Genomic DNA, 138,401 nt, shown 5'->3' on the forward strand with positions numbered 1-138,401 from the left:
TGTGCGCTCTCACTGCCGAGGGTCCAGGTTTGATCCCTGGCCAGGGAACTAAAATCCCATAAGCCATGGCACAGACCAAAAAAAAAAAAAAAAGAAGAAGAAGAACTAAGCTCACAATAAATATATGATCATAAGTTGCAGTGAGTGCCGTGCTCTCGCCCTTCTGGGCCTCAGTTTCCCCATCTGAGCAGTGAGGGGCTGGCCTCGATGGCCCGTGAAGCTCTGCCCAGTCTCATTGTCTAAACTGGTGGGGGTGGGGGTGAGGACACAGAGTGAAGAGATGATGGGTTTTGACTCACCAGGGGGCTGTCAGAAAGGATAACTGACGCTGGAGGACTGGGGAGGTGGCTCTGCAGACCTTTAGGCTGAGCCCAAAGGAGAAGCCAACGAGGTGATGGTGGAAGCGCATTCAGCGGAGGGAGAGCATCCATGGGGGCTCAGAGGCCTGAGTTTAGGGGGGTGGAGGGTGGCCACTCTGGCTGGAGTCTGCGGTTGAGAGTGGGGCCAGGTCATGCCAGACCAGGCTAAAGATTTGGGATTTTGACCCTAGGAGCCATGAGAAGGAAACATTTATTCGATCCATCTGCAATCTGAGGTGTTATTCCCCTACACGCATGTGTGTCTGTGGCATCTAGGTGCATTAGAACAAATGGGTGAATAGCTGACCGTGGAGAGCGAACTGAGGGTCCTGCCCGCAAACGGCTAACAGGATGCTGGGACGCAGGCCAGTGGACAGGCTCTCTGGGGAGAGGAGACGTGGGGCGGGGCTGTCAGTGAGTTCTCTCCCTATGAGATTCAACTAGCACTCACTGAGCACCTGTTACATGTTCACATGCCCAGACCTTAGCAGCTGCCTCAGGGAGACAAAACCAGATACGAGCGCTTTCCTATAGAACCCCGAAACCCCTGACAGTAAATCTGAAAGCACCCCCAGATATCTCAGAGGCCAACTCCTGCATTGTACAGATGAAGGAATGAGAGGACCCAGAGAGGGTGGATGACTTGCCCAACGTCACACAGCAAGAGCGGAGACCTTGGCAGAGTCGGAAGCAGCTCCTCCCGCTGCACCTGCCAAAGCTGAGGCACGGAGACTTCCGCTCAGGGTTGTAGCCCCAAACAGGAGATCTTCAAACTCTGACTTCTCAACCTGCCACTTGGATACAAAATCCCCGTGCCCGGCAGCCTCAAGGATATATATTACACTTTCTGCTTGAATCAGAGCACCCCCAGGGCTGTGCCGAGTCCTGTGCTCTTATTGCAGTAAGTACAACTCTCGCCCCTAGAAAAGGAAGAGATTTTCCTGGGTGCATTATATCCACGGCATTATTTTACCTGACACGACCTGGAAAATGCTGGGCATCAGGCAGCAGCTGAGATGCGTAGAGAAGGCAATGACCAGAAGGCCTGCCTTTTGTCCCAGGCACTGTGCTAAAGCACCGGCCCTTCCTCGTTTCTTTCACCTTTGCATTCCCGTGAGGCAGGCAGTGTTAGCCTCATTTTACAGATGAGCAAATTGAGGCGGGACTGGCGCGATTACAGGACTGGCGCGAGCCCACTGCTGGTTAGTGGGGCAAGGACTGGATTTGAACCCTGGTCTCTCTGGCTCTGGGTCTCAGGCTTATCATCACTCAGCTCCCTTCTTCATTATAAAGTGACATCGACAAAGGATAAAGTCATCTCACTGTGGGGAGGCTGTCCTCCAAGCTCACACAAACGCGGAAATCCCACTGGATCACCCATTTTCACTTTCAGGGAACGGAGGTAACCTTGCGAGAGCAGGGACGCACTCACGGCACCAACCTCAAATGGGCGTCCTTGGTTCCATGTACACCCAGCCCAGTCCCCTGGCATCTGGCATCCACAGCCTGGTCCTGGGCAATGCCCTGGAGGACAGAAAGGACAGGGAATCCAGAATGGGAAGACTCGGGTTTTTCCAGTCACCTCCTAAGCTGGCAAAGCTGGATAAGCCCCTCCCCACAAGCTACCCAGTTGTTGCTCAGAACAGCAGCCCCCTCCAGGGACAACACCAGGAGTCCCATCTGATGAAGGCCACCCTCAGCCCTCCTCACCCATCCTTTCTTCCCTCCACCGTCTCCAGTCTCTTCATCCTCACTCAAGTCTGCCTAATAGGTGTGTGGGAAAGTCTGAACGAGCGAACCAACTCCCGGCTCGTCCGCAAGCTCCCTGAACACAAGCTGAGCGCTCGCCTCTCTTTATTACCTCACAGACGGCAGAGGGTGGGTCTTCAGGAAACCTGGGGCAAAAAGTCCTGGCAGAGAGGTCAGGTTCCAAGACCAAACAGTCACGTGACCTCAGCCAATCACTCCCCTCTCTGCTTTTGTTCAGTGGGATGACGAACCTGCCGACGGGAGAACATCTAATAACGGCGCTTGGACGGGACCAGAAGCAGTGACTTCTATCAAACCCAAGGTCAACCGACAGCCACCCTTTGAGGCAGATCCCCGAGCTGCCATTTACTGAGCCCCATAACGTGCCAGGCACTGTCCTAAGTGTTTACACACATGATCTGCTTTAATCCCCACCCTGACTTGGAAGGAAACTGAGATTCAGAGGCATTAAGGCATTTGCCAAGGACACACAGCTAGGGAGCGGGGCTGCCAGGATTCAAAGCCTGAGCTGCCTGACTCGAGGGCACCGCACCTCGCTGCCTGTTCATCGACCTGCAGGTCATTCGTTCATCTGCACCTTCTGTGCGCCAGGCACCGTGGAGGAAGGTGAGAAAGACAGCTCACAGACCCACAGCCCCGCAGGCACAATGTCCTGCTGGAAAGGTGACGGAGTCAGGACACAGGGGAGGCTCCGTGCCTCGACCAACGGGCAAGGCGTCCTGTGGGCAGGGCTTGGCCTGCGGGGTTCGGGCCACACAGGGTGGTGGGGAGAGGAGACGTGGCTGCAGTTTCGGTCAAGGGCGGGGGTAAAGGGGGCGTGGGGGTGGTGGAGCTCTGTGCTGGCACTGAGGGAAGTGAGGAATTGAGGACCATGCCCAACGGGACACCCAGGCTCCTCACGGGAGCACCCCACCTTCTTCTTGACTCTTAGGAGAAAGGAAGGAGGAGAGAAAAGGACCAGAGTCAGAGGAAAGGCGTTAGGAGAAGGATAAGGAGGAAGAGGACCTGGGGTATTTTAAACAAAGATCCATTTCTTGGGGCTTCGCTGGTGGCACAGTGGTTAAGGATCCGCCTGCCGATGCAGGGGACACGGGTTCGAGCCCTGGTCTGGGAAGATCCCTCATGCCGTGGAGCAACTGAGTCCGTGGGCCACAAGAGAAGCCACCACGATGAGAAGCCCGCGCACCGCCACGAAGAGTAGCCCCCGCTCGCCACAACTAGAGAAAACCCGCATGCAGCAACGAAGACCCGACGCAGCCAAAAATAAATAAATTAAACAAACAAACAAAGATCCATTTCTTATCGGCAGCACTTAGAACTTTTAACACCCTCAAAGGCCTTCATCTTTAAAAAGAAAAAGTGGAAAGCAGTATTTCCCAAACTTACTAGACCACAAAACTGTCTCTTCAAGAGATGCTGATCAATGTCTAAGGAACACCGAGGGCCCTGAGGCAGCACCTTGGAAACACTGGGTCAGGCGTTGGCCTCTTGTTTTGAAATAAAATTCACAGGCTATTGAATCTGGAAATGCCCTCGGAGATAACCTAGCCTGCCTCTCATTTTATAGATTGGGAAACTGAGGCCTAGAGAGGGAAGAAGGCGACGGAGGCAACACAGGACCCCCCACAGCCCGGCTGGGACTTGACCTCCCTCACCCCCGTTTGGCCACGGAGGACCTCGGCTGTGCCAGGGTTCTGGGTTTCCACGCAGGTCTCTCTCATCAAAGTCTGAGCTCCTCAAAGCGAGGTCTGGCCTCCAGCACCTCCCTACCCCAGCTCCTGGCTCAGTGCCCTGCACAGAGGGTACATTCACAAAAGTTCACTGCAGCGTGAGAGGTCTGGGAAGACACCAGGAAGGGCTTTCCGGCAGCTGGGTTCAGATGACAGGAGCGGGCAGTCTCCGCTCAGGGCTTCTAAGAAGAGGGCAGAGGCCAACTGCCCTGAGGCAGCGCTGGGCACTGGCCCTGGCTTCCTTGTTCCCGGAGTGGGTGCGGTTGGGAGGGAAGGAAGACGCAGGCCCCAGGAGCTGCCTTCCTGGCGCAGGTCCTCAACCCTCAGCTTGGACCAGAAACAGGGACGGGAGAGAGCGCTTGTCGGGACAGGCCTGGAATGCTGTCCTCCCCGCTTCTCCCCCCGCCCCCCCGGCTGCCACCAGCACTCAGGCCCTCCACCTCCAGGAAGCCACTCCTGCCCACCCCAGCCTTCCTGATCTTTCTCCCCTTGGAACTCTGATGGCAACTCCACTCAGGGAAGACTCCCTGAGGTTGTGCTGGGGCCTCGAGAGGCCAAGACCAAGAGGAAGGCGTGGCCCTGCCCTCGGGGAGCTCCCAGGAGGAAGGGGAGACGGGTCTGGATGCCCGGCTGGCTGCGCAGTGAGGAGGTGAGGCAGCTATGAAGCCATCATCCTCTCCTCCACGGGAAAGTAATACAGGAAAAGAATTCCAACCAGGGCGTGTCCAGGAGTGCGTCCCTGAAGAGAGGGCCTCTGAGCTGGGCTGCAAGCAGTGACGACGGGGAGGGGAAACGCAGAGCAAGTGCAGAGGCCTGGGGGGCGGTGGGGGGCCGTGCCTGGGGTCCAGAGGCAGTAGTAGAGCAGCATATGATCAGAGGCTGGGCTACGAGGGAAACTGCGGGCACCAGGCCGCGCCCTCCCATCATTAGCTGGGTCAGCCCGGGCTCATCACTGAACGTCTCTGTGCCTCAGTTTCCTTCCTAGAAGGAGAATAATGACAGCACCTACTGAGAGAGTTGTTGAGACTCCAGGGACAGAGGGGCCCGGAGCTGGGCCGGCCCACAGGGGGGCTGTGGAAGTGCGGGCCTTCGCTGTTGAGGGGCACAGCAGGAGAGGCCTACCCGTGAGGAGGTTATCACACACCACCCTGGTCTGATGCTGGGATTCAACAGGCAGATTACAAACTCCTGAGGCTAACCCACGGTGGCTGCTCTGTGAACACCTGTGCACTTGAACTGACGTCAGCATTCCCCACCTCTCAGTCCCCAAACTACTTTTTCTAACTAACTGTGGAGCACTTACTCCACACCAAATGTGTATGTGTGTGTGTTCTTTTCTTTTTTTTTAATTTCGCCTCCCTGCATGGGGTGGGATCTTAGTTCCCCAAACAGGGATCAAAGCCAGGCCCCAGCAGTGAAAGGGCCGAGTCCTAACCACTGGACCACCAGGGAATTCCCTGTGTATTCTTATTTAATTCTCCCATCCACTTGGGATACGGTGATATATAAAATCATCAACATTTTATACATGCAAAAACCAAGTCCTGAGAGGTTAACAGCATAATCCACCCAAGGCCATATGGATACTAGTGGCAGGATTTCCTGACTCCAAGACCAATGCTCCTTCCACTGCACCCGAACCCAGAAGAACACACCTGTCCAGAGGTGGGGGAGCTCCCACCACCCCCCGACCGTACAGTCACCCAGACTAAGCTTTTGTCTCAGTCAGTATTGTACCCTTGACCCTGACCTGTGCCCCTCAGCCCTCCCCCTTTCCAATGCACAGCCCCTCCCATGCCACACCCCACAATTCCCTGCACACCCCAGGGTCACTGCAGTTCTGGTCTCCAGCTCCGGGGTCCGGAGCCCAGCACTCTCCCCTCTCCCTGGAGATTTTGGGTCCTGCAGAGGGTCACCGCCGCCTCAGGGTTCCAGAGACCCCAGTGAGGGAAAGCAAGGCCTCCCAGAGAGCTTCAAAAAGGAAACATGTCTGGACCCCATGCCCAGAAATTCAGAATTAGCCAGTCTGCAGAGGATCCAGGCTTCAATGTTTCTTTAAGACTCCACAGTGACCCTAACGTGGAGCGAGACTTAGAAGCGGTACTCAAGGCGATTGCTGGGAGCGGGTCAGAAACGGGGAGCTGGGCCCAGGCCTGAGGAACGAGTGAGAGGACAGCCTGGCCCACGCAGGTCTCACCCCCACAGTGCCTAGAGGTGGGAAAGTGCCTTCCCTGCTCAGCCCTGGCTCGGCTGAACAGGAGATTTCGCCATCTCACCTCGGGGTGTTCTGAGAGGCAGGCCAGGCAAGATGGTCATCACCCCAGGGGACAGATGAGCCACTGGGAACCCGGACGGGGAGCCAAGGGTGGGCCTTCCACAAAGCAGGACCAGTGCCCCAAGAGGGGGACTCGGGGAGCTAAGGGGTTAAGGGTCACAGCGAACCGAAGCAGCTCCGCCAGGCAGGGGCATCAGCGGGCTTTGGGCTTTACGTTTGACTGACAGAATTTCATTTGCTCTCCTCCTCTCAGGGGCCCATCTGAGGAGTAAATCTGGGACCAGCTTCACAGAGCCCAGGTTGGATCGCAGGAAAGCCCTGCTGCTCCTGAAAGGCCTCTGCCCAGGGAAGGAAGCCTGAACCTCGCCATCATACTCTCACGTTGGGCCCTCCCTGCTGGGGAGAGAGCACAGGCCAGACGGTGCACCAGGCATCACACCTCACCCGGAATGGGCAGGTGGGATTCGGGGTGTGGCAAGGGGGTCACCAGCATCCTTGGGGAAGGGTCAGGAATGAGGGGGAAGAGGATCCCTCCCACCCCGAGCAGGGAAGGGAGCAGAAGCGGGCGCCGACCAGAAGCTTGTTCTGTTAAGGGCAGAGGCACCGGTGTCCTCATCTAGGAGCCCTCCCCCTCTCCAAACTCCCTGCTCTCCAGGGATGCATATGGATCCTTCACCCTCCCCTGCTGGAGAAAGCTGGGCCCCAGGGGCCTGCAACAGATGGAGGGGATCAGAGTTGCCCGCATGGTGGGCAGTGTGTTCACAGCACGGGGTACCCCACCCACGCACAGCCTGCCCCCCTGCAGGCCCACCTGCCTCATCCAGCACCTCTCAGCAGAGAGCCCACATAGCACTGTGGAAACAGGAAGAGAGGGACAGAGAGAGAGAGAGACAGAGGGAAGGGAAGAGAGGGGCCCCTTCTGTCCAGTGTGGCTTTTCTGCAGACCCAGAGCACCCACTGCCACCCCCACCCCCATCCTGGCACAGCTGGGCCAAGGAGGGTAGGGGAGGAGGCGGGGAGTCGAAAGGGGAGCTGTGGGACCCCACACCTGGCTTCCTACCCTCCACAGCCACCCCTCCCTGCCCCAGGGGGTCTCAGGCCAAGTCACAGACGCCACAGGCACCACACCTCCTCGAGAGGAGGAACCGAGGGGGTGGAAGGATGAGCGGGGACCCACCGGGATCGAGAGATGCCACGCAGGCGGGCAGCGGGCGGGCAGCAGCAAGTGTCGGAGACTGCTGAGGGTAGCCAGACACGACCGGCTGGAGGCTCGTCCCTCTGTCCCTCTGTCCATCCAGGGCGGCTCCTCTCTGGGCGGTTCTGAGGCCAGGCGGGCGCTGTTAAAAAGCTTTTTATGTGTGTGTGTGTTAATCACATGATTGCCGTTCACCTGTATTTCGAACAAAGACAGCTCACTGTTTCAAGGCCCCGAACAAGAGTCTGGGCACAGGGAAGAGAAGGGAGGCGGGGGGGGGGGGGGGGGGGGATGGGGGGGGGGAGGAGGGTTGGCAGCGCCGGGGGTGGCGTCGAGGAAAACTGGGGGGAGATTGTCCAAGGCCGGCGAGCGACAGAAAGAGAAAACCCTTATCAAACTCCTAATTCACTGGGCTCGGAGGGCCCAGACACACTGGCCCGATTGTCTGGCTGGTTGTGTGTGTGCGAGCGTGTGTGTGTGTGTGTGTGTTCCAGTGTCCGCTCCTCCCACCCCCAACATGCCTTCGCCTCGTGTGACTACCTCATTGTGTCCCACTACCCACCCCTCCACCCCCTTGGCCTTTCCCAAGCATGAGGCCTTGCCTAGGCCCCCTTCCCAGCCCCACTCCAGACAGGACTCCCTTGGGGTGGGCCTGGGGCCTCGCCCAGCTGCTGAGGAGCTCAGAGCCATCCATGGTCGCCAGTGCGGCCCAGGCTCCATCTGTCCTCCACACACACCCTCACCTCTGCCTCAACACCCACCTTTTGAGAAGAGAGAGGGGCTGCGATCTGTGGAGGAGAGGCCTGGGGAAGCCTTAGATGATGAGCAGGACAGAAAAATGGAGGGGTCACCCTGCTGGGGAGGGGGCTGAGGGGAGCAGTGAGCAGAGAGGAGGAAGAGAGAGGCAGGGCAACTCCCCACTCTTTCTCGGGGGGGGGGGCGGAAATCATGATAACCAGGATTGAGACTCACCCTACCAGGGTGGAGGGAGTTGGGTGCCAGGAAGTAGGGCCCCAGAAGCCTTTCAGACCTACTTGGAGAGGGACCCCAGCCCAGCTCACGCCCAGCCTCCTGCACGTAAGTCCTGTCCCTCTACCTTGAGCCAGCCCAGCCCTTGCGGTGCTGGGTGTCCGGTGAGAGGGGACCAGGGGTCAAGCTGGGGCATCGGCACTGGGTAGGGGTGCACAGCTTCTCCCCGCCTCACCAGGTATGGACCTGCAATCTTCCTCTCTTTCTGTTTAAGGTGAGAAAGAGAGGGCAGCCCGGGTGCGGGCAGGAGGTGGGGTGAGACAGGCTGGCACTCAACGAGAGGTCTTAAGTGAAGCGACACAGGCCAGCGCCCCACATGTGACAGAGGCTTCACCTGCCTTCTCCTCATTCCTCCCCAATCCTCTGCCAACTGCCCATCCCTCCACCTGAGGCAGAGGTGGGGGGTCCCAGTGGAGCCCAATTTTCCTTCAAGCTACAGGTTGTGACCCTGCCCACCTGCATCCATTGGCTTTCCTGGCCTGACCACCCCACTCCTACACCTCCCAGGATGGGCCTGGGGCAGCAGCGCAGGGAGCGGGCATGGGGGGGGGGGGGCCTGGCGGAGGAGCCCTGAGTGTTGGGGATGAAGGAAAGCGCTGGAGGCTCCACCTTCTGCCCTTCCCTCCCTCCCCTCCCCCTCCCCCTCTCCCCCTCCTTCCTTCCCCAGCCCTCGGCAGCAGCTCAGCGCTCAGTCAGTCTCAGGCTGTCCGGCCAGGGTGGTTGGTGGTGAGGATTCAGGCTCCGTCCTGACAAGGCCGTGGCCTGAAGCTCAGGGCCCCCAGCCCCTCCCTCCCAGCCCACCAGCGTCCCCCACCCAGCCCCGAGCTGGACCGCACACCTTGGGACACGGTTTTCCACTTCCTAAGGACGAGCCCCAGACTGGAGGAGAGGTCCGAGGTGAGTGCGCAGCCCGCTCCTCCCTTCCGGGGCCCAGGCCCGGGACCCTGCGGTGGGGCGTGGGGTGGCGAGAGGCTGACACCCGCATCTGCCCCCCACCCAGCTCCTCCAGGCACCGTCGGGGCAGGCGGAAGGGAAGAAGGAAAGGTGAGAGAAAAGGTGGGAAATTCCAGGAGCCAGGATTAGAGCAGAATAAAGAGTCCGTTTTTCTTCCTTTCCATCAACAAACCTCCACCCAAGAGGAGGTTTTTAAAAAAAAAAACCCAAACCCACCCACACCAAGAGACGGTTGGGACCAGGTGGCGGGAAGACACGGAGGCGGGAGCTAGGAGGCCGAGCCAGGGTCTAGCATGTGCGCGGGGCCCAGGGTCTGTGGTGGGTTTAGGGGGAGCCGGGCAGACGCCACCTCGGGGCCGTGCCTGCATCGCGTCCCGCGCCGCGACGCCGTCGGGGCTGCGCGCACTCCTCCCATCGCACCCGCCTTCCCGTCCAGGTGGGCGTTGGACTCTTTGCGAGGACCCCGGCGGCGGGCCCCGGGGAGGCGGCCGAGGCGGCGGCGGCCGGGGGCGACATGGCGGAGGAGCAGGACCTGTCCGAGGTGGAGCTGAGCCCCGTGGGCTCCGAGGAGCCGCGCTGCCTGTCCCCGGGGAGCGCGCCCTCTCTGGGGCCCGACGGCGGCGGTGGAGGCGGCGGATCGGGCCTGCGAGCCAGCCCGGGGCCCGGCGAGCTGGGCAAGGTCAAGAAGGAGCAGCAGGACGGCGAGGCGGACGATGACAAGTTCCCCGTGTGCATCCGCGAGGCCGTCAGCCAGGTGCTCAGCGGCTACGACTGGACGCTGGTGCCCATGCCCGTGCGCGTCAACGGCGCCAGCAAGAGCAAACCGCACGTCAAGCGGCCCATGAACGCCTTCATGGTGTGGGCGCAGGCAGCGCGCAGGAAGCTGGCGGACCAGTACCCGCACCTGCACAACGCCGAGCTCAGCAAGACGCTGGGCAAGCTCTGGAGGTGAGCGACCCCGACCCGCCTCCGGGGAGCTCCCGCGGGCCCCCTACCTGCGGGTGGATTCGGGCTAGACGGGCACTGCCTGAGCCTTTCTCCTGGGGCAGCCACCGCCTTGATGGGGGGACTGGAAGGCCAGCTGGGTGCATCGGACCCGCCCTTCCCCCAGTACCCCTTTGTGGTTGCGCTCGCTCGGATCTCCAGCGGCCTAGGCCCGGCTCCCCAGCCGGGGCAGCGGGCTGGAAGGCGCCCCCTCGCGGTTGGAATTCTGTCGGTGGCAGGCGCTCGGGCCTGGGTTTCTTGGGGCGAGAGTGAAGGCGGAAGGGAGGGAAGGCTGGTGGAGGGCTCCACACCACAGGGCTCCACTAACCCCTTCCACAGGCAAGCCACTCAAGGGTGCCACTGCCGCCGGTCAGGGGGATTCGGGGGAAACGCTTGGGAAGGAACTGAAGGCCGGGCTGGAGAGGCAGGGAAACTGAGGCAGCCAGGTGGAGGGCTGGGGGAGTGAGATGGGGTGGGGTGGGGGGGGTGCAGACAAGGAATTCAGATCCGGGTCTTTGAAAGGGTGAGGGATGGAGAACTGCTGAGGGCAACTCGGCCACTGCAGGATCTTGTCCTACCTCAGCTGCCTTCTCTGTGCCCTTCTGACCACCCTTCCTTCAGGCCGGGGGCTTCTTCTTCCCCCAGGGAAGGGGACACATGGAAAGAAGCCTCCCCCTCCCACCCGGCCCCAGAGCTGCCAGGCCCGTCTCTTCCCCTCCCTCCCTCTCCCAGTCCAGGCGCCATCTTCTTTTCCAGGGCCCCACCCAGCAGTAACCTCCTACCCCTCCAGCCCTAGACCTGAGAGCCCTGGCCAGGAGGAAACGTTGGTGCCTTGCCTACCCAGGGTCCCTCAGAGTCCCAGGTTCTCTGGAAGCAGCCCAAACCTCTGGGAAAAACAGCCCTCGAGGAGGAAGGCGGCCTCACCTCAGGTCTGGGGCTTAGGCTGGCCCCTTGGGAATATGTTGTTGACCGGGACAACCCCGCCCCCCAAGGAGTCCTGGGCAGCTCAGATCGAGAGCAAGGGCTCCAGAAGATGTGTATCTGCAGAGGTTACCTGATTCCCCACTGGACTGCCCAAGAGATAGGCCCAGAGAGGCAAAGGGACCACCAAGGCCACGTAACAGCTTGGGGCAGAGCCAGGGCCAGAACCGAGGTCTCCTGGCTCTTCGTCCAGTGGTCTTCCCACACACCATCCTTGGTGACAGAAGTGGGTCACGCCTCCACTCTAAGACACAGTCAGGAGGTGGGGAGGGTGAGGGCAGAGAAGAGCAGGAGCGAGGAGCCTCTGAGCTACAGAAAGTTTGGGCTTTGTCAGAGGGGCCTGCCACCCTCCTGCCGCTGCCCTCCCCCTGCCGGCCCCAGCACAGTGCAGACTGGCCTAGAAGGCCAAAGGCTTAAGGTGGTGGAAGGCGCGGGAGGGCCCCCAAGAGACCTAGAGGAATTCCCATCCAGCCCCCTGGCCCCGCCCTTGGCCATGTGTCTGCTAAAGGCCTTGGTGCTCCTTCCCGTCCCGCTCTCAGCGCTCTGCTCACCCCAGCAGGCGCTGGGCTCAGTGGCCAACCTGCTGCATGGACTCAGAGGGTCTAACCCTGCCCAGGAGCAGAGGTCAAAGCTAGCTCCTCTGCCCAAGGTCCATCCACACTGTGGCAGGGCTCAGCCAGGCCAGTACCCTTGGTGCCATGGGACAGAGAACAGCAAGTGAGAGACGGACAACCAGGAGGGAGACAGGCAGACAAAACAGGCCCTGGGACCACGAGCAGACCACAGTGAGGGCATCAAAGCAAGGATGGACACCCTGCTTCTCCCCCACGCCATTGCCAAGGATTTAAAATTGGACCCTCCATCGTCCCTGTCTGTCCCCGTTCCCTTAGCCCAGGCATGGGCTACCTCAGAAGGACTTGTTCCTGGCCGCCACTCAAGCTGTGCGCACAGGGGCCCAGGGTGCCCCCCAGGGGCCAACCTGGGGTGGGGCAATCAGGAAAGCAGGCACTGCTTACTCAGGACCCAACCCCAGACAATGGCAAGGATCAAAGGCTACGCCAACAGGGGGCGGGCTACCTAGAGCCTGGGTGGGGGCCCCAGGAAACATCTGTATATGCACTGGGCTGGCCAGTCTCTCCAGGGGCTCCTCCTGGATTTCCCCCCCACCCCCGGCCCAGGCTCATGACTCCCAGGCTGTCAGGAAGGGGTATGGTTATCTGGGCAGAACTGGAAATCAGGGGCCCTACACCTGAGAAGAGAAAGACATGCATACAGACTGTGTGGGGTGCTGGAAGGGGGTTGGGGTCAGACACACCAGCGTCCAGGTCCTGGCTCCTAAATGGCTGGGGGAGCGCCGACAGTCACGCTCACCTTCGGTGCCCGCCTGGGAAAGGACTGTTAGATGTTGTTCACGTGGTGCTGGGGGTATACAGGTTGGCCCGCCTGGAGAGAATAATTACAGCAGGCTGGAGCCTCTCCCGACTCCCAGGTCCCTTCCCTGACAGGAGCAGGTGAAGTGGCAGCCAGTGCCCCACCGTGGAAGCCCCCCAGATGGGGTTCCAGTTTGGGTGGGGAACCAGCCTACCCCCTCCCCATCCCTATTCCAGACCTTGGAGACCCAGAGATGAAGTGAAGTACAGATGAGTATGAGGTTTGTAGTTAGAGCTGTGGTGACTGAGGGCTGGCGCTGGAGTCAAGATTAAGTTTGGGATTGGGTTTACGTGGTGGGGCAGGGCGGGTTTGGGGTCAGGAGAGAGCCTGAAAAGAGCCGAGATTGAAGGTCTGGGTGCGGCTGGGTGGTTTGGGGGTGAGGTTAGCATTGGGCTAAAGCTGGCCATCCCCCCACCCCGCCCCCGGGCTAGATTTCTATCGAGGTCAGGGTACTGCTGGGAACTAGCATGGGAGGTGCCAATGGGATGCAGTGTTGGAATCTTCCCTCTCTTCTGGCCTGTGCCCTGGCTCCGTGCCCCCTGCCATTTTCTTGCTGATTCACATCCGGTTGCCAGCTGGACAGAGGGTACAGGGAAGGTTTGGGGTGGAAGAGGGAGTGCAGTGTCCCCAGACATCCTGGGAGCCTCTGTGCCGGGGCCACAGCTGGCTGAGGTGCCCTCACACGCAGCTTCTCCCCTCACCACACACACACCATTGGGCCTGCCCCACCTACTCCCCTAGGCTGGCTGGGGTTGCGGGGTGAGCACAGCTGGGGTGAGCACAGCTGGGGTGAAAAAGGCTGCATCCCACTCCCTCACCCCTGAGGCCTTGGTCTGGGGTCTCCATCCCATCACTCAGCTAGAGGGACCCTTGGAAAGTGAGAGTTGCACTAGGGCTGGGCCGGGTGGCCGAGGGGGAGGGCAGCCAGGGGAGGCTAAGCCGCAGAGGAATGCCGCTGCCCGCTAGGAGGTGCCTGGTGTGACCACCCCCTCCCATCCTGGGCAGGGAGGGCTCAGCCTTCTGCTGACTGGGTGAAGAGGGCGCCCACTGTGGCGGGGGGGTGGGCAGCTGGAGAGAGAGGCCCTTTGGGCCAAAGGACAGAGCTGCTCCCACAGAGTGCCATATGTCTCGGAGTCTGAGTGTGTGTTCTTTCCCCTGAGCCCCTCTTTGAGGTACCCCATCCTGCCCTCCTCACCCTGAGCAGCCAAGCCCTGAACTCCCCCTGCCCCAGCCCTGGCCTGAGGCTGGAGTACCCCTGCTTGAAGTGGGCAGGGGTACTGTCTTCAGGGGCTGCCTTCCATTGGCTGGGCTTGGACTGGGGACGAGGTCTGTCTGCCCCTGTCCAGGGTCTCAGAAGAGAGTCTAGCTTCCTTTACCCTCTGTCACCCCCCTGGACAAGGAGATCTGATCTCCCCCCAGGAGGCAGTGGCTCCTACATAGTAAGGGACACTCACATCCTGCCCCCTAGGCCCCACCACACTGGGATTCACAAAAATCCAGATTCTAGAGTTGAGGGGTTCCACGCCAGGTCCTCCTGTCCACCCACCCCACAAGCAGCATTAGAATTGCACCTGTTACTCAAGGTGCCAGTCCCCCATCCCCAGGTCTGGTGCACAGCACTTCACAGCCATTATCTTGGCCAATCCCACACCTGGTGAAGTAGGTATTATCATCCCCGTTTTATAGGTGAAGAAACTAAGGCTCAGAGAAGTGACTTGCCCACGGTCACACAGCTAGTAAGTAGCAGACACTGGGCTCTTCCCCCTCACCATGCTGCTTCTGTTTGCACACCTCCAGTCCCAGGGAGCTCACCCCCTAACGAGGCAGCCAGCTCCACTTGCAGACAGCTTTGATGACGGGAAACATTTTCTCTTCCTTGAACTGAAGGAAGCTCTATGCCTCTTGTAAGCTCTATTCTAACTCCATGCTCAGGGGCTGCCAGGAGCAGCAGGCTGATTCCTCTCTCAGACTCCAGCCCCCGAGAGATTTGGGGCAGAGATCACTGCCCTATGAGGCTGTGGTGCCTTGGGCTCACATCCTCCAGTCCATAAATCAAATGGCACAGCCCCCTGCCCGCTGGGCTCCCCGTCCCGGGGCCTCATTTCTTCCAGGGCAGACACTCATGATGTCTCCCCCCTCTGCTGCCTCCCCCAAACACCCCACCCCAGGCTGCTGAATGAGAGTGACAAGCGCCCCTTCATTGAGGAGGCCGAGCGGCTCCGGATGCAGCACAAGAAGGATCACCCAGATTACAAGTACCAGCCGCGGAGGCGGAAGAACGGGAAGGCGGCCCAGGGAGAGTCAGAGTGCCCAGGCGGGGAGGCCGAGCAGGGCAGTGCTGCTGCCATCCAGGCCCACTACAAGAGCGCCCACCTGGACCACCGGCACCCGGGCGAGGGCTCCCCGATGTCAGATGGAAACCCTGAGCACCCCTCGGGTGAGCACGGAGCTGGGAGCTTGGGTTGGGGGAGGCTGGGCGGTGGGGAGAGGCAAAGGCTGGCTGGCTTGAGACCCGAGGCTCTGGGAAGGGCTGGCCGGGCTGGGTGGTTGCCCAGCTAGGGTGCAGGGGCCCAGAGGGAGCTCGGTGAGGACTCAGGTGTCAGGCGAGGCGGCTGGGCAAGAGGGCTCTGACCAGGACTGATAGAAGGGGCACTGCTTTGGGGTGAAGACACCAGTTAAGGAGGCCATGGAGGCCAGTGGGGGAGTTACACCAAAGAAAAGTGGGACAGGACGATTTTGAGAAATGGGAGAGCAGATGAAGGGGAGATCACTGCCTCTTTCCCGCCTCCCAGTCTGGTGGGGGAGACACGGCATGTGACATTGAGCACATGCCACGGATGAGCCAGACACAGGGTATCTATCCTGTTTCCTTCTCATGAATGTTAATAACAGCTACCATTAACTGAGTACCTACCGTGTGCCAGGCACACATCCAATCACTCTAAACTGTGATGAGGCAGTCACACTGCCTGAGGTGAGACCTCAGCTCTGGCAAATTACTCTCATTTTACAGAGAGAAAACTCTACAGAAAACTGAGGGTAACTTGCCATACAGCTGAGGTCTAAGCCCAGGTGGTCTGGCTCCGGGGCCTCTGCCGGCACCACAGCTGCCTCACTTGTGTCCGTAGCATACAGAACACCGTGCTTGGGGTCAGGCACGTTGGTAAGTCTCAGTGAGCAGAGCTCTGCCTTCAGAAGACACGCTCCGAGTACCCCTTTGTGCCAGACCTGGAAGCAGACACCAGGCATACAAACGAGAAGCCACGGTCCCTGGCCTCAGGAGCCCACTCTAGAGGGATGAAAACAACTGAATTAGCACAGGGTGAAACGAATGCACACAAAGCCCATGAGGGGGCATGACCTCTAGGGAGGAGGCATCGACCTGTCCACCCAGTCGGTCTCCAAAGATACCCAGCTACCCACCAGACTCTGGTCAAGGAAAGCTTCCAGAAGGAGGCCATGTCTGAGCTGCTTGGTACCACCTTTGTTTTACTAATAAGGAAACTGATGAGAAGATAGGGGGTCTGCCCAGGGTCACACAGTAAGTGACAGAGGCGGGATTCAAACTCAAAGTCTAGACACTCTGGCCAGCACAGGACTCAGCATTGCCTCTGGTCTGATGAAGGCACAGGCCTGCCCTCAAGGAGCGTCTGGTTTCCGAGACCATGAACATGTTCTCTCTCCGATGGGATCCTCAGTCCAGCCATTCCGCCCTCACACTCCTTCGGAGATTCAGGGACACACCGGAAGACCTTGGACCTTGTACAGAACAACCAGTTCACTATATTACTGTGGGCCTGGGCTTCCTCTTCCCCTTCAACAGCTCAGCTACTCCTCCTCAGTGAGACCTTCCCCACGTCCCCAGGGCAGGGTGAGCAGCTTCCTGCGCTGATCCCCTGAGCCCTTCACACATCCCCTCATCACAGCACTTCGGATGCTGCCCTCTAGCCATGTGTGGGTCCCTGGATCTCCCCCAAGACTAGGAGCTTGTGCAGACAAGGACCCATTTGATTTACATTTGTATCCCCTACGCCTGGCACAGTGCCTGGCACTTAGCAGTGCCCCCTAAGTGTTTGCTGAATGAATGTGTGAATGAGCAAATGGACAGACAAAGGAACGGGGTAGAGCAGGTCACTTATCTCATTGCTCTCCTGAACAGGCAGGGAGAAAGCTGGAGGAACAATGGGACAGCGCGGTGTGTGATGGGAGCTGAGAGCATGGTCGGGGGCACTGGATCACAGGGAAGGTTTCCTTGAATAAGGGGCACTTGAGGTGGCCTTGGGAGGAAGGAGGGGGTTGGAGGTGACACATCGCTGTTCAGGGCCCAGGGCTGGAGGAGGCCCAGGCGAGCCAGCAAAAGCGATGAGGGCGGCAGAGGTCAGCAGAGGGAGCGGCCAGCAGAGGCTGTGTGCTTAAGAGAGAACAGGCGAGCCCAGACCCACAGGCCAGACCCCATCGGGCTCAACAGTTAAGGAACAATGGGAGCAGGGAGGGAAGCCGACTTCAGCTGGTGTGAGGAAGAACTTTCCAATGGGAAGGGCTTTGCAAAATGAAGCAGGCCTCTCCAGGAGGTGGGTGACGTGGGAGTCCTATTTTGGTAGGAGACAGGACTCATTCCTAAGATTGGGGAACTTCATAAATAACTGGAGATCAACCCAAGATCATTACATGCCACCTCGGGCTGCCCAAACATGTAAAACTTGCAGGGTCATGCAGTGATCAGTCCTCAGCCCCTGGAGGCATCTTGTCTGAAAGTGAACCATCAGAATCCAGCAGCCTCTGACCTCGGTTCCTGCTTCCTTTCTCTCTGTCTCCCTCCCCCGCAGGCCAGAGCCATGGCCCGCCCACCCCTCCGACCACCCCGAAGACAGAGCTGCAGTCGGGCAAGGCAGACCCCAAGCGGGATGGGCGCTCCATGGGGGAGGGCGGGAAGCCTCACATCGACTTCGGCAACGTGGACATCGGTGAGATCAGCCACGAGGTAATGTCCAACATGGAGACCTTTGATGTGGCTGAGTTGGACCAGTACCTGCCGCCCAACGGGCACCCGGGCCATGTGGGCAGCTACTCGGCAGCTGGCTACGGGCTGGGCAGCGCCCTGGCTGTGGCCAGTGGACACTCTGCCTGGATCTCCAAGCCTCCAGGTGTGGCTCTGCCCACGGTCTCGCCACCTGGTGTGGATGCCAAAGCCCAGGTGAAGACGGAGACCGCGGGGCCCCAGGGGCCCCCGCACTACACTGACCAGCCGTCCACCTCACAGATCGCCTACACCTCCCTCAGTCTGCCCCACTATGGCTCTGCCTTCCCCTCCATCTCCCGCCCCCAGTTTGACTACTCTGACCATCAGCCCTCAGGACCCTATTATGGCCATTCAGGCCAGACCTCTGGCCTCTACTCGGCCTTCTCCTACATGGGGCCCTCACAGCGGCCCCTCTACACGGCCATCTCTGACCCCAGCCCCTCAGGGCCCCAGTCCCACAGCCCCACACACTGGGAGCAGCCAGTATATACGACGCTGTCCCGGCCTTAAAGAAGGCCCCGTCACCACCACCCTCGCCCTGCCCCTTCCCCCAGCCCTCGCGCCCTGTTCCTCGCCCATCTCAGGCCCGGTGGCGGCTGTGGAGGCAGCTGCAGAGGCTGACAGCTGAGGGAAGGCCTTCTGTCTGGCCCACTGCCTTTGATGACCCCACCCCGTCCTATCCAGACTCCAGCCCAGGCACAGCCCTGGGCTACTCGGCTGGGCAGAGGAGAAGGAGGTTGCTTGTTGCCCCAGACTGAAAAACGAGGGGCTGCACCTTCCCCCCAGGAATGACCCTCGATCCCAGGATCTGAGCAGGCCCCGCTCACCCTCCTCTGGGAGGAGGGGAAGCATCCAGGGTCAGATGGGAATTGGAGGCCTTGCCACTCCTGTGCCCATGTTTCCTCTTTCGTGGGCAATAAGGGGACTGACATAACCCGTGTCACCTGGCCTAAGAGCAAGGCCAGCCAGAGACCTGCGTCAGTGCCTGCAGCAGGCTCCGTCCGCCCCTCAGGGGCTGAGGACAGTTCTGAATAGCCTCGAGGGAGAGGGGGTGGGGGGGGAGCTCAGAGGGAGGTCTCCTCAACCCTTCAGTGCCCCCTCCCCTCCTGAACACAGGAAGGGATTGGCACAGAGGCCCCCAGATCCAATTTCATGCCAGTAACCTCATTCTTTGTCTAACGGAGAGAGAGGACCCAGGTCCTGCTCCACTACAAGCTCCCAGCTCTTGAGGTACATCCCAGGAGATGAGGAGGCAGGGACCCCAGGATTCGGAGACAATTCACAGAGCCTTCCTCCCGGCTCCCCGCCAACTCCCTCTCCCCTCACCAGGCTCTGTGGCCCCTGCTCTGTCAGCCCCAACTCCTTGGGCTTTCCGGAGTTAAAGGCTGCTCAGGCCCAAACCCTCAGCTCCAGGGGGAGACCCAGGGCCCAGCACCCAGGTTGCTGGCAGCAGGCTGAAGACACTAAGCTCCTGACATGTACATTCTGCCCTGGCCTTTTGCCCTTTGCCTCCCAGTGGTATTTGAATAAAGTATGTAGCTCTGTTCTGCCCCTATTTTCCTGTTCTGCAGCCCCCCAATCCACATGTAACTCATTACTGCCCCCCTCTTATTTATCTCAGTAGCTCCCTCTCCCCCTTCCCCTCTGCTAGGTACTCTAGCCCCTATTAACTCTGCATTAAGCATTCTACATAATAAAATTAAAGGTTCCGGTTACCTGCTTGGTGGGCCTGACCTGGCCTGTCTCTTGGTCTCTTATCCCTGTACCTGTGCTTTTTCAAACACTTTCTGAAAGTAGCTAGGGGTAGAATGCAAAGAACAGACAATCCAAAGGTCTCCTCTCTCCCAGTACAGCAGCTTAGGACAACTGGCATCACAGTGGGGTCAGTGTGTGCTCAGAACTGAGGCCTCAGATGGGAGCTCTGCCCCCAGCCCAGCTGTGCCCACACTGCAGGTGGGCCACTTGCTGACCCAGCTGGAACTCAGCGAGAGCGCCTTCCAAGCAGCCCTTTCTCGCCCAGCAGAGAGGGGGCCTTGCAAAGAATTCAAGGAACAAGTATTTGAAAGGTAGATCAGGCCTCATGTCTTGCTGTCTGCAGTCAGCAGGCCTGGTCCTTTAGGATGGGTGGATGGGCCTTCTCTCACTGTACCCTCCACTTGCCACCTCCCCCAATAACACACACAGGCGCGCGCACGCACACACACACGCACGCACACACGCACGCACGCGCACGCACGCACACACACACACAACTTGTCCAACACCAGGATCTAGCCGAGTCCTCGTAGCAGCTGCCTGTGTCTAAGTGTAAACCAGGATGGCAGACGTGCCATCTAATCCTTCAGGGTTTCCTCCCCAAAAGCTCTTTCCTCAACGGAATTCCAACCTGCACTCTGGCGCCAGGAGCTCCTCCACCACAGGGACAGGGAAATCTCTTCCCCTCTTCCCCGTGCTCCATTGATAGACACCTCCAATGGCTGGAAGTCCTTCCTTACACTCAGCTCATAGTAACAGTAATAGCTACCATGTACTGGGCGCTCCCTGGCCAAGTGCTTTATATCCTTCAGGCCTATGAGGGAGTGGGTCCAATCGTTATCCCCATTTCCCAGATGGGGACCTGACACTTTGCGAGGTGGGTGCTGAGAAGTGCTGGTGCAGATTTTGAAGCCAGCTGACTCCAAAGCTTGCGCCCTTAACCATCTCTTCCACCTGCCCTACTTCCGCTTGTAATCTAAAGCGATGATGCTTTCACGGCTCCAGGCCAGCATCCCCAGATCTTGTATCTATTTCTTCTGTCTGTGGGCTCCAGCCCCTCACCTCCTAGTCAGGACCTTGGGCGGGGTAGGGGGCACCAAGAACTAGCCCAGTCCTCCCGAGTGGCCAGACTGCCATCTGGAAGCTATGTCACGCAAGCGCTTCAGGCCACTTCGCCAAAACCGCTGGCTCCCAGGAAGCGGAGTGGTAACTACAAACCCCTGCTCTTGTAGCTAAAACCTGCGGCCAAGTCAGACCACCTGTATACAAGTGGTTTTCTAGTGTTTTGTTGATGTTGTAGATAAATGCAGGGTTTTATATTGATCTTTAACAGATTTCATCTTGTTGCATCTGACCGTTTCCCCACCTATATTAAATCCTTCAGAATTCCGAACCCAACTTACAGTTTTCCTGAGCTTTATGTCTGAAACTTGAATATCCTCATTCAGGTCACTAATGAACAAAGGTTGGGATGAAGAGGGACATGCCCTGTGTACACCACTAAAAACCTCTCCATCCATTCTGTTAACTATACTCTTAGGGAAAAGACTGTCCAATCAATTCTGAATCTAATTTTATCACCTTGAAGTACACGCTTCTCCATCATAGCTGCACAGAACGACTGCCTGATGCCTTGTTAAAATCAAGGTTCACTGTATCTGTGGCATTCTTCCAACCTACCAGACCAGTAACCATTGAAAACAGAAAATTTGGTTCACTTGGTGATATTCTTAGAAACCCTATGCTAGCTCCAGGATCCTTTTATTATCCAAGTGTTTTCAAATATGCAATAGCCTATTCTAGAATTTTGTTAGGGATCAATCAGTACCAACCTTATGTGCTCGTAATTCTGACAACACACCCTTTCCCTCTACTGACAAGCAGGACATTAGTCCATTTCTGGTCTGTTCAGTATTTCCAGTCTTCTCCTGTGCTCAGTGGGATTGTGGACACGGAGCTGGCAGGGCAGGTGGGAGGGGCTACATCAAGAAGATGAAATCACCACCTCCAGGACCTCGTGAGGCTCACTGGAAAGTCACTGGGGATACGGGAGAAGGGGAAATGGCCCAAAAGAACAAATAACCCGACAGAAGTCGGGAGACCTAGCTTGTGCTCATGCCTTAGACCTGAACTTCTGGATGAGCTCAGGCCTCAGTAGTGGCTCCACATGTAAACAGAGAAGGGGCAGGTGTATCGGGAGAGGGCTGAGGAGACTATGCCGTGGCCTGGCCAGCTGAGCAGGAAGGGGCTGACTCCATGAAAGAGCAGCAGAATGGGAAGGGGGAAATGGGAGGAAAAACACCCCTTTCTCCAACTCCTCTACACCCTATCCCCGAAGGGTTAACCCCCTCCCTCTCCCAGCCACTTCTCTCCTCCTCCACCCAAGCCCCATCTCCCTTTAATCACATCTGATACTGAGCGGCCCAGCAGGAACAAAGAGACCATTTAGAGAAACGGGGCCAAGAAAGTGACCCCCGCACTCTGGGGCGGCCGCCTGGATGCCAGCACAAAGGCGGCATTTCAGAGCTGAAATTTCAGCACCCAACTTGATTAAAGGATTCCACAGGCTTGGAGGAGGGTGGAAGGGGGTGCGAAGTCCACTGCTCCCCCAAATTAACCCTTCTCCAGAGCAGCAAACACCCCTCCCGCTCATCACTCCCACCCTGTCCAGGGGGCACCCACACCCAGGGTCCCTGCCTCTTGCAGAGGTCAGGCAAGCTCCTCCTCTTCGTGGAAGGGGAGCTGGCAGCAGAAGGGAGGTCAAGGCTGGAATATTCAGGAAGCCCGTTTTTCCCTTCTATCCCTGTTGGTGTCAGTATACACCCTCTCCCTGTCATCTGTTCCCCCCACCCGCCAACCCCGAGAAAGGGAGGAACCAGCATGATTGATTGAGTAAGCAGAGTGAAGAGAACAGGACCCATCAGAACCTAGGGCAGAGAAAGGGGAGCTCCAGTCCTGATTTAATGTCACGCCTTGAACCCAGAAGCCCTGCTCCCCTGCCCACCATCATCCCAGCACCCATCCTAGTGAAGGCCTCTGAGGAGCAGTGGCCCCACACAGAAGGGGAAGGACATCTTCCAGAAGCTGGGAAGGAGAGGGTATGGGTGTGGCAGACCAGAGAGGTGGGTCATGAAGGATGGTGTGTGGGGAGTGGCCTGACGAGCGGGGATCGAGGGGGGGGGGGGCGGGGGAGGGGAGGCAGGAGTGGGCAGGTGCTCGGCCCTTGGTCCAGCTGCTGACTTGCCCGGCAGGGCTCTCTCGGGGAGGGCAGGAGATCACTGCATCCCCAAGCTTCCTGCTGGGGCACTGGCTCCTGAAAGGGGATCCGAGCCCACGATAAGAGGCTCGAGGCAGGTCCTTAGGAAACAATGGGTGGCTTGATGAGACCTGCTCTGTGATACTCCTGAGAAGGGAGAAGCCCCTGCAGCCAGTCCCCACTGGAAAGGAAATTGGGGGTTTCCGTGGCAACCAGCTCCCTGGGCACAAAGGCTTGTCTGTCTGCTGGGAAGGCAGCTGAGGTGTCTCCTGCAGCAGCCTCTGCTCTGGTGGACTACGAGATGGAGGGAGGGACGTGGGGGAGCCACAGGGGGTCAGGGCCCCTGGTGCTTCCTAAAGAGCTGACGGTCGCAGGGCCACTGGGATGGGCGCACCCTCCAGGCAGCAGGGCGGAAGAAGTGGGTAGGCCTCCCAGGCAGCTGGAGGCGGAGGGGTTGCAATGTTGAAGAATTTATTATTTACACGTATAAAGAACACGAGACTAGGCACTGGGGCTGAGGCACAGGCGGGAAGGTGATCCCGGCTCAGTCGGTGATGATGAGCTCGTCCACCCCCCAGTCTTCGTAGCTCCCGTCGGGCAGGTAGCGGCGAATGATGATGGGGATCTTTCGGGCCCTGTGGCAGGCGAGAAGTCGAGGCACATGAGGGCCGGTGACCCCAGCCCTGCAGCAGAGGGACAGAGTGTGCAGGATGCAAGGCAAGAGAAGCCTTAGCAGCATCCTCTCGAGACCATGAATGCACTTTGCAGGAAAGGAATTACAACAAAAAAAGTTCCCGCACCTCTGAGTGTGGCACTTCAGTCTGGAAGGGCTCTGCCATCCCATGGCTGAAGGGAGGAGGGGGAAACGTAGAGGGATGTTGGTAAGGCCAACTGCAGTAGGAACAGGGAAATTCGGACAGACAGCGAAGGTCTCATCAATGTCCTCCCCTCCCCCTTTGCCTGCCCCCTCCTCCCCCTCCCTCCTCCTCCCTGCAGGGCTGACTCCCAAACAAACTAAGGGTCTACAGGAACAAGAATCACTCTTCCCCATCAGGGAAGTGGGGGAAGGGTATGCAGCAGAGAACCCAAGGGTTGCCTCCCAGGGCTCTGGAGCAGTGAACCATCATCTGGGTGACTTACTTGAGCTCTTTCATGGCGATGAGCAAGGGATCTGTCTCCCCCTCCAGCTCCACCATCACGGGGGCACACATCCTGTAGGTACAGGGACAGGTGTTGGGGGAGACTACAAACACAGGGAGAAAGGCCCAGCATGAAGTCGGGGGGTAGCTTCACAAACAGGATCAGATCAGCATCCCAGTCCTCACCCAGAAAGGGCACCTTCCAGGTAGGCGGGCACAGCGGATGCGGAGCGGCAGTTCCGGGGCACTGACAGCGAGGGTACGCGAGCGGGAGCCTGTACACTAGACTTAAACTTTGCCTCCAAAGATACTGAATTTCTTCCCCAAATCTCACTATCCTCATTTGAAAATGAAGACAAAAAGCCCTGCCACACCTACACAACAATGATGCTAAAACACTACTGGAACAAGCAAAGAGTAAGTGCCATAGCTGCTCTCAGCCCTTCACAGAGTACTGTATCTGAGGTAAGTACGCTTGTTACTTCCGTCTTACTGATGAAGAAACTGAGGCACAGACGGTCAGTAACTTGCCTAAGGACCCACAGCCAGTAAGTGGTAGAACCAAGATTTGAACCCCGAAGGCTCCGCCCTACTGTGCTACACCACCTCCCATTATTTTTAAAAGCTGGTGATTCACAAACTGAAGACCGGTACTGTGAACGGGACAAGTGTGAGCTTTTATCACTGGGCCGTGTGACATGCGTCATGTCAGCTCCCCTGCCAAGGGCCTCCCCCAGGGCCCATCACAGACTCCCGAGCCTGCAGCCACAGCAGAGGGCTCCAGCACAAAGGACCCGCACGTGCAAAAGCTCACCCTTCTTACCACTCTAACTCGACCCCCCAGCCCTGCCTCGGGGCCCAGCTCGCCTCATTTTCCTTCTCTGACTTGGCAATACCCCCTACAAGGGTCCTGCTCCTCCAGCCTCTACACAGGGCCTGTGATGGGGCGCTCACCTCCTTACCACCCTTCCATGACACCCCACAGCCATCAGGCAGGCAGAACCTCACCTGGCCCCTGCTTACCTTTCTAGTACCTTCTCATGCTACCTGCCTATATTTACCCCACATTCCAGCCATACCAAATTACTACAGTTCCCTAGACATACCCTGTTGTTTCCTTTTTTGCATCCTTGTACAAGCTCTTCCTCTCCCTACAGGCGGGCAAGAGGCTCAAATGTCTCCACTCTGGAAAGCACTTGCTGAAGCCTCAGTGCCCTGACTCATTCTACATACGCTTCTCTTGGCACCACTGTGACTACTTGATTGAAGTTTTCCAACGAGACCTGGTGGCCCAGGACCCCAAGCCCTAGCACAACACTTGGCCCACAGCAGAGGCTCTAGAAACAAACAGGCCAGTTCTAGGCCCACCTCCTCTGGGAAGCCACACTTATTGATTCCAGCTCAAGTTTACACTAATGGATCCCAAACCTAATAATCATCAAAATTACTGGGACAGTATGCTAAAAATACAGGTTCCCAGGTCCTTCCCCAGACCCTTCCCCCTCACTCTCTAGTGAAGGATCCTGAGAACCTGCATTAGCAAAGCTCCCCAGGTGCTTCTCATAACCAGCCAGTCTGAGAGCCACCAGTTCACACTAAATAATCTACTAATTTCATCGCTAAATATTCTGATGTCTGTTACTCCCCAAAGCCTGAAAAATTCCCAAGGGCAGAGACCAAGTTCTTTAACTTTCTCTATATCCTCTCTCAATAATTATTTGAACTTCCCCAAAACGTAAACCTTTAAAGAATGGGGCAAAATGCTTTCCCCGATCTGCATATGCCTTATTTCTTTCAAGATACGAATAACTCAACAGCATTCATTCATCCAGCCCTACTACGTGCACAGGAAGTGTGAGAGTGTGCCCGGAACGTCTCCACCTGTGGCAACCATTCAGCCACCAGGTGGGGCTAATGAACCAGAGCGAGGTTTCATCCACAAATATCCAAGAAACATCTGTTCAGTATCTACTAAGTGCAGAATTGCAGGCCTCGTACTCAGGATAAGCTCCAGCCCTGGCTGTCCAAGGGCTTACAGCAGCCGGGGAACCACCAGACAGCACCCTAGCCCTCAGTCGGAAAGAGCACTATAGACTAGACTAAGCTAGACCGAGGCTTGCTCCCCAAGGAAAGCAGGACCTGGGCCTCGGTAGTGTTTGAAATGCCTGCTCCCTACTGTCCGCCAAATGCAAGCCCACCTTCTGAACTTGTCACTCAATAAACCAGTGACATCTTTTCCAGTCTTGTGCCCCAAGCTACTTGCCATTCCCCCACTACAATCCATACATGCCTGCCTCTACCTGGACCTTTCCTAGTGCTGTTTCTGGCGCCTGGGATACGTTCGAAACCACCTCACTTTAATTCTAATCTCTTCATGAGGCTTCCCCAGTCACCCGTGCCATTATTCCCTTCTCTCTTTTGTTTCTCTTGTAAAGCAGCAATCCCATCCGCCTTGGGTTCTGGGTATTTAGAACGGGTCCATCTCTCCCACCAGACTGTAAACACCTAGAGACCTGGGGAATTGTGATCATCCCTGCATCCCCAACAGGTGCAAGCACTGTATCTTATTCGATGCTGACGGACTTTAACCTGCACACAGTCTGTTTGTTTGAAAAATAATTTAGGAATTATTCTTTCTGCTTGATCATGTTTAGCAGACGTAAGCACTGCCCAATCAGTGCTCTGCAATGATGGAAATGTCCTCTATCTGCACCACCCATTACGGTAGCCATAGGGAGCTACTGGGCACATGAAGTGTGGCTAATGAGACCGAAACACTGAACTTCCATTTAGTTTTACTTAAATTTAAATGGCCAGATGTAGCCAGTGGCAACCATAGCTGCGGTGCAGGCCTAGAGGATCCTGACCCCAGCGATACCAAAATCATCAAACTGAATGCAGCTCTCATTTCACCCAGACGGGCAAGGAGCACAACCAGGCTGGCAGGAGGCCTACTGCTGCCACGTGGGTGAGGAACGACGCTGCCCGCCCATGAAGCCCTCTATCGAGGTGAACACGGTGGTCACCTTCACTCCACAAGACTGGAGGAGATGAAGCCCAATGCTGTTTAAAAACTTGGGCGGGGTGGGGACGGATGGATGCACAGATTGAGCATCACCACTCCGCCAGCACGCATCGTCCCACAACTCTGGCCCCAGCTTTCCTTTCAAGCCTAGTTTCGACTACTCCCTACTTGAAGCACCCCCTCCTCTAGGTACCCACCATTTCCCACAGCAGCTTATAAGAGGTCTGGGGTAGGGCTCCTTTCCCCGGTATCACGTTTCCCCACGGAGGATGTTCCACGAGACCCACAGTAACATGCCCGTCCCCTCTCTGTCTTCCCACTTACTCTCACCACAACGGAGGAGGAACTCATCTGACAAGGGAGCCTGGCGGGGAAAGCACGCATCTGTGGTCCAGCCTCTTCAAGAGTCCCTGCTTCCTCAAAGCCGCCTGACCTGTCCTCCACGATGCCCACAAGCTTAGCAGGCAGGCTGACGCCTGCACACAGGGCCGCTGGCGGCGGCAGTGCCCACGGCTGTTGGGGTGGACACGGAAGCATCGCACGTTGCGATCCCCACCTGCCTACTGCTAGCTCCTGAATCCTGTTAGTCTTCAACTAGCTCCAAGCTTGGGAGACAAAGGAAAGGCTGCTAGTTTCCAATCCCCAACACCCCCCCCACTGCTCTGTGCTTTCACGTTTCCAGCGGGACCTCTACGTGGAGGGTTCCCCGACTCCTCTGGGCTGGCCCTTGTCTATCGACTCAAGAACCACCTTAAGCCCAGGGGGTGCTGCCGCAGCACACAGCGGTCGGGGGCTGATCTTATTTATTTATTTATTTATTTCTGCTTCCCTAACTGACAGGCACTCGTTACACTCTGTATTCTTATCACTATTCTTCTCCTGTACTGTTATCTGACTTCGCAGATGTTTATGTCCTGTTTCTCCACTGGATCACAAACTCTCTGAGGGCAGGGGGTCTAGCACCGTGCCTGGCACACAGGGACAGCACCACCCGTGTTCAGCGTGTGAGAAGGGGGAAGGTCTGTGGTCAGGTGCCAGGCCGAGCCGCATCCACAGCGTGCAGGCTCCCTGTGGCCTGTCTGATGGAAGAGATGGTGAGGAGGCTCGTACTCACGCGATCTGAAGGGCTCGGGTGCCCAGCACACGGGCTCGCTCATACTTGGTCATATATGGTGTGGTGATTCGCTTCTGGTTGGCCTGCGGTCGCTCTCCAGAAGGAAGGATCTCAACATTCTCCTGACCCTCCTGGACACCAAGGAAGAAAAGAGGGAAAAATCTCAGGATGCATTATCGGGGGTGAGGGGCAGGATGACGACGACAACGATTATAACCACCACTACGCTACCGCTTATTCCGTGCCAGTGACCATGCAACTGCCTTATTAACACATCATTTAATCCTCACAATAACCTTACGTGGTGGGGATTACAATGCCCATTTTAGAGGCTTGGAGGGTTAGCTAACTTGGCCAAAGTCTCAGACCTAGTAAAAAAAGGACTCATGATCAGGGAGTCCAAAGCCAGCTGCCTCATCCAGAAGAGAAGTCCTTGAGCACAGACAACAAATCACCCTAAGAGGAAGAGGAACAAGCACCCCATCTTTACATATTCATATATTTAACAATCACTTCTTAAGCACCTGTCATGTGCCAGACGTCATCATAGGCGCTGAGACAGGAAGCTAAGAGCTTCTGCTCTCAAAGGATACACAGGCTGGCGAAAAAGACAAGAGTAAACAAAACAACAAGTGCTATAAAAGTATGCAAGTGTGATGTAAAAGAATGAAATTAGAACACTCCCTAACACCATACACAAAAATAAACTCAAAATGGATTTGAGACCTAAATGTAAGACCGGACACTATAAAACTCTTAGAGGAAAACTTGGAAGAACACTCTTTGACATAAATCACAGCAAGATCTTTTTTGATCCACCTCCTACAGTAATAGAAATAAAAACAAAAATAAACAAATGGGACCTAATGAAACTTAAAAGCTTTTGCACAGCAAAGGAAACCACAAACAAGACGAAAAGACAACCCTCAGAATGGGACAAAATATTTGCAAACCAATCAACGGACAAAGGATTAATCTCCAAAATATATAAACAGCTCATGCAGCTCAATATTAAAGAAACAAACAACACAATCCAAAAATGTGCAGAAGACCTAAATAGACATTTCTCCAAAGAAGACATACAGATGGCCAAGAAGCACGTGAAAAGCTGCTCAACATCACTAATTATTAGAGAAATGCAAATCAAAGCTACAATGAGGTATCACCTCACACCAGTTAGAATGGGCGTCATCAGAAAATCTACAAACAACAAATGCTGGAGAGGGTGTGGAGAAAAGGGAACTCTCTTGCACTGTTGGTGGGAATGTATGTTGATACAGCCACTATGGAGAACAGTATGGAGGTTCCTTAAAAAACTAAAAATAGAACTACCATATGATCCAGCGATCCCACTACTGGGCATATACCCAGAGAAAACCATAATTCAAAAGACACATGCACCCCAATGTTCACTGCAGCACTATTTACAATAGCCAGGTCATGAAAGCAACCTAAATGCCCATCGACAGACGAATGGATAAAGTTGTGGCATATATATACAATGGAACATTACTCAGCCATAAAAAGGAACGAAATTGAGTCATTTGTTAAGACATGGATGGATCTAGAGACTGTCATACAGAGTGAAGTAAGTCAGAAAGAGAAAAACAAATATCGTATATTAATGCACATATGTGGACCTAGAAAAATGGTACAGATGAACCAGTTTGCAGGGCAGAAGTTGAGACACAGATGTAGAGAACAAACATATGGACACCAAGGGGGGAAAGCCACGGGGGGGTGGGGGATGGTGGTGTGCTGAATTGGGCGATTGGGATTGACATGTATACACTGATGTGTATAAAACTGATGACTAATAAGAACCTGCTGTATAAAAAAATAAATAAGATTGAAAAATTAAAAAAAAAAGAAGTTCCTGTGGATGTAATCACACCTTATGTACTGTTTTCTATATAGCTTCTTCCACTCAATGTTGTATTTGTAGATTTATCCATTCTGTTGTGTCTACCAGTACTTTGTTCATTTTCACAGCCATCTAGGATTTTATTGTTGGAATATACCACAATCCATATAATCGTTCAATTATAATGAGCATTTGGACTACTTTGCTATTATGCTATGAATTTTCTTGTACATGTCTTTTGGTCAACATAAGTATGCATCTGTGTTGGGTATACACCCAGGAGCCAGATCACTGGTCCCTAAAAAATATACATCTATACTCCCCTTTAGTACACAACTCCACAGAGTTTTCCAGAGCGCTGGCCCAATTTACACTCGGACCAGAATAATATAAATGTTGCTCCAATTGCTCCACATCTTTCTTCTCACTTGGTATTGTCACTGTAAGATGTCTGCTTTGTCTGGTTTAATTTTAGCCATCTCAGTGGCTGTGGAGTGCTGTCTTGTGGTTTTACTTCCAGTTTCCTGTGGACTAATGACGTTAAGCATCTTTTTTATATATTTATTAGCTATTTGGATATTCTCTTTTGTGATGTAGCTGTTCAAATCCCTTGCCCCTTTTTGTATTGGATTTTCTGCATTTTTATGATTGATTTGTAAGAATTCATTGTATAGATGTACTTAGTTACATGTTTTGCAAATATCTTCTTTAACTCTTTGTCTTTCCTGTTCACTCATTTACTGGTTGTAATTTAATTCATCCAATGAGTGCCATTTCACTAATTTACAGAGTTGTAATTGTGTGTGTGAGCATGTGTATTTAAATAAATAAAATGGAATGTCAAAGCACTTCAAAAAAAAAGTATGCAAGTGTGCCACAAACTTAACAAGAAAGTGAGAGACATCTACCTCGTACTGGGGGTTATGAATACAGTCCAGAGATGAGACTTGGGCTGGTCCAAAAGGATGAGTAGGATCTGCCAAGCTAACAAGGAAGGAAAGGGCATTCCAGGCAGTCTGAAATGCATGCGCACAGGCACAGAGGAGGGAGAGAATGTACTAGGTCTGGACACCTAATTGTGGAGTATGATTAGAGCAAAAGGTGTGTATAGGGTTATAGGCAGAAGAATAAATTCTATAATAAAGAATTAAGTCAACAAATATTTACTGAGCGCTTACTATATGTCAGATAGTATTCCAAGCACTTGGGATAGTGTAGTAAGACAGATAAAAATTCTTTCTCCTATAGAACTTACATTATAATGAGATGAGACAAACAATAAACAAAATTAGTTAAGTACAATGTGTAGTATAAAAACAGAGAAAAGACAGGGAGTGCCAGGGTGGTGATGCTGGAGGAAGGGGTTAATGTGGCAATTTTAAACAGGATGGTCAGGAAGGCCCCACCGAGGTGACATTTAACAAAGACCTGGTGAGGCTGAGGAGCAGGTCGCGTGCATATCTAAGGGAAAGGAAGAGGGAACAGCGCAGTCAAAGGTTCTGAGCTGGGGTCTCCCTGGCATGACAGAGACGGCAAGAACAGATAAGGTCCCAGACGGAGCAGGTGGCCGGATCATGGAGGACCTCGTACATCTTTTCGGCATTTACTCTGAATGAGCTAAGAAGCCACTGGATGCAGATTCGGAACAGAGGAGAGACAAAGTGACTTACGATTTAAAAGGATCACTCTGGATACTTTGCTGAGAATATTCTGTAGTTGGAAAGGGCAGAAGCAGAGAGACCTTTTAGGAAGACCAACAGTAATCAATCACGTGGGCAGGTGAAAAAGACGACTCTGGCGGCAGAAAGGCAAACAGCAGACTGAGGGCAGGAAAACCGGCAACACATTTCTGCAGTAATGTGGGTGAAAAGCAATAAAGATCCAAACCAGGCTGAGACACGAGGAATGGAGAAACGAAAACAGGACCGAACCACACAGAGGAGGCAGAATCAATAGGACAGAGATGGAAAGGGATCAGAAGGATAGAGAAGGTTTCTGACTGTTTCTGACTCAGAGAACATATAACCTCAGAGTGCCAGGCAGACAGGAAATCCCAAGAGGGCCTTCAGCTTCCCAGCCTTAAAAAAAAAAAAATCGAGGGATCACTCTCTCTCCAAGAGACAGAAAGCACTTCTCCTTCCATCAGTCACAAGGGACAGAAAGCCCTATTTTATCTATGACGCTAGTAACTCATTCACCTAGTTGCTCAAGCTAGAAACATGGGAGTCATCCCTGTCATCTCCCACTTTCTCAGCCCCATATCCAAACCACCAAAATATCTCTTTCATCCGTTTTTCCCATCACCGACACTACCAGCACCCAAGTGCAAGCTACAGGTCTGACCTGGAGGTCTATGAGGGCTCCCTAATTGGGCTCTCTTTTACCCTTGCTCCTCCCCAATTCACTCCTCACTGGATCATGCCGCTCCCCAGCTCAACTCTTGTCAGTGGCTTCCCGATGCCTTCACGCTACAAAATCCTGCCTGATCTTGGCCCTTACCTCTCCAGCCTTACCCCAGGTCACTCTCCCCCTTGCTCTTCATGTAGCCCCACCTTGCAGAGCTCCTGGTACATAATAAACATTTAACACATGTTTGCTCAATGAATGAAGGGAATATTTCAACTGTCAGTAAGCTAACTGCCCCAGAAGCCATGCGCTGTGCTCCAAGTGGACAAAAGCCTTCAGGCCCACCCTGAGGGGCTCCAGGACTAGGACTAGGACCCAGGACTAGATCTCTCCTCACTCTAACTGGCGGTGCCCTGACCACAAATGGGAGGCAGATGCATTCAGTCAGTCATCGCTGGCCGGGCTATGCAGCAGCTCGGGCTGCAGAGAGGGGAGCCCAAGGCTAAATACTGACCTCCTCGGCATTCTCCAACTCATCTAGCCCTTCATCCTCCTCCACGTCATCAAAGTCGTCGCCATCAAAGCTGTGCAAGAAGAAGAAGCCAGTTAGAGCACCACTTAGTAGAATCAAAGAGAGCAGAGATCTGTGTCTCATCTGAGTTACTAGCATAGGAGGCACTCAATAAATATCTACTTAATGAGTGAATCACTTAATAAATCATTAAGTCATTTGAAGTTCCTCGTCTAAAAAAACAAACAGAGCTTACTTTTCTACTCCCTCCTCACAGAGCCCTATTTCCACGCTCCCCTTGGGAGCAAAATTCTTGCAAGAGTTGTCCATCTTCACTGTTTCCGATTCTTCTCTTCCCATTCTGTCATCATCTCACTCCAAAGACTTTCACCTCCATGGTTCCACCCAAACCATCCTCTCAAGTTTGTTAATGTTTTCCACATTGCTAAACGTGATGGACTATTCTCGTTCTCATTTAGCCTGATGTGTCAGTTGGCCCACAGGACCACTCATCTCACTCAAAACACTCTCCTCACTTGACTGCAAGGACACCTCACACTCCTGGTGTCCTCCCACCTCACTGGCTACTCCTTCTCAGTCTCCTTTGCCGGTTTCTCCTCTCTTCCCCCGAAGCACTCCATGTTGGGATGCTCGGACACGCAGTCATCTCCTCTTCTCTACTGACACCCGCCTGATGATCTCCTCTGTTTCTCAGCTTTGACTGATATACTTATGCTGAGAACCCCCCTATTTTTATCTTCAGGATAGACCTCTCCTCCAACACCACACGTCAGGTAATCTCCTGGGCTCTAGCTTCAAAATAAATCCGGACTTCAAAACCACTTCTCACTACTTCTACTACTATCACCCTAGTGCAAGTCACTACCTTTTCTCACCTGGATTACTGCAAGCCTCCCAGACCTTTACCACCTCAAAGTCTCCCCAGACCCTCCTCGGGATTACTTCTATACTACAGATCTATTACGCAATTCACACGACCCGGCATTATGTCTATGGGCCTGCCCCCTCTTCTAGAAAGGGACCCCACCTGGAGAGCAGAGACTATACCTAATACACCTATTAGGTATTGACACAGAGCCCGACTCAGCGGAAGTTTGCTGAAAGATACCTTTTTCAGTGATCCTCTCTGGACCCTCGAGCCGGGGTCTTTCTGTGCCCAGCCTCTGGCCGGGTCTATGCTGCCGGCTCACCGCCCTACCCTTCTCCAGCTCCGCGGGCCCCCTCAGCACCCCCAGTGCCCTCAGACACTGCCCCGCGACGCCTGGCTCCTCAACTTCCTTCGACCCAGGCTCCCGCTTCACCCGCCCCTTGCGAGGCTCCGCAAAAGTCACTTCGCTCCCGCACTCACTTGTCCTCGTTGTCTGACATGACACCCGCGCCACAGCTACCGGGCTCTGCGCCCCAGACCCGAGCGGAGACCGCAAAGAGCACGCCTCCGCCTCGCTCGACGCCAAACGTACTCTGCGCCTGCGCCGTGACCTAGAGGTAATCACTTCCAGGAGGCAGGCGCGGTGATAAATGTACGCATGCGCCGCTCGGCGCGTGCGCGTTACCATGGTAGCCAGACAGAGAAGCTGCGGGCTCTAGTTGCTGAGATCTCAAAAGTATTTCTACGGCGCCCCGGCGCGGGTGCTGCTTCAGAGCCCTGGTTACGATCTGCTGAGCGCAGCCTCCGCTCTCTGTGGGGAGGGACCACCCAGCCGGGGTCTTACTTTAGGGTGAGGTTTCCGTTTGGGCGTGTCACCCAGCAGGCACGGTTACCGTAACGCCCCTTTCCTCCAGAAGGGACTTCTCTGACACAGGTGCCAGGTCAGGCTGAGGTCTCTGTTCGCGTGTGGATCTGCCAGTGGATCTGTTCTGGGTGGGAGGATCGGGCACTGTCGCGATGTTCACAGACGGCATCACGATTCTCTTGCGACCCGATCCCTGCTCCCAAACTATGGGTGGTGTTGGGGGTGTGGGAGCAGAGGTTGGATCTGGGAGACAGGGGGTGTGTCGTTGCGTTTTTCCCTCCTCAGAGCCCTCCATGGCTTCCCAGGAGAGGGTGGAGACAGTGACCAAAGGAACAGGGTTCTGGCGCTGCCCCAAGCCGACCACTTACACCCCAGAGACCTGCGAGCTGCTCAGAGGTCAGTGCGTTAAAGGACACAAGAAGAGCGGTGGTCACAGTTACTCTCTGTAACTCAGTTCTCCCCCGCATGACTTATGGTTTAGCAATTGCTGTTTCCATTTTACATATAAGAAGCCTGGAATTCAGAAAGATTAAGGGGTCCTACAACTTGGAAGTGGCCAAAAGTCAAAGAACTAAGAATTTTAGAGTAGTTAATTCCCCTGCGTCCCTTAGATCACACTTTCAATTTCCCCAGGGAAGCTTTATTTCCTCCCCACCCGCCACCACAGTGCAACCAACTGTTAGGCTCCAGCACTCTGCCAAATACCTTTTCCTTTGTGGGCTTAGTCGTCAGATACTTAGTAGTCAATTTCCTTCATTGGCAACCTGTAGTCAGATACCTAGTGTGTCCCGTTGAATTAACATTGAATTAACATCCATCTGCCCCTCTAGTTCATGAACCCCATCAGGACAGGATGCCTGTTTTGGCTACATTTGTAGCTACAATTGTAGCTCCAGCCCCTGGCACATGCTTAATGAATTCTTGTTCATTCATTCCTTCATTCACTCAACAACAAAAAAAATTTAAGCCCACCATGTGCTTTAGACATCGTTCTAGGTGCTGAAAATACAGCAATAAAAAAAAAAAAAAAAAAAGAGAAGCAGCCGCAAGGCACAGGGATATTAGCTCGGTGCTTTGTGACAGCCTGGAAGGGTGGGATGGGGAGAGTGGGAGGGAGGGAGACGCAAGAGGGAAGACATATGGGAACATATGTATATGTATAGCTGATTCACTTTGTTATAAAGCAGAAACTAACACACCATTGTAAAGCAATTATACCCCAATAAAGATGTTTAAAAAAAAAAAAAAAAAGAAAAGAAAAACAAAAAAACAAGCAAAAATTCTTGGTCCCATGGAGCTAATATTCTAGTAGGAAGGTGACAAATAATAAGGTACATAGAACTTAGGTAGTGATGAGTGCTATAGAAAAAAAACAAAGCAGGAAAGGAAGGGAATTCCCTAGCGGTCCAGTGGTTAGGACCCGTCGCTTTCACTGCCGGGGGCCTGGCTTCAATCCCTGTTCCGGGAAACTAAGATCCCACAAGCCGCAGTGCGGGGGCGGCCAAGTACTCAGGTGCTGAATGGGGGCAGGAGGTGATACAATGTTAAATTTCAGTGGGGTGAGATAAAGGCATCTGCTTGCAGCTCAGGAGGCCTCACTGAAGTGCTTTGTCCTGCAGTGATGATGAAGGAATCCAAACTGACAAACTTCCAACGGCGCCACATCATGGACACCATGAAACGTAAGAGGCCATCTGCAGAAGCTTCCAGGGCAGAGGGATCCTGTGCCACATTTTTCATGCTTCTCCATATTAAGGAGTAGGGGACCTCATTTTAAAAGAGAAAAAAAAATTGAATAGTATTTCTGACTCTTGCTCCTGGGGAACTGACTTTGCAGGGTCTTTGCTTCTTCCCCCAACGTGGGTCACAGCACATGAGCCCCTCCTGCAGTCTGGCTCCAGCCAACCTTCCCAACAGATCACGGCCCATTCAAGACTTCCTGCCCAGCCAAATACTCTGAACGCTGTCAAGTCTACAAACTAATCCCGCCCTCTTACACACATACCATATGAGCTCGCCAGAGGAGAGGACTGTGTGTGTCTCATTCATAGATTTTTTCATTCATAGCTTAGCTGGCAGGAACAAGATTACTGGCAGGCTTCCAACTTAGGAAAAGTATGCAAAACCTTTCCACAGCTCACCTCTAACCACACATTTATTTATTTTTAAGGAAAACAAAAAAGTGAATGTACCTGGGCACAATAACAAGGTGCTCTCTAAGATCTTTTTTTTTTTTTTTTTGCGGTACGCGGGCCTCTCACTGTTGTGGCCTCTCCCGTTGCGGAGCACAGGCTCCGGACGCGCAGGCTCAGTGGCCGTGGCTCACGGGCCCAGCCGCTCCGCGGCACGCGGGATCCTCCCGGACCGGGGCACGAACCCGTGTCCCCTGCATCAGCAGGCGGACTCCCAATCACTGCGCCACCAGGGAAGCCCTCTCTAAGATCTTAAAAACAACCTTGCTTTCTGAGATTTAACTGAATCAACACGTAGTGGGTCAGAACAGAGATCTGTAGAGTTACCTTTAAGAGGATGCCAGCAGGTCCAAACCTGCCAAATTTCACTTGAATCTACCAATAGCTATTGCCGTCTCTCCAGAAAGAAGGTACCTATCAGGAGGCATCTGGTCAACCACAGAGGCATAGGGATGGGAAAGTCAGAGAGACAAATATCGACAGTGCCTGCCCAGCACTGGCAGAGGGAGGGAGGCTCCGTCAGACCAGTTCAGAAGTCAGATCTCCTTCCTCATTGTAGACAAGGACAACTCAGGCCGCCATTGCCTAGCACCACAACACGGCGGAGTCACATAACTCAATCTCCATACTCAGCAGTCTACTAATCATTTAGGGTCCCCTATAACATGACTACAAAGAATATGCTAGAAATTCCACTAAAAGTAAATACCAGGAGACCAAGGACTGGGTCGGCCTTGTTCACCATGGTACCTTGGCTCCTAGGCATTCAACATTAGTTGAAGGACTAATTGCATCAGTGGTTAGGGCAACACAAGTCACCAGTTTGCCTGGAAGTTTTGTTCTCCTTAAATGTTTTTTCTTTAAAATATTGCCTCCAAGCATTGGTGTTGAGTCTGGTTTCTTCTCCTAGAATCATCTCTCTATTCCTCTCTTTTTTTTTTTAAATTTATTGATTTATTTTTGTCTGCGTTGGGTCTGCTGTGCACGGGCTTTCTCTAGTCGCAGCGAGCGGGGGCTACTCTTCCTTGTGGTGCGCGGGCTTCTCATTGCGGTGGCTTCTCTTGTTGCAGAGCATGGGCTCTAGGTGCGCAGGCTTCAGTAGTTGTGGCTCGCGGGCTCTAGAGCACAAGCTCAGTAGTTGTGGTGCACGGGCTTTGTTGCTCTGCGGCATGTGGGATCTTCCCGGACCAGGGTTCGAACCGGTGTCCCCTGCATTGGCAGGAGGATTCTTAACCACTGTGCCACCAGGGAAGCCCTACTCCTCTCTTCTTAAGCAAGTCCTACTTGTTGGTTTGAGGCTTAGTTTAAATTCTGTTGCAAGCCACAAATTCCTCTCCTTCACCTGAACTCCCAGAATTACTTGGGCCATAATTATTTACTGAGACTGAGCCAAAGGAAGAGGTAGCATTTGGTACTGGACAGGTAGAAATAGCAGAGAGAGTAGGAGGAACATTCTAGAAAGCACAGCATCTCTTCAGAGAAGAGAGATAAACCATGGTGTGGCCCTAGGTAGAGGGCGTGAGAAGGGAAGGGTAGTGGGGAATAATGACAGCTCTATACTTCCGGTTCCTCAGGGCAGACACCTCAGAGACATCCTGCCTCCTCTTTCTCTTTCTCCCAGACCCCACATCCAACCCATCAGCAGTCCTGTCTGCTTGACCTTCAAACCATATCCTGACTGTGACTACCTGTACCCTCAACCCCCAACGCTGTTTTTTTTTTTTTTTTGGCCGTGCCACGCAGCTTGTGGGATCTTAGTTCCTGGACCAGGGATTGAACCCATGCCCCCTGCAGTGGAAGTGCAGAGTCCTAACCGCTGGGAAGCCAGGGAAGTCCCAACGCTGTATTTTCAAGGGCAGCTAAAGGGCTCATGTCATTCCTCTGCTCAGAACCCTCCGATGGCTTCCCACCACGCACACAGTAAAAGCCAGTCTTTCCAGAGGCCTACGAGGCCCGGTATGCGTCTTTCCCTCTGTGACCTCTGACCTCTAGTCCTACTACACCCCACCCCTTGCTCAGCCCACTCCTGGCACCCTAACCTCCTGGCTGTTCCTCAGACACTCCAGGCACATTCCCACCTCAGGTCCTTTACTCTTGCCGTTCCCTCTGCCTGGAATGCTCTTCCCTGAAATACCTGCAGGGCTGGCCTCTTACCACTTTGGGGTCTTTTCTCAAATGTCTCTGTCTCCGTGCGGCCTTCCCTGGCTACCCTATTTATAACTGTAAATCCTGCTCCGACACACCCTGTGCTCCATGGCTGTACTGTCACTAACGTACTATATATTTTACTTGTTTTATCATCATCTACACCCCAGATGTAAGTGCCATGAGGGCAGGGCTTCATCTTACACTTTACCCCCAGTGTCTTGAGCCTGGCACAGAGTACACGCTCAATACGTATTTGCCAGATGGATGATAGAAGAAGGCTGGAAATGTAAGGGAGGTAGACAGGGGCCAGATCAAAACAGTGGCTGGGGACAGGTCAATTGAGAGGAGGGGCCAGTCAACCAGGTAGGAGGTGACACATTTGGCTGGCCTGGGGGAGGAGCCCCAGGTCTGGGTGGGTCAAGGCAGTGGGGATGGACAGGAGGGATTGGTGTCTAGCACCATCCAAACCATCCCTCCCTGCCCATGGACCAAGCAGGTTTTAGGAATCCATCTATAGAAACAAAAGCACCAGGACGAAGGCTTGATGTACAAGAATGTTTATTACATCACTGTTTGAAATAGTTTAAAAAAAAACAAACTGCAAATTGCCTGCATTTCTGAAACTAGACTCATTGAATAAATAATGTTTCCACTCTAAGGACTAGTATACAGCTATAAGACATAAGTTATATATAAATGGAGTGATCTGGAAAGATGTCCATGATAGACTGTTAAGAGTCTATACTGAATAGAATACAGTATGATCCAGTGTTTGAAACATGAATCTTACACATGCACACGTATCTTTGAACATGTTTATGTAAGCAACAGAAAGAATGGGCCGAGACCGCCAACTTGTTACCGTGGCTTCTCGTAGAGGGGGGCTCAGAGGGGAGAAGGGAAGACCCTTCTGTACTGTTTGACTTGTTATAACAGGTAGGGACCACTTTTATAAACTAAAAAAAAAAAAAGGCCAGGAGGGCCCCCCCACCCTGACCCTTCCTTCCGCAGGAGGAGACACTCTCCCCCTACAGTGTAGTCCAACTTCCAGCCAGAGGGTGTTGCCTTCCAAGCAGCCGGCCTCAGCCATCTACTTGCCTCCCATCCTGGCCGTCCGGTCCCACCTCCGGCCTGCCAGCATGTGCCAAGCCAACGGGGCCTACAGCCGGGAGCAGTTCAAGCCCCAAGCCACCCGTAAGTGAGGGGCCTCCACTAGAGCCCCTCTCCTACCGCCCTCCGAGGGGGTAGGGGGCAGGGAGACTTGCAGCCCGCAGAGCACTGAGCGGGCAGCTAATCAAATTCTCACGTTGTTTATACCGATGCTCTTGAACCTCAGCACATGTTAGCTTGGGAGCATTCAGGGTGCACGGGAAACCAGTTAGGTGTTCGTTTTCATACATTTTTCCAGAACTCTCTTTAACCATTAACTGGTTTCCGCCCATCTCTGATGAATGTTCGGCGGTCAGACATCACAGCCACTGCTCTCTCAAGCTCACACGGTGCCTGGAACCCAGGGCTCCTCTGCGCTGCAGCCTATTTCAGGGAGTCGTTCCCCCCACCCGTTTCTACTTGGCACCTGACATGGCTCTTGGGCTAGCCCCTCCGACAGCTCCCAGGCAGCCTCCCCATCCCAGCTGCACTGCGGCAGTCACTGAGTTTTCTTAGCCTTGCTCTGCACCCGGGCAACGTGTGGGTTTTGACGAAGCTCTCTTGTGGGTCCTTTCAACCCCTTCCTGCCTATCGTGACTGACCAGCTCGGGGGCACCGAGGGTAGAAGGTGCTGGGTTTGCAGAAGCCCTACCCATGTTACCCTGGAGCGAGCGTGCCCAACTGGGAACACGGACCATGAATGCGGGTGCTCTTCACGCCTTAACTAGGCCATGTCCGGGCCCAACAGGAGATCTGGAGAAGGAGAAGCGAAGACTCCAAAATATTTTTGCCACCGGGAAGGAGCCAGCGGAACGGAAAAGAAAGCCCCCTCCTGTGCGACAGGAGAACCCAGCCCCTGAGCTGGACCGGTTTGAAGAACGTGAGCCCCTGATGGGCCAGTTACGCTGGGGAGGGGAGTGTGTGTGGAGGGGGGAATCCCTGAGGGGCAACCGCAGAACTGCTTCCTGTTCCCAAGAAAAGCAACCTGCCGTCCCTGCCATCCCTCCTGGGAGCCTGAGGGCCCCCGTTGCCCTGTACACTGACGGCCCTTTCCCTTTCCAGTGGTAAAGGAAATCCAGGAGAGGAAAGAATTCCTGGCTGACATGGAGGCCCTAGGGCAGGGCAGACAGTACCAAGGGATCATCCTTACTGAAATCTCCCAGGTAGGAGAAGCAACAGGGAAATGGAGCCGGCGGGGAGGGGGCGATGCACCCCTGTGAGTGTGGAGGACGAGACGTGAGCAGGAACAAAGGGTCGGCTGCGGCCACTTCGGGAGTCCGGCTCTAGCCTCCCATCTGCGGTGGCTCCTGGAGTTCCTTCCCTGATCCCCAGCTTTCCCTGATGCCCTCTGCAGAAACTACAGGAAATGGAAGACCTTGACCACAAGAGGAGTGAGGAACTTAGGAAGGCTCTTGCCACCACTTAATCTGCCTCCGGAGGGGGGCGGGGGAGCCCAACCTCTACCATTGGCGCCCACCCCCTTGCCAAGCAGGGTCACCCCAGGTCAGCCCACCCACCCCGGCCTTCAGCCATGTAAATGGTTGTATAGCACTGCCCCCACCTAGGGCACCCTGGACATAGCACCCTAGAAAATGGACCACGTCTCAGAAAATGAGCGGATTCTCCTTGAGGCTCTGCCCAGGGGTCCTCGGTCAGCTGAGCCTCTGAGACCAGTCACAGATACAGACACATACACACACACAGAGTCTATTCTTGGGGAAAGAGCCCCACACACAGTGAGAGCAAGGATCCAGGTCTCACCATCTTGGGTGTACGTCTAAGGGCATCCACTGGGCTCCCTTCCCACGGCCTCGCCCACTGCGTGTCCCTGCGTCCGGCACATTAGGTTCTCTGAACTCAGTAATGAACATGATTCCTTTCTTCCTACCTGTCTTAGGACCTACTTATTTGACTTCTTACAGCTTTGGGCAAATATTTAACCCCTATGATTAACAGGCTAATAAAACACATTTAACGTAGGTCATTACGCACACCATTTTGTTTTCAGAGGGATAAACCTTATTTGTTCAAGGGGTTAGAATTTTTCAAGCCCAGTTGGTTTCTAGCTGTTTTGCACATTTCAAGTGAAAATGGAACGAAGGCTCCTGGAGCACCCCATGGCCGGGCACTGCGGCAGGTGCCGGTGTCACTCTCGGCTGATTCTCAATAAATGCCTGTGATGGTTCATTATCTCTATGTGAAAACCAGGGCTCACCAAGATGCTATGACCAGAGTCATTTAACTAGCAAGTAGCCCACTCAGGATTAAAAGTTAGCTTTCTGTCTTTCCACCAAACGCACAGCCCACAGAAAGAAACCCAAAGGGGTGGGAGGGACCCAGACTGAAGGGGTCCTGCTTTGGAAGTCCACTCCCAGCCTGTGCGGTCTGAGCCCAGCAGCCTCATCTCCGATGGCTCGCCTGTGCGGCCTGCCTCAAAGGGCTGCTGAGGAGACATCCGCCCACAGGAGCAGCGCCCCAGGCCTGGCGCACAGCACACGGCAGTCCCCATGCCCTGACAACCACAAGCCTTATGGTCTCCAGTATTCTGTCATTTTTCTGTCCCCATAAATCAAAGTATTTCAGAAATTTCAACCAACCATCCCACTTGGAGGGATTCATATAATCCTCTCAGGCCACATGACCCAAGTTTGGGTTTGCAGCCTCAAACAAATAAACAGAGAGGACCAGATCAAGGGCTGGGCTCTGTAACATTCCATGAGAAGCCTGTATCCACACACCCTCCAGAACCTGAGGGCCAAGGGTGCAACATGACGAGGACAGCCGCCCTCCACCTCGAAGGCCCCAGCACGTGGCCCAGGGGCAGCGAACCAGAGAACCCAGGACAGCCCAGGACAAAGTCGGCCCACCCGTGACACCACAGCAGCCTGCCCTTGATTTAAATTCTCATCAGTTGCCAACATTTACAAATCACACACACGCACCATCTGGATTTCCAGTTTCTCTTGAAAAATGGAAAGATCTGGCCCCACTGGGCCCACATCCCACAGGCTACAGTTGACTTAAATGAGGAAGAACTTCCCCTCTAGTTGCGGCATATCCACCCCCATTCACCCCAGTCCCCACCACCCGGGTGTCGGGGGCCGTCCCTCAGGACACACCCAGCCCGGTTCACGTGCGTCACCTGCCGCTGGAGTTGGTGACCCCAGCTGCAGGTCAACAGGCATGTCAGGAAGGAGGCGGCCGGGGGCTGCACAGGCGCGGGAGCCACCTGTCCCTGCAGAGGACGGGGTCCTGCCCCGGGGGCAGGCAGTGAGGGCCAGGGCCCCCAGCGGTGGACAGCCCCTCCACGCCCTCCTGGGCAAGCAGAGACGCCAGCCTCGAGGGCTGGCAGAGGCAGGGAAGAAGGCAGGCCTGGCGAGGGGAAGGCGCCTCAAGGCTGCAGGGCACTGGCGGCTGAGGTGCTCTCCATCTGTTGTCAGGGAGGAAAACCCTCTCAAATCAACAGAGTGCAACCTCTCCCCATAGGTGTGCTGAGGGAAGGGGGCCCTAGAGGCACCCCGGAAATAGCTTACAGCAACAGTGCTTTGACCAGGAGCTGCTGGGCACACTCCGTGGGGGGAAGGTGGTGGCCCCCATCGGCTCCTCCGCTCCCACAGCCATCCCAGGGGCCGAGCGACCATGAGTCCTTCGGCAGCAACAAGTCGGGAGAGAACAGACAACAGACGAGTGTGAGAAGACAGGCTGGCGATGACCACCCGGAGTGGGTCCACTGCGCCCCAGCCCTGGGGTGGCGGGGAGAGCCTAAAGGAGGGGGCGGGCCGCAGTGTGGTAAAGGACCAGGGTTAGCACCTACGGCAGCAGCCCCGCCCGCTGCTGATCTGGCCGAGGGGCAGGGCCAGAACCGCAGCTGGGCCCTGCGTCCCCGGGACCCTCCCTGCGGGGGCTCGGCACTCGGCTCCCACCCACCCCGGCAAGGTGTCCTGGACAGAGAGACCTCCTACAGAATGAGGGGAGACGAGGGAAGCTCCTAGAACTCTGAGCAACACAGGGAGGGATCTGTCCAGGCCCATTCGTGTCTGAGGACACAGTAACTACCTCGAACTTAATTAAAAGACTTCATAAATAGAGGTCCTGAGTGAGGAGAAAGAGAGTCAGGGCCGCCTGCACCGAAAGGAAGACAGAGACTCAGAACCAGGGCCGGGGCGGGAGACCCAGGCCAGAGGTCCACCCCGGGCCCACCTCGTGGGCAGAAAGACCCAGAGACTCTGACAGGTAAGGCTCCCCTCTGCACGTGGCACAGAAGGGAAGAGGGACCAAGGAGCTGCCCTGCACGGCAGGCCAGATGCTGAGTGGGACGAGGGGCGGGTGTGCTCGGCTGCGGCCGCTCCCCGGACCCAGGAGCCAGCTCGCTCCCTGGGTCAGTCACAGCATCTGGGGTCATCACAGCCAGGCTGGGCAGGGCTGAGGCACAGCTGCCGGTGGCTCAGAGGAGAGGGAAGAAAACTCTTTGGCCCAGACGAGCCACAGGACCCTGAGGAGGGAGAGGCCATCACCCAGAGGCTCCCTCCCCTTAAGTCATCTTTCCCCTCGACTGATCCTGAAGGGAAGCTGGGCGTCCCTGGCAGAGCACAGCCCGGGGGCCGAGCCAGGAGCGGTGGCGTCCCCAGCTGGCAGCCCGCACTGTTAGCTCTTGTCTCCCGGGGACTTGCTCTTGGTATCACGCTTGTTTCCTAGCAGCTTCAGCACCTTCATGGTCTTGAACTTCCCCTTCTTCTTGCCCTCGGGTTCAGCCTCCTTCTGGAACTCTGCAGAAGGGAGAGGGGAGTCGATCGGGGCAGGGCGGGGGTGGTGGTGATGGCCTAGGAGCGCCGGCCAACAGGCTCAGCCCACCGCTACCACCTCTCCTGGAACCATGCGCACGCCCCTTCACCTTTCTGAGCCTCCAGTTCTTTGTCTCTAGGACGAGACCCTACCCCTTCCCAGTGTTTTGGCAGGGATCGGGAGACGAGCGCCCGTGAAAGCAATGGGGGAGCCCTACAGCGTGGCAGACGTTCATCTCTAAAAGGCTTGGTTCCCCTAGGCTGGTGCTCACAGCTCTGTGGGTTACAACACGAACACTGACTGTCAGAGGTAGAAGAGACCTCAGAAATCATCTCGCCCAGCCCCTAACTTATTATGGACGAGGAAAATGTGAGTTTTGAAACAGACTAACACCAACCGAGCTTTTTGCGGGTGCCAGGCCCTGGACTAAGTGCTTTATACACATTACCTCAGTCATCCTCAGCACATGCCCGGGAGGTGGGTGCCTCCATCACCCCCATTCCATGGACAAGGAGAGCAAGGCCTAGAGGGGTGAAGTGGCTGGCTCAAAGCCACCCAGCTGGGAAGTGCCAGAGCTGGGACTGGAATCCAGTCTAACTGGAGCCCAGACTTAACTGCAAGGCCACAAAATGAGTCACTGGTGGAACCAAGATTAGGCCCAGGGCTCCTGCCTCCCAGCCCAGTGCTCTCTTAACCATTCTAGGCACTATCGTATCTGCGGGAGGGCCTGCTGTTTGGTCCCACAGACCCCTCCTAGACCAGCTGCAGATCTCAAGGAGGAACGCACAGTTTAAGGCAGACGCGCCCTGGGAAATGCTCCCACATGCCACCGTCCTCCCTGTGGGCACCAGGGCATCCCACGCCCACTCTCCTGGCCGTAGGGTGACCTGCCTTGCTACACACGGCCTTCTTGGCAAAACAGGGGCTAGGAGTTTGCACACACCGTCCCTGTAGCGCCCACTCCAACCCTCTGTCCAACCTACCCCCCACCCTCCAGGAGTTCAAGTGGGCCAGAGCCCCAGGAGGGGCCTCACCTTTCTTCCTGATCATGGCTTCCAACATCTTATCTTCCTCTTCCTCCCTGAAATGAGAAAGGGAAGCTGAGTGTCCCACGGGAGGTAGGACGAGGTAATCTCTCAGGCCCCTCCAGGCTCCGAGTCCACGCAGGCTGAGCAGGCCCCGCCCCCAGGAAGCCCCGGGGAACCCCTCCCCCAGCCACGTCACCTCTGCCGGTCCTCGTCTAGGCAGTTGACGATGGCGTTGCGCTGCTCGATGAGGGTCACAAGCTCCTGCATCAGCACCTTCTCTCGGACCCGGTCCTCTTCTGTCCAGTCCTTTTCTGCCCAAGGAGAAAAGTTGGGGACGTGAGTCCCAGGAAGCGAGGAACTAACGCCTAAGTGCTAAGGGTGGCTGCAGACCAGCCCCACGCTGGACACTCTGAGGGAGGGGGCCCAGATGGGTGGGGATTACAGATTTTTGGAGAAATGAAGGTTGTCCTAGGAGAGACCAAGGATACCAGTCTGCCTACCAAAAAAGCTCTCCAGGGCTTCCCTGGTGGCGCAGTGGTTGAGAGTCCGCCTGCCGATGCAGGGGACATGGGTTCGTGCCCCGGTCCGGGAAGATCCCACATGCCGCGGAACAGCTGGGCCCGTGAGCCATGGCCGCTGAGCCTGCGCGTCCGGAGCCTGTGCTCCGCAACGGGAGAGGCCACAACAGTGAGAGGCCCGCGTACCACAAAAAAAAAAAAAAAAAAAAGTTCTCCAAGGGGGCTCCGGGAGGTCCAGCACAACACGTGTTCTGAGAACAGAACAAAGAGTTTCCTGCTGTGTTCGTGCACTCATTCAACAAATGCTCACTAGGTGGTTTCCTGGGGGAAGGATTCAGGCTGGGTCTGCTGAGAGCCTCCAATGGCGAGCTGGCCAAAGCGGGGCAGGGGTGGGGAGATAACAGGGAACCCCAGGGGTCCTCATGCAGGAGAAGCAATGTGACCCAAGGGGCATATTGGGGCATTCATCTAATGCCATGAAGGAGGGTGGACTAGAGGGGTCCCTGGGAGCAGGGAGCCCTGCCAGGAGGTGTCCCTGATGTGTCAGACACCTGCTGCCCCTCCAGCCTCCTCTCAAGAACCTGAGCCATCCTACAGAACCACCCTCAGAGGCCCACCTGCACCTTGGTATTCCTCTCACCCAGCCCACAGGCACTTGACCTTCCCTCCACAACATCTGCCCCTACCACCACCTCTTGCCAAAACTGGAACCGTTGACCCAGCATAGTCCTGGGGACAACGTGGGTTTCAGAGTCACCACCCCAGTTCAAATCCTACTCTGCTGCTTCCCAAATCTGGGGCCTGGGTAAGTTATGTCCCCGACCTACGTGTGGGAAAACCGAGGCTTGCGGAAGTTAAGTCCTTGACCTGGTGTCACACAGCAAGGGTGGAGCCAGTGCTTGTACCCGGCCAGCCTTGGAATGCTTTGATCCAAGCTACAGCCCTTACAGTGTCTTATGGATCTCCAGCCCACCTGGGGCCTTATGAACAAGTCTCACCCTCCGAAGGCAACAACCAGGACAGGATGACAAGCCCCGATGTTGCCACCACACAGAGGACTGGAGAAGCAACACAAAAAGCCCAGGGCCAGGCTGGCCTGGGGTACGGAGGTGCTGTCCCCATTTCGACCACAAGGTGCCGCTGCGGCTTCCTCTGAGTGGCGGCCACGCCCCAGCCTCCAGAGATTTGGGAGTGATTCATAGGTGGCAGCAAAGAGCTGGGACATTCTGTGACTTCCTCAGGGACACTCCTGCCTCTGGGTCACATCCAGCCTCCCAAGTTCCCTGGTCAGTGGAAAAGCAGGGCCACTGTCCCAGCCGGCAGGAGGGCCTGCGTGTGCAGGGACATGCCCAAGTCAGAGACAGTGGCTAGAAGCCCAGCTCCACCACCAATGTGCGAGACTCTCAGCCTCTCTGGCTCTTCATTTCCTCATCTGTTAAATGGCAACAGCGATTCCTACCACCTGGGCCAGAGGAAGTGGTCAAAAGCCCTGGCTCCAGCCTCTGGACACTCCACAGTCCTGTGCTCTCTCTCAGCCCACAGCTGTGCTCACCCCATGTCATGGCCAGACCCCAACTCAGCCAGATAATAACCATCAGCCATCAGCCCCTCATAGGGCACAGACTGTTTCCACATGCACCGGCTCCTGGGCCTTAGAATACCCTCCCAGGCGGGCACCTTCAACCCTGTCTTACACATGAAGCCATTGAGGCTCGGTGGGGCTAAGGAAGCTGCCTAAGGGCCCCCAGCAAGTTAGCAGCGGAACGCAGGGCTGTGTGACGACACACCCAATCCTCCCATGGCCCCGCCCCATTCCCAGCACATCCCATCCCTCCCTCCCAGAGTCACCCTGAGCCACGCTGTGCAGGGGCGCTTCCACTGGCCCTCCCCCCACCAGCAGAGCCCTGCCATGCTCTGGCCTAACGGCCATGAGCCCAGAGCTGCCTCTGGACAGGTACCGTACCTGCTCTCCCTTGCTCAGCAAGGCAGCCCTGGGCCCTGGATGGAGCCTGACCCCTCCCCACCAGGAGCCCACCCACACCTTCCAGGAGAGGAGGGTACCAAAACAAGCCAGTCGAGACTTCCCTGGTGGCACAGTGGTTAAGAATCCGCCTGCCAATGCAGGGGACAAGGGTTGGATCCCTGGTCCGGGAAGATCCCACATGCTTCGGAGCAACTAAGCCCATCCGTGCACCACAACTACTGAGCCCGAGTGCTGCAACTACTGAAGCCTGCGTGCCTAGAGCCCTTGCTCCATAACAAGAGAAGCCACCGCAATGAGAAGCCCGTGCACCGCGACGAAGAGTAGCCCCCGCTTGCCACAACTAGAGACAGTCCACAGGCAGCAACGAAGACCCAATGCAGCCAAAAATAAATAAAATTCAAAAATATTAAAAAATAATACTTTATTTAAAAAAAAAGGGGGCTTCCCTGGTGGCGCAGTGGTTGAGAGTCTGCCTGCTAATGCAGGGGACATGGGTTCGAGCCCTGGTCTGGGAGGATCCCACATGCCGCGGAGCAACTGGGCCCGTGAGCCACAACTACTGAGCCTGTGCGTCTGGAGCCTGTGCTCCGCAACAAGAGAGGCCGCGATAGTGAGAGACCCACGCACCGTGATGAAGAGTAGCCCCCGCTTGCCACAACTAGAGAAAGTCCTCGCACGGAAACGAAGACGCAACACAGCAAAAATAAATTAATTAATTAATAAACTCCTACCCCCAACATCTAAAAAAAAACAAGCCAGTCTGCTCCTGGTCTCGGTGTTCTCTGCAGGCCTGCCATCCCGACACCACAGACGTCACAGCCCCACGCTGGCCATGCCGTTCCCTCTCCCGTCTTGGCTTGAGCTTATTTTTCACCTGTTATGACCCAGACAGCACCCCCTGCCCTGTTCCCAGACTCTGCCCGTGCATCCCCATCAGGGCTACTCCCCAGCCCACTCCTCCATGTCACCAGGCCCCAGGGCAGGTGTCTGGGGAGTGGGTGTGGCCACACTCACCTGGCTTGTTGAGAAGGCACCGGAGCTCATACTCCACGTCGGCCTGGCGTTGCTCCAGGTTCTGCTGCTTGAAGCTGGAAGGTGGGAATAAGGTGACTGTTAGTTCTGCGGCTGCCTGGATCCTGGGGGGAAGAGCCAGGAGCCAAGGGGAGCAAGGACTCACACATAGATGAGCTCGGACTCCCGCCGAACCAGCAGATGCTTCTCGTGGATGAGCTTGAACCAGTCCACCAGCATGTCATCCTCACGGCCCTCTGGAAACCAGATGCCCACTGAGGCCAGGGCTGGAGGCAGTTCCCACCCTCAAAGGGGCCATGGCGGCTCCTACCCTGGAAGAGAGGTTCCCCCTACCCGAGTCCCACCCGCCAGGCCCCCGGCAGCTCCCGCACCGTCCACTCCACCACGCAGCTTCTCCTCCAGCAGGACCCCACGGTGTTCCAGGGTATCCAGCTGACGCTCGATGGTGTCCATCTCCCCATGGATGTCCTCCTCGGGGATGTACTGGTCAGCCTGAACCTGCCCGATAGCGCCCAGTTATCTGAAGGTCAGCCCGCCCTCCCACCTGTTGGCCGCCAGGAAGAGGAACTTCCCTCTTCTCTCCGGCCAGCACTGGCCTCCACAGGCCCTGCGCCCTGGCTCTGTCCCACACCCCAGTGTGGCGAGGGATGGGTGTAGGGACAGCCACGCCCCTGCCATGCCCCTGGTCCCAGCTCCAGACAGGCACGCCCAGAGGGCGATACAACTTCCTGCTTCTCTCTGGCAACTTCCTCCCCTCCTCTGCCACTCCAGAAAATATATCACAATGTGCGAAAGTGACCCTATTAGACAGAGAAACCTGAGAACACGCTAAGCTGTTTGTCACGTGAACGCTTCAGATCCTTGAACTATTATTAGTAACAATTTAAATGCATCACCCAATGCTTTTGGTCAGAGCAGCTAATCTGCTCAAAATCCCCCTGGCTGCAAGTTAATAAATCTCCCAGCTGGGCCTCCCAAGCATGCCCCCTCCAGCATCTGAGGGAAGCTGCCCAGGCAGCCCATCCTGTGGCAGAGTCCCACGGGAAGCCTGAGGCGGCCAAGGGAGGGGGCCCGGGCCCAGGCAGCCAGTGGTCTGGGGCTCCCAGCTGTACCTTGCGTTTGATGAGCGGAAAGCCGTGTCCTGGGGCAGGCGGTCTCGCTGGCTTGGAGCCTTTGGTGGCCTTCTTTACGGTTGGGGACGCTGTGGGTGATGCCTTCCGGTTAAAAGGATTCTCCTTGCAGGAAGACTAAAGGCAGGGAGACGTGGCAGAAGGTAAGTCAGGGAGGGGTCAGTAAGACCCAGGCAGCTTGATCACATGGGACCATGGAAAGCAGCGGGTGGTAGGAATCAGGCAGAGACAGAATCCCCCAGCAGCCAGTCTCTGAGGAACTCAGTCATTCAACAAACACTTCCACTTCCCAGCGCCTCCCGTGTGCTGCTGTCGCACTGGATACTTCTCTACATTCCTGTTCAATTCTCACAACCACTCCCCAAGGTGGGTAGTGTCGCGCCCATTTTACAGCTGAGTAAACTCAAGTTCAGAGACGTTAAGTAACTGGCTCAAGGTCACGCTCTTCCCAAGGGCCCAAGCGGCAGTGAGACTCTATTTCAGGCTGGGGCAGCCCTCCGGCGCTGGGGGCAGTGGTCAGGACATGCAGTGTAGGGTGGGACAGAGCTATAGCAGCTCATCCAGGCCTCACAACCACCCCTTTTCCAGCGGGGATTCTGGGGTTCAGCTCCTTGCCCAGGGTCCCCCAGCCAGGAAGAGCAAAAACAGGGAACCTGCTATCAGTAGAGGGAGGAGGAAGGTAGCTCCCTTCCTGCCCAGGGAAGAGCCCCATCCTCTTGCATTTTTCTGTCCTTCTGGGGTAATCCCTGTCCTGAGGCCAGCACAGCCGGGCAGGCCCCCCACTGGGACAGGCCTTGCCTGCCACGTGGGCAGTGCCAGCATCTTCCAACCACCCTCCCCAGGCATCACTTGAGGCCGTGGAGTGTTCCCAGGAGTATTTACTGGGCTTTCCAACAGCTGGGGGGAGGGAGGAGCCCCACTCACCTCACCTGTGCCAGCCTGGGGGAGATTCCTTCAGGCTGGCGGCTGCTCTGGGATCTGAAGCGAGGGAAGTGCCAGGCCACAGGTTCAGCAGGGTGATAGTTTGGGCCCCATAGGGCAGCACCCGCCCAAGGGGCCTGCCTGTCTCCTGGCCCCACTGTCTCGGGTTCTCTCCGAATCCTGGGGTTAGGGTAAGGGATGGGGCACCCCGGGAGGAAGTCCTCTTGGGCTCTGCCCACACCCTCCACAGTCACACCCAGAGGGGCCCAGCAGGGCCAAACAGCCCAAAGGCCCCTGAGTCCCTCAAGGGTTCTCAGCCACAGAACTCCTTCAGACCAACCTTTCACAGACCTTGGGACAGGAAACATGCTGAAAGGCAGCTGCCCGCAGGGGGAAAGGGAGCGGCGTCCAAAGTCAACTCCCTCCCCCACCTCCCACAGCAAGGAGTCCTGGGGCTCCTCAGAACACCCTGAGGCCCAGAGATGGGACGGGCCTTCTCCAGGTCACACAGCAGGTGGTGACAGAGCTGGACAGGAGGCTGCTGCCCAGGCCAGGGAAGGTTAAGTGGCATTTGAAAGGCGCACAGACCAGCAGCTCAGGCTCCTCCCCAGACTTATCCTCTGTCAGGTCGGTCAGACCAGGACTACAGCCGGGCCCTCAGAGGGCTGCAGAGTACGGGAAAAAAGGCAGAATCAGAACCTGGCGGTGCAAAGGGACTCTGGTGGCAGGAGAGGCCCCCTCATGAACTAGGTGCCCAGAGGAATGTCCTGACCCCTGGTTACCCCTGGTTCTTGGCGTGACACTGAGAAACAAGTGCTTCACCAGCCACAGAGGTCAAGTGGAAAACGAGCTCCCAGGGATGGGTGTCCAGCAGACCCTCCTCGTGCCCACTGCAGCCCCCAGAGGGGATGAAGCGCGGGGCCAGCCTGGGAAGGGGCCTGGGAAGGGGAGCCCACAGCACGGGCTGTCCGCACCCCTGCAGTGGCACACAAGAGAAGCACCCAGTAAAGCTGTTTCCTCGGCCCTCTGCCTGTTGAGGGCCGACCCCTCCTCTACCCGTCCCCGCCAAAAACAAACTCTACACAAGGCACAGTCATCCCAGTACCCTACCCCGACCTGTCTGTGAGCACCTGGGGGGCAGGGATCGCCACGGTCATCTCACCTCTGGAGCCCAGGCCAGCCCGTACACACAGGAGGGACTCAATGAACACCATCTGCCCCATTCTATAGGAGGGGAGACTGAGGTCTCTGGAGAAGGAAAATGACCCCAAGAAGGGAGTCATCCCCTCCCCTCTGCGCTCTACCCCAGGCGGCCTTGTAGGACAATCACCTAGGCCTGTCTCCCTGAGCAGCTTGTGAGCCCCTAGAGGGCAAGGACAAGGTCTCAATGCCACTGTGCCAGGGTCTGGCACAAATAGGACCTCAGTGAATGGAAGGGTGAACGGAAGGATGTGTGGGTTAAGTGGTGGCTAGTGGATGCGTCCCAAATGGGCACGTGCATGTGCTAGGCAGGTAAATAAGGGCTAGACGCCTCAAGACATGGAAGACCAGGCAAGTGGAGACATGAACAGATGGACGGGAGGTCTGGCTAATGGATGAAAGGATGGAGAGGTGGAGCCGTGCCTCAGTGAACGCAGTGGTGAATGGGTAGATGGGCACAGCCAAGGTCACCCAACAAGTCAGGGCCAGCAACGATGGAAGGATCAGAGACCCCGCCCTGAGACCAGGCCCACGGCCACTAGACAGGACAGCAGCCTTTAGCGAGGGTGAGGCACTCACCTTTACCTGGAGCTGTGGGGACGAGGTTCCAGGGGAAGGCGCAGGGCTCTTGTCTCCAACCAGCACGAGAGGGGTGGGAGCAGCACCACTGCAGGGCTTGGCTGGAGGGGGACCTGGGCTGCCCCTGGTATTGGGGGCAAGGCCAGGGCTGGCCTGAGGTGTCCGGTCCACACTGGGCTGTACCAGCTCCCCAGAGGAGGACAGGGAGGAGTTGGCAGAGAGGCTGGCCGAGGTCCCAGGGCTGCCCGGCGCATGGACAGCAGGCTCTGAGGAGCTCTTGGGCACAACTGGTGGCTCCAGAAGCTCCCCACTTGGGGGCTGGCTGGAGCTCTCAGATGACAGGCTTTCCACGCTGAGGGCTGGCGACGGGGTGGCTGAGGGTGGCTCCGAGTGTGACAGGCGAGAGGTGTGGAGAGCTGTACAAACACACACACAAGTGGGTGCCACGTGAGGGGGCACAGTCAGGCTTTCCGGCCTCACCTAACACGCTCCACTCTCGACAGAGCTGCAGGCCCTGGCAACCCAAGTCCTCCACATCCAGACAGGCAAGAGCCCAGAGGACAGCAAAGGTGTGACTGGACCAAGGTCACTGGCAGACAAATCATCCCAAGTCACCTTGCGCTCCTCGGGCCCTGGCGTGCGCCTCACGGCACGTCACAGCCCTGGTTTCCTTACGGCCCTCGCTTCCCCATCCAGCGTGGCTGCAGCCTCCACTTCCCCTCCCACGTCTGATGTGACCCAAAGCAAAGCCAAACCGAAAAGGCCAAAAAAAGGCCTTGCTTCTGTCTGCCTTCTCTGCCTCTGACCCAAGCAGAGGTGGGAGGGAGAAGCAGGCAGCCCTGGCGGTGGCTGGCGCCAGGCCAGGCACTGCCCCATGCCAGTTTCATCCTCATGCGTTGAGGGACACCATGCTTCAGAGTATCTTCTGCGCTTTCCGAGGAGGCAACAGACTCAGAGAGGAGAAGGGCTGGGATTGGACCAAGCTGTATCTGACTCAGAGCTCATCCCATTGGCTGCATCTCCCACCCGGCATCACCTCCAATCAACTGACCCGCCATGCTCAGCTGGAGGGTCCCAGGGCACCAGCAGGGGCCGGAGAGGGGGGCCTGGGCCACCTGAACACCGGCCTCCGGTCATCTCTAATGTGCCCTCGGACCCACTGTCTGAGGGGCTCCCACTGAGGTCTCAGAGGCAGCTGGACCCCAGCTGTGGTGGAAGGTGGCCAGGCACAGGGCCCGAGAAGATTGCAAGACGGCGAGAGGGAGGGCTGGGCGGAGGGAGGCACAGCGCCTGGGAGCTGGCCCACCACCTCCATATCCCGGATGGGGAGACGGAGGACAGACACAGGGGAGGAACTGCTCAGAGCCACTAGCACCCGTGCCACGCAGCCAGTTCAGAGCCCGAGGCGCCTGGCAACTGGAGGAGAGTGACTAGATGGGCAGGGCTGGAGCTAACCCCTGCCCAGTGCTTTCCACGAGCCTAACTCGGTGTTACGCACATCGATGGATAACACGTTTAATTCTCACAACAGCCCTGTGAGGTGGGTTACAAAGGGTTAAGAGTATAGCCAGGAGTCTGGGTTCACATCCCGCCTCCACTGCTTCAGCGCTGTGAGGCTTTGGGCAAATCGCTTACCCTCTCTGTGCCTCAGTTTCCTCACCTACAAAATGGGGTATGATACCTACCTCACAGGTTTGCTCAAGGATTGAGGACAGACATGACACACACGGCACCTGGCCTGGAGGGGATCCTGTGGCACCACGTGCCCTTCCCTGGCCCTGGGCTGACCCAGGTGCCCAACCCCAGAGTCCCAACTGTCAGGAGAGCTCCCGAGAACGCCACTCACCAAGGGCGGATGCACTGGGTGCTCGGGGGGCGGGGCGCTTCTTTGTCCTGGGGCTGCTCGTGGGGGTGATGCCGTACCAGGGGTGCAGGGACTTGGGTGTGGACTCCGGGTGAGTCGGGGCAGGGCCGGTGGCTGCACGGGGTGCAGATGGGGGCTCTTCCTGCTCCTCCTCGAAGGGGTTGTAGGGCTTGGGCTCCGGGCCAGCCACCTCATGCACACCTCCGTTCTCCACCTGCCTGCTGTCCCGGCCCGGGGGCGGCGGCCCGGGGCTGCTGCTCGGGGGCAGGGGGGCTGGCTTCTTCTTCGGCTCTGCCTGCACCAGTGTGATCCATGGGGGGTCCTTCCTGGGGGCTGGTGTCCTGGACAGAGGCAGGAAGAAGCAGAATCGTTAGGAGGCAAGGGGGGCATGTCCTTCTCTCCGCAGACAGTCTTGAGTGCAGCCCAAAGGGGGTGGATGAGAAACTGCATCCTTCTCCTCTCGCACCCCAGCCCGGTGGGGCCGGCCTGGGCCCAGAGCTGAAACAGAAAGAAGGGGGCCTCTCCCTTCCCCTTCCTCTGTCTCTGGCTCTCTCTCCCCGGCCCTCTCTCTCATGGACCATACAGGGGAAACACAGCTCCCAAAGAACAGCCGGCAACCGATGTCCTCGCCTGTGGCACAGGGTCCCAGGGCTGGAGGATCTGAGCCAGGTGTACAGCTGAGCTCTGCTGCGTCTTCTATACTCTGCTGCCGATTCGCACAACGACGCCAGGAGCGAGGCCTAGGCCTCCCTCGTTCCACAGGCAGGAGAGGGGGTCCCAGGGGAGCCACAGGGAAGGGGGTGTGGGCACAGGCTCCTGCCCCCAGAGATGAGCCCCACCCCTTCGCGGGAGGGTGTGCTGGTGGGTCATATGGCCTTGTTACCCGCCCAGACCCCAGGGTACTCCCCTTCCCCCTACCAGGGCCCTGAAACCCCTCAGGGCCAGCATACCTCTCTGACAGCTTGGGTGTCCCTCTGGGCTTGGGGATGGGGGGTTCATGCAGCTTCCCTAGATGGGAAAGGAGAATGAAACAGGTCTTCATGGGCGGCTGTGAGCCGGACAGCACAGTGGGGCACCAAGGGAGCCAGCCCAAGCGCCTGCCTTACCAAGGATGCCCTTCCGTCCCACCTGGCAGGTCATGGACTCCAGGTGGCCATGGCAACCTCACCTGCACCCTCCTACCTCCCCAGCCCAGCACTCAGGGAGATTAGATAAACACCAAAGGTGACAGGTAGAGAAGGTCAAAGGGGCAAGGCCAGGACACCTAGAGACCCCATTCGTATTTCAGTTAAGAAGGGGGAACCCTGGACTTCCCTGGTGGCGCAGTGGTCAAGAATCCACCTGCCAGTGCAGGGGACACGGGTTCGAGCCCTGGTCTGGGAAGATCCCACATGCCGCGGACCAACTAAACCCGTACACCACAACTACTGAGCCTGCGCTCTAGAGCCCGCGAGCCACAACTACAGAAGCCTGCGCGCCTACAGCCTGTGCTCCGCAACAAGAGAAGCCACCGCAATGAGAAGCCCGTGCACCACAACAAAGAGTAGCCCCCACTCGCCACAACCAGAGAAAGCCCATGCGTAGCAACCAAAAATAAATAAATTTATTTTTAAAAAAAAGAAGGGGGAACCCAAGTGCCCCTCTGACACTTCCCCAAAGTGGACAGGAAATATTGTTTCAACTCAGCCCCAGGGTCACCTCCTCCTGCAAGCCTCCCCTGACTCCCAAGTGTCCTCCGTGAATCCCACCATAGCCTCTGCTCCCCCATCTTAACAGACATCTACATTCTACCAAAATCCTCATGTCTGTGTCCATCTCTCCCTCGAGACTGGCAGCACCTCAAAGGCACAAACAGGTCTGAACAGTATCTCTATCCCCAGCGTCCAGCTCAGGAACGGGCCTCCATGAGTGCGGAACAGAACGAACAAGTCCCAGAGGGAGACCCTGGGAGTCTCCCTCCCCTGGGCCTCCTCTGATAAGAGTTGCCCAGCACATCTCAGATTACAAGGAACCATGTTTCCATGAGCTTATGGAAGCCCAGGAAGGCCATGTGGGAAGGTCTGACAATGAGGGGTGAGGCAGGGGTCTCCACTACAGAACAGGCCAGCCTGGGGAGTGCCCCAGGGGCCCATCTGACCAGGGACACACCCTCCCCTACCCCCAGCCCCTGAGCTGTCCCCTGCCAGACATCCAGATGTGGACAAGCACACAGGCTGGGCCTGGGAGGGGAGGTCACCTGAGTGTGGACACAGAACCAGACACACTCGGGACACAGGCACACATGATGTACACTCCCTACACCCCGAAACTGAAGCACACAAGATGGACACAAAAGGACACACATCCTGGGCACACAGAATGGGGCAGGGATCTGTGTCCTTGCAGCATGGAGAACAGAGCGCGCACCGAGGGGCCTCAGTAACTGTTTGCTGTGTGAATTAATAACCTCAGCACCACAGTCGTCCCCAGCACATCCACAGCACACACAGGCACGGACAGCACGGCCCCATGAATACTCCCAGGCACGTGTACGTTTAAACGCCAGGCACACCTCAGGAAGCGCCCAGCCCCAGTCGAGCCCTTGCTCACCATTCACGAGGCCGCTGCCGCCTCCCTGCTCCACCAAGTTCTCCTGCTGCAGGCTGGACCGGGGCCGGGGCGTGGGGGGCGTCAGGGCTGTGCTCTCAGAGGCCTTCCTGGGGGCAGGTGTGGGGCGGCTGCCCGGGGTGCTGGCCAGCTCCTGTGGTTTGCCGGGAAGCTGGGGCTTGGTGGGGATCTGGGGTCGGCCCTCGGGGCTGGCCTTGGGTACGTCCACCTCGGGCCCTGCAGCTGCATTAGGGCTGGGGCCGCCTCTCTCCACATCCTTGGCTTCTTCTGTAAGTTGCTGCTGCTTTGGCTGTGGGGGGAGTGTGGGCCTGGCCCCTGACCGCCCACCAGGGCCCAGCCTGGCGCAGTGCTCCGCACACACAAAGGTGCCCTCCTCTGGCCCACTCCTGTAAGCTCCGGGGAGCAGGGTGCTGGAGCACCGCCGACACCTGCCAGGGAAAACAGGGGTGGGGTGGGATGGGGGGATCAACTTAGCCAGGCAGCCCGGCCCAGGGTGCTGGCTACCCCTCCTCCCAACTGCCAGCCTGGATCCCGTCTCAGTACCCAGAACTTCCCAGCGGAAAAGAAAAAGGGTAAATGTCAGAATCACACCAGAACAATAAAACCATGTGAAATCAGCAACATAAATTGTGAAACACGCCTTCAGTTTCTGCTGTAAGAGGAAGCAAAGGTTCCCCCAGCTCCTACGGAGGTTCCATCCAGTGTGCGGGCTGCCGCTCATTAGTGGCTCAAGAAATCAATTTAGTGGTTTTCAACCAACCAGGCGTTTTTGTTTTGTTTTGTTATGAAATAGAATAAAATAAGATACATCAGAATGTATCACACTTGTTTTATGAAACTCTAATTCCAGTTGTGCATCTATTCATACAAGTTTGATTTCAGGGATGTACTTAACAATTGGTCACAGTGACAAATGTATGTCACCATAAAGGGTATTTAAAACACTGCCCTGATGGCCAGACGTGACTGTTTGTGCAATGGTTTCCTTCCTCGAGATTTTTCCCCCATGACACCTCAGTTCTGCAGGTCCAGCCACCACACACACACACACACACACACACACACACACACACCGCACACACACACACTGCACACACACCACACAAAACACACACAACACACACACAACACACCCACACAACACACACAACACACACCAAACACAAACACAACACACACACAACACACACCACACACACACAAAACACACACACCACACAAACACACACCAAATACACACACAACACACACCGCACACACACACCGCACACACACACCACACACACCACACAAAACACACAAAACACACACAACACACACACAACACACCCACACAACACACACAACACACACCAAACACAAACACAACACACACACAACACACACCCACACACCACACACACACAACACACAAAACACACACACCACACAAACACACACCACACACACAACACACACCACACACACACCACACACACAACACACATACACAACACACACACACACACACACACACATACTCTAAACCACAACTGAATACACACTATAACTCCCAGTCACTGGTTTCCATGGACTATTCAATTTTCTTTGCTGATTTTTTTTCTAACATATAAATCGTTTTCATACATTCTCTAAGCTATTTATATTTTCCCTGCCTCTTATTCCATTTTTCTTAAACCTGGCTTCCCCTGGGAACCACACACTGAAAGCAAGTTGTTACTATGATTTCTTTTTTTAACTGCTTTCTTTAGAAAAAAAAAAAAGGAAGAAAAAACTAAAATAAGATTTTTTAAATGCTTTCTTTTTTCAACAGCTCTTAGAGCACATTCTGCTCCCTAACCATCATCAGGTACTTAGTCTCAAAGAGCTCTGGCCCCATCTCTGTCTCTAATTCTGTGACTGACCAAGTCTTCTCCCCTCACTAGGCCTTCGTTTGTTCATCAGTAAAATGGGGAAAAGCAAGATGCCCCAGCATGACGAGCCTGCCAAGGGGCTTGACACACCATGGTGCTGGATCTAGGGAAGCTCCCTGCCCCCCAGGGCCCGCCCACTCACCGGAAGCAGTGCCGGTGGTACAGCTTGCCGTCGGCCAGGTAACGCTGCACCAGGTGCACGTGCTGCTGGCAGGCCGCACACGTGCTACTGGGGGTCCGGCGGGCGCCCTGCTCTGACAGGCTGCCCGAGGAACACTCATCGCCCTGCAGGGAACGGGGTGGACAGACTGGGGGTTGGGTCGGGGTCACCAGCCTTCCTGTTCAAGAACACTCCCTGTTCCCCGCTCTAACGGTGGCCATCTCCCAAGAGTGAGCAGTGCTAACACACTCCGTCAGAGCCCCAGAAGGGCAGAGGGTGGGGACTGTCACTGCTTTGCACATGAGGAAACTGAAGTCCAGAAAGGGGGAAAGACCTGCTCAAGGTCACTGAGTCAGGGTGGAAACACAAAAATCCAGACTTCCGGTTTCTGGGGCCCTGTCCGCCAGGAAGGCAGCTTCCGGCTGTATAACCCCTTCGCCTGAGCTGCTCTTGTCCTGCTCCCGTCCCCACAGGTGGGCCTTGCCTGACAGGTGGCTGCCCTCTTAGGCCCACCTCGTCTGCCTCCTCTGTCCCCCCAACTAGAACCAAGCAGATTTAAGGCCAAGTTTCTCAGCTTCTAAGCACTGTGACCTTGAGCAAGCTGTCTTCGTCTCTGAGCCTTGGGTTCCTACCTGCCAAATGGAATCCTATAACCCCTGCCTGTCTCAGCCCTGCACATGCTCACTGGACACCCACCGTGGGCTGGGCTCCCTGTCCCTCAAGAGGTCCTCCAGCAAGGCGCAGTTGGGAGCAGGTGGGAAAAGCCCTCTGCACACTGTGAAGTGCTGTCCAGACGTGAAACGCTGGTGTCATCCCCTAAGCATCTTGGAGCAGGGGGCTGGCAGTGAGGCCCCCACTTCCCAGCTGAGAGATCTTGAACAAATGACCAAACCTCTCTGAGATTCAGTTTCCTCATCTGTACGTCAGGACACACAATACCCACCTCCCAGTGTTGCTGAGAGGATTAAGCAGAATCCCCCTAGGAAGTTTAAAGCTCTGTCTCACGGGAATCAAGGGGAGAATTTGCTGTATTGCATTGGAGAGTCCTGTGAGTCCCATGATGGAGAGTCAATGCTGTGGATGCCCTGTGCCCCTCCCAGGTCTGCCATCCCCTGCCCCTACCGCCCTGGCCTGGCCTGTGAGAATCTAGTCCCAAAGCCAACGGGAAAGGGACCAAGAACACCCGCGGAACGCGGCAGTGGCAGCTGTCCCCCCACCCCACCTGCCCACCCCCGGCATCTGCCTACCTGAGCCCTGTCTCCTGGTTCCGCGGGAGTGGGTGCTTTGGATGGCGGGGAGGATGCTGCCAGGCCCTTTCTGGGTGATGAGACCCCGGCTGCCAAGAGACCAGAAAGAGACTCTGAGGCAGCTGGAGACCCTGGAGGTCCAGGAGGCCCAACCTGGCCTGAGCTTTGAGCTCCATGGCTACCACCTGAGGGCAGACCACTGACGCAGTAGGACCAGGCTCCCACTTCACACAGGCAGGGGATGCCTCCTTCCAAACTAAGTGCCAAGGGCAAGCTACCCAACCCTGCCAGGCCTCCGCAAAGCGGAACAGTGACTCCCACTGCACAGGGCAGTGTGAAAAATAAGGCACCAGGGACTTCCCTGGTGGTGCAGTGGTTAAGAATCTGCCTGCCAATGCAGGGGACACGGGTTCAAGCCCTGGTCTGGGAAGATCCCACATGCCGCGGAGCAACTAAGCCCGTGCCTCACAACTACTGAGCTTGCGCTCTAGAGCCCCCGAGGCACAGCTACTGAACCCCGTGTGCCTAGAGCCCACGCTCTGCAACAAGACAAGCCACCGCAATGAGAAGCCCGTGCACCGCAACGAAGAGTAGCCTCCGCTCACCGCAACTAGAGAAAGCCCGCGTGCGGCAACAAAGACCCAACGCAGCCAAAGATGAATAAATACATTTATTTTAAAAACATAAAGTAAGATAAGGCACCAGGACAAGCACAGAACCATCAGCACCCAACATGTGAAAGGACGGGTAGCTTCCTTCCCACGAGGCTGAACAGGTGAAGGGAAGGAAAGAAGAGGAACCACATGGCGCCGGCCTGAAGGTTCAGGAAGATGGGCTGGCTCCCTGGGGCCGAGGAGCTGCCCCACCCAAGCCCAAGTGGGCAGGTGCAGCCCGGAACCCTGCCTGCACGCCCTCGAACCAGAAGAAACCCACCGCCCAGCCCACCCGCCTCCTCCATGACCCTGCTCCTTCACTACTTCAGCAAATACCCACTAAGCACCTACTCTGTACCCAGTGATTAAAATAAAACCCCCAAATTCAGAGAACTGTATACCAAAACATAAATCAATACTACTGTATGCTCTTTTTTTTTTTTTTTTTTTTTTTTGCGGTACGCGGGCCTCTCACTGTTGTGGCCTCTTCCGTTGCGGAGCACAGGCTCCGGACGCGCAGGCTCCGCGGCATGTGGGATCTTCCCGGACCGGGGCACGAACCCGTGTCCCCTGCATCGGCAGGCGAACTCTCAACCACTGCGCCACCAGGGAAGCCCTATGCTAATTCTTTTTTTTTTTTTTTTTAAATAAATTTATTTATGTATTTTTGGCTGAGTTGGACTTTGTTGCTGCGCACGGGCTTTCTCTAGTTGCAGCGAGTGGGGGCTACTCTTTGTTGCGGTGCGTGGGCTTCTCACTGCAGTGGCTTGTCTTGTTGCAGACCACGGGCTCTAGGCGCACGGGCTTCAGTAGTTGTGGCTCGCAGGCTCAGTAGCTGTGACTCGCGGGCTCTAGAGTGCAGGCTCAGTAGCTGTGGCGCACGGGCTTAGTTGCTCCGCGGCATGTGGGATCTTCCCGGACCAGGGCTTCAACCCGTGTCCCCTGCACTGGCAGGCGGATTCTTAACCACTGCACCACCAGGGAAGCCCTATGCTAATTCCTAAAAATAAAATCCAGGGGGCTTCCCTGGTGGCGCAGTGGTTGGGAGTCCGCCTGCCGATGCAGGGGACGCAGGTTCGTGCCCGGGTCCGGGAAGATCCCACATGCCGTGGAGCGGCTGGGCCCGTGAGCCATGGCCGCTGAGCCTGCGCGTCCGGAGCCTGTGCTCCGCAACAGGAGAGGCCACAGCGGTGAGATGCCCGCGTACCGCAAAATAAAAAAAATAAATAAAATAAAATAAAATAAAATAAAATCCAGGGAACTCCCTGGTGGTCCAGTGGTTAGGCGCCTCCAATGCAGGGGGCCCTGTGTTGGATCCCTGGTTGAGGAACTAAGATCCTGCAAGCTGTGAGGCCCGGCCAAAAAAAATCCAAATTCCTCACTAGTCTAAGGTAGCATTGCCAGAACCTCAGGTCACAATCTATTAACGGACCCTGAAATCAACTGAGTGGACTGCAACTAGCATACTGTAAAGATGAATTAGAAGGAAATATCTGTGGGCATCTCCTGTTTTAAGGGGAAGAATCGGTTCCTGAAACTTGTTTCATTGACATATGTGTACATGAACATGGATTATAATGGGAAACATATTTCTTACCATGAGTCATGGTCAAAAATTTGGAGCCCACTCCCTACCACCACGACTACCCCACCACCCCCACCCCCTACTGCTACCCCAACCCTGGCCTCACCTCCTCCTTCCCCCTCACTCCCCTGGAGCACACAGGCCCCCTGCTGCCCCATTGCCTGGAATATTCCTCCCCAGATCTTCACATGGCCTCCTTCTCCTCCTTGTTCAAGGCTTAGCTCAAATGTCACCTTCTCAGAGAAGTCCTCCATGACTACTCACCTGAAATAGCCACTTCCCTCCTCTCGTTGCTTTTTTTTTTTTTTTTTTTTTTGGTGGTACGTGGGCCTCTCACTGCCGTGGCCTCTCCCGCTGTGGAGCACAGGCTCCGGACGCACAGGCCTAGCGGCCATGGCTCACGGGCCCAGCAGCTCCGCGGCACGTGGGATCCTCCCGGACCGGGGCACAAAGCCGCGTCCCCTGCATCGGCAGGCGGACTCTCAACCACTGTGCCACCAGGGAAGCCCCTCTCATTGCTTTTTATACCATTACCTTATTTTGTTTGCTTATCGGACTTATCTGCAATTATATTAATTACTTTGTTCTCTCTCCCCTCCCCCATCCTTTAGACTGCAAGCTCTGTGAGTCTGTATCGTTCTCAGCTCTCTCCCTAGCACCTAGCACAGTGTCTGGCACACAGTAGAGGCGAAATAAATATTTGTTAAATGAATGAATAAGTACCAGGTGCTGGAGTCATGTAGCAGGTCTACAGGGGAGAGGGAGTAATTGAGATACTATGACCAGAGTGTTATATGTTCACCATGGGGCAGGGGGCTATAAGAACACCTGGAGTATATCAGGGCAGGCTGCTTGGAGGAGGCAAAATGTGGGGTGAGAGGATGATTAGGAAAGAGTGTGCCAGAGCATGGGCGGTGAGGACAGGGACTGGAGGATCACCAAGAAGAAAGGCTTAGCAGTAAAGGAATGTGATACATTCAAAGCAGCACAAGAAATTCAGTATGACTACAGCTGGGGCAGTGAGTGGCTTAAGCTAAGTCGGGAGAGGCCCTCAGGGGCCCCACTAAGAAACTGGGCTTCATCCTGATGACACCACCCCTGTCACCCCTACCCCCTCCTCTGAGTCCCTCAGCCACTGGGCTTCCTTCCGTCACACTCTGGTTCCAGACTAGGCTGTGGCTCCTGGAGGTCAGGGGTCAGCTGACATGCCCAGGGTCACCGGCCTCCACAAAGCCTAGCACAAGATGAAAGGAGAGCACGGCACGGTGTTGTCTCAACCACGGCCAGCTTCCAAAGTTACCCAGTACAGTGAAAGTCAAGCCTGGTCAAAATTACCCTTGAAATCCCTCCCCTCACCCAGAAAGTACAGAAGAGGACCATCTGGGGGAGCCTAAGAGCCAGCTTCGCCTCCAGCATTGGAACACCTCGCTGCATTCCCTCTGGTTGAGCAGCAGGTGGGATAAAAATGGTTTGCATTTAGGGGCCAAGCCGTATGGTAGCACAAGCTGTGCCTTTAGCAACAGGAGTTCCCCACAGGCCCAGGGGGTGCTCTTGCCCCGGCAGAACACGGGGAGCTGGGCCACCAGGGCGACCTCACCCCCAGGGTGCCTGGTGAGGACCGGGAACAAAGTGGGCACCACCGACAGTATTACCAAGGGCCTTGCTCCACCTGCCCAGCCCGCAGGTCCCCGGAAGGAGGCCCTCCAGAGAAGAGCTTAGTAGAGGGAGATCGGGGTTTGGCCACAGGGAACCCTCCAGAAGATAAGACTGAATTGTGATTCTAGGTGAGCAAGCTAAATTCTAACCAATGGAATAAAAAAGTAATAATAATAGTAACCTTGAGTCCTCAATAAGGACCAGACACAGGTCATCCTTCCTCATTTACTCCCATTAACCCTGTGAGATGGGTGCTGTTCTTATCCTCACTGCAAAGGGGACCCTAAGCCGAGAGGTGACCCTGTGGCCCACTGTCACCCAGACAGTAAATGGCAGCACAGAAACGTTCAGTCCACGCTGCCTCTCACCAGACACTCGGCAGTTGAGAAATACTTTCATTTTTATTTCTAGTAAAATACATATAATGTTATTTGTTCAATTATAATATTAATCCCTAGCATTATGGGGGGGGATGGGGAGTAACAGATTATTTTAATCTTTTAATTTTTATGTTTTCTATGTTCTAATTTTCTACAGTAAGCATGTTTTACTCCTAGTAAGAAAAAAAAATCCTAGAATACTTTTAAAATTAAATTAAATTTTATTAAAAATAAAATTCCTAGAGTACTTTTCTTTTAAGAGATGGGCTGAGATTGTCCACATGGAGAGCAGAGGCTGGAGGAAGGACCGACATGGCAGCGGAGGGGCAAGGTGCCCACCCCCAGAGGACCCCTGACAGCAGTGACACAGCGCAGGAGTCGGGACACCCGAACTTGGTTTTCCTGCTGTATGACCTTGAGCTCCTCCCTTCCCCTCTTTGAGCCCATTTCCTCTCTGCGGAAGACAAGGCCCAGGAGAGATTCCCACATGGGGACTCTCCAGGCAGGAGGCTCAGTAGCCACCCAGTGACCTGACTCAGGGCCGAGAAATACCCTTGCAGTCTTCCATCCCCCCACCCCCACCCCCCTATCCCACCCCACACAATTCCCCAGCTTCTTAGTTCTCAGGCCTTGAAGGTCACTGCTGGGGGAGATGCTACACAACAGCCCTACAGGACCACTTCCCCACCGGAGGGAAAAACCCAGGGAGGCGTCTGCAAACAGGAAGTAAGGGTGGGTGCCAGAGAGGTGAACTCACAGACAGTGGATGCACTCGTCCTGCTTTGTCTCCTCTGACATTATTAATTTTTTTTTTTTCCCCCCGCACCAAGTGGCTTGTGGGATCTTAGTTCCCCGACCAGGGATTCAACCCGTGCTCCCTGCACTGGGAGCGCCGAGTCCTTAACACTGGACCACCAGGAAATTCCCTCCTCTGACATTATTTCACTCAGTTACTGGTTCACGCGTTTGTTGTCTGTCTCCCCCGCCAGACTATGAGCTCCCCGAAGGCAGTGATCTCCTTCACCGCTGTGCCCCCCGGGCCCAGCACAGTGTTATTTTACTCAATTAATATTTCAGTGAGTGAATGAATGATGAGCTGCCTCCCTGTGCCTGTTTGCACCTCAGAAGACAGTGTGACACATGCCCCGCCCCCAGGGCCAGCCTCCCCGAAGGGCTGCACCCCTCTCACCTTGGCCAGGGCTGGCGAAGTGGTTGTAATATTGGGACACGTAGGTCATGATGCTGAGGCAGTCAGGGACACTCATGGAGACCATGTCACTGGGGTCCAGGAGAGCAGGGATTCCCAGCTCCTTCTCAGCCACTTCAAAGGCCTGGGGGCGTGCAGATGCCAGGGTGGGGGAAGGTTTGAGGCGGGGGGGGTGGGGGGGGGGGGTGGGGGGGGTGGGAACGTGTGGGGTGGAGGGCAGGTGCAGGGGTGGGAGAAGGATGGGGCATGCACAGAAGCAGTCACAAGCAGGAAGAGGAAAACGAGGCAGGGTCAGTGGGCGCCACTCTGCACAGACCCAGCTTTGCTCAGCGGGATGAGGGGGACGAGGGCAGGGGTGACTGTGACCTGGAGAAGGGGAAGGTCTGGTGCTCCAGGCACAAGTCGGCCAGAGGGGAGCAGGGGGTGGGGAGAGGAGCGGCCAGGGCCCCAGTGCAAGGCAGCTGCTCTGGGAGCTGGTCCATGAGCCCCTCACCTCAGCTCCTGCCCTGCAAGACCCCTGCCCTCCGACACACACCCTCCCAAAACACACAGCCTCGTGGGCTTCCATCTGTCTGGGGGACTCACCAAACGGTTATTCTCGAAGACATTGTCCTTGGAAAGTGAATCAAACTCTCTGCAAGAGACAAAGTGGGGGAGGAGCATTGAGGAGAGGGCTGGGGCAGGGGTGTGACCAGTGGAGGTGACCACATCCCAGCCAGCCTGGGTCTCAGCAGGGTTGGGGGAGGGGTCTGTGGACTGTGGAGGAGGAAACTGAGGCAAGGAACACGTGCTAATAGAGCGGGGGCTGCCAGGTGGGGCAGAGAATGAGCACATGGCCCCCGGGGGCCTCCAAGCAGAGGCTGGAAATCACTCAGAAGGGGCGGGGTTGAAAAGCCCCAGCTTCGAGTTTATCCCCCAGGAAGCCATGTCCTGACTCAGTGGCAAAGACAAAACTAAGACCAGGACCAATGCTGGCGACAACAAGGACACCCACAGATTGCTGACCTCACGCTGAGAACTAGGCTGAGCTCCTGTCTTGAATTTATTTTCAACTCTACTTGGCAGGTATTTACCCCACTTTACAGATAGGGTCACTGAGGCCCAGAGAGAGGAAGCCACCCCGGGAAGAGGAAGCCGTCCTGGGAATCCACATTTCTGTTCCTTCCACTGCCTGTCACAAACCTGGACAGCCACACCAACTTGCTGAAACCCTAACCCAGGCCGAAGAGGAATGTTGTCTCAGTGGGGCCGGGAATAGAACAAGTCGGAACCAGCCTGGAAATAGTACATTCTCCAGAGCTGCTGGCACGGAACGGTCGGCCAACCCCGCTGAGCCACTCCTAGGGGCACCATCCTTCGGGGAGCAGTGAAGGGTGTCCCAGTTCCTAAGCTGGGACAGGTGAGAAGTGGCAGGGCCTGCCGGAGTAACCTAGCTTTTATTTATTCCCCTCCCCACCTCCTGGCTCCAGCTGCTGGAGTGGCTGAAACCAGCGGAGGAGACCCAGCCTTCTTGCCCAGCAGCCTCCTGGGTACACCCGCCCCAAGCCTTGTCCTTCTACGGCTGGAAACTGCAGCCTGACTGCCTGAGACGTGGGCCCAGAGGCCGGAGAAGGCAGTACGGCCTCCAAAGTCTGGGTCCCAGGCCCTGCTCTTCCAGGTCAGGCTGTGTGACCTTGGGCGGGTCGGCAGTCCTCGTGGCCTTCATTCTCCCATCTGCAAACTAGGGGAAGCCCTCGTGCCACCTCCCAGGCTGGTGGGGAGGACCAGTCTTGTTAGAGGCCAGCCTCACAGACACAAGAGAGCCCTCCTCCTCCTGCCCACCTGCCTGCTAACTTCTCCAGGCAGAGATCAAGGTACAGTGAACGTGGGCCAAGGCAGGAAGGAGTAGTTTGCAAACCCCAGGAGGTGCCCAAGGCCAAAAGGCCGAGTGGACTGGGGAGGGGATTGTGTATGTACTTCAGCCCCTTTCGCCACCTCTGGCCAGACCGCTTCTTTCTCCCCTCAGCTGGGTCCCGAACTCCTCCCCTTGCTTGGCCACTGCCTAAGAGTGTGACACCGAGCAAGCTACACAACCTCTCTAAACCTCGGGGACACTGTGACAGCAGCCCAGCCCCCAACAAAAGCTTGTTCTGAGGCTGAATGAGACAAAAGCAGCTTGTCTGGGCCGTTTATTTCAGTCTCCCAGCAGTGTTCTTAGAAGGCCAGGGTCACATTTTGCTCACGGCGTGCACTCAACACCCTCCACAGTGCCCCGTACTTAGTAGGTACTCCATAAATGTCTACTGAATGCGTAAATGCCGGAAACAGCGTGAAAACTGTAAAGGTCCCCACGTACCACAATTTTTCCTCCACTTCTCCCTCCCCTACCTTCGTCCCTAATCAACATCTAGGCTTTGGAAACATATTTTCTGAGAGTTTTCGAAGGCTGGGAAGTTCTATTTGGCTCTGGGGGAGGTGAGGAGCACAAAAATGAAACCCACATGGTCCCTCAAGGGAGCTTAAAGATGCCTAGATTTGAGGAGGGGGAATGAGCCCACAGCTCGAGAAGGCTGAACCACTTTAGAAGATGGTGCTTGCCCTCGCCCCCACCCCAGCCCTACTCTCATGGAGATCCTCCCTAGCCATCACCGAGGTCCTCTCTATGCCTCTCTATGCCTCTCTGGGCCTCGGTTTTTCTCCCGTGCAATGGGCTGGCAGCCCAGATGCTGGCCTGCCTTGCAAATGAATGCCTGGACCTGATTCTGGATCTCTTCGCAGGAGGGAAGCCCCCTCCGCTCCACACGAACTCTAGCCACATCCCTCCCTGTGGCCCCATCCACCCTCCTTAGCCAGCAGGAAGCCCTAAGCACTCTGGCCCAGCCACATCTCCCAGCCCTCCCTGCCCTGTGCTATGGGCTCCAACAGTGCCGCCTGTGTCTCTGCTCAGGTGGTCCCCTCTGCCGGGAATGCCCTTCCCTCAGCCCTGACCCAGCTCCTGCTATCTCCTTGAAGTCTATGTGACGGCTGGGAGGCCTTCCCAACCTAGCCCTTTGATACAGCACTTCCCACGTGGAGTTATCAGCACTGCTTATACATCTGTTACCCCCATAGGCCATGGGAGACTGTGTGGGGTTTGCCTCTTGGTTGGTTAGTAGCTATTTCCATTACCAGGCACAGTGTCCAGCACAGAGTATAACTCTGCAGACATTTGTGGAATAAACGAAGGAATGAGACACTTTCATCATCCCTTCCTGCTTAATAACACTTCTTATAATAACTAATGTTAACTGAATGTTCACTGCCCCATTTAATTTCTCCCAACAATCCTGGGAGGTAGGTCTTATTATCAGCCCCCCTTTACTGACCAGGAAGCTGATGCCTGGAGGGATCCAGTGATTTTCCCAGCACTTTGTGCTGGCAGGCTCGGGTCCATTGCGTGGCTTAGCCTGACACCTAAGTCCTGTCACACGCTGGCCAACCCTGCCTCACCACTTGCCCCCCAGCCAAAACAGAAGACCCCTTGAGCCCTCCGCTCTAATGCGTGGGTCCAATCTGGGTGCCCTCCTTCTCCAACCTTCAAGGCGCGGCTCCTGAGCCCCCTTACCCCGTGCCACAGGCCCCACAAGAGGCAGCAGCCCACCTACATCTCCACCTCATCTCGTTCGCTTCTGAATCCACAACCCCCAAAACCCACTCCTCCAGGGCCCACCCCACCACCTACATGGTACAGAATAAGCTAAATGCATCTACACCATCGAATCCTTGAGGCAATCCTTCCCTTCCTTCCCTCCTTCATCAAAGCCTCCCAGGTGCTGTCTTTGGGGAGCACAGGAGGTGGAACAGACACACAAAGACTCCAGGCCCTGTCAGGCTTGGGGAGCCCTGTCTGAGGGGCTGTAAGCAAGACAGACAAGGACCATGACTCTTGTCCCCAGTTTGCAGATGAGACCAGAAGTACAAGGAATGGCAGCTGCCAGATAAACACGCACTCAGTGTTTTATGAATGAATGAATGAATGGAAGAGGTTCCAGGGCCCAAGGAAGAGGGAGCTGAGATAGAAACACCAAGTCAACTGTTCTGGGGTCTGAATAAATTTTCCCGTGGAACCTCACTGGGCACCTGGGGGCAAGAAGAGGCCATTTCACACCCTGGAGCAGCCCATTAGGGCTGTAGGTCAGACCCTAGGAGTCTTCATTCAGCCTCCCTGCCCCACTGAGGACAGCAGAGACATGCGGAACACACCTGGGGAGACAGGTCTGTGCCCTAATGGGGAGGGGGTTACATCCATTCATCTGACCTCTATTAACCTAGGGTTTCCTCTGTGCCAGGCACTGTGCTAGTGCCCTGGAAACATGATCGCATGGGGGAATCAAAGCAAGGGGGCCCCACAGAGGGAACAGGCCTCAATGCCCCACGTGGAGGGGGCTGCTCAGAGTGCCTGTTTAAGAGTTTAGTGTAAGAAAGGCCCAGGGTCCCCAAGGAGGGCTCGGTGCTCCTTCAAAGAGGCAAGGCCTTGGAGGCTTCGGTGTCCCTTGGGCGGAAATCAGTGCCCTGTGGGCGGGGCCAGGGCCTCAGCAGAAAGACCGGCATGGGGGGCGGGCTGTGTTCCAGTGGGCGGGGTCAAAGAGGCCAAGTGGGGGAGGGGTGCCCTGGATCAGAGGGTCTCCTTGAGGCGTTGGGGGCCCGCGGGAGGGTGGGAGTCTCGGCCTCCGGGGGCGGCGCCTGCCGCCGCCCCGGCTCCGCGTCACTGAGCGGGGCGGGGGTCCCCACCTCGAGCCCGCGCCGCCCTGCGCCCCGGCCGGCCGCCCGCCCTCCCGGCACTCACAGCAGGTCGGGCCGGTGCCGGTGCAGGATGGCGCAGAAAGCCAGGCCGTCCCGGAAGGAGCTGCTCAGGTCGCGGATGTCCACACCGCGGTAGCCCTCGCACTGGCGGCGGCACCAAGCCAGCAGCGCGACCCGCGGCCCCGCCATGAGCCGCGCGGGGCTCGGGCCCGGCTCCTGGCGCCGCCGGGACCGGGCTTCACCCTCGGACCCGGCTCGGGCCGGTTTCCAGCTACGGCTGCGGCTGTGATTCCGGCGCGGCCCAGCCGGCGCGGCTTGGAGCTTGGGGCGCGACCCGCTATCGGCGGGCGCAGGGCGGGGAGGAGGCGGGGCCGCGGCCTCGGAGTCCTCGCTCCGGCTCCGGAGCGGGGTCCCGGATCGGCTGCCTGCTTCCCGCCCGGCCCTGCCCGGACCTGCCCGAGCAGCCGCTGCCCGAATGGCCCTGCCCGGCCGGCCGCCGCCTACTCACCGCCGCCCGCTCCCCTTGCTGTGGGCCGGCCGCGGGCGCGGGCGTCCCGCTGGTCTCGGTCCCCGCCCGCCGCCGCGGGGGAGCGGGGAGGGGGCGGCGGCCTGGCGCCCCTCCCAGCGGTGGCTCCGCCCCCCAGACGCGGACCCCGCACCCCCACCCGCCTCACGGGCCCAGCACCCCACCGCCCCTCTCCTCAGCGATCCCGGTCACCCCTTCCCACTCCCCGCCGTGGACTCCTCAAAGAACTCTGGGATGGCCCCTGAACCCCTCACCCACCGCAAACTAGCCCCTCCCCACAGTGACTTCTTCCTCCACCACGCTGCCCACCGGGAAGTCTCCTCTTCCTCCCATCCTGAGTGCTTCCCACTCTAAGGACCTGCAAATCCCCCACATTCCCCTGGCCTGAAACTTTTAGGAGGCATTCTCCCCACCCTCGGCCAATCAGGCAGTTCCCCTGCAGACCCCAAAGCACCCCCAGATGACCACTAGCTTCATTCACCCTGTCTCACCACTCCAGAACACCCTTGACCTACAGGTAGTTCTGTCTGCCACCTTCCCCTCCCCCCAGAGCCGGACCGGGAGACTCCATGTTCCCACCCATGGGACCCCGGGGCCCTTCCCATGGGACGCCCCACCACCACCACCACCACAGTGGTCCAGGTGTCCACTCAGTGATGTATTGAGCCTGACAAGGGGTCCTGCAGAGTTTTCCTCACCCCCCCGTGTAGGGTCAGGGATCTCACCCCTCCCCACTGGGGCATCCTGACTAGGGTTGGGGGGGTTGGGGTCCCATGGTAAGGACCTATGGGAAGCAGGCCCTTGTCTAATGGGACATTGGGTGTCTGGCCTTGGAACCTCTGCAGCCTCATTCTCCTGCTCCCCCATCCAGACCTGGGTTAGCCACCCTCCCCAGAGGCCTCTCCTGACCTCCAGCAGATGAATCAGCTTCCACTAGGCTGCCCTGGCAGTGACATCACTCTGACCAGTGCAATAGTTAGCTGGGATGAGTCTGTCGCACCACTCCCCCCAAAGGAAGGAGCGGGATCCTAGTCATCTCTGTCAGCCATCAGCCCTTGGAGGAATGGAAAGAACAGGGGTGTACCAACCCAGGCTTGAATCCTGGCTTTTCCCACTCACTCAGCCGTGTGACCGTGTGCCTCCATGAACCTCAGTTGCCACACCTTAATAATGGGGATAATTCCTGCTTTACAGAGTGGCTGAGAGGAGTAAGAAGTGCCTCACAATTAGCCTTCGCTCATAAACTCTAACTATTGATACCTGGTGCCTGGTAAACGTGATAAAATGGGTTGAAAACATTTTGTGCCCAGCTTGTCCCTTGGACCTTTGTGAGTAAATTATGGAGGAAACAGGCCAACTTGGGGAATCCCACCTCCTCAAAGGTTCACTGAGTCCCAGCTGGGAATACAATTATGACCCAAGGGACCCCAGCTTGCCAGCCTGGGGCAGCCTCACACCCTGGATCTGTCCACAGCTGGGAAGCCACCATCTTGGCCCAGAACGCCAACTTTCAGGTTACCTAGGAAGGGGCTGCCATGAGCCAGGCTGCCTGGCCAGCCCCCTTGGCCCCTCACCAAGCCTTCGCTGCCACCTCCGGCCCTGTCCCTGTGGGAAAGCAACTCTAAGAAAGGAGGGTTCCAGGTACTCTCATTAAATCAGGGACTTGGGCTCACATACCCACCTTGGCCTCCAAAGACCACCAGTACTCTTCATTAAAGCCCAGGAGGGATTATATTCCTCTCCTCACCCGCCTAAGGGGCTCCCTTCAGGTCCCTGAAGACAGTTTCAGATCTGACCTTGATCCCTTTGCCATGATAGTAGCTCACCCAGCCCAGCCTCTGGGCCCTAATTAGCCATTTGTGGGGTTTAGAAACTCATTATCTGAGTCAGCTCATCATGATAGGAGGTAAGGGCCTGCATGACCACAGCTGTGTGACCACAGGCCAGACAACTCCACCCCCATGAACCCTAATTTCTTACCCTATAAAATTGGGATAATAATCTTTGCCTTGCCTGCGTCCCAAGGTTGTGGGTAATCCGGTGAGATAATGAATGGAAAAATGCCGTGCAGACTGTAAATCCAGGGTTCAGGTGGGAGGTGGGACTGTGTTTACAGGTGAGGTCAGAAGCCACAGACAGCTATGCAAGTCAGGTCACCAGCCCAAAATCATACCAAAATATCAGGATTAGGACTAAGGGATTTGGGCCCTTCGTTTGGTGTATTTATTTTTTACCTATCAGTTAAGAAGTAAATACACTCTCCTTATCAAAAATTTTAAAATAAAGCTAAAGTTCCTACTTGACTGTCTCCCTCAACCCCAGTCCCCTCCTAAGATGTAGCCACGGTTGTCAGTTTTTTGTTTTTTTAATATTTATTTATTTATTATTTATTTGGCTGCTTTGGGTCTCTAGTTGTGGCACGCACACGGGATCTAGTTCCCTGACCAGGGATCGAACCTGGGCCCCCTGCACTGGGAGCACAGAGTCTTAACCACTGGACCACCAGGGAAGTCCCATGGTTGTCAGTATGAAGTCGAACCTTCCAGACCTTGTGCATGCATTTATACTCAAACATGGATTCAACAAATATTGACCAAGTACCTGCTCCTTGTCTGGGGAGCTCCAGGGTAGATAGGGTGAACAAGACAGGATCCCTGCCCTCATGGAACTAACATTCTAATGGAGAAGACAGGCAGGGAACAAATAAAGCAACAAAGATCATTTTAGATGGTGAAAGGGGCTTGGAAGGGAATAAAGTAAGACACTGTGACAGAGAACCATGGGAACAGACGGGGCTTCCAGGGAAGGCCTCTTTGTGGTGGGAACATTTGAGCTGAATGACACCCATCCCCCAAGAAAGCAAGTCGGATGCGAGCCAGTGAGAGATCATTGCAGGTAGTTGGAATCCTTCTAATTTATTCCCAGTAATAGCATGAGGCAGGATCCTGGCAGGGAAGTGCTGGCTAGTGTGGTGAGTGAGACAGGCTAGTGGCTACTCTTCGTCCAGAATGATAAGGGGCAAAGGAAAAAGAAGCCCGGAGGAAGAGCAGGCGTCCAGAGGAGGGCCCTGACTAGTCTGGGAAAGGGTGCCATACTTTCCACTTCCCATTCTTCCTGCCAGCCTGCTTTGCAGGAGGGCTGTGATGGAGGGAGATGCAAAGGCAGAATGAAGAAAACCCCCGCGGGGTGGGGGTGGAGTGGGGGGAGAAGCTGATGTCAAATGAGCACTGGTGGGAATGGCTGAGTGAATGAATGACCAGCACTTACAGCTTACACTTATTTTCACACACAGATCTCAAGGTAAATTTCAGAAAGATGAAAGGGAGAGGAACGGCCATGGTGGGGACCTGGAGAGGCTGAGGGGGAAAAGAATGTCATCATTGCCTCTGGGAATCTCTGGCTGTTGAGTCCCCACCTGACTCTGCGCCTGCTCAGAGGCGGGGGCTGGGGGCTGCTTCTCTCTCAGAGCCGGAAGTCCACCTGTGTCTGTGCGTTCCTGGGTGTGGGAGGTGATGCCTGGTTGGCCCCATTTCACTCACCACCTACTCCTTTGCCACTGACTTGCTGGGAGACCCTGGATAAATATGTCACCTGTCAAAGGTTCAATGTCAACATCTATAAAAGGTGGGCCTTTGCCCACCTTGGGATGCAGCAGGCCTGTTTCTAGGCCTCTATCCTCCAGAAATACTATCCCAGGGGCCCCAAGATGTACATACAAAGATGGTCATTGTTCGCTAACAGCAAAGCACTGGGAGCAACCTAACTGTTCATGAGGGACAGCATAATTAAGTTTCAATACAGCTGGAAAACAGAAAACCACCAGCTGTTAAAAAGAGCACCCTGGGGGATTTCCCTGGCGCTCCAGTGGTTGAGACTCCACGCTCCCATTGCAGGGGGCACAGGTTCTGGTCGGGGAATTAGGATCCCACATGCCCCACGGTGTGGCCACACACAAAAAAAATATCCTGGAAACAACAAGGTCCTACTGTAGAGCACAGGAAACTATATTTAATATCCTGTGATAAACCATAATGGAAAATAATATGAAAAAAAAGAATATATGTATAACTGAGTTACTTTACCACACAGCAGAAATTAACACAACATTGTAAATCAACCATACTTCAATAAAATTTTTTTTAACAAGTGTCATGGAAATACATCCTCAAAAGAAGTGAAAAAAGCTAGCTGTAAAATAACAGATATACTAGGATTCCATTTTTGCAAAACAAAATTTATATATATATAACATATATATCATGTATACTTATGTATATAAACATGTACATGTGCAGATATATGGAATTTTAAAACATCACAAAGAAAGGAAAAAATCTACCCAAATGCTGTCAATGGTTCACTATGGGAGTGAGATGGGGGTGTGGCAAACTCACTTTTTTTTTTTTTAATAAACTTATGTATTTATTTATTTTGGGCTGCGTTGGGTCTTCGTTGCCGCGCGCTGGCTTTCTCTAGTTGCAGCGAGCAGGGGCTACTCTTCCCTGCAGTGCACGTGCTTCTCATTGCGGTGGCTCCTCTCGTTGCGGAGCACGAGCTCTAGGCGAGAGGGCATCAGTAGTTGTGGCGCACGGGCTTAGTTGCTCTGTGGCATGTGGGATCTTCCCGGACCAGGGCTCGAACCCATGTCCCCTGCATTGGCAGATGGATTCTTAACCACCGAGCCACCAGGGAAGTCCCAGATTCACTTTTTACAAGTCATTATGGTCCGAATTTGCAGGCATAACTTTTTAAAATAACAGTTTTGAGATGTAATTCACATACCATAAAGTTCACTCTTGTGAACAATTCGTGGTTTTTAGTATATTCACAGGGTTGTGCAACCATTATTTTATTTAGAATATTTTCATTACGCCCCAAAGTCTGTACCCATTAGCACTCACACCCAATACCTGCCCGCCACCCCTGCCCCACCCCTGGCAACCACTATTCTGCTTTCTGTGTATTTGACTCCTCTAGGCACCTCCTATAAGTGGAATCATCCAATATTTGCTGCTGATTAATTTTAGACTCTTGCTCTGATCATAATCTTAGCCAGTCACTTGAAAAAATAAATGAACTTTCTCATACCAACACAACATCGTTTGCAGTTTAATTAACAGTGCTAGAAGCAAAAGGGGCTCTAATTTTAAAACAAAAGCAGCCCCAAATAAGCAAGAGGAGATTTGCTCACACAGAGGGCCAGAGCAGATCACTGGAAGACAAGAAATCCAGGTAAGTCAGGTAGAGCAAGTATAACTTCATAATGAAAAAAATAACAGATGAGGCAGCAGGACTTTAGGAAGTGGACCATCCTTCCAGTCTGGACAGCTTGGAGCCTCAGTACCTATGAGCTTCTAATTCTAGGACTTCATTTTTCTAAGCTTCTCTGACTCCAAGATCCATGTGGGTCTGACCACTGTGCTTTTCTCTCAGGGCCCTACCCAGGCCCTTGGCTCTGAGCTGCTCCCCGGGGGAGCAGGGCCCTGTGGACAATAGGAACATTGTGGGACCTCGGAAGCTGGGGCCTGGAGGCATGTGGGAGGTTTCGCTTCTCTCCTGGTCCTCACTTCGCCACAGGCATGCCCTGAGCACGTCCCAGGCCGCCGGGATGAGCCTCGGTTTCCTGGAATCCCAGCAATTTCTGAGGATAGGCAGCTATTCCAAGCCATTCTCCACAGACCCTACTGTTCCCCACATACTGTATATACATTCTGGAAAATCGGTCTGGGATTGGGCAAGTAAGTTTGAATCCTTACCCCAAAATGAAACAACTCTCCAATTAAACCCTCCAGAGCAGAGAGGACCATGTGCTGCCCGTCACTGGGAGGGTTCTCTCTGAGCTGGGAGATACTCCTACTTTGCCTTCTGGGTCTGTCCCCGGAGGGGAGGCAGGTCAAAGAAGCCACTGAAATATCCAGGCTGGAAAGGACCCTTTGGGAGTATTTAGCAAAGCCCCTCAGTATACAGGAGACTGGAGCCAAGGACGGGAGGTGTTTGCCCAGGATGGTAGAGGCAGTTAGAGGGGGAGCTGGGGCTGAGCCCCATCCCCAGCCCCTTACTCTCCGTGCTACAGGATGCTTGGGAGGCCTCAGCCTGCCACGCTGTCCCCCGCCCCTTTTGGCTTCCTCTGAAACACGTATTGCTGCTGTTCCAAATCCTGCACAGGCTTCAAGGCCCAGCCCAGACATCACCTCCTCCCTGAAGCCTTCCCTGATAGGCCCAGATGGAAGCCACAACTCCAGGTCTTCTTACAGATTCCCACCCTTGAATTAGATGGAATCTAGAGGGGAATCCTTGCCAATTTCATAGAGAAATTTCCACATGCCTACCCTGGAGGGACTGGCAGGCCAGTGTGGGAGACAGACATGTAAACAATCACGAAAAACAGTCACAGAAAGACAAGACAAGGGAGGTGATATAGAGATGGACAAAGTGCTACAGCACTTCCACAAGGAGCCTCTCATCTCCTGTCCGGGGACTGAGGCTATATCCCTGAAGGCTGTGTGGAGGAAACGGCATTTGAACAGTGGCTCACACTGTGTGGCATTTATTTGTGCATATGTGCCTCTCCCCATTAGGCTGTGAGATCCGATCCTTAAGAATATTTTATCTAGTTATTTATGGCTGTGTTGGGTCTTCGTTGCTACGTGCGGGCTTTCTCTAGTTGTGGTGAGCAGGGGTTACTCTTCGTTGCAGTGCGCAGGCTTCTCAAGGCTTCTCATTGCGGTGGCTTCACTTGTTGCAGAGCATGGGCTCTAGGTGCACGAGTTTCAGTAGTTGTGACACGTGGGCTCAGTAGTTGTGGCTCACGGGCTCTAGAGCGCAGGCTCAGTAGTTCTGGTGCGCGGGCTTAGTTGCTCCGCAGCACGTGGGATCTTCCCAGACAAGGGCTTGAACCCATGTTCCCTGCATTGGCAGGCGGATTTTAACCACTGCACCACCAGGAAGTCCTCAATCCTTAGGAATATTGATGGCTGGAACATTCCTGGTGGTCCAATGGTTGAGAATCTGCCTTCCAATGCAGGGTACTTGGGTTTGTTCCCCAATTGGGGAACTGCGATCCCATGTGTCAAGGGGCAAACTAAGCCTGCACACCACAACTACTGAGCCTGCGCGCTCTAGAGCCAATGTGCCACAACTAGAGATCCCACGTGCCGCAACGATGAGCCCATGTGCCACAACGAAGACCCAATGCAGCCTAAATAAATAAATATTTTTAAAAATATATTTAAAAAATGTATATGTATAGCTGATTCACTTTGTTATAAAGCAGAAACTAACACACCATTGTAAAGCAGTTATATTCCAATGAAGATGTTAAAAAACAAATACTGATAGATAACCTTTACTGACGCTAACCGTATGCTAGACATTGTGTGTGTGTGTGTGTGTGTGTGTGTGTGTGTGTGGTGTTTTCTTCTTTCTTTCTTTCTTTCTTTTTTTTTAATTAATTAATTTATGGCTGTGTTGGGTCTTCATTTCTGTGCGAGGGCTTTCTCTAGTTGTGGCAAGCAGGGGCCACTCTTCATCGCGGTGCGCGGGCCTCTCACTATCGCTGCCTCTCTTGTTCTCTGCGGAGCACAGGCTCCAGATGCGCAGGCTCAGTAATTGTGGCTCACAGGCCCAGTTGCTCCGCGGCATGTGGGATCTTCCCAGACCAGAGCTCGAACCCGTGTCCCCTGCATTGGCAGGCAGATTCTCAACCACTGTGCCACCAGGGAAGCCCTTTTCTTTCTTTCTTTCTTTTTTTTTTAATTTTGGCTGCACCACGCAGCATGTGGGCTCTTACTTAGTTCCCCGACCAGGGATCGAACCTGTGCCCCCTGCAGTGGAATTACAGGGTCCTAACCACTGGACGTACAGGGAATTCCCATGTGGTGTTTTTCTTGTTAATGTGCATTACCTCTGGTTTCTCACAACTCTGTGAGCTTCACATGATCACTGTTTACTAATGAGGATAAAACTCTGAGAGGGTAAAGCCCTCTCGAAGCCACACAGCTGTCAAAATATGGTCAGGACGCCGTCTGGCTCTTTCTGACTTCCCAAAGAACTTTCACCACAAGGATGTGCCGCTGGTGGACTGAGGCCAGCATCGTGTCTGGTTCACCCCTGCATACCTAGTTTTCACTATAAGTTCATTCACTGCTATGTACCTGTGAGCTCGGTGAGCAAGAACCTCCCAGGTGCCCCATGTCTGCAGCCCCTGGCAGGCCTGGCAGCAATGCTCCTGAAACCGTGCACCTCACACTGGGACCTGAACCTACGTGCCGGGACTCGAACCCACGCGGCCGGGACTCAAACCCAGCCCAAACCCACAGTGTTCCAACTGAGATCACACACCTGGTTTCAGGACTTAATGAAGCTCAGGTTCTTGATGTCTCATCATAGAAAGAATTCAGTGAGAGACAAAGTGGTAGGCAAGAAGTGGATTTATTTAGAGAGAAACACACTCCACAGACAGAGTGTGGGCCATCTCAGAAGGTGAGAAAGGCATCAGGGTATGGGGGTTGTCAGTTTTTATAGGGGTGGGTAATTTCATAGGCTAATGAGTGGGAGGAGTATTCCAGCTATTTCTGGGGGAAGGGGTGGGGATTTCCAGGAAGTGGGCCACTGCCCACTTTTTGATCTTTATGGCTGGTCTTGGAACTGCCATGGCGCCTGTGGATGTGTCTTTAGCTTGCTGATGTGTTACGGTGAGCATATACTGAGGCTCAAGGTCTAGTGGAAGTCGACTTGTCTGCTATCTTGGACCCGTTTGGTTTTAATCAGTTTATGTCATGTCCTCGGGCTATGTTATTCTTTCAAAGGTTGTGCCCTGGGCTTCCCTGGTGGCACAGTGGTTGAGAGTCCGCCTGCCTGTGCGTGTCCCGGTCCGGGAAGATCTCACATGCTGCGGAGCGGCTGGGCCCGTGAGCCATGGCTGCTGAGCCTGTGCGTCCGGAGCCTGTGCTCCGCAATGGGAGAGGCCACAACAGTGAGAGGCCCACGTACCGCAAAAACAAAAACAAAAACGAAGGTTGTGCCCTGCCCCTTCCCTCCTGTTTCACTCCCAGCTCACTTCTGATGGCAATAAACAGGACTAGTACTGGAAGGCTAACAGGGTTGGTGCTTGGATGCAGATGGAATGTTCTAGGCCCTAAGTTGGGTTCCTGTGGCTCTGCAGTGGGGCTCAGGGGCAGAAATTTGGCAGGAAGGAGGGAGAGGGAGGCCAGAGGGGCCTGACTTAGAGTTGGGTCTGCAAAGCCAGCCCTCGTTTATGCTTGGACTCTTTAGGGGTGACTGGGGTTACAGTTGAGGTCCTGGGGCCTGGAGCCCTCTCAACTACCCCTCAGTATCAACCCGGCCAGATCTGCAAGTCAAAAGCAGGCAGGTGGGAAACAGTTTCTGAGCCTCCCTACCCCAGGAAGGTCGCCTCTCCTCTGAGGACCAAGTGACAAGGAAGGGACTGTCAGGCTGGAGAGATTTCGGTCAGCCAGAAGGTCAGACCACCTGCCAAGGCTGTCAGACACTAGAAGAGGACTGTTTGTCTCCCACTTACCTGACTGTCTACACGGAACTGTGAGCAAGGCAGCTCTTCCCATTTGAAACAGAACATGAGACTTTCCTGCAGAAGCTCTGAGTGAGTTGTTTTCCCGGTAGATAGAACAGAGAGAGGTTAGCAAGGGCGAACCTCATCTCCAGGTGACACAATACAACACAACTGGGACGGGTAAGGGTAACAGCAAACACTTGTATCATACTCGACAGCTTTATATGCTGAGGCTCAGAGGGGCCCAGGGAGGCAGGTGGGGAAGAACTACTCACTCCATTTGATGGATGAGGAAGCAGAGGCCCAGAGAAGTTAAGCAACCTGCCTGAAATCTCCCAGCTTCTAAGAGGGCAGTGTCAGGACTTGTATCTAGGCCCCCTGCCTGATCAGAGAGGGGAGAAGGCCACCCTCCAGGTCCACCAGCCCCAGGGAGAGAAATGGGAGTGGGGGTGGGAACAGGAGGAAGGTACCTTAATCAAGGGTGGGGCCAGCAATACGGAAAGCTGGGTCTTTCAGCCGCAGGTCTGACAGGAATGTGGAGCCACGGAACCGGGATGACTTGCAGCTTCCCGTACCCGCCTCCTTCTCGGAAACATCAGGAAAACTGCTGGTCAGGCTTTGGATCTTCAAGTTGGCCGCCCCCTGCCTCCCTCTCGACCTCTTCCTGACGTGCTTCCCCCACACCACAGCCTGGCTCCTGACCCCAAGCAACAGCCCAGGCCGGCCCCTCTCCAGTGTGCGGGGCAGGTGGGCACGGGGATGAAAGGCCATCGGGAGGAAGAGCCAGTGCGGCACACCCACACTCTTCATTTGCCGAAGAGTGAATACATTCTTCATTTATTCGCTCTATGCATCTGCCTTCTAGAAAGGATTTAAGGCACTCCATCACTTATCGATACACTTATATCGTTTCATTTGATGAACCCCGTTGATTCACTTCCTTGTACCTTCATCATTCATTCATTCAACTAATTCTCTTTAACAGCAAAGGCCATTGCTCCCAACTGCTGCCTCCCTTTTCTCAGGTATTCGTGGAGGCTCCTGGCCCATTTAATCCTAGAATGTTACCCAGAATTCTAGAACTGCAGGGCTGCAGCCTTCGGACAACAGCAGGTCACAGTGCCTCATCTTGCAGATGAGGAGGTGGTCAGTATCCACCGAAGGCCAAGGCCATTCCGGGAAGAGAAGCCCCATCTTGGGCTTGCAGTCCAGTCCACACTGTGGAAAGGAAGCCAAGGCCACCAGAGGCTGGTCTGTGTGGCGAGGAACCAGCTCCAGCCTTGGGGTCTGAAGAGCAGGGTTCCGGCCCCAGCTGTTCACTGCCTCTGCGCAAGTCTTACACCCTGGGCATCTCCACCTGGATGTCTCACAGGGTCCTTGAACTCCTGTCTGAACCCAGTTCTCTACCCACCTTCACATGCTTCCCGTTTCAAACCTACCCACTCACCCCATCTCAATCGTCGTTCCACTGTCTCCGCAGCTGCAAAAGCCAGAAGACTGGGCATCTCCCTGCCCCTGCCCCTGCATATCTGGCCAACTGCCAAGTCCTGCCCTCTGTAACCTCCCAAATGGTTCTTGAATTCTCCAGCCTCTCTCCACCCCTGCTGCCCCCACTCTGCACGAGCCCCAGCTCCTCTACAGCTGGGCTGCTCTAGACAAGTGCCGCAGCCTCTCTGTGAACTGGTCTCTACACTGTCCCTACACAGACTTGCCTTGGGTCCACCAACGAGCAGGGAGTAGAGAAAGCCCCTGGGTGAGTCTGCAGGCTCTGAGTCCCAGCTCCACCATGAAGTAGCCTTGCTGATCCATATAATCTATGCCTGTGATTTCCAAGGTCATGGCCAGCTAATAATAATGGACTTCATTCGCTGATCACACACTCCAGCCAGGTGCTGTGCTAAGTACTTTATATAGTTTAATCAAGTGAAATGCTACCCCCATTTTATAGATGAGGAAAGTGAGGCACTGAGAAGCTAAGTAACTTGGCCCATGGTTACACAGCTAGCATGTGGAGTCGGGATTCAAACCCAGGTCTGGCCAAGCCCGAGCCACACACTTTGCTGTGCTGCCTTCTCTTGCCGGTGCATGAACTTTTGGTAACTGGCACTACCCAGTGCTCCCCATTCCCTGCTAATTAAACCCTCCCTCCCTCTATGCGTGGGAGGATTATGAACCTGCTTCTTCCACTCCAGGCAGCTGGAATAAAAACCCTGCGAGCTGGCTGCAGCTGCTTAAAGCCCCGCGTTCCTCAAGCCGTACCAGGCGGAGTTCGGCTGTGCCTGCCCCCTCACAAGGGCTGCCGGCTGCCCAGCACTGCCGCGGGACATGGGCCAAGACACTGGGAAACGGCCCAAGCCAGGCTCTCACACACTGGCTCTGTGTGACCTTGAGCTCCTCAAATGGCCCATCCACTGGTAAGAAGAGTGCTGAGGCTGATGTGTATAAAACTGATGACTAATAAGAACCCGCAGTACAAAAAAACAAACAAGCAAAAGAACCACTAATACGAAACTTTCTTTGGGTTATTTGTACGGAAATATGTTAATATAAATGTTTCAGACATTGCATGAAATTTCTAAAAATCTTATATGTTCTGGTATAATGTTATAAGTCATAATTCTAGTTATTACTTTAAAATGTGTATCTCAGAAATAACGAAATTTCCTTGTCAATTGCATTATTATGACCTTTCGTCAAATCTTTAACCGTGGTCATTTTTAAGTCTTTTGTCATTTACAGACCGTTCTGGGTATACTCTGATGCTTTTGCAAAAATGTTCCTATAAAAGGGTTCCATCTTCAAGGAATCCATGGGAAAGACTCTGACAAGTACAGGTTTCTGGTAACTGACTACACTGCTGAACTGAATGAATAAGCATTTTCCGAACTCTCATGGAAAACTGATGAACTCATAAAAGTGCTAACAAAAGATCAAGATGAAAAAAAATTAATTACATGGGACTGAGTGAACTGATGAGGGTGATTATAATTTTTGTGACTTTCTGTTTGAATAAAAAAAAAAATCCCACAAGGACTCAGAGGCAAAAAATATACAAATCAATTTTCACTGCAAAGTAAAGGAGCTGTTACAGTGGAGGATTCCTGGACTGAACGTCAATATTATGACACAGTGTGAGTGTGTTTCGTGTTTGGTAATTGCAATCATTGTTGCTTTTATTGTGGTCATCCACTTACAATGCTTGGTGTCAGTTTATTTATCTCTTGTAAAAATAAAATGCAGTGTGTGTGTGTGTGTGAAAAAAAAGTGAATGCATGTTATATTTTATTAATAAAATACACATAAAAGGGCTTCCCTGGTGGCGCAGTGTTTGAGAGTCCGCCTGCCGATGCAGGGGACACGGGTTCGTGCCCCGGTCCGGGAAGATCCCACATGCCGCGGAGCGGCTGGGCCCGTGAGCCATGGCCGCTGAGCCTGTGCATCCAGAGCCTGTGCTCCGCAACGGGAGAGGCCACAACAGTGAGAGGCCCGCATACCGCAAAAAAAAAAAAAAAAAAAAAAAAAAAGCACATAAAATATTTTCCCCCAAACCTTAAAAAAAATAAAATTTACTGTTAAGAAGCAGAAAAAAAAAAAAAAGAGTGCTGAGGGACCGGGTGAGACACAACACACCTTGACCTGGCATAATTTTAGTGATGGAGACAGGAGACTCTGACATGAATTATGAGACTCTGGTGGTGAAATCAAAACAAGTTAACACCGGGGGTGCTCAGGTGCGTCTATATCCTATGAGTCACCATTGCCAAATGTCAGGACTGGTTGTGGGTACAGAAGAGACGGTACTGCCTGGGCCATTCTTAACGAGGCCAGGGAACCAGGGTGTACACAGGCACTGGGGGCGGGGGGTGCAGTAAGGCCTGGCTGGCACTGGCCTGGCAATCCAAACGCTTGGCAGGATCCCAATGCTGCCACTCTTTAGACTCCAGCAAGGTAACAGATGAAGTGCCTGGAAAGCTACCAAGAGCTCTATGAATGTTTGGACTTATTACATATTAACTAAGAGGCTCTTTTGGTTTTCCTTCCTTTTGGAGGAAGGATGGCATCCCAGAGACAGCACAGGTTTTAGAACTGGGCTGACCTGGGCTCTGTCCTGGCTCCTCTTTAGCTCTGGGAACTTGGACAAGTTGTGTAACCTCCCTGGTGGAGAATGGCCTCCTAACTCAGACTCAGTCACAGCCTTTATAGTCTCGACAAGGCCTATATGACTCCCCATGATCGGGAGCTTCACTGGTCTCTGGCCTCTTCCTCCCTCGCCCTTGCTAGCTCTGCTCCAGCTGGCCTTTTCACTACATTCTCTCAACATACAAAACATGCTCTGACCTCAGGGCCTTTGCACTTGCAGTTTCCTCATTCCTAACACTTTCTTCAGGTATCTGCAGTGTGGCCTCCTTGCCCCCTGCATGTCTCTGACCAAATGATACCAATTAGTGTGATCTCTTCTGACCATCCAATTCAAAAGGGTAACTCCTACCCTTGATTTTTCTGCACAAGATACCTCGCCATCCAACATACTATACGTGCTTTACCACCTGTCTCCACTCATTAGAATTTAAGTCCCATGAGGACAAGGGCTTTTTTTCTTTATAACTTAAAAATTATTTGTTTTCTAGGGGTTTTGTTTTTTACCCACTTCCTTTTCCCTCTCGCCTAGCAGTGCCTGGCTGGCTCACTTGTAGAAAAAAGGATACAACCTTCTGTGCATAAAATCCTATAATGTGCCTGATACACAGCAGGCATTCTATTAGACACCTAGAGCAGCCGCAGCAAATTACCACAAAGTTAGTGGCTAAAACAGAAACTTATTCTCAGTTCTGGAGGTGCAAAGTCCAAAATCAAGGTGTCAGCTCTAGGGGAGAGCACTTCCTCGCCTCTCATAGCCTCTGGTGGCTCCAGGTGTTTCTTAGCTGCGGCTGCATCACTCTTATCTCTGCCTGTCTTCATGTGGTCCCCTCCTCCCTGTGTGTCTCTGTGTCTAAGGACACTTGTCATTGGATTTAGGGGCCACCTGGATAATCCAGGGTGCACTCATCTTGAGATCCTGAACTCACATCTTTATCCAAACGTCACACTGATAAGTTCCAGGGGTTAGGACATAGACGTATCTTTTCGGGGACCAGCATTCATTAACTACTAGGAAACAAGGATACAGAAGAGCTTATGAATTCCAAGCACGGGGGAGAAATAAATAACTGAGCATCTCACTTATTCCTCACGACTGCCCAGTAAGGCAGATTCTACTATCCTTGTTTACATGCAAGGAATGGGGCTCCTGCAAGCAGGAGCTTCCACCCCAAGAGCCATACTGGTGTCCACCCGAGTGATAGGTGACACCCCAGATAAGGAGAAAGCCAATTCACCCAGCTCCAGCCACTGCCATCCCCGTGCCAAGCCCCTGGAGCAGGCCCAGCTCTGCCTGGCCGCAGGCTCTAGGGACCCTCAGGTGTGCCCAGAGGTCACATAGTAAATTAGTGAGACAATTCAGACTTGAATCTAGGTGTCATGCCTTCAAGCCAGTGGCTCTTTCCATGTTCTCAAGCTCCCTTATAACCAGAAAACTCAAGAAGGAACCAGCACAAAGCCTAGCTTGAGAATTCACGGCAACCCTGTCACTGGGTGGGGGGGTAGCAGCCACGCCCATCCAAGTTCCAGGAAACATCCCCTTGCTTTGGAGCTAATACAGACCACGCAGCGCGGCACACAGGATCTCACTTCCCAGACCAGGGATGGAACCCGTGCCCCCTGCAGTGGAAGCGCGGGGTCCTAACCACTGGACCGCCAGGGAAGTCCCGACCATGCAGATTTTGATGGGGTACTTATTGCTGTTTCACCTCTTGCTACCAGTCTTAGGGCAGGGCTTTCTAAAGTAAAACCACAAGTTTGAGAAACGAAAGACCTGCCTTCACTACCTACTGCTTTGGCCTTGGACAAGCTATTTAATTACTCTGAGCCTCACTTTCCTCATCAATAAAACCAGGATTCCACATCTACCCGTCTCCAGAGTGAGATAATGCATGAACGGTGTTCAGACCATTCTGAGGGCCTTACTCCTGGATATAAAGCATCTACAGCTCCAGGGACATTTGACCTTTGATGGGTAGGTTGTGTGAGTTACCTGAGACAATGTTTCAGTAAAGTTTGTTATTATTATAGATCAGTATGATCTGTGCTGTTAGAAAAGATCAGAAATTGGCTCTGATAACAGTGTGGGCTGCAGAAGATGCCATCTCAAAGAAATACCCAAGATGGCAGATCCCATATGGTTGTCTAAGGGAGGGATGGCAGAGAGAGGGAAAAACAGACACAACTCAGCTGTGACTGGCCGTGAAGGTTCCGGCAGACAAGCAGTAGCTCCGAACCTCACTGAGGGTGGGAGAGGCTGCCCACGACATAAACCAAAGTTTTCAGTGTGAAAAGTCAGGAGACCTGGGAGCAGAAGACAGTAGAGTTTGGAGCCAACTCTTTGCTTTTCCTTATAACTACGTGATCTCGATCAAGTCACTTAACTCCCCGAGTCTGTTTCCTCATCAGTGAAATGGGGATCCCACTAAACTCGAGCTGTGAAGTATAGGCAATGTACATGGATTCCTTTCAGCACAGTCCTGGCAGTAGGTGTTCAGTAGTTCCTTCCTGAAACCCAGCACTTCCACGAACATGCACGCAAATTATGGCAGGTCATTAATGCTCACAGGAGTCTTGTGAGATGCAGATAAGATACTGAATATGAAAATGTCCTGTATACTGTATAATGCTTTATGAATCCAGGGATTAAATAATTCAAACACCAATAACGAATGCATCAGGAGGAAGTATCTCATGACAAATGGGAAATTACATATTGCTGCCCTTGTCCACAGATGCTCCCCAACAATAAGGAGATGACAAATCTGACTCTAAAGAAGATTCTTTATTGAGACCTACTTTAAAAATTTCACTCCCTGATTTAAATAAACTTCAACTCAGTTGACTGGCTGATGGCTGACCTAGGTAAAGGCTTCATGGTGGCAAAAACACTCCCCATCTACGATGACATCAAAATAGGTTCCTGAGTAGTGTCAAGTATGAATATACTCAGGGTCTCTGTCCCATCTTCTTCAGGGTTCGATTAAGCTAGAAGAGAAAGAAAAGCAAAGTCAGATATGGCTTTTTAAAATTTATTTGTTTGTTTGTTTTTGGCTGTGTTGGGTCTTCATTGCTGCATGCGGGCTTTCTCTAGTTGTGGAGAGCAGGGGCTACTCTTCGTTGCGGTGCACAGGCTTCTCATTGCAGTGGCTTCTCTTGTTGCGGAGCACGAGCTCTAGGCACTCAGGCTTCAGTAGTCGTGGCACGTGGGCTCAGTAGTTGTGGCTTGTGGGCTCTTGAGCGCAGGTTCAGTAGTTGAGGCGCATGGGCTTAGCTACTCTGCGGCATGTGGGATTTTCCCGGGCCAGGGCTCAAACCCATATCCCTTGCATTGGCAGGCAGATTCTTAACCACTGTGCCACCAGGGAAGCCCAGTCAGATATGGCTTTTTCACCAAACCTTTTCCTACAGTGTGCACGATCACCAGGCCAGGCCGCCCCTCTGACATGAGCATGAGTTGTCTACTATCATGTGTAAATGCTCGGTTAGGTCCTCCACCTGACATTCTGATGGTGTCACACAATTCATGCAGCTTATTCTATCTGCCCTTCACACTCAACAAACACACATCCCATACTGCTCTGCCCATTTTATAGACAGGAAAGGGACCCAGGGTGACTAGACTTGTCAGGGCTGTATTATTATCCTGCAGGAGGAGTCTGGTAGCATGGACCACAGCACAGCAGTGACCTCTGCTGGAGGACTCAAAGCACCAAGACGCAGTGGCTCTAGCTACGGCCACAAAAAGTGACCCACAAGACCTCTCCAAGGGCAGGATGTGGAATGCACCCAGTCTGTCAGAACAGAGCTTCATGGTCTCAGCTTGCAGAAACTGGCCAGACCTGTCTAAGTCAGAAAGTAACTGCCAAGTGGTGAGGGATGGGTAAGAGCAGGCAGTGAATCCACCCATATTAGGAAATACCAGGGAGGGAGAAGAGAGCCAGCCACCCGCCAGCGGGAGATCTTGGAAAGAGATGCTCCAGAGAAGGCTGACACAGCAACTCCTACGGGCCCAACCCCACTCCCCAAACCCCAAGCAGCCAGCCAGTCTAGCTCAGAAACTTAAAGGGCCAATTTCAGGCTTTCTTGAAAACAGAAATGAGAAATAAACAATTTATAACTCCCCACCCAGTTCCTAACCTCTGTCCCCAGCCCACACACCGCTCTCTCAGACCTCTCACCTCTTCAAATTTGTGAATCTGCCGGATGAAGAAATCCCCATAGCGCCTGGCCACCTTGGTGTCTGCAATGTGGATCATGTCCTATGAGAAAAACAACCAGACAGGAGCGGTGAGGGAGAGCCGCTTTCGGGCCTGCAAACAGCAGTGCTGCTAAGTGCCAGACAGACCCTCTGGAAGAGCACTACCAGTCAAGAGCTGCTCTTTCTGTTTAGATGGCTGACTTTTATTTTCTTCTTGTTAATTCATTTATTTTATTTTCTAGTCTTTTTTTTTTTTATTTTCTAGTCTTTTTAACAAACATGAATCTTTTGGCAATAGTAACATTTAAAATAGCATTTTATTCTTATACACTGTTTATGAGTATAAAGTTGCAAATCAGTCTAGATTTTAAATTGTTTTTTAGCTCAAAATGTTTTGTTGAGCACCATTTTACTTGTAAATTATGACATAATCTAGGTTAAGATCCAAGAACTTTCTGAATCTCTTTGATAGGATTTTTTCAAGTCAAGGATGAAAAGAGCAAAAAAAATAGAAAGTAATTTGCCAAAGACAAACCTGAACCAATAAGGAACAATAATAAAAACATGCAATTAAAAACATTTTCATGTAGGAAATTTAAATCATATTATTAATTTAACCTGAATATAACCTCACAGCAAAATTTTATTTGTAATAACCAAGTTGCTAAATCTTGGGAGAAGTATTTTATTAAAGACCATCCAGATGGTTGGAACCAGTTCAGCTGGGCCACTAAAAGGGATGGAGGGATGGAGCAAATGACTGATATTGCCAAAGAACGTGTACATGTCAGGCATTGGGAATAAATTCAAAAAGGACTTTAGTTAGCTGACATGATACTGCAGGGGATAGACAGTTCTGATATTTAAAAACATGACTTAAAAACAACATTGAAAAACTTCCCCAACAGACATGTTTCCGCTTTTGGTGAGTCTGTTCATGGCAGGGATAGCCAAGTTCTGCCAAACACCAAGCCTTCAAAAAGCCATTAAGTCTAAAATGAGAGGATCTGGTTTAGCAAGATGAGCTTCCAAAAACAAACTACCCAAACTGGCCAAGCAATTCCACAACTAGGTATATATACCCAAGAGAATACTGTTCACACAAAACCTGTACACAAAAATTCATAGCAGCATTACCCATAATAGCCAAAAAGTGAAAACAGCTCAACTGTCCACGAACTAATGAACAGATAAAGTGTGGTATACCCAAACAGTGGAATATTATTTGGCTGTAAAAAGGAATAAAGTACTGATACCTGCTACAACCTGGATTAAACTTGAAAAGATGCTCAATAAAAGAAATCAAACACAAAAAGCCACATCTTTCATGATTCTATTTTTAGAGAATATCAAGAATAGAAAAATCCACGGAGACAGAAGGAAGATCCCTGATTTGCCAGGGATGGCGGGGGGGGGAGGGGGGGGAATGGGGAATGCTGTTAATGGGCAGGGATTTCTTTTGGGGATAACGGAAATGTCGTGGAATTAGATAGCAGAGATGGTTGCACAACATGGTGAACAAACTAATAATCATGGAATTATACCCTTTAAAGTGGTGAAGTTTGTTATGCAAATTTTATCATTAAAAACTGTCAGCCAAAAATTAATTTTTATTGGAGTATAGTTGATTCACAACGTTGTGAAAAAAGAGTATTTAAATTAAATAAATAAAAAGTAGTTGTTAGCAATGGATAACACACACATATGTATGGTATAGGTCTTGTGAGGTTATTTGTCTCTTCGGGTTGTGCATCCCTAAGAGATGTTGTGTACATATGTGTATCGTAGACCAACAACTTTCTGAAAGCAACCAAAAATGTAGGATATTTTTTAAAATTGCCTCATAGGCGCTTCCCTGGTGGTGCAGTGGTTAAGAATCCGCCTCCCAGTGCAGGCGACACGAGTTTGAGCCCTGGTCCGGGAAGATCCCACGTGCCGCGGAGCAACTAAGCCTGTGCGCCACAACAAAGAGCAGCCCCCACTCAGCTCAACTAGAGAAAGCCTGCATGCTGCAACGAAGACCCAACACAGCCAAAAAAACCCCAAAAACAAAAAACCCCAAAAGACACCGTTATGTGTACTGTTCAACAGCCAAAAACCACCCAAATGTCCACGAGTGGAAGAATGGAAACACCGTGGTCAGCAACTGCAGTAGAATCTGGACCATCCCACGTCACAGAGCAATAAGCATGACTGACCTACTGCTACATGTGACAACGGTGGATGGAGATTCTCTCAAGTATAATGCTGAGCAAAAGAAGCTGGACAGAAATACCACACACTGCACAATCCCACTGCATCAAGCTCAAAGCCAGGCAGCACCAGTCCAGGGTGGTACAAGTCAGGACAATGGCTTCCCACCCACTGAAGGACTTCCAGCAGTCTACTAAGCACCCTCCCCCCTGCTTCTCCGACCTCATCTCCCACCACAACCTCCTCTCAGGCCACTCCAGCCACACTGCAGCTGTCTGGGCTCGCTCCTGCCTCAGGGCCTTTACTCTAACTGCTCCCTCCACCTGGAATGCTCTTCCTCCAGGTAACTGCTTGCTAATTTCCACACCTCCTTCAAGTCTTAGTTTCAGTTTCTCGACAAAGTCTACCCTGAGCACCTTACTTAATACTGCAGCCTGTGCCTTCCACCACCATTACCCCAACTTACCCCACGGCACGTGGCAACTTCCAAACTACTACATGCTTGCTTAATTATAACACTTTTTGTCATTTTTTTTTTTTTGCGGTATGCGGGCCTCTCACTGTTGTGGCCTCTCCCATTGCGGAGCACGGGCTCCGGACGCGCAGGCTCAGTGGCCATGGCTCACGGGCCCAGCCACTCTGCGGCACGTGGGATCTTCCCGGACCGGGGCACGAACCCGTGTCCCCTGCATCAGCAGGCGGACTCTCAACCACTGCGCCACCAGGGAAGCCCCTTTGTCATTTTTTTAACACTAGAATACCAGCACAAGGGCAAAAATCTTTGTTGATTTTGTTCAATGATGTGTCCCAGATGCCCAGAACAGTGGGCATTGAGAACCTAGCCCCAGGGGCAGTCATACCTTATCGATGTAGAAGTCAACCTCAGAGGCTGACTGAAATTCGCCATCGAGGGCAGAGATGCCACTGGTCCACACCAGGTTCTTCATTTTGTGTTTGAAGACAAGAAGCTGGATTCGGAACTCCTGCTCAGTGAGGTCCAGGAAGCCGGCCAGCTTGGCCACAGGCATGGTGGTGTAGAGCTTGAGGAAGCTGCGGATGGTTGAGAGCTGGGCCTGCTGCTGCACCTCATCGGAAAACACCTTCAGCTGCTGTAAGAAGGGCTCCTTGTGGTAGTTGGGGTGTACGTTGTCGTAGTTGGGCACTACAGGTGACAGGAATTTGGGGCAGGAGTAGCTGAAAAGTTCCTCGTAGACCTGTGGGTCACCTTTCTGCATGCGTAGCATCTTGTCCCCGTATTTCTCCCGCAGCTGGAGGTGGATGCTCTCATCGATGCGCATGGGGTACATGGTGAGGGCGATGGCCAGCAGGGCGTGCATCTGTTCATTCTGCTTGTTAATCTGGGGGTGGGGGAGAGATCGGTGCAGGGCCAAATGAATGGGTTTTCTGAGGTCCCCACCATCCTCCCAAGTACACTCTGTACAGACCTCCTAACTTCTCCCTTTGTCTTACACCCTTCAGCTAACTTTCCCAATGTCTCCTCCAATCCTCCCTCTAGCTCTACGGAACTTCCGGCCTAGTTCCAGGTCCTCTGTAGTTGTTTCCTGGACTCTTTACTGGTACGTCTGCCTCGGTCTCACCAATCCGCCCTACACATCACTGGCAGGTCAATCATTCCACACCAAGTATGATCGATTCACCCAGAACTCTCTGATGGCACCTAATGCCTCCAGAATAAAGATTAAATACTTCAGCTGGGTCGTGAAGGTCACCCCAGACTCTAACACCCCAATCGGACTGTTCTCCTGCCTTCTAGCCAAAATGATTTATTGTGCCACTACATGCCCACACTTCCAAGTCTCAACACCTCCGCTCTGCTTAGAAACCGGCTCCCAATTCTATGCATGTTTTGAATCCACCCTCCTCCAGGCAAACTGCTTGAGGGCAGTACCCACATCTAACTGATTTTAAACACCCACAGCACAGTGAACCCTCTAGGCACCGCTGGGGAATAAAAGTGAAACAAAAATCCTGTCCTTATCATCAGGGTGTTAATGATCCGAAGTAATAGGTGTAACAAAGAAAACACTTAAGTAGGCTAGCCATTAAAAAATCATCCTACTGAAAAAGCACATAGAAGAGCAACATTTTGGAAGGCATTTACCCAAAAACTATTGGCACAGGTGTGTCAGCTGGTCAGAGGCCTCCTTACCATCTCATATTTGTACGTGGTCCTTTGGAACATGCTCTTGGTCCTCTGGATGTAGAGAAGGATGTTGGCAAAGACCCGGATAGCATCCTGGTATCGACGCATCATCAAATATGCAAAACCGACATAATAGTATGTGGTAACCTGGCACTCGGGCACACGAGAATACATGCTCTGTGGAAGGAGGCAGAAGCAGCAGCCATGACTCTCAAGACCAATTCATCCCAGGTAGGATCTGAGAATTGCTGGGGCCTAGTGTCGGCTGAGGTGGAAGCACTGAGAGCTCCCTGCAGAGGCCCTGAACTACCCGGAGGAATCCTGGCTCTGAAGTCAGAGGCTCTGAGTGCAGATCGTACCACTTACTGATGATGTGACCTGAGGACTCCATTTTCTTGCCTGTAACAGAAAAGGACTGGACCAGGTAACCCTAAAATTTCTTTCAGCTCTAAAATCATCTACACCTCACTTTCACATTCTTTCTTGCTTTCTAGTCCTTGCTTTTCCAAATAGCCCTATAAGAGAAAGGACAGATAAGATACACACACGTCAAGCAAAAACGTACCAAGCTTCTGCGGCTAGGAAAACAACCACTGCTAACGTATCATCACCTGTGCCGCCTTAGAACTAAGTAAGTCTTTCATTAATTCTTCAGTGCAAGTTGAAAAGTAGAAATCTGCCAGCATCAGTCTGGTCTGAAAACAGAATCAAAGGGCTGCTGAACGTTTTAAGCACCAAAGAGGAACCACCTGGTCCAGGTTCAGATTTTCCCTGCAGTGGTTTTCCCAGTTCTTGTCTCAATTTTCCACTGACCTGGGGAGGAATCCTCTTTTATTCTCCGTGAAATCTGTCCTAATAATAGATCAGAGTCGCTCTTGAAGCAGACAGACAGACTTTCTGGCTCTGGGAAGGTGGGCCTGAGGAAGCAGGGAATGAATTACCTTCTTGTTCAGTTCGATGTTCTCCAGCACCTTGATGGCCTGGTAGTAATCCCCCAACAGGGAGTGCAGACGCAGAAGCCCCACCAGGCTGAAGTAGCCAAGCATCTTGTAGAGGGAGTGCCGTCCATACTCCCCAGCCACACTCTCAGGGTCACCTGAGAGAGACACACGGACACTGTGAGCACTTCAGCAGAGGCAGTGGAAGGAGGGCAAGCCTGACCCTTGAAGTTTACCCTCAGTAAACTCTCCATCTACTGCCAGTCTCTAAAGCTTCCTGCAATAGGGAATAACTGCCTTAGAAAGAATACCAAGAAACATCATGCCTGGCCTTATGCTAAGCTTACATTTCTAAGTCACCTAAGGGGTGTGGCAGCCCCCCCCCACGCCATCCATACACACCTAAGAATATGAGAGGACCCCTCTCATCAATAAGAGTTACTTGGCAAGGCCCCTCCTTTCAGGAAGTCCATGAGATCAAAGCTATCTTCCTAATAACACTATTTAGGTGTGTTCCTATTTATCTTCCTAAGATACTATTTGCCTTTCTCACTGAGTTGACATTTGCACTGATGGTGCAAAAACAACGCGGGTAAAACTATGGACAACTTAGCATCAATCGGGTAGTGGCACCAAACTCTACCGTCATCACTGTATTCTTTACCACCACTCACCTGCAATAAAAGAACCAGCCACTTCCTTTTCCCCACAAAACCCCATTTTTAATTGACAAAATAACTGATACACAGACTATGAATAGAGACATGGGTATTTTCTCAAAAATGAGTGCAGTGAGCTTGTTAAGATGCCAATGAAAACAACTGGCAGTGTTTGCTGCCAATGAAAACTTGAGCTTTTAAGTAAAAATCAGAATTTCATAAAACTTCTATCTGCCACTATGAACTCAACAGCTCCCCAATGAAGACCTATCTGATAAGGCTGATGGTCAAAGTAACAGATGTGGTTTCAAAAAACTGTATAATTGGGACTTCCCTGGTGGTCCAGTGGGTAAGACTCTGAGCTCCCAACGCAGGGGGCCCAGGTTCGATCCCTGGTTGGGGAACTAGATACTGCGTGCATGCCGCAACTAAGACCTGGCACAGCCAAAATAAATAAATAATTAAAACAACAACAACCAAAAAACTGTACAGTAAAATGTGTCAACTTTCAGAAAATCTTGACAGCTCAATGAATCAGTATTTTACAAAATCACGCATGGGTAAAAAAATTCATTCAAGCTGCAGGATAAACCAATAAACTTTAATGTAACAAAGTATAAGTTCACTGATAAGGCTTCAGATTCCACACTGCAACTAACCTGTATGAAACTACCCGCTGTCAGCTTCTGATGCGGAACCAGAGAAGAGCCAGGCTACCTGTAAAGGCTATTGAGTTTCTCTTCCCTGTCCCAATTAAATATCTGTGTGAGGCCAGATTTCCCTCAGATACTTCAACCAAAACAGCACATTGCCACAGACTGAGTGAAGAAGCAAGACTCCAGCTCTCTTCTATGAAGCCAGACATTAAAGAGGTTTGCAAAAACACCACTCTTCTCACTGTAACAAGATCTGTATATAGATAAACCTTGTGATTCTTAATCTTTTAAGACTGTAAAGTGGTCCTCACACCAAAAAGTTTGAGAAGTGCTTATCTAAACAAAGGCCCTGGAGAGGGAGTAGAAGTGTTTACAAACGCAGCTCTCAGGAAGTGCTTGTTCAGTCTGTCGGCCAACAGACTGCCAAGCCCAGCAGCCCCCAAATCAGCCGTCGGCTCCTGTTCACACCCAAATACCAAAGAGGAGCAGCCCATCGCTCCTCTGCACTACCCGCGGCCTCTACTCACGAGGCACAGATGGAAGGCAGCACTCACCTCCACTTGTGTACACCTCCAGCTGTCGGTTGATGTTGGACTTGTCTACAAGGGAGTGAAGGACATTGAGGACACTGTGAACATTCCAGATTTTGGGATTGGAACGAAGGAAGTCGATCTCCTCCTCTGACTTCTTGGCAGTCTTACAGCGGTACTGACTAAACGACTGAAACTGTTGAGGAAGAAGGGAAATGTGCAGCAGTGGCGTTAACGCCAAAGGGACAGCACAGCACACAACACGCTACTGCTACCACTTCTCCCGCTACACCAGTCTGTGCACTACTGGTTCTTTCAAAGCCATCTTTGATTAAGCTGTGGTTTTGTTCATTACTATGTTATTTATTCCACAGCTAAGCAAAAAGCTCCAAAATGAGAGGTAATTTGTGGAAAAAAAAACATTCAATTTGGAGTCAAACATAGTCTAAAGTTACTTAACGTCTCTGGGCATCACAGTGCCATCAGCCTGGCCACCAGAATCAGGTGGCTTACGACAGATCTACTCATACACGGTAGAGATGGGGCAGGTACCTGCATGTGTGTCTTCCCTTCCAGAGCTGACCATTAATTCACCTGTGACAGGAACCCAGTCTGAGTCACCCCTGTCCCAACCACAGAGCCTGGACAAGTGTAAGGCACATATAGGGTACATACCACAGCTATTTGTTTGGGGCAGGGTTTCTATCTGGGACCAGCACTGGGCTGGCTCCATCTGTCACCCAGAGACTAGCATAGGAGACCTAGTTACTCTGTCAGAATTAAAAGCTCCCTGGTTGATTTCTGGTGCATACACAGGTTTGGAAACCAGGGACTTAGAATCTAGGTTCTAGATAACCTAAGATTACTTTTCAACTCTAAAATATCATCCTCCTCCAAGAGTGCAGGAGAAAACGTTTCCAAATTTATAATAAACAAATAGTATCGGGGCTTCCCTGGTGGCGCAGTGGTTAAGAATCCACCTGCCAATGCAGAGGACACAGGTTCGATCCCTTGCCTGGGAAGATCCCACATGCCACGGAGCAACTAAGCCCATGCTCCACAAAGAGAAGCCACCGCAATGAGAAGCCCACACACCGCAACGAAGAGTAGCACCCACTCGCCTCAACTAGAGAAAGCCCACGCGCAGCAACAAAGACCCAACACAGCCAAAAATAACAATAAATTTATAAAACAAAACAAAACAAAGAATAGTATCCAGAATATAGAAGGAATTCTCATAAGCCAAAAAGAACAAGATCATCCAATAGAAAAATGGGCAAAGGATACTGATGATCACTTCGAAGAAAAACAGAATTGGTCAATTAGCAGGGAAAATGCTCAATCTCTTCAGAGCAATGTAAATTAAAATGATTACCATTTCTTTCCTATCAAACTGCCAAAAATTAGATCGATCCCATCCGGTAGAGAAAACTTGCTCTCAAATGCTGCTGGTAGTAGTGTAACTTGACACAGCCTTTTAGGAGGGCAGTAATTACTATTCATTAAAATCCAAAGTGACAAAATGTTCCATATCTTAATTGTGGTGGTGTATACATTTGTCAAATCTCATCAACTGTACACTTAAAATTGGTACACTTTATTGCACGCAAATTGTGACTCTACAGATCTGAGTTAATATAATTTTAAGGGCTTCCCTGGTGACGCAGTGGTTGGGAATCCACCTGCCAATGCAGGGGACACGGGTTCAAGCTCTGGTCCAGGAAGATCCCACATGCTACGGAGCAACTAAGCCCGTGTGCCACAACTACTGAGCCTGCGCTCTAGAGCCCACGAGCCACAACTATTGAGCCCACGTGCTACAACTACCAAAGCCCGTGCTCCTAGAGCCCATGCTCTGCAACAAGAGAAGCCACCACAATGAGAAGCCCACGCACCACAATGAAGAGTAGCAACTAGGGAGAGCCCACGCGCAGCAACGAAGACCCAATGCAGCCAAAAATAAATAAATAAACAAATTTATAAAACAATTTTAACAGCGAATATCCTTCAGCCAACAATTCTACTTATAATCATCCCTAGAAATGGACTTTATCTGTAACACATACACCAGAAGAGTGGTACACCATGTACATGGCACAAAAGAACAAGGCAGGTCTCTATACGATGACTATCTTTCCAGACAGTAATTGACGCCTCTGCAAAGGCAAGGAAGGAAGACACTTTCACTTTACCTGCAGTTAAAAAAAAAAAATCTCAACAATAGCAACACACACATATATTGCTGCATCAATACAAATAAATGAAAAGAGTGGTGGGGAATAAGGAGCAAAAAGTTTGGCTTTTTTTTAAATTTTAAAAAAGACAAAAAACAAGAATAAAGAAGAGAGCGGTGGGGAAGAGCCCCTCACCCTGTGCGGTTTAACTGGTGTTTTCTTCTTAAGCGGCTTCCAGTGCTCTCACTTTTCACAAAGACTGGCTGGGGGAATCACACCTGGCCCACACTGGACAGTCTTTGTTAGAAGCAGGAGCACTTAAACCCCTTAAGAGAACACCAGTTAAGCCCAGGGAATTAGGATTATCTTAAGACGGGATGAAGAACCTTAGCACAGATGATCCTCGCTGACTTGCTGCTAGCCAACAGGACAGCCAATCTTCTAAAATTACGCCAAATAATAAGCCAAGGAGCCAGAGAGGGCAAACAAGGCCAGTGTGGTTTGTGGCCTTCACTGCACAAAGGACTGAAGCCTGTCTTGAGCAGGAAGCCTCTCTCTCAAAGAGCCCTAGGAAGGTTTCCTCAGCTCACCAATCACAACTTATCAGCACTCTGTACTCAAAGTCTCTTTGATCCGTGGGGCTCAAATAACTGCTTTATTAGGAAACTGATTTCTCCTGAAATACCTAGTAAGAACTGTGCCATCCCTGTAAAACATGGAAAAGATGTTTTTCCAAAATCAATTATTTTATGGTTTTTAGCAACAGCACTCTGAGATAGGTAATTTTTCCCTTTTGATAAAAATGTTCTTTCATTCTGATCCAACATATACTCACATCATTAGCACCACCATCAAGATATAGACGCTTTCTCCTGTAGGCGAGGAAAGTGAGGCTCAGGGAGCTAAGTAACACATCATCACTACAGAGCCACCACGTAGCAGCCCCCAGACAAGTACCCACTCCTAGCTGACTCCAAAGCCTGGAAACCTGTGCTCTTCCTGCCAGACCACCTCTCAAGGTCAGTTAAGAACGTGGTGAATGTCAGGAGCTCAGTTCTCCAGACTTCTGAGGTCAGAATGGAGCTCTTAGACCTCACTGATTCAAAACACCACAACATAGAGGCCACTTCCACAGGGTATTTCACACTAGCCTAGGGTGGCTATATACCATGATCTTTTTAACAACACAAACAATGGTAACAGCTGCTCCTTGTCTGGACCATTTATTTCAAATTAGGCCAAGGCTGACCAGATACCTGGTAGATGAACTCATCGATGATATCCCAGAGCCACTGGTTGGGGAGTTCGAGGGGAGCAGGACCATCAGCATCTGGGCAGGAGACCACAGAAAGGTCAGACTCGATCAATGACTATATGCCCATTCAGTAAGGCTGCAGAACGCATTTTGTAATTTCTCTCTTAAAAGGACTATGAACCACAAGACTTCCCCCTCTTCCCACCTACACATTAAAATCTGCTAAAAAGAACTGAAGGCCAATACGAGGTCTCATAACCTCAGACTCACTGAGAATGTAGTTGAAGAGATTGCAGTAGTTGTAATAGGATTCAAACCTCTGCTCCAAGGAGGGTCCCCCCTGTAAAGAAAGCAGAGAAAGGACACATTTAATCTAAATGCGTTCTACTCATGGCCTGCCACTGACAGTAGAAAACAAATACAGCTGATCCTTGAAAACACAGCGGTTTTGGTCAAAAATCTGTGTATAATCTGTGTATAATGTATCGTTGACCCTCCACATCTGCAGATTTAACCGATGGTGGATCCTATAACACTATAAATATTTATTGAAAATATCTGCATATAAGTGGACCCGCATAGTGCCAACCCGTGTTGTTCAAGGGTCAACTATATATGAGAATTGACGTCAGCTCTCCCCTTCTTAGCATGTGAGAGCACTCGAGTGACAGGGAAGATAGTTAAGTGCTACAGCAGTTCAAAGGGGCACTGAATACCTGATGCCAATGGTCAAGTTTTATACCAAAAGCTTTAACTGACCATTCAAGATCAGGCATATAGATCTGGCAAGGCAGAGGAGTGAAGGGAAGGTGTTTCAGGAAAAACAGGACTAATGAAGGCAAAGAAGTAAAATCGTGGTGCTTGAAGGTTAGGGAGTAAGGCAGACAATGCTACACTGGGCTACATTGGGCCAGAAATGCAGAGGTCTTACAGTGCCAAACAAGAATTAAGCCGGGGGTCAGCAAATCCACCATCACCTGTTTTTGTAAATAAGAACCTTAACTGGCACACAGCCATGTGTACTCACTGTCATGGCTGCTACAGAGCTGAATAGATTCGACAGAGACCGTTACAGCCCCCAAAGCCTAGAATACTCTCTATCTGGCCCCGTACACAGCAGGCTGCTGACCCTTGATCTAGACTCCATGTGGCTGGCAACTTAGAACCACTGAAGATTTCTGAGCTGGGGAACAACGTGATGTATGTGTATTTTGTGATGGAGTAGAAAGAACACTGCCTTGGAGTCTTAGCCCCACTGCTTACTAACTGTGGGGTCTGACAAGGTACTTAATCCCTCTGAAAAATGAGATTATGAGGTGAAAGTGCCTAATACAGTAAATGCTCTTTCAATGAAAACCTCCCCCTCCAACTCCCCCCCATCACGTACGTGAAACTGCCCCATCTGGTACCTAGTGAAGAGATCACGGGGTCAACAAACTTCTGCTGAATCTTCATCTACAGACCAGAGGAAAGATCAGAGGTGGCAACCAGCCATACTATGGGTTCTGATGCCACGTTCTGCCAAAAGCCATGTTATACAGGCTGGCTATTACTAGCCCAGCCTGCAAAGTACCTGAGCCATAGCATCAATGGTAGAAGAGAATCTTTACTTTCTATCAAATGAGGTAGTCAGAGAGCTCACTGGGATGCCAGAAAAACATGGCCCCCCGCATTACTTTGGCAACAAGAACTCCTTCAACTACCGCCACTGATGGTGGCGGGCTCCTGGGCCAAGGCCAGAGCTCTTGTCAGGTCAAGTCACCCTCAGGGGGATGAGAGTGAGTGTGAGAAGCTGGGAACTCTTTAGATGGAAATACCCTAAGGAGACTGTGGTGGCAGCTTCTTTAATTTACACACGCACATACACGCTCCAACAATTAACGTGTCAACGTGGGGGATCAGACACTGGATTAGAGCAGCGAGCAAGACAAAGTCCGTGCCCTGCTGGAGTTTACCCTCTAGTGAGGGAAGCAAGCAAAACGCAAGTAAATAAGACAATGTCAGAGAGTGATATGTGCTCTGAAGTGTCACATAGTATGGCTAGGAGCCAAGGGAAGGAGGGAAAGATGCAGGAAATGAGACTGGCAAGGAAGTCAGGGGCCAGGTCAAGCAGGACCATGACTAGGACTTGGGATTTTATTCTAAGTATGATGGGAAGTCACGGTAGGATTGTGAGGAGGGGGGTGACTTGATGAGACTATGTTTTAAAAGGATCACCATGGTTACTAGGTTGAGAATAAACGTAAGTGGGCAAGAGTGGAAACTGACACCAGGTGAGCAGTTATGCCGTCATTCAGGCAAGAGATAATAATGCCTTGAACCAGGGTAGGTATGTGCATTTTTAAAAGATACAATGCTATATGCACACCTAACAGACTACAGTACAGTGTAGCATAACTTTTTTTTAAGATTATTTATTTATTTAAAAATAAATTTTTGGCTGCATCAGTTGTGGCACGCAGGCTTAGCTGCCCCGTGGCATGTGGGATCTTAGTTCCCCAACCAGGGATCGAACCTGCATTCCCTGCATTGTAAGGCGGATTCCTTACTGCTGGACCACCAGGAAAAGTCCCTAGCATAACTTTTACATGCACTTGGGAACCAAAAAATTCATGGGACTGGCTTTATTGCAATGTGCACTTTATTGCAGTGGTCTGGAACCAAGGTATGCCTGTAAACAGTGTAGATAGTATTTTAAGAGACTTAGGGCACTCTAAAATTCAGAAATCAGGAAGAAAAGAATCCAGCAAGTGCCCAAAGTTGGAAGAGTGTGGTAGAAAAAACAATGATGTCACAATAAGACAGGCCTAGCTTCAAAGAATTTTGCCATTTACTAGCTGCACGAATTTGAGGAAAAGCAACCTCTCTGCGCCTCAGTTTGCCTACTTTGCAGGATCACCATGGGGATTAGAGACATGCAGATGTGTGCCAAGTGCCTAGAATTGTGCCTGGCACACAGCGACAGTTGTATGTATTTGTCAGAGGGCAGGAGGCTCAGTGGCAATGCACTGAAGGGAAAAAGCAAGGGCATTCCAAGCGGAGGCATCCGAAGGTACCTGGGAACACACTTTTAGGATGATGTTCTGCAACCCAGTGCATGTGATAAGTGTCCAGTCAAGAACTGTGGGGATAAAGAAATTAAAAAGGATGGACAGGCTATGCAGTGGTACCATTTGCCTGAAACAGACACACAGCTTTCTGGGTTCTATCATTCCCTCCATCCTTTCTTAAAAGAAAGCTCAGAAAACATGCCAACCACTCTTGGACACTGAACCAATATAAACTAGCAACTGTTTTCCAGGGACAAAAATGGCATAGAGTTTAAAAACTGCCAGCAACGTTTAGATACTCACACTGACTTTGGCATATATGTGCCTGTAGTATAATTCTTTGTACAGAATCAGAAAGACAGCATCTGAAAGAGATGGCAGAGGGGTGCTTTAGTAATCCACCAAACAACCGGGGTCTTCTGGCAGTTTTAGCCCGTGGTGGGAAGTAAAGTGGCAAATGTGATTTCAGAAACCAAACAACATCAAAATTCTAACACTTACACCCCAAGAATACATGCAACGAGAAACTTCATTTCCCACTTTATCCTTTCAACCTCATCTTAATCTCATTCAGGCCCGTTTCCCTTCACCACTTAGATATTTTTCCCATACAGTTGCTTAACCAAGACGTAAATACTAATGGCTCCATGGAAGGCGATATGACAGGATCAAAATTGCAAATACATGGGGATCTTTGACTTAGACATCCTATTTTAAGGAATGTATCCTATTGATATGATGCAACCATTAAAAAGAAAGAAGGTGGGGACCTCCCTGGTGGCACAGTGGTTAAGAATCCGCCTGCCAATGCAGGGGACACGTGTTCGAGCCCTGGTCCGGGAAGATCCCACATGCCACGGAGCAACTAAGCCCGTGCGCCACAACTACTGAGCCTGCGCTCTAGAGCCCGTGAACCACAACTACTGAGCCTGAGTGCCACAACTACTGAAGCCCGTGCGCCTAGAGCCCATGCTCCACAACAAGAGAAGCCACTGCAATGAGAAGTCCGCGCACCGCAACGAAGAGCAGCCCCCTCTGGCCGCAACTAGAGAAAGCTGGCGCGCAGCAACGAAGATCCAACACGGCCAAAAATTAATTAATTAATTAATTTTTTAAAAAGCGGGGATGAGCTCTTTGGATATCAATGTTGTGCAGAAGTTAACATACAGGTCTGAGACTATTAGCCTTAGAAAGGCCTGCTGGTAAAGTTGGTCCTTGCTTGGCATCTGGGACCTAGATTTCAGGAGGGTTTCCCACCAATCTCATAAGGGTGGTCTGCTATCCCTAACAACTGTTCGTGCAAACAACATGGTTTATACTGAACACCTGCTTTCCTTCCGGGAGTCTGGAATTTCAGTACATGCTAGGCAGAGGATGTGCCTACACGACCAGCCCCCAATAAAATGCCTGGACATTGAGTCTGTAATGATCTGCTCTGGTAGCTCCATAGAAAGCCCCACAGCTGTCGGACTGAGTCCTATGAATCCTTCTAGCAAATAATCAAACCTGGGGGGGGTCTTGGGAGTCCTGGAGCTGCAGAATACTCTCCAAAAATATCATAAATTTTAAAAATGGAAAGAAAGAAGCATCTATCTAGTCTTTGTAAAAAAGGAACAAGTTATTCCTAATTGCTTATATATGCATAGAGTATCAGAGGAAGGATAAACAAGAAAATGGTGAACACTAGATGGCTCCAGAGAGAAAAATGAACAACTTGGGATAGAAACGGGAGGGGGATTTTTATACCAAATCTTTTATACTTTGAGTCCTGTGAATCCTTACCTGTTTAAAAACATGTATTACAGGACTCCTACTGTGCTCAACATACACAATATTATATTCTTTATAGGCAAAATATTAAACAGAGCGTAATGTCTGAGCAACATGAAAACACATTTAAGAGTGAGTTCTAGCAAACGTATGGACACCAAGGGGGGAAAGTGGCAGGGGGGTGATGGTGGGATGAACTGGGAGATTGGGATTGACATATATACACTAATATGTATAAAACAGATAACTAATAAGAACCTGCTGTATAAAAAATAAATTAAATTAAAAGAAAAAAAGAGTGAGTTCTAGGACTTCCCTGGAGGTCCAGTGGTCGAGTCTGCATTCCCAATGCAGGGGGCACGGGTTCAATCCCTGGTCGGGGAACTAAGATCCCGCAGGCCGCACTGTGTGGCCAAAAAAAAAAAAAAAAAAAGAATGAGTTCTAAACCTGAGTAACGATGATGATACTGTTTAGTATTCAAAAAATGTTAGCTGTAACAAAAGTGAAAGACTTGTACGTTAAAAAACTACAAAACAGGGTTTCCCTGGTGCGCAGTGGTTGAGAGTCCGCCTGCCGATGCAGGGGACGCGGGTTCGTGCCCCGGTCCGGGAAGATCCCACATGCCGCGGAGCGGCTGGGCCCGTGAGCCATGGCTGCTGAGCCTGCGCGTCTGGAGCCTGTGCTCCGCAACGGGAGAGGCCACAGCAGTGAGAGGCCCGTGTACTGCAAAAAAAAAAAAAAAAAAAAAAACTACAAAACAGGGTTTCCCTGGTGCGCAGTGGTTGAGAGTCCGCCTGTCGATGCAGGGGACACGGGTTCGTGCCCCGGTCCGGGAAGATCCCACATGCTGTGGAGCGGCTAGGCCCATGAGCCAGGGCCGCTGAGCCTGCGCGTCCGGAGCCTGAGGCCCGCGAACCGCAAAACCACAAAACACTGTTGAAAGAAATCAAACACCTGAATAAATGGAAAGACATCCCATGTCCATGGATTACAGGACTTAATATTGTTAAATGGCAATACTCTCCCAAATTGATCTTCAGATCCCACATAATTTCTATCGAAATCCAAGCTGGCTTCTTTGCAGAAATTGACAAGCTGATCCTAAAATTCACGTGGAAATTCAAGGGACTCAGAAGACCCAAAGCAATTTTGAAAAAGAACAACAAAGGTGGAGGACTTACACTTGCCAATTTCAAAACTTACTCCAAAGCTACAATCATTTAGACAGTGTGGTTGGTACAAGCATAAGGATAGACAGAGATCAACGGAATCAAAGTGACAGTCTAGAAATAAATCTCTACGTTTACGTGATAACAGATTTTGGGAAGTGTCAAGACAATTCAATGGAAAAAGAATGGTCTCTCTGAAAATTGGTACTGGGACAGCTGGCTATCCACATGCAAAAGAATGAAGTTGGCTCTTCTTACTTCACACCATATATAAAAGACACCATCAGAAAGTGAAATGTGAGAGGAGGCCAGAGAGCCCATTCTGGAGCAACTGTAATGACCCCAAAAATTACGGAGGGAAAAGGAAACCAGTCAAGACAAAAATCCCAACTTCAGCTTTCACCACATGTGAAACACCTCTGTCCCCTCTTCATCTATTCAGTTTTCATTCAACAAGTTATTTACTAAGGAATTTACTATGTACCAAACCCTGGGGAAATAAAACGGCGAGCAAAACAGACACAGATCGTCCTGAGCTTTCTAATGAGCCTCAGTCATAGGACCCCATCCAACACATGGGACACAAAACACTCACACCTACCGTTGCCAACCTGTGGAGCAATGGTTTCAGCCTCAGGCCAAGGTGTATTCTTGAAAAATCTTTCAGTCAACTTGGTCCAGCTGAAAATCAAGAAAAAATATTCTAGAACTCCAAAACAGGAAGGATCTGAGAAGAGACAATCCTCATATTTTATAAAAAAGTACCCAAACTCCGGAAAAGGAAGAAGTCACGGAAACAGAGCCAGGGCCAGAGCCTCCAAGTCTACAACTTTCCTCAACCCAATTCTACACCCCAGACAATCTTTCTTAATAAGGTGAAACATTTCTTTTACATCAGCTAGACACCTACCAAGCTCTTCAGGATCATCTCCTGCCTCTGTATCATGAACTCTAGTCATATTTCACTGCTTACTGTTCCCTGACTTGAGAACTACCTTTTAGACACCCCCACCCCCCTCCCTCAGCTTTCCACCTCCCCTTCCACTTCCTGGAGCACTGTGCCTCCTCTCCCTCTCCAAACATGGAAGCAAATCAGTCTATTTGTTGCAGTCTGATGCCACAACAGCCCACAAGCATCCAACGCAAACACTGCTGCCCAAGATGCTTCACAACCCTACTTCCTTGACGAAGTCTTTCCTGACTATCCAAATCTGACTGACCTGTCTCATTTCTAACGCCCATTACATAAGGGCCGTCCCCTCAAAACCAGAAGCAACCACTCAGAGCTCGGCTCACCCTGTTTTGTGTTGAGAAGTTGTCCAGCACAGTTTAGAAATTAGGTTCTGGTGACAGACTGGACAGGTTCAAAATTCAGCACATCCACTTAGCTAGCTATGAGACTTATCCTTTCTGTGCTTTGTTTTCTCATCTATAAAATGAGGAAAACAACAGAACCTACTTCATGGGGTTACTGTGAAGGGTAAATCAGTAAATACAGAAAAAGCACTCCGAACATTGCCTGATCTATAATGATCATACATATTATTGCTATTATAATTATTGATAGTGACGGTATTATTTTAGGCCTTGTACAAGTTCTGGGCAATGAGTTCAACAAAATAACATGTCCCTAGCCCCCAAAGAATCACAGAAACCCCTTGGGCACTCTCTTTACAGAGAAATGAATAAACATCACCCCTTTTTAGAGATTGCATTACTAAGCCAGTCTCACCCAGTAAGAGATCATTTCAGCCAATGGTCCATACCTGTTCTCATAGATGTCCTGAATCTCATACACCTTCTGGTCAATGACATCGCTGGAGACACGACTGGCCTGTAGCTCATACACTTTCTGGTCAATTAAGTCTGAGACAGTTTTGTGGAAATACTGGATGAAATTTTTGATCACTTCAGGGATCACCTGATAGGTCTGCTGTTCATACTGACGCTCATAAGCCAGATCCTGCTTCGGATCTCCTAGAGATTAGATACAATAAATACTTCAAATCCACACGCAGAACGTAACAAAAGGGCAAGGCCATCCGCTAAACAAAACTCAAGTCTATAAAATCAGGTATAGTTCCCTTTTAAACACTCAGAAATATAAACCCTCTCCATATCACTCCCAGTCCCCACGGGCCTGTTTGCTCAGAACATTTTCCCATTACTTATTTATTTTATTTATTGAAGTTATTTATTTGCTTATTGTTTCCCGCACCAGAACCTAACGTCTATGAAAGCAAGAACCCTGTCTGTCTTGCACCCAGGTGTACCTTCAGGACCTGGAACAGTTATGGGGGGGAGGGGGGAACTGTGCGAAGGGCAGTAAGTAGTAGGCACTTAATATTTTTTGAATAAATGAATGACTGCCATTTTCTACCCATATGACTTGGTGCAAGTAACTAAACTTCTCTGTCCTCAAGTTTTCTCACCTGTAATGTTAATTTATGCCTTTGGAGAACTGCTGTAAGGGGTAAATGAAATACTTCACCCCAAGTACCCAGAACAACACATGGCACTTACTAAGTGCTAAATCAAACCAAGTTACTGTAACAACTCAGGAAACATCAAAAACCTTCCAAAAAAGATTTCACTTGGACTTGGTTTCAATTACTTTAATTTTTCACAACAAGATTTTCTTCTTCAGCGTCAACAAGGAAACCAGAGTCAGGACAGTAACCCTTCCCTTCTGAGACTTTGAGGTGGACCATGAATAAGGCCTGGTTTAATAGCTTTCCTGGTGAGAGCTAGTAACTGACTCTAAACCTGGACCATCAAGACCTAGTTTTAAGCAGGTGCCCGTCAGAGCTGCTCTGAGACACCCAAAAAGGTGCCAATCCCTAGAAGCTGGCCAGGCAAACCTGCAGACTCACCTGTGTGCATATCATAGTCGCCCGGGTAAGCATAGGGATCGTAGGCAGCCTAGAAACGAAAGAGACACAGACAAGACAGTCACCAGCTCGTGAATCCAAAATGCTCGTTCTAGGTTCTAAGGATACAAAGGTGGGTAAGACACAGTCTCGTTCTTTGAGGAACTCACACGCCTGTGAGAAAAGGGAGAATAAACAGACAATGACAATACCGCGTTACGGCTGCAATAGGGTAGAGCAAAGCACAAGAGGCTGTGGGAATCTGCGGGGCCTGACAAGACTGAACCCAGACCATAAGAAATCAGAGTGCAGTTACAGACACACAGAATCCTGTAACTAGCCTCCGTTCCCGGACTTGGAAAAGGAGAGGACCAGGGGACCGGACACACGAGATGGGCGGGCCGAGACGGGCTGATCAAGAGCCGGGAGCTGCGGGTGGCAACGGCATGAGGAACGCGCAAGCGGGGAGGCTGGCTGGGGCTGGTCGCGGCCCGCGAGTGCTCCCGGAGAGGCCCGGACACCGTCTCCCCGCGGGGCCCAGCATCCAAAGAGCCCTGCCCCTGTCGCAGAGCTCAGCACACGCTCAAGACCAGATTACCTCAGACTCGTAATCGTCTGCAGGATACGACATGGCTGCGCCGCTCGCGGACCTAGGCCGGAAAGAACGGAAAAGGCGGGCCTCGCCTGCCTCTTGACGCCGGAAGTCCAGCCCCCTCGAGGCTGCCGGGAAACCGGAAGCTCTTCCGGAGCCGCCGGAAACCTAAGGCAGCCATGTTTGGAAGGGCGAAAGCAACAAACCCATACATTATTCCTCCTTCAAATAGAGGCTCCATAAGGAAGGTGATTCTATAATACTCGCAAAAATTTAGAAATAAACACATTAAATATTTCGGCGTAATAAAGGATGGGCAAAGTAGTTGAAACAAGAAGTAATGCCACTCAAAAGATGGCTGACAGCTTCCTCGGCCGCCCTCTCGCAAGAAGGGAAAATCGGATATCGGGGGGCCTGATCGTGGATTTAGCTGCAAGAGGTTTGCCTGCGGCAAAAAAAAAAAAAAAAAAAAAAGTCTTCAAACGTTCCGCCCTCAAAAGTCTAAACTTACTGGGTGTAAAAGTTGAGGCTTAGTCCAATACAGTGAGAGGCCATTGAGAAAAGGCGCCCGCCGACTTTGGACGTTAAGGTTGGAGCAGGCAAAGATGAAGCCAGCTGTGATGTGAGGAGAGAGTCGTGGGACTCGTGCAGCCTTGAGCGCTGTGGGTGGTGGTCGGAATCGGGCATGGGCGTGGGTTGGGCTCCTGAAGAAACCCTAGAGTTAGGGAGTGGGTTATAAAACAAACCAACACAAGCCGATATGTAGGTCAAGGGCCTTAGTTTAGCCATTTAGAATAGCAGTGCCACGCCCCAACTCCTTGTACCGCGTTTTTGCTTTGCGTTCCCTCGTTGTCTGTTACCTAGAGGTGATAACTGTCGTGGAACTAAGCTTAAGGACCCATCGAGACTCTTCGTCTGCGCAAGGAGGGTAACCCAGCAACGTGCTCCTCTACTCCAATTTCTCCCCTGTCTCACTTCCCCTTGTGTCTAGTGGCGTTTGGGATTCAGCTAAAGGAAATCCTGTTGGGAACATTTGAGTTTAGTAGTATATATTTATGTGACACTCTAACGTGAATAGTTATTGCTGGCCTTCCGTGTGTAAGATACACCTAGCCCGCTGTGATCAATGAGTGTCTTCAATAAGTATTTAAGGTTAATCAGGGCACTAGAAAGCTTGAAATTACCTGAAATTATAGTTAATCTATGACAAAAATTTGATACAGTTTGCCCTCAACTTTGACAACTCCCCAAATGTTCATAACATTACTAGAAAAGAATTGTGAACTCAGAAGAAATTTTTTCTAAAATACAGTAATAAAAAATTTTTGATCTGACATGCTAGAGGAAAGACTAAATTATCTTTCCATTCTCATTGTGGAGAATGATACAAAATTGTTGTTTTCTAAAGAGGTGATCAAAGTTAATGCAACCTTAAAAAGAAAAATATATTATGGACGTGTTCAAGAAAATTAAATTCGTTTCTGGATTTTGTGATGTTTGTGTTGTCAGCTTTTTCAAATTACAATTTGCAGTTTGTAACTGCAAGATTTCTCCCACAATTTGTGTTGTGATTTCTTGTTCTAAATAAATATTCTCCTTCCTACCTAGTTTTGGTTTTGTCATTTTCTATTCTTTATTCTTCATGTAAGCTTCAGTCACCAGAAACACATATCCCTTGTTTATAACCATCTAACATATATTTTATTTATTTATTTAGGACTTTCTACCTCTTCCAGAATGCATACCCTAACTTAGAGAATAGTAAAGGCTCTGGGAGGACCTTCCTCACTGGCTACTCTTTTTCACTTTCCTTTGTGGATTCCTCCTCTCCAATCACTAAATAGTGGACTGACCCTCCTCCCTGGGGTTGGTCCTTGGGTCTCCTCTGTTTACCTTCCCTTCCTGGGTGGCTTATCCAGTCCAGTTTAAATATCCTCCATCTGCCATTGACTCCCCACACTTCTATCTCCATCCCAGACCCCACCCATGAAGTGGACTCATGGCCCATGTGAGTACCTGAATGTCTAATAGGCCCTCAAACTTAACACTTCCAAACCAAGCTTCTGATTTTTTTGCCTCAACCTTGTTCCCCTCACAGTTCTCCCCATTTAAGGGCAACTCCATTCTTTCAGTCCCTCAGGCCAAAGACTCAGAACCACCCTTGTCTTTTTTTTTTTTTTTTTAGATGTTGGGGGTAGGAGTTTATTTATGTATTTATTTTTGCTGTGTTGGGTCTTCGTTTCCGTGCGAGGGCTTTCTCTAGTTGTGGCAAGCGGGGGCCACTCTTCATCGCGGTGTGCGGGCCCCTCACTATCGCGGCCTCTCTTGTTGCAGAGCACAGGCTCCAGATGCGCAGGCTCAGTAGTTGTGGCTCACGGGCCTAGTCGCTCCGCGGCATGTGGGATCCTCCCAGACCAGGTCTCGAACCCGTGTCCCCTGCATTAGCAGGCAGACTCTCAACAACTGCACCACCAGGGAAACCCCCACCCTTGTCTTGAGTCTTCCTCACAGCACACATTCAATGCATCTGCCCTTGCTTGGCTCTACCTTCAAAATGTTCCCAGACTCGGGGCTTCCTTCGTGGCGCAGTGGTTGAGAGTCTGCCTGCCAATGCAGGGGACGCGTGTTCGTGCCCCGGTCCGGGAGGATCCCACATGCCGCGGAGCGGCTGGGCCCGTGAGCCATGGCCGCTGAGCCTGCATGTCCGGAGCCCGTGCTCCACAACGAGAGAGGCCACAGCAGTGAGAGGCCCGCGTACCGCAAAAAAAAAAAAAATGTTCCCAGACTCAATTCTCACCACCTTGCCTCTATCATTCTAGTCTAAGCCACTATCACCTCATTTGTATTGTAGCAGCCTCCTCACCGTTCCTGCTTCCAGTTCTCCCTATTTGTAGAATTGCATTTGAATGGAAATTTCAGACGTTGCTTGGCAGCACACTTAGTCTGCTTAGAAATCCAACTTTGACCTGAGAGCAGCTGGACCCCATTGTAGACTATGAAATGTTTGATCACAGGGTGTTTGATTTTGTAAGTCTCCCTGGTTAATGGAAAACCAGTACTTCAAAGGGAAAGAAACCGTGGGCAGAACAAAGCTCCTGGAATAATTTTACCTGGGAGAGTTGGCTGAGAGGATTCAGCAGCTGAAAAGCTACCCTATTTCTCTTGATCTTCTTTTGCTTGGGATTTGAGGCAGGAATTCTGACTCAGAAAAGCCATTAGTTATGTTTTATAGTCGTCCTGGGTTCTTCAGCTATGTTCAAATTTCAAGCCCCACTTCCCAAGAATCTCCAGTTTGTTTGTAGTTCATGTACTGTCTGGTTTGTTTCCCTCTCCTGAGATGATCTCAGAAGCCTCTGCTCACTGCCTTTTGGGGCAGGAGTATGTAGGCCTTGAGAGACCAGTAGCTGAGTCTTTACAAATCAGAGCTAGAAGTGTCTTTAGGGATGATCTGGTATAGGAATCCACTAGACAGAAAAGAACAATGTTTCCTGAGTGCATGTTAAGTTGTAGCCTTCTTTCACAGAGAATATTGAAGACTGTTGTTCTTGTCTGCAAATAAATATTCACTTACTTTTCTTAAAACACAGTGCCCTCTCTCTGCAGTCTAAAAGATCAATAGATCAATTCTCAAATTGTTAAAAATATAATTGTCATGCTATATATCTTGATTGGGGTGGTAGTCACCTAAGTGTATACATTTGTCAAAAATCACCAGCCTTGTGCACTTAATCCCCTTGTGTGTGTGTGGATTTAACTGTATATACTTTATACCTCAATAAATTTGATTTAAAAATTATAAGTAGGGACTTCCCTGGTGGCGCAGTGGTTAAGAATCTGCCTGCCAATGCAGGGGACACGGGTTCGAGCCCTGGACCGGGAAGATCCCACATGCCACAGAGCAACTAAGCCCGTGCGCCGCAACTACTGAGCCTGTGCTCTAGAGCCCGCAAGCCACAACTACTGAGCCCACGTGCCACAACTACTGAAGCCTGAGCTCCTACAGCCCATGCTCCACAACAAGAGAAGCCACCACAATGAGAAGCCCATGCACCACAATGAAGAGTAGCCCCCACTTGCTGCAAAGAGAAAGCCCGTGCACCGCAATGAAGACCCAATGCAGCCATAAATAAATAAATTTATTTTAAAAAATTATAAGCAAAATTAACAACAAATAACTAACCAAAAAATTTTGGAACTTACACAATAGACAAAAGATTAATGCCACTAAGAGATTAAAAATGTAATTCTCCTACCAATAAAGAGTGAGCTTATTTAATCATTAATAAAGGAAACAACAGTATGACAGAGATGGCTTGAAAAGAATTTGAGAATAGTTAATGGGCAAAGGAATGATGAAATACAATTACTAAATTAGATCCAAATCTGTTTCCTGCCCTACAGAATAATAAAACCATAACCTTTGGGGTTATCTTCTGCATTGGACATACAGAAATTATTGTACCTTATCAGTTTCCTAAAAGCTAACTTGTAACTTTACAGATTTATAAAACATCACTGAGTCCTAGTCAACTGTTAGTCAAAGTTAAACTTCCCCAGAGAGTCAAATATCCCTTATGTGGGTTTATTAGAAATACTCTAGCATGACATTAGGGAGTCACATAATCACTGTATGTCATGTTTTTAGACACTAAATAATTTTCCTCCACACTAGTTTTCATTACTCCACATTTGATAAAGACAAGCGATATTTTAATTTCCTGATCTCTCCATTTAAGAAAAACAACGTCACTGGGAATTCCCTGGCGGTCCAGTGGTTACAACTCCGAGCTTCCACTGCAGGGGGCATGGGTTCGATCCCTGGTCGGGGAACTAAGATCCCACAAGCCGTGTGGCGCAAAGAAAAAAAAAGAAAAACAACATCACAAGTATGAAAAGTATGAGGATAAATGGCAATTGTATTTAGGCCTCAATGTGGAGGTAACAGAGAGTGCGAGAGTGGTGGGGACTGCAGCACGCTCCATCCCAAGCGGAGAGTTGCTGTGCAACTCCAGCCAACTAGTCCTGTATTGCCATATCTTCTGTCTCTTTTTTATTTTTTTTGGCCGTGCTGCGCGGCTTGGGGCATCTTAGTTCCCCACCAGGGACTGAACCCCGGCCCTCGGCAGTGACAGTGCAGAGTCCTAACCACTGGACCGCCAGGGAATTCCCTCTTCTCATTTTTAAGAGAATCTGGAAATCAAAAGTTTTATGTTAAAGCTCTCAGTTTTTATATGTTGGCAACTAGTTCAAATTGCTCTTAAATATTGTGTAGCATACATGGAATCTAAAAAAATGTTTCTGATGAACCTCGTGGCAGGGCAGGAATAAAGACGCAGACGTAGAGAACGGACTTTAGGGCACGGGGCTGGGGGCGGGGGGGCGGGGAGGCGGGGGGGGGGGTGGCCTGAGAGGAGGGGAAGCTGGGACAAAGTGAGAGAGTAGCAGACGTACATAAACTACCAAAGGTAAAATGGATGGCTAAAGGGAAGCTGCTGCATAACACAGGGAGGTTAGCTCGATGCTCTGTGACGACCTAGAGGGGTGGGATAGGGAGGGTGGGAGGGAGGTGCAAGAGGGAGAGGATATGGGGATTTATGTGTACATACAGCTGATTCCCTTGTTGTACAGCAGAAACTAACACAACACTGTAAAGCAATTATACTCCAATAAAGATATTAAAAAGAAAACATAATAAACTGTGATTTGGGCATTAAAAAAAAGAAAATTCACTGATTATTTTGATTAATTAATTAACTTGCTTTAGGTGAATGGGAAGAAATAAAGTACATTTGTGGTATTTTGGAAAAAAAAAAAAAAAGGACTGTGAATAAAACTACAGAAAGCCACAGCTTTCTTTATCACATCTGAAGCCACGGGAAGGAAGCGGCTGGTGGCATTGAGACAGCAGGGACAACCTGCTTTTTGATCTTTTCTCTTGTGCCCCTGTTGATACAAAGAAATAAAATATAAAACAAAAGCAAAAAAATAAAATACTGTGTAGGCCAACAGGATGAGGGAAAGAATAAAAGGAAAGCCAAGCCAGCCTGAGCCAGTGTCAGTAGCTGACCTAGAACAATACCTTCTGATGGGAAGATTGAAGCCCAAAGAAAGGAAACAGTTGCCCCCAAATCATGAGGTGAGTCACGGCAGAGTAGGACTGAGAACACAAGCTCTTGGATTCCCAGGCAGAAGCTTCTTCCCCAAAGCAACATTACAGGTACTTTCTTTGTCTCCTGTTAAGTGCTTCATGTTCTATTTGCTGATTGACCAAACATAAGTGACTTGTGTATGCATGCTTGCAGCACCCTTAGGTCAAGTTCATGCCAGTGTTATGTGCCCACAGTTGCGTAGGATTTGCATGGGCCCTAGCCTGCATCTAAACTTTTTATAATAAGAACAATAGCTACCATATTTTGAGCCCTAATTCTGTACCCAGCTCTGTACTAGGTGCTTTACTCACATTATATTATTTAGTCCTTGTGATAACCACATGATATAGGTACTACTCTTTTATTTATTTATGTATTTATTTTTTTGGGCTGCATTGGGTCTTTGTTGCTGCGCGCTGGCTTTCTCTAGTTGCGGCAAGTGGGGGCTACTGTTCGTTGCAGTGCGTAAACTTCTCCTTGCGGTGGCTTCTCTTGTTGCGGAGCACGGGCTCTAGGCGCGCAGGCTTCAGTAGTTGTGGCGCACGGGCTTAGTTGCTCCACGGCACATGGGATCTTCCTGGACCAGGGCTCGAACCCATGTCCCCTGCCTTGGCAGGCGGATTCTTAACCACTGCGCCACCCGGGATGTCCGATATAGGTAGTACTCTTACCTTCATTTTATGGATAAGGAAACTGAAGATAAGCAAAGGAAAGTCACTTGCTCAAAGCTATAAACCCACTCATTTGTGGCTTCAAAACTGGTGGTCTGAGGCTTCCCCGGTGGCACAGTGGTTGAGCCCTGGTCCGGGAAGATCCCACATGCCGCGGAGCAACTAAGCCCGCGAGCCACAACTATTGAAGCCCGCGCACTGCAATGAAGAGTAGCCCCCACTTGCCACAACCAGAGAAAAGCCCACGCGTAGGAACGAGGACCCAACTCAGCCAAAAATAAATAAATAAATATATTAAAACAAACCAACAAAACTCATGGTCTTAACCACTGGGCCACTGTTTTTACTCATTCATTCATTTAATCAGTCAGTCAGTCAGCCAGTCAAATAGCTACAACATGCTGGTGCCAGTTGCTGAGACAGGCATTATGAGGGAATACAACTTCATAGACCCAAGTTCCAGTCTAAAATCCTGCTGGTGAGGCTAACTGGGTCCACATTCAGCCCACATCCCGTTCTTCCAGTCCAAAATAACAAGTGGTTCTTGCAACACACAGAGGGTTGGGCTATGTACTTCAACAAAGTTGATTTAAAAATTAGAAGTAACAGCCACCCCTAGATGTTTAGGGATCCTGTTTAAATTAACAGATTTCTGACAATGCAAACATCTTTGTAGACCAGATGGTTTGAAGACCCACTGGTAGGAGAAAGACACTGATTGCAAAGACAACTGGGTCAGAATCATCAATGGTCTTGACTGCTAGGATAAAAGGTTTGGACTTTAGCCTGAGCTCAATGGGCGAGCAGATCCTAGAGATGTGAAGAGAATTGTACTTTAGACAGCAAGTACACCTTTGGTTCTTCACAGAGGGACTGGAGGGATGACGACTATTTTGGAGGTTATTACATGGAAAAAGAGGAGAAATGAATAATAAAGTTATTTCAGGGTACATTCAGCAGGAGTGAGGTATACATATCCAGATGTCACTTAAATTTCCTGGAGGCAGATTTCCAGTAGGCTCTTCATTAAAGAGATCAGCGTGATGGAAAGAGAAGACTTTTCTGGGTTCAAATCCCAGTCCTCCAAATTTCTAGTCCCGTACCCCCGGACAATTCATATGACATCTAGGGACTACAATTTCCTAATCTGCAAAGTGGTTATAATAATATCTACCTGCTAAGACTCTTGTGAAGAACTAAATGGTAAAATACATATCAAGCACTTGGTAAATGGTATGCGTTCAATGTTTCTTTCTTTCCTCGGTTTCCTTCTAGCTACAAGTGGAGTTGGCATATGTCCTTCTCCCGCATCGGGCAGAGGAGGAGAGTTCAAATAAACATTTTTCTCCAGACATTACAATGATAAACCTCATAGTGGTGTTCTGAGAACACTGCAAAATCTGAAAGTGTTTTTCAACTGTCAGAGAAAGGTTACATTTTCTTTTTGTTTTTCTAATTTTCTTTATTTATTTTTGGCTGAGTTGGGTCTTCGCTGCTGCGCGGGGTTTTCTCTAGTTGTGGCGAGCGGGGGGCTACTATTCGTTGAGGTGCGCGGGCTTTTCATTGCGGTGGCTTCTCTTGCTGCGGAGCACCGGCTCCAGGCGCAAGAGCTTCAGTAGTTGCTGCTCGCGGGCTCCAGAGCGCCGGCTCAGTAGTTGTGGCGCACGGGCTTAGTTGCTCTGCGGCATGTGGGATCTTCCCGGACCAGGGCTCCAACCTGTGTCCCCTGGATTGGCAGGCGAATTCTTAACCACTGCGCCACCAGGGAAGCCCAAGATTATATTTTCACTGCGTTGAATGACAAGGATCAACTTTTGCCTGGACACAGCCTTCCTCTCAAGAGAGCTGGGCCTCCATGAACAAGTCCGTGATCTCTCTGGTTTCAGCTCCTCGTCTATAAAATAGGGATGGTCCTCCTTGCTCACTTTATAGAAGTGTTTGTGGGATTCAGGGTTGTGAAAATTCTACAAAACAGTGCACCTGGGAGGGGTTGCTAAGCTCATCATCAGCTGTTTGCGGTACGCTTCCGCTTCCGGCTCTGACTTCTCCCATCCCACTTGAGCGTCTCAGAAGGCACCGAGTCTGATTCTGCGTCCAGGACCTAGCACAGAGAATTACCTGGGTCAGTGACTGGCTCTCGGACTCAAGCGTCGGTCGCTCTGGTGTTGAATTATAGAATTCTTTGTAAATCAGTGATCAACCCCAGAGTTACCGAGAGAACGAACGGGATCTATCGCATTTAGAAACTATCACTCCACAGTTCGTGTTGCTAGCGCCACATTTTAACATATTCTCACTTTCCTACTTACATTCTGTATTTGTGGGAAGTTCTGTGTTGTTTGTTTTTTTTTTTTAACGGTCATTGATTTACACATTTTCTTATCTCTCAATCCCTTTCCTTTGCCTTCTTCACTTTCCTTTGTGATTGGCTGCAAATCATCTTAACATGACTGGCTAGGGCATCTGCCAGTTATCTTTCCCTTGATCCGATGGGAGAAATGGGGAGGAAAAAAAAAGTGTCTTAAACTCCGCTGTTTTATTGGCTCCGCTTAGGGACGTACGGCGAGGACTTTGGCATCTCAAATTTATGATTGGTTCTCATATCCGTCAGTCACGCTGCAGCGAACCAAGTTCTTCGGCCCGTACTACTCCCGTTTGGCTGTAGGGGGTGGGGTTTAGGCTGGAAGGTTCTTCATTGGTCCGGAACTGCCCCGCTTGCGGCCCGAGCCCGCCCCCCGTTCGGTTGCCGTGGTTGCAGGCCAGGCCCGCCCGCTTGTCCTCTGACAGCGAGCCTTAGGGCGGAGGGAAGCGGGTCGGTCGGTCCTTCAAGCACGAGGCTCCCGCGGCCAGGCCAGCACGGAGCCGTTGCCATGGCAGCCGCCGCCGGGGGCGCGGACGAAGAGTCGCGCTCTGGCCGCTCGAGCTCGGATGGCGAGTGCGCGGTGGCGCCAGAGCCGTTGATGGGCCCCGAGGGCCTCTTCTCCTTCGCCGATTTCGGGTCTGCGCTGGGCGGCGGCGCGGGGCTCCCGGGCCGGGCGGCCGGCGGGGCCCAGTCCCCGCTACGCTACCTTCATGTCCTGTGGCAGCAGGAGGCGGAGCCCCGCGATGAGCTGCTCTGTAAGATCCCCTCCGGACGGCTGAGGCGCGCCGCTAGGCCCCACCGCCGGCTCGGGCCCACGGGCAAGGAGGTGCACGGTGAGGAGCGCGGCGGGAGGCGGGGCTGGCCCTCGGCTGAGAATCGGGCCCTGATCTCCCCAGCCCGTTCAGGATGGTGTCCTCCGACGTCTGAGTTACGGACCTGGAGTGACCCCTGAGTCCGCTTTCAGTACCAATAGTAGAATTATAGCTGCTAAGGACCATGAGTGTAAAAAAAGTAGTCTTCCTGCTCAGAACCAGTCCCGGTGGCTTTTCACATTTGGTAGTTACTGAATAGAAACTTTTCCTGACTCCAGGTGTTTATTTGTAGATAATAAATGGAATACTGGAGGATATTATGATATCAGAGCCAAGTCCTACCAACTTATTTCTTTAAATGCACAGACCTGGATTGGACTTTTCTATCTCATTTAGGTCTTAGGCAAACTATAGAACCTTTCACCTTTAGTTTTCTCACCTGTAGAATGGGTATGGTATGCTTTACAGGGATGTTGCCAGAGTTATTAAGTAAGGTAAGGAATATATAGTTATTATTCTGCCTTTGTTGTGTGCCAAACACTGTTGGGTGGTTTCTGATCATTTCTGATCCTTGTCATAACTCACTGAGATCCAGATACTGTTCCCATTTTACTGAAGGTGAAACTGAGGTTCAGAGAAATTGTCTTGCTGCAAGTCACATAGCTGGAAATTGGCTATGCTGGTATTAGAACTCCTGCTCTGGTACTTCTACCATATTGTCTTTTACATTTTATGGATGCCATGGAAACCAACACCCTGAAAGTTTTAAGAATGGGGACTTTTAGGGGGCCTTTAATACCTACTCATATCTTAGTGGTGTTATGAAGATTAAATGAAAATTTGAAAGTGCTGTTTGAATGTAAGGAATCGTTATATATATGAATTGCAATTTTTGTCCATTTCTCTGATGATAAAGGCATTGCTTTCTATTAGCCTCTAATATACAGGTAGTGTCATTGTGGAGAAAAAAGTTTCTCCATAGGAATCATCAAATTTAAGTAAGTCATTTGGGAGTGGTCTGTTTTGAAAGAGGATATAAGATTATCTGTGTAACCAGCTCACAGAGCGCTTCCGTGTAAATCACCTCATTTGGTCTTTGCAACAACTCAGGCCTGTCAGGAAAGAGCTCAACCTTGTTTTGCAGGTGATAGACCTGAGGCCCAGGGGGTTAACTAACTTGTTCACGGTCACCCAGCTCCGAGGAGTGGCAGAGCCAAGATCTGGCTCCAAAGGCCTTGGAGGATTTGCTACAAAATGTGGCTTTTGCACCAGCTGTGTCACCTTTCAGGTTTCTCCTGGTTCCCGGGGTAGTGTCACTTGTATCCCGGCCCCTTTCTTTCTCTTTAGATGCCATTGTGGCTGAGTGGTGGGTAGCTAGGAAGCCATCACTTTTTGCTTCATCATGGCCGTTGCTGGTTTGTTTTTTTTTTTTAACTGGCACTCTTATTGTCTTCACAGCTCTGAAGAGGCTGAGGGACTCAGCCAATGCCAACGATGTGGAAACAGGTGAGTGTGCAGAGTGAGTCCAGCTCCCTGGTCTGGTCGGGGAAGGAAAAATCCAGGTAACCAATATCTGGGAAGACAGTGCTTGAATTCTGCTGGCTCACCCCTAGGACCAGGCTCGCTGTACTTACTGTATAACTGCAGTCATCTTGCAGATGACAAGTCTGGCTCAGATGCTCACTCTTCCCATGCTTCCCTGTCACCCTGTACTTCCTGATGTCATAGAGTTTATCACCCTGTGGGCTCCATGGTGGTGGGGACCATGTCTGCTTTTGTATCCCTGGCACCCAGCCGCAGAGTAGGAGCTTTTTGGAACTTGTGGTTAATGGGAATGAATAGTCAATTTGAAGTGCCAGGAGAGCCGCCACCTTCAACTGCTCCCTGAGGCCTTGTGGTAGTTGGCTCAGTGGTTCTCAAACTTCAGTTGACAGAACATCTGAAAGGCATGGGAGAGGCTCCTAGCAGGACACCACTTTGTTTTTTGTTGTTGCTCTTCACCATTTGCTAGCTGACAGGGCAGTAGCAGCATCAAAGCTACAAGACAGGCTATAGGAAAAAAATTTTAATTGTGTCCACTGACTTAATTCTTTCTGTGAATCAGGGAAAAGTGGTATATGGGTTTTCTTTGGCTGCTGTAACAAATTACCACAAAGATGATGTAAAACAACACAAGTCTATCATCAGACAGTTCTATAGGTCGGAAGTCTAACACAGGTCCCACCAGGCTGAAATCAAAGTGTCTGCAGGGCTGTATTTCTTTCTGGAGGCTCAAGGGAGATCTGTTTCCCCGCCTTTTCCACCTTCTGAGGCCGCCCGCATTCCTTGGCTTGTAGTCTTCTACCTTCATCTTCAAAGTCAGCCGAGGGATGAGAGCCTGTTTACAGCAGGCGTGGAGAGAAGGTCGTTCCCCTCAGGGAGCTGGGCGTTAAAACACAGGCCTAGAGTGGGTCCCTTATCCCTGGCAGAGCATAGTGAGCAGGCCTGGGAACTGGAGGGCTTTTCAGCGCTCTCCACTTTTATCTCTTCTCCATGAACTTTAATATTGTGGAATATTTGGGTAGCAACCTATATAGCTTTTCAAGGAAAGATGATGTGTTCTCTTTTTAATATCTTGAGTGTATATCTTCAATTATACTTCCATTTCACAGAAAGTCTAGTTTATCTTTTTTTTTAAATGAGTTTATTTTCTTTTATTTTCTTTCTCACATTTATTTACTTATAGATTTATTAATTAATTTTTTTTTTTTTGGCCACGTTGGGTCTTAGTTGAGGCATGCGGGATCTTTTGTTGAGACGCGTGGGCTTCTCTCTAGTTGTGACGTGTGGGTTTTCTCTTCTCTAGTCGTGGCATGCAAGCTCCAGGGCAGGGCACGTGGGCTCTGTAGTTGTGGCGCACAGGTTCCAGAGCACATGGACTCTGTAGGTTGCGGCCTGCAGGCTCTCTAGTTGAGGCGCGTGAGCTCAGTAGTTGTGGCGCTCGGGTTAGTTGCCCTGTGGCATGTGGGATCTTAATTCCCTGACCAGGGATCGAACCCACGTACCCTGCATCGGAAGGCAGATTCTTAACTACTGGACCACCAGGGAAGTCCCTCTCTCTTTTTTAAATTGAAGTATAGTTGATGCACAATATTATATAAGTTACAAGTGTACAGTATAGAGATTCACAATTTTTACAGGTTATACTCCATTTATAGTTATTATAAAATACTGGCTATATTCTAGTTTATCTTTTTTTTTAATTTATTTTTGGCTGCGTTGGGTCTTTGTTGCTGTGCACGGGCTTTCTCTAGCCGTGGTGAGCAGGGGCTACTCTTTGTTGTGGTGCGAGGGCTTCTCATTGTGGTGGCTTCTCCTTGTTGTGGAGCACAGGCCCTAGGCATGTGGGCTTCAGTAGTTGTGGCACGTGGGCTCAGTAGTTGTGGCTCGTGGGCTCTGGAGCGTAGTCTCACTAGTTGTGACACACGGGCTTAGTGGCTCCGCAGCATGTGGGATCTTCCTGGTCCAGGGCTTGAACCCGTGTCCCCTGCATTGGCAGGCGGATTCTTAGCCTTTACGCCACCAGGGAAGTTCCACATCTAGTTTATCTTGAATCAGGTGTCCACATGGTGGTTTTATTATTTTGGTGGAAATGCTATAATTTTCCATTCAGAGTCTGTGACATACCTATCTTCAAATCTAAGTGGCTCTTAGATTTACCAGGCTCTTGCAGGACTCTGACAGCGAAAGTGGCTGTAGATTAGCCTCTTCATTCCTTTTCCTGTATGGTTAGCATTTTGTTTAATCTTTCTCTGCATGTTTGTTGGTTTTTTTGGTATAGGTTAGCAATTACAGTGGATGTAAAATTTATACCCTGCTATCGTTAAATCGTAAGTGCCTTTCTGTGAATTCATAATCCTTTAAAAGATTTTAAATGTGAAAATAATATGTGCATTTAAAGTGTTTTGAAAATTAGAAAAATCTTCATGAAAAACATCCTTAATGTCAGCAAAGGAATCTCTTAATATTTTGGCGAATATCCTTCCTGTCCTTTTTCCTATGCAGAGGAATTTTCTTGAAGGGCTTGCAAACTGTGCTGTATACACAATTTTGTAGCCCGCATAATGTTTTGTGTATCATAAACATTTTTCATAGGCTTCATAACCATTTGTTTTTTCAAGACGGAAGCGTTATTTGTTCCTATTTATAGAATGAATATGTAGCTGTACAATTTTTTTGAAGCTTATAAAGTAAAAAGTAGAAATCACCTTGCAATTCCAGGCCTCAGTTATGACCACAGTTTATAGTGGATGCACATGATGCCTTCAGAGGGACAAAGCAAGAGTTATTTAGTCAGTCACATGTTTGCACTCATTTCCCAGGAATGGGGCTGTTACATCAAAGGATACGCCCATCTTGATGGCTTCCGACAGATGTTGCTAAAGCGCTTTCCATAAAGACTGTAGCTGCACAAATCACAAAACTGGAACTGACTATTTTAGCTTTGCTTTATCTCTTGGATACTGGCTCTCGTTTGGTGACGAACACGGAAGTGACTGGAAGCTTCTCCTTCTCCTCCACTCTCATAACCCTTTCCCACCACCTTGATTCGTTCATTTATTCAGTCAGTCAGCAACATTCGTGGAGCAGGGCAAGTCATATCTTGGTCCAAGATATTAAGAAACAAAACAAAAAAACCTACAGAATAGTTGGAGAAGAAGAGTATAAAGCAACACCACTTCTGAGAAAAAAAAAACAAAAGCCCGAGGAAACTGACGTCCTGTATTTAGTTGGAGAGGTGTAAGTTCTGGAGCCAGAGAAACCTGGGTTCCTATCCCAGCTTGGCCTCCTGTTGGCTTGGGCTGGAGTCTGTCTCCTGATCTGTACCATGGACGTGATACTATGCTGAGTGGTTTGGCCGTCAGGTACCTGACGCCTGGCTGGTGCTCCGTCTACAGTCGTAGTTACTCTAAAAGAGCACAGCATATTAATGTGAGAGTAGCAGGATGAACAGGGCACTATGGGGACGCAGGAGAGGGGGCAGCTCACTCAGCTTGAGGAGATGAGAGAGATTCACAAAGCAGGAGACACCTGGATTCCATTTGGAAGGGCTCAAGTCCTTGAGGGGTTTGCTGGGAGGTTACTAGAGCATTTTGTTTCTTGCTCTGAATGATGTTTGGTAGCAATTTCTGCCTTTCAGTGGACGTGGGCGTGTAATACATAATGCCTCACATTTTATAATGGCTCTGTACTTTTCAAGGAAGGAATTTCTCATCCATTATTCTCATTACAGCAACTCTGGAGGTTAGCAGGGCAGAGATTCCTCCCATTCGCTGGTGAATGGGGGCCTAAATCTAGGCCTTCGCACTGCCCCATGCTGTTGGCAATGAACTCCTTCCCTTTTTGCTTAGTTTAGCCTGGGACTTGGTCTGTGTGGCAGAGCCTGTGCTCCGTCCACTCTAAAGGGCTGCCTCCTGGGAGCAAAGTAAGAATCAGCCCACAGCTCGCTCGGCTGCGTCCAGCTGGAACGGATGTACAGCCAGATGCAGGGAGAGGGGCGGGGCCAGAGTCTACGCCGGGGGTTTCCATGGCTCCCAGATTTCTGACCCTGAGGGCCGAGATTCTTCTATGATGTTTTATCCCTAGACACGCAGTTTGAGCACCCAGCATACGGGCCCTCAGCTGCGCCCTCAGGAGGACAAGTCCCTTGTCATGGCAGTCCCCGTGGGGCCAGCATCTAGGAGGGACTAGCTCTCCCAAACATTGTCAGTGCCTTGCCTGGAAGGGCCCCGAGCGCCCCGTCTACCGCCTGGGGCTGCGGCCTGGCTAACACTGCCACTCTCTCCACTTGCTCCCGCTGTCCTCGTGGTGTCAGTGCAGCAGCTGCTGGAGGATGGCGCGGATCCCCGCGCAGCTGACGACAAGGGCCGCACAGCCCTACACTTTGCCTCCTGCAACGGCAATGACCAGATTGGTGAGTCCTGGGGAGGGGGAGGGGAGGGAGGGAGGCTGGGCGGGTAGGGGCTGGGGGAGGATCTGCTGTCTGCTCAGCCCCAGCCCCTCTCACTCCTTGAGCCTGTGGAACTGGCACTGCCAGACCGGGCCAGGGGTCCACCTGGGGAAAGAATATGATTGCCTCTGAGGTCGGACCAGTCCTTCAAGACGTTCACGCAACACTTACTCAGTGCTAAGGGCAGCAGCGGGACAGCCCCCCCTTTTTTATAAGTTTTTTTGGACGTGGTATAACTTATAAACAGTGAGCTTTCTGTGTGTGTACACTGCTGTAACCGCCTCCTGGATCAAAATATAGAATATTTTCAGCGCCCAGCAGCCTGCCTCATGCCCCTTCCAGTCCTTACCCCTGCGTGGACCTTGATCACCATAGATTAGTTTTGCCTGTTTTTCAATTTCACATAAATGGAAGCACAGAATATGCACTCTTTTGTATCTTGAATTCTTTCACTCAAAATTATATCCTTGAGGGACTTCCCTGGTGGTCCAGTGGTTAAGACTCTGCGCTTCCAATGCACGGGGGAGGGTTCTATCCCTAGTCGGGGAACTAGGATCCCACATGCTGCGTGGCCAAGAAAACAAGAAAAGGAATTACATTCTTGAGACTCATCCCTGAAGGTTGTGAGTAATGGTAGTTCTTTGCTCTCATTGCTGGCTGGTGTTTCATTGCGTGACGGACCACGGTTCACCCGTTCTATTATTGATGGGCATTTGTGTTTTTTCCAGGTCTGGACTATTAGGAGGAGCAAAGCTGCTAGGAACATTTTTGTACATGTGACTTGATGGATATAAGCACTTATCTGTGTTAGAATAGTTGGGTCACTGGGGTACACACGTTTAGCTAGTGTGTACTACCGAACTTTTCCCAAAGATGGTTCTACCCATATACACTCCCACCAGCATTGTGAGAGAGTTCCACATTTTCCCACCTCCTTGGCAATGCTTGGTATTATCTCTTTTAAATTTTAGCCCTTCTAGTATAGTGGTATCTCCTTGTGGTTTAACTTGCGTTTCTCTGATGGTCAGTAATGTTGAGCACGTCTTCAGGTATTTATTGGCCATTTTTGTATCCTCTTTTGTGGAGTAACTGTTCAAGTCTCTTGTCCATTTTTTTTAACAAGTTGCCTATCTTTTTCTTATTGATTTGTAGAAATTCTTTATATATTCTGGATATAAATCATTTATTAAATATAAATGACTTTTTCTCAGCTTGCCTGTTTGTTCTCTGAATGTTCTCATTTGATGAACACAAGTTCTTAATTTTAATTTTTTTATTTTTATTTATTTATTTATTTATATTTGGCTGCGTTGGGTCTTCGTTGCTGCACATGGGCTTTCTCTAGTTGTGGCGAGCGGGGGCTACCCTTTGTTGCAGTGCACAGGCTTCTCATTGCGGTGGTTTCTCTTGCTGCGGAGCACAGGCTCTAGGAGCACGGGCTTCAGTAGTAGTGGCTCGCAGGCTCAGTAGTTGTGGCGCACGGGCTTAGTTGCTCCACGGCACGTGGAATCTTCTGAACCAGGGATCGAACCCGTGTGCCCTGCATTGGCAGGCGGATTCTTATCCACTGCGCCACCAGGAAAGTCCCACAAGTTCTTAATTTTAATGATTCCAATTTATCAATCTTTTCTTTTTTATGGTTAGTATTTTTGTGACCTGTTTAGGAAATCTTTGCCTGTCCCAAGGTTATGAAGATATTCTCCTGTTCTCTTCTACAGGCCTGACTGTTGTAGCTTTCACATTTAGGTCATGGTCCCTCCTGAATTAGTTTCTGTATGTGTTGTGAGGCTCAGATTGGCCTCATATGAGTTAGTCTGCCTGCACATCCATCTGGGTAATTGGTGAGCCCTGGTGATGCCACAGCCCACCCCTGATGTGACCTAGAGACTCGTAAGGGGGGGGCTCAGCATCTTCTATTGGCCTAATTCCCACTATGGTGCTTGGCTGTGGAAGGAGCAGAAAATGCCCTTGAGAGCCTTCACTAACAGCCACTGCTGTTGGGAGAACTTTCTTTAACCCCTAGAGTCTCAGTCCCGTAATACGTGCATAGGCCAGGGGGCCCTCCCACAATCCTCAGTTCCTGGCCCTACAGTCCTGCACGTGAGCCTTAGGGGCGAATGAGCCAGTGAGTGAGTGAATGAAACAGCGTGGGGGACTGTGTGAGCTTTCAGTGTCCCCCACTTTGAGCGAGCCTCTTTAGCTAGGTTACGGGTGGGGTTAGGGTGCTGCCCACAGAAGCCCCCAACAGCTCCTCTTGGGTTTTCCTGTTTCCAGTGCAGCTGCTTCTGGACCATGGAGCTGACCCCAATCAGCGAGATGGGCTGGGGAACACACCACTGCACCTGGGTAAGTGCCTGGCAAGCTGCCAAGACACCCTTCTCTGCAGCACAGACAGGCTCCTCTGATGGAGAGCCTGGGGTCCTGCAGGCTCCCAGCAGGCTCTGCTATCATCTGGGGGGAGCCTGAGCCCCCAGGGCCACGCTCCCCTTGGGCTGTGTCCCATGGCTGTCCCCATCCATCACTAGTTGGCTGTGCCCTGAGCAGAACTGACGCAGCAGCAGCTCTGTTAGGGGAGGTTCCCGCCTTGCGGCTCACTCACACTGTGGCTCACGGTGAGGCAGGTCCCGTCTCCAAGCCTCAGTTTCCCCAGCTGTACAGGGAGGGAGTCGGATTTGATCACCGAGTCCCTCCCAGTTGCTGCCTCGGTGATGCCTTCTCAGGGGGCGTGACCTGGCATCGGGACCCTCAGAGACAGTCCTGCTCCTCTGGTGGGCACCCAGGCCAAGCCCCAGTGGTCCTAGACTCTCAGTCCCTGTTTCTCTCCCTCAGCGGCCTGCACCAACCACGTCCCTGTCATCACCACACTGCTGCGAGGAGGTGAGTGGTCTCCCCTCCTTCTCCCTCCTCTCTCCCCCTCCCCGCCAGCATGCTCACCTCTGCCTGCTCCCACAGGGGCCCGGGTAGATGCCCTGGACCGAGCGGGCCGCACGCCCCTGCACCTGGCCAAGTCGAAGCTCAGCATCCTGCAGGAAGGCCACTCCCAGTGCCTGGAGGCCGTGCGGCTGGAGGTGAAGCAGGTGAGCGGCCCCCTCAGCTGAGCTGCGGCCCCAAGCAGACCCTGGGCAGGTGCTGCCCAAACCAGAGACACGGCCGCCTTCGGCACCAGGGCTCCCGGGTGGCTCCACGCGGAGCCCAGCTGGCACCTGTGCCACTGTGCCCCTCGGCAGCAGCATCAGGCCGCTCTGTGCCTCCCAGCACACCCTCAGGCCCCCTTCTGGTTTCAGATCATCCAGATGCTGAGGGAGTACCTGGAGCGCCTGGGGCGGCACGAGCAGCGGGAGCGGCTGGATGACCTCTGCACCCGCCTCCAGATGACAAGCACCAAAGAGCAGGTGAGCCGCAGCTGCAGGTCCAGACCCAGGCCCTGGCCGGAGCCTCGGGGCCAGCCCACCCCTGCTCTGACGCAGGAGAAAGGCATGGCTGCAGGCAGGCCTGTCGCCCACTGTGGACCTCAGAGCCTCTGTCCACTTCCTTTGAAGCTGCCCTGGCCCTTCTCTGGGGCGGTCTGAGACCACCTGGCAGCAAGGATTCAGCCTCAGACAGCAGCTCCCTAGTCATGGTGAAGCCACCACATGCCCTGCGGGGAGAGACAGTGTCTGCCCTCCATGCCTGTGGTGCTGCTGGGGGGACCCGGGGGCACCCCATAACGGAGCCTCGGTTTCATCCCGCAGGTGGATGAAGTGACCGACCTGCTGGCCAGCTTCACCTCCCTCAGTTTGCAGATGCAGAACATGGAGAAGAGGTAGCAAGAGAGGCTCCCTGCCCTCCCGCTCCGCCACTCTCCCCCGCCCCACTGCCCTCTCATTACAAAGGAAAAGCCCAGTGCCTGGGACTTTGTCTGCCGAGGCCCTCGCCCCCAGCTGCTGCGAGGCAGAGATGCTCTCTCACTGACCTCAGCGCCACTCCCAGCCGCGGTCTCCATCGTCCCTGGAGGCCGGGACCACAGCCCACAGCGTCTTCCTTCGGCTCCCACGGCGCCGCAGCCACGCCTCACTCAGCTCTGGCCGACGCGCTATCCTAGCAGGCCTCACTCGTCCCATGGCCTCCCTGGCATCCTCGGCAGGCCCCAGACCCTTCTCTGTGTCTCCAACCGTGGGCTCGTTGTGGCCAGCAGGATTTGGCTTAGTGCAGGCACCCTCTGGCCTAGGGGGCTTCTGGGCTGGCCCCGCACCTCTCACCAGCACTTAGATTTAGCCTTGTCACCAGACTTTCAAGGAGACATGGCAGTGAGTTTCTCTGGTTGGAAGGAGGGGGTTGGTGAATGGTGAAGCCTAGACCTTAGAAATACAAGGTTAGGAAGGGCCCGGCTGAACCCAAAGCAGGTAATCCCCAGCCTTTTTTCTCCCAATCATTGAAACACCGGGAGGGGGTCGCCATTCTGCAGCCTAGTTGTAGTAGGTGGAGGAGTGGCCCCTAGGATGGCCATGTACTAATCCCAGGAACCTGTGAACATTACCTTATATGACAAAGGGGACTTTGCAGATGTTAAGGGTCTTTAGACAAGGCGACTGTCCTGGATTATCCAGGCGGGCCTGATATAATCACACGGATCCTTATTAGAGGGAAGCGGGAGCTCAGAGAGGAAGCAGGAGATGTGGTGACGGAAGCAAGAAATCGGAGTAACTCGAGGAAGGGGTCACAAGCCAAGGAATGCAGGCGGCCTCCTGAAGCTGGAAAAGGCGAGGAAATGGATTCTCCCTTCAGAGCTTCCAGAAGGGACCGGCCTGCCGACACCTTGACTTTAGCCCAGAGAGATCTCAGATTCTGACCACCAGAACCATAAGATAATAAATTTGTGTTGTTTAAAGGCCCAAAAACTCATTGCAAAGAAGCCCCACCCCGCCACCCCCTGCCACTTCTGCCCCGACAGGAGCAGACACTATTCCCCTTGGGGCTCGAACACGCCGAAGGCGGCGCCCCCTCCTGGAAGGTATCTGCCACAGCAGGAAGCCTGAAGGGAGGGCCTGCTGTGCCCAGCCCTCTCCCAGGAACCATTCGACTGCAGAGTAAAGACAGACTTTTTCCAGATCGGCAGTCCCTGTCTGCTCTGGCTCTGCCCCACCTTCCCTCTCACCCAGTTGGCATCCTGGCTGCTTTTCAGAGGAGGGGAGCTTGTCTCCCAATCCCAGCTCAATCAGACCCGAACTGAACTCATGGGACCCAGCTGTTCCCCGGACCCTAAGGATAAAAAGGGTCTCTCTGTGGGGCTGAGGTACAGGCCCGGGGCTGCCTCCAGGACCCTGGGAGAGGGGAGGCTGCAAGCCCCACCAGGTCGCCAGGGTTGGGGAAGGTACCTTCCCCAAGACTGGGGAGAGAGGAGGGCAGAGGAAGCAGTAAAGTGTGTCCATGCAACACAAGCCGCTGCTGTGAGCAAGGTGGCTGCGGGCCGGCCGTGTGCCAGAGGAAGGTGAGGAGCCACCTGTGAGTGGGACAGGCGGGTGGGCGGGGCGGCCTTTCTCCCTTCCTTCCTGCCCACGCGATTAACCCCCGCAGGTGAGCCTGCCCACTCAGGCCCAGGGGGCACATTAGAGCTTGCCCTCCTCTGGGGGCTCTGCTGGGGCCTGTGCCTGGACACAGCCCCGCTTTGCCCCTGGCCCCAGGGGTGGGGCTGAGCAGGGAAGAGCCCAGGGCAGAGGAGAAGCAGGATGGGAGGGAAGGGACCTCAAACTCCGTGAGCTTGCTTCTCTGGGCCTCCCTCCAGCACACCTCCGGGGCTGATCACCCTAGAGAGCCTTGAGGCAAGGTTTCTCAACCTCAGGTCTAAGGGGTTCAATTAGTGGGCCATTAGAGAGGTATGAACCCCCTGAAACAATGCAAGGTTTTGTGTGAAGAGTATGCATGTACTGATAAAAGGGTCTATAGCTTTTATTCTGAGCAGGGTCCACATTCAGAAGAGGTTAGGATCTCTTGCTGCAGAACTTTGGGAGCAGATAGGTGAGAGGCCTGCCCAGGGCATCCTGGGGACTGCCTGGGCACTTCTGGGACCCGTTATCCCCTAGGGCAGCCTGCTTTCTATTGGCAGAGCTGAGGAGGTGGGGCGTGCTGAGACTTTGTGAAATTGCCCTGAGATGACTGCGCATTTCTAAGATAACTAACCTGCCTCGGAGACTCACGGGCTAACCCCTAACAAGTCCTTGGCCTGGACCAAGCCATCCCCACCTGGCAAGTGGGGCGCCTCCCTGCAGCATCCTCCATCCCTGTGGTGCCCCGCCGACCCATCCCTGGCCCTGTAGCCATGTAACTAGGAGAATGACCACTGGGGCAAGCAAGGGGGCCATTATGAGCCCCACCCTGACCGTACAGACAGTGAACAAAAGGCTTGACAGATGAAGGTGGCTTTGGGGCCAGCCATCAGACACTTGCCAGACGGCCAGGCAGCTAGCCAATCTGCCTCGATCCTTTTGCGGCCAAGATTTTTCCTGCAATCCCAAACCTCTCTGAAGATCCAGCCAGTTAAAGTCAGCCTGACATTAGGGTGAGTCAGAAAACACCCAAGTTGGCCCTGAGCAGACTGGGCTGAGCAGGGCAGGATGGAGAACTGGACACAGCAGGATGGAGAACTGCCCACACGGGAGTTAGCTCTGTTACTAGCTGCTCTGGGAGCTACCGAGTTGGTGGGGGGAGCAGGGAGGGGGCCGGGGGGGTTGGGGGGGCAGTAAGAAGAAGTCCCGTTTGCTGATTTCCCCGGCTGGGTAGGGTCCTTTGCTTTATATCTCCCATTTCATTCACGTTGGAAATACCTATCAAGCACTTGCCATGTGCTGGGCAATGTTCCAGGTAGGAATACAACAGGGAACAAGAAAAGCAAACTAAAATCCCTGCCTTTGCCCATGGCAGACGGCAGTAATGCCTGGGGGGTGTTCACAACTTCTCCCAACCATGCTGTGAGATAACTGGCCTTGCTGGTGCTTTGGACAGGTGAGAAAATGCAGGTTTGCCAGGGTGACCCAACCAGGCAGCTGGGCTGGACCCTGGACCCACCCCCAAAGCTCGTGCTGTTTCCACCACACCTGAAATTAGAGCTTTCTCAGAAGCAGAGTTTCCTAAAACTGAGGGCGACAACGTTTGTTGAGCTCCTACCGTGTGCCAGCAGGCCCTTTACACAAGCCCTTTGATTTAGTGTTTGCGGCCAAAAGGGTAGCCAGTGCCCTTGCCTCCACTATTTTATAGATGCAGAAGATTGAGGCTCAGGCGGAGAGGAACTCGCTTGAGGTCAGACAGCAGCGCAGGACCCAGCCCAGCCCAGGAATCTCTGCCAAGGTTCCCAAAGTGCCAAAGTCCCCAGTGCTCCTGAGACACAGTAGAAACCGATGGACCTTACTGAATGAATGTCTCTGTCCCCGTGCAGGGAGGGGTGGGCCCTTTCCTCGCTGAGCACATTGTACAGGGTGCTCAGTGGACAAGGCCTGCACCTGGTCACCTGGAGGAGAGAGAGGACAGTATGAGGTGACGGGACTGAGCTGGGTCTGGAATGGTCTTTGCTGATCTTTTGGTGGCTGCCCGAACTATCGCAGGCCTTCCGAGGTGGTGGGAGAGCTGGGAGCGGCATGAGCCAGGCCTGGCGGATGGACAGGCACAAGCTGGCTTTGGGGCCGGGAGGTGGCCTGGAAAAATGCAGGGCCCGGGAGCGTGAGGGGCTGGCCAGAGAGAGGGGTGAGACCAGGCTGTGGAGATCCTGAGGTCTGAAGATTTGCCCTGGCGACAGAAAGCAGGTGAGGCAAGCTGTCACCTCCACCCTGGAGATCAGATGCCTCCTTACCCAGAGCAGGCACCACGGGCTCCGGGTAAAAGCCCCACCAGCTCCCCAGATCGCTTCAGATGCTGAGCCCAGGGCAGGGTTAGGAGGTCAGGAAGTAGGACTGATTGATGCCTGGATAATACCAACGATGTCCCTGGCTCCCCCCAGCAATAGGGCCCAAAGTGAATTAGCCCAAACCCCCTGATGCTGGCTGGCTCTCAAGCTAACTCCGAGACCTTGGTGCCTGCAAGGAGATATGATCAGTTCACTTTACAGTTGAGGAAACAAGCTCAGGGAAGCAAAGGAGTCTTACCTGAAGCCCCAGACCAGGGGCCAGAGTGGTCCCTTGTCTCTGTGACTGGTCCACGCCAGCCTGGTGCTTTCTCCCGCTTTGAAGGTTGGGGAGGATGGCACGTGTTATAGAAGCACTTGGCCATCAGCATGCCCAGTGGGGCGGAGACAGGTGAGTCGCGCCTCCCCAGTTGGATTGTGAGGGTTTGGTGTTTTTTCTTTTGGCCACACCACGTGGCTTGCAGGATCTTAGTTCCCCGACCAGGGATCGAACCCGGGCCCCTGGCAGTGGATGCTTGGAGTCCTAACCACTGGGCGGCCAGGGAATTCCCAGATGGTGAGGGTTTTTGATGGAGGCAAGGGTCCGCCCGGGAGAGCCCTTGAAACCTCGCATATAGCTGGCAGCACCAGGGGGCAGCCCAAGGCAGTGTGCCTAGAGCGCAGCCTGGCTCAGATGGCTCAGTTCTACGGGTCCTGAGGAACAGAGAGGTCAGCTACGAAGTGCAGGAGCCAGGATTCAAACCCAACGATGCGGCTCACAGCCCGTGCCTTGACCCCTGCACCATGTCACCTCTCTGAGTTGACCTGGCAGGTCCACCAGATGCCCAGTCCAGCACCCTCCCCCAGCGCCACGGCCGTCCGAAGCACCCCCAGGAACTCCAGGCTGGCACCCCTTGTCCCCAACCCCTCCTCACCCTCCTTCCTCCTGCTTCAGTCTCACCCTACACAGAGCCCAGGCCTCTAAAGCAAAGTAGCACCAAGCAGACGTCTCAATAAATCAATCTTGTCCTCTTAAGCCAGGAACAATTCCACCCCCGCACGGCGCGTCCCTCTGGCCTCATGCCGTCTCGGATCCAGCTGGCGACTCGCAAATGAGCCCTGCCATCAGTGCTGAGGACTGATGTTCATTAACAGGAAACCTCGGGGTGGTTAATTGGTATTTATGTCCCCAGGGTCACAGCTCGAAGTTGACAGCTGGTGCTGTTCTCGTCGGCCCGAGGCAGGAAGAGGTGCTGGAAAACGTGGCTGTACCGGGGGCCGCAGCTCGCCCACCCTCCCTGGGGCTGAGTTTCACCCTTGGCCACGCTTGCTACACAGGGCGGATGGCTGTGGGTGGAGGTCACCTTTGCATGTTCAGGTTCCTCCCTCCCCTTCAAAAGACTCCTACCTGCCCCTTCTCCTCCCTAAAGACCGTGGAACTGAAATCAGACCAACCTGATTTAGACCCCAGCTGTTTGGGGCTAGCTGTGTGATCTTGGGCAGGTTACTTAATCTCTCTGAGCCTCAGTTTCTCCATCTTCAAAACTCTAAGGCAGATGAGACACAACTTCCAGAGGCAAGTGCAAGGCCTGAGATACAACAGATGCCCAGTGCACCGCCGCCCCGTGGACACCCCCGCCGTGCGCCCCAGGCCCCTGGTCGCGACGCGCTCCAACCAGACCTCTGCCCGCATCACCCCCACTGCCACCCCCAGGAGCCCAAGCCAGAGGCTGGGGGTCATCTGGGACACCGCTTAGCCCACGACAGTTAATCACCATTTAGTCCCGACAGCTGCATCTCGTATGGGTTTGTCCCGTCTGTCCACGTCTCCCCACCCGCTGCCGGAGCCTCGGATGTCTTCATCTCTCTGGATTCTCACACCAGCCTCCTAACTGGTCTCCCTGCCCCCAGTCTCATTCTGCTTTCCCTCCCCGGGAAAAGCCTGCCTTGCAGCCAGAAAGAGTTCCCTAAAGAGTACATCTGATCAGGTTACTCTTTTGCTTAAAACCTTTTCGTGGCTCCCCATTGCCCTCAGGACAAGGTACAGTCTCGGTTTCAGACAGGATTTACAGAATCCTTTGCAGCTGCCCCTCCCGCCCACCTCTCCCACCTCACTTCCTGCTGGGGCTCCCGCGTACCCTGTCCCAGGCCCTCGGCTCCTCGTGCTGTGCCAGACTGCAGGTAGAGGACCCCAGGTGGCCTGTGTGTGTATTCTCCCATCTCTCCTTTCCCCATCTGTCCTAACTCCCACTTCAGGACTTGGCTTGGGCATCAGCTCCTCCAGGAAGTCTTCTCTGCCTCCCCAAGCTCGTTAGGGCCCTCCTCTGGGCTCCCACAATCCCCTGTGCTTCTGTCTTTCTCTACTGCAGGAGAACTCTGTACTCAGTAGGTGTTCAGACATAAATGTTGCAGGCCCATCCCTAAGAGGTCTGCACAAACAGGAGGGTGAGAGGGCTGCAGAATTCAAATCTCCCCCAGCCAAGAGGAGCTCCTCCCTGGGACCTCCAGGCTGCCCTGAGCCTGGCCTGAGACCCTGCAGGAGGCTCAGGTCGGGTGGATTCTCCATGAGGCAGCAGCCAGGGCTCGCTCAGCCTCTACCCCAGCCCCCATTGCCTGCCTCCGGCCCTGCAGGACTCGGCTCTCTCCACCAAAGGATTACAACCATCTGCCCTTCCAAGCATTTTATGAGCCCCCTGAGGCAGACCCAGGAACCTCAGGGGCCGAGCCCAAGCACGGCAGCAGGCCATCAATCTTCCTGCCAAAGCCATGGCAAAAATAATCTCCTAGTCCTAGGCCCGGCCCTTGGTGGAAGCTTTCCTGGCCCAGGGTTCACAGAGCAGCCTCTGGATTGGGCTCCTTGCTGCCACCCTGGCACCTCCAACCCAGCCTGTACACAGCAACCCTAGGGCACCTACCCTCCTGAAAACCCTCAATGGCATCACTGCCTGCCTGAAGGATGAAGTTCCTGCCCCCCAGCTAGCCTAGGAGACACACGTGATCTCACTGCACCCACCCTCCCGGGCTCCCCAGGCCCCACCCCGCCCTGCTTCAGCTACACAAGCCCGCTTACTGCTCCCACCTGTACCTGCCTTGGCACAAGCTGTTACTCCACCTGGCAGGCCCTTCCCACCTCTTCCCAGGAAAATGCACATTAAATGCCATCTCCTCTGGGACTCCTGCTTCGATTGCCCAGGAAGGCAGGAGTTTCCTCCTCTGGGCCCTTTCAAACTGTGTGTACTTTTCCCTTATGGCCCCATAACACAGTGCTATCCTTTCTTCTTTTGGTGTTTGGCTCTCCAGCTAGACTGAGAGCTCCCAGAAGGCAGAGACCAGGCCAAATTCACGCTGTCTCTGGCTTCCTCTCAGGGGCTAGCTTAGGGCAGGCGTTCAAACGTTTGAGGGATAAAGGAAAGAAGAAAAGAGAGGGTCACGTCTTTCCTTCCCTGGCACCTCTGTCCTCATGTATCAAATACCGGTCGTGTGCCTACCCTGGGCAGGCTGTACTGCCCTCCATTAGTCGGGGTGTCTGGACTTCTTTATCTGGTTCCAATGGGCCAGAGAGACCCCTTCAGAAGCAGGAGGCCTTGGGGTCCAGCCAAGGGCCTGGGCTGTATGAGTGTCCCTCTGCCAGGCCACTGTGTGTGGAGGGCTTCCACTGACCGACTCCTCCCCTAGGCCTGGGGTTTCACGCAGGTTCAGGCGCTGGATCTGCCACTCCCCGGCTGGGCGATTGTCTCCTGCCCATCCTAGAGGTAGGTAGGCTGTTCCCAGTCGGTCACCTGTCCATGCGCACAGAGGTGACCCCAGCTGGGTGACTGGACCAACCACAGCATAAGCCAACCCCAGGAGATTTTGTTCCCCACTTGTATTTTGCAGGCACTCACCACTGTTGTGTAGCAAACCTTGTCAGATGCTCTTAGATGTTCTTCCGATGCTGCCTGGGCTGCCCTGAGAGCCATCCCTCTCGCCCAGTTAGAATCCTGGCTCTGTCTCGAATTTGCCACTTGGCTTTGGTCAAGTACCTCATCTCCTTGAGCCTCGGTTTTCACTTCTGAAAATAGAGGTAATATCCCTTGCCTGCGGGGGTTGGTACTGGTACGAGGCACGGATGAGCCAGGCGAGGTGTGAGTGATGGCCTCAGGGAGACAGAGGCCACAATGGGGGCTGCAGAAGCGGCAGCATCACACCCCCTGCCCTCCAGGAAACACTCCCACCGCCGCAGCCTGAGCCAGCCGGGGACATCTTGGCAGAGACGTGGGAGAAAGAGCACAGGACCAGGTGTCAGCCCCCGTGCTGCGCCCTTGCAGCGGTCGCTCCCCAGCTGCGTCTCAACCTCCCCCTGAGAAGGCTGACTGCCGTCCTGACCCCTGGGTCTGTGGCAGGTGGCAGGCAGTGATGAGGTCTCAGCAGCTGCCCACTGTCAGGGAGGGCCTTCCCAGGGTGCCCAGCAGCCGGGAGGTGTGCTGGAGAGACACGGAAGCCGAAGGTCTCAGGACTCAGCCAGAAGCTAATAAGCGTTATTGGCTTACGGTGAGGGAAGAAGTGAGTGGCTCCGCAACCATCGAGACTGATCTATTGGTTAATTAGGAGGTTTCCACACCACAGACTACCTCAGCTGTGTGCAGGGACAGGTAGGGAGAGGGCCACAGGGTAATCAGGGCTGCTGGAAGGCCAGCTGGGGCCCGAGTGTGGCTCAGCGCCTCCCCGTAGCCAGGAGCACCAAACGGCTGAAAGAATAATGCGAGGGGTTTGGGTCAGGCAGTGGACCTAGGACTCGACGGCCGGGGGGAAGCCCTCAGCACTCACTGTACCTGAACATAAGTCTCCTAAGGAAGGGGGCTGGGAGCCCTCTGAGGTTTCTAGGGCTTCCAGTTGAGTGTGGGGAGCTGCAGGTTTGGGGAGGAGGGCTGATGGAGGATCAGGAAAAACCAAGAAAAACCTTGGAAACCATGGGATCTGAGGAGAAA

At 52.6% G+C, this 138,401-nt stretch overlaps 6 protein-coding genes and 1 pseudogene across 13 annotated transcripts; 3 read left to right on the top strand and 4 right to left on the bottom strand.

Moving 5' to 3' along the window:
• Window positions 1-6,344: 6,344 nt before the first annotated feature.
• LOC136131316 (uncharacterized) lies at window positions 6,345-9,828 on the bottom strand (annotated as a pseudogene).
• On the top strand, window positions 9,067-18,238 carry SOX10 (SRY-box transcription factor 10). Its single transcript, XM_065887030.1, has 5 exons — window positions 9,067-9,255; window positions 9,498-9,500; window positions 9,749-10,260; window positions 14,877-15,145; window positions 17,535-18,238. Exons 3-5 carry the CDS (start codon window positions 9,827-9,829, stop codon window positions 18,236-18,238), a joined length of 1,407 nt encoding a protein of 468 aa, XP_065743102.1. The 5' UTR covers window positions 9,067-9,255; window positions 9,498-9,500; window positions 9,749-9,826.
• Window positions 18,239-19,482: 1,244 nt separating this feature from the next.
• Window positions 19,483-34,238, bottom strand: LOC136130553 (DNA-directed RNA polymerases I, II, and III subunit RPABC2). Of its 2 annotated transcripts, none has more exons than XM_065887032.1 (5): window positions 34,108-34,127; window positions 32,742-32,811; window positions 28,018-28,148; window positions 23,880-23,951; window positions 19,483-19,525 (listed from the first exon to the last, which is right to left on the bottom strand). In XM_065887032.1, exons 1-5 carry the CDS (start codon window positions 34,125-34,127, stop codon window positions 19,483-19,485), a joined length of 336 nt encoding a protein of 111 aa, XP_065743104.1. The 2 variants fall into 2 exon arrangements, with proteins under 2 accessions (XP_065743104.1, XP_065743103.1); XM_065887031.1 differs by lacking the exon at window positions 19,483-19,525 and adding an exon at window positions 23,190-23,374 and having other exon boundaries at window positions 34,108-34,238.
• A 545-nt stretch (window positions 34,239-34,783) lies between these two features.
• On the top strand, window positions 34,784-41,951 carry C11H22orf23 (chromosome 11 C22orf23 homolog). 2 transcript variants are annotated; one of them, XM_065887946.1, is made up of 6 exons: window positions 34,784-34,888; window positions 36,112-36,174; window positions 39,844-40,026; window positions 40,730-40,861; window positions 41,044-41,144; window positions 41,336-41,951. In XM_065887946.1, exons 1-6 carry the CDS (start codon window positions 34,786-34,788, stop codon window positions 41,405-41,407), a joined length of 654 nt encoding a protein of 217 aa, XP_065744018.1. In that variant the 5' UTR covers window positions 34,784-34,785; the 3' UTR covers window positions 41,408-41,951. The 2 variants fall into 2 exon arrangements, with proteins under 2 accessions (XP_065744018.1, XP_065744019.1); XM_065887947.1 differs by lacking the exon at window positions 36,112-36,174 and having other exon boundaries at window positions 34,786-34,888; window positions 41,336-41,407.
• Window positions 41,952-44,625: 2,674 nt separating this feature from the next.
• On the bottom strand, window positions 44,626-71,377 carry MICALL1 (MICAL like 1). Of its 3 annotated transcripts, none has more exons than XM_065887505.1 (16): window positions 71,232-71,377; window positions 67,013-67,061; window positions 66,410-66,551; window positions 60,947-61,035; window positions 59,682-59,824; window positions 57,609-58,054; window positions 55,970-56,027; window positions 55,002-55,360; window positions 53,162-53,571; window positions 50,438-50,572; window positions 49,697-49,823; window positions 49,471-49,561; window positions 49,308-49,381; window positions 45,988-46,102; window positions 45,798-45,844; window positions 44,626-44,747 (listed from the first exon to the last, which is right to left on the bottom strand). In XM_065887505.1, exons 1-16 carry the CDS (start codon window positions 71,375-71,377, stop codon window positions 44,626-44,628), a joined length of 2,553 nt encoding a protein of 850 aa, XP_065743577.1. The 3 variants fall into 3 exon arrangements, with proteins under 3 accessions (XP_065743577.1, XP_065743576.1, XP_065743575.1); XM_065887504.1 differs by having other exon boundaries at window positions 53,156-53,571; XM_065887503.1 differs by having other exon boundaries at window positions 44,626-44,758; window positions 45,782-45,844; window positions 53,156-53,571.
• A 16,776-nt stretch (window positions 71,378-88,153) lies between these two features.
• Window positions 88,154-109,708, bottom strand: EIF3L (eukaryotic translation initiation factor 3 subunit L). Of its 3 annotated transcripts, XM_065888354.1 has the most exons (13): window positions 109,609-109,708; window positions 109,014-109,062; window positions 107,907-108,117; window positions 106,742-106,821; window positions 103,504-103,565; window positions 100,421-100,490; window positions 100,152-100,225; window positions 96,746-96,917; window positions 94,880-95,034; window positions 93,945-94,115; window positions 92,635-93,132; window positions 89,562-89,642; window positions 88,154-88,368 (listed from the first exon to the last, which is right to left on the bottom strand). In XM_065888354.1, exons 1-13 carry the CDS (start codon window positions 109,639-109,641, stop codon window positions 88,330-88,332), a joined length of 1,695 nt encoding a protein of 564 aa, XP_065744426.1. In that variant the 5' UTR covers window positions 109,642-109,708; the 3' UTR covers window positions 88,154-88,329. The 3 variants fall into 3 exon arrangements, with proteins under 3 accessions (XP_065744426.1, XP_065744427.1, XP_065744428.1); XM_065888355.1 differs by lacking the exons at window positions 100,152-100,225; window positions 100,421-100,490 and having other exon boundaries at window positions 109,609-109,641; XM_065888356.1 differs by lacking the exons at window positions 106,742-106,821; window positions 109,014-109,062; window positions 109,609-109,708 and having other exon boundaries at window positions 107,907-107,985.
• A 9,584-nt stretch (window positions 109,709-119,292) lies between these two features.
• Window positions 119,293-129,391, top strand: ANKRD54 (ankyrin repeat domain 54). Of its 2 annotated transcripts, XM_065887779.1 has the most exons (8): window positions 119,293-119,617; window positions 121,055-121,102; window positions 125,451-125,549; window positions 127,860-127,931; window positions 128,415-128,462; window positions 128,538-128,662; window positions 128,870-128,977; window positions 129,317-129,391. In XM_065887779.1, exons 1-8 carry the CDS (start codon window positions 119,293-119,295, stop codon window positions 129,389-129,391), a joined length of 900 nt encoding a protein of 299 aa, XP_065743851.1. The 2 variants fall into 2 exon arrangements, with proteins under 2 accessions (XP_065743851.1, XP_065743852.1); XM_065887780.1 differs by lacking the exon at window positions 119,293-119,617 and having other exon boundaries at window positions 121,082-121,102; window positions 125,456-125,549.
• The last annotated feature ends 9,010 nt before the right edge of the window (window positions 129,392-138,401 follow it).

This window comes from Phocoena phocoena, chromosome 11, assembly GCF_963924675.1.
Source record: "Phocoena phocoena chromosome 11, mPhoPho1.1, whole genome shotgun sequence".
Lineage (NCBI taxonomy): Eukaryota > Metazoa > Chordata > Mammalia > Artiodactyla > Phocoenidae > Phocoena > Phocoena phocoena.

What these genes read in the sequence shown, in the direction of transcription:
- EIF3L (XM_065888354.1), bottom strand. Translation starts at nt 109,641, where the DNA reads ATGTCGTATCCTGCAGACGATTACGAGTCTGAG. An exon ending in ACATCGAACTGAACAAGAAG is followed by an intron (nt 94,116 to 94,879) that starts GTAATTCATTCC and finishes CTCCTTCCACAG; the next exon opens with AGCATGTATTCTCGTGTGCC. An exon ending in AGATTCACAAATTTGAAGAG is followed by an intron (nt 88,369 to 89,561) that starts GTGAGAGGTCTG and finishes TTTCTCTTCTAG; the next exon opens with CTTAATCGAACCCTGAAGAA.
- ANKRD54 (XM_065887779.1), top strand. Translation starts at nt 119,293, where the DNA reads ATGGCAGCCGCCGCCGGGGGCGCGGACGAAGAGTCGCGCTCTGGCCGC. An exon ending in CACGGGCAAGGAGGTGCACG is followed by an intron (nt 119,618 to 121,054) that starts GTGAGGAGCGCG and finishes TTGTCTTCACAG; the next exon opens with CTCTGAAGAGGCTGAGGGAC. An exon ending in GAACACACCACTGCACCTGG is followed by an intron (nt 127,932 to 128,414) that starts GTAAGTGCCTGG and finishes TCTCTCCCTCAG; the next exon opens with CGGCCTGCACCAACCACGTC.
- LOC136130553 (XM_065887031.1), bottom strand. Translation starts at nt 34,127, where the DNA reads ATGTCAGACAACGAGGACAA. An exon ending in ATGTCAGACAACGAGGACAA is followed by an intron (nt 32,812 to 34,107) that starts GTGAGTGCGGGA and finishes CTTCTTGCACAG; the next exon opens with CTTTGATGGCGACGACTTTG. An exon ending in ATCGCCATGAAAGAGCTCAA is followed by an intron (nt 23,375 to 23,879) that starts GTAAGTCACCCA and finishes CGCCTGCCACAG; the next exon opens with GGCCCGAAAGATCCCCATCA.
- C11H22orf23 (XM_065887946.1), top strand. Translation starts at nt 34,786, where the DNA reads ATGGCTTCCCAGGAGAGGGTGGAGACAGTGACCAAAGGAACAGGGTTC. An exon ending in GTTCAAGCCCCAAGCCACCC is followed by an intron (nt 40,027 to 40,729) that starts GTAAGTGAGGGG and finishes CGGGCCCAACAG; the next exon opens with GAGATCTGGAGAAGGAGAAG. An exon ending in TCCTTACTGAAATCTCCCAG is followed by an intron (nt 41,145 to 41,335) that starts GTAGGAGAAGCA and finishes TGCCCTCTGCAG; the next exon opens with AAACTACAGGAAATGGAAGA.
- MICALL1 (XM_065887503.1), bottom strand. Translation starts at nt 71,377, where the DNA reads ATGGCGGGGCCGCGGGTCGCGCTGCTGGCTTGGTGCCGCCGCCAGTGC. An exon ending in CTTCGCCAGCCCTGGCCAAG is followed by an intron (nt 61,036 to 66,409) that starts GTGAGAGGGGTG and finishes GTCTCTTGGCAG; the next exon opens with CCGGGGTCTCATCACCCAGA. An exon ending in TACCACCGGCACTGCTTCCG is followed by an intron (nt 58,055 to 59,681) that starts GTGAGTGGGCGG and finishes TTTCCCTGGCAG; the next exon opens with GTGTCGGCGGTGCTCCAGCA.
- SOX10 (XM_065887030.1), top strand. Translation starts at nt 9,827, where the DNA reads ATGGCGGAGGAGCAGGACCTGTCCGAGGTGGAGCTGAGCCCCGTGGGC. An exon ending in ACGCTGGGCAAGCTCTGGAG is followed by an intron (nt 10,261 to 14,876) that starts GTGAGCGACCCC and finishes ACCCCACCCCAG; the next exon opens with GCTGCTGAATGAGAGTGACA. An exon ending in AAACCCTGAGCACCCCTCGG is followed by an intron (nt 15,146 to 17,534) that starts GTGAGCACGGAG and finishes CCTCCCCCGCAG; the next exon opens with GCCAGAGCCATGGCCCGCCC.